General features: G+C 34.2%; 3 protein-coding genes across 3 annotated transcripts; 2 read left to right on the top strand and 1 right to left on the bottom strand.

The window, feature by feature from the left end:
- Positions 1 to 4,358: 4,358 nt before the first annotated feature.
- Positions 4,359 to 31,771, bottom strand: LOC129224824 (WD repeat-containing protein 25-like). Its single transcript, XM_054859372.1, has 5 exons — positions 30,799 to 31,771; positions 26,511 to 26,677; positions 13,534 to 13,668; positions 7,478 to 7,615; positions 4,359 to 5,503 (listed from the first exon to the last, which is right to left on the bottom strand). The coding sequence occupies exons 1-5, from the start codon at positions 31,769 to 31,771 to the stop codon at positions 5,279 to 5,281; spliced, it is 1,638 nt and encodes a 545-aa protein (XP_054715347.1). The 3' UTR covers positions 4,359 to 5,278.
- Positions 31,772 to 32,097: 326 nt separating this feature from the next.
- LOC129224501 (M-phase phosphoprotein 6-like) lies at positions 32,098 to 69,441 on the top strand. Its single transcript, XM_054858964.1, has 5 exons — positions 32,098 to 32,352; positions 33,153 to 33,253; positions 51,603 to 51,693; positions 67,077 to 67,159; positions 69,206 to 69,441. The coding sequence occupies exons 1-5, from the start codon at positions 32,296 to 32,298 to the stop codon at positions 69,366 to 69,368; spliced, it is 495 nt and encodes a 164-aa protein (XP_054714939.1). The 5' UTR covers positions 32,098 to 32,295; the 3' UTR covers positions 69,369 to 69,441.
- A 45,631-nt stretch (positions 69,442 to 115,072) lies between these two features.
- LOC129223805 (PC-esterase domain-containing protein 1A-like) lies at positions 115,073 to 126,254 on the top strand. The gene is made up of 5 exons (XM_054858162.1): positions 115,073 to 115,148; positions 116,030 to 116,109; positions 117,896 to 118,125; positions 118,848 to 119,061; positions 126,081 to 126,254. Exons 1-5 carry the CDS (start codon positions 115,073 to 115,075, stop codon positions 126,252 to 126,254), a joined length of 774 nt encoding a protein of 257 aa, XP_054714137.1.
- The last annotated feature ends 17,925 nt before the right edge of the window (positions 126,255 to 144,179 follow it).

Here is a 144,179-nt window from a genome sequence, read left to right on the forward strand (position 1 = left end):
TGTGAGTGATTAAACTAGTTCAGCATTTTCAATATTGTAAAGCTCAAGTTTTGAATGAGTTTGGAAGTATAAAGGTGAAAAATCTATTTATACATAACTGAAAACATTACTTGTTGATTGGCCTTCAAGATAAAGGTATCTATTGAATATAAAACTGTATTTGAAATATTTAATAAAAACCAAATAAATTATTGCATGTTAAATTGCAGATATTCTTTTAGTTACTAATAAACATAAAATAATTTATCAAAGTATTACCATTTTAAAAACTATTTAATCTTGATTTAAATCTTAGGTATGGTGGCAATGTTAGCATTGTCTTAAAATAAATAGATAAAAGTAAATAAATATTATCGTACACAATGTACTTATTTTTAGAAAAATGGTGAAGGATGAATTCGGATGGAAAATATTATAATATTGGTCTGTTGTTGTGTTTTTATAAACTTTTTTTTTTGAATGAAAACCAATGTAAACTTTCCATTAATAGTAGGCATCGCTTAATATGATCATGGTTAATCTTACCATTGGCTTAATATTATCAGAATCAAAGTCCCGAAACACTTGTGTATGAACACGCATTAAAAAATACAGATATTGTAATCAGTGTCTTCGTTTATTGTTATCACTTTTTAACCTTTAATTTTTTTCCCCTTTTTTGTTCCTCAAACCAAAAGAAATACAACGACAAACACTGACAAGTAGGGTCTGTAAAAACAAGTTCCTTTCTTATCAGCAAAGCAGACAAATTTTTTTCTCTGCTCAGTTAGACTAAAAATTTCACTCTAAACGGCCATACATTTTAGCCATGGAGAAAAACGCAATGATTTAACTGTCAAGGAAAAAATTGACATTTTAAAACGCTTGACAATTTAACCATGATGAGTCAAAAAACAAAATGCTGCAGAATGACTAAGCATTTCTCAGCTACTACTTTGTGAGTTATTAAAAGATCACAACAAGATTGAAAACAAAGTGAATCCAAATGAAAATTTAAATAAGGGAAGCTGTGCTGGAAAAGATGGTGAAGTTGAATCTGCTTTGAAACTGTGGGTTACAAACAAATGTTAAGGAAATGAATGGGCGAGTAAACAGCCCATAAATGCTGCAAAAAGCAGATCTTGCTTTTAAAATGGGCAAAAAAAAAAAAAAAAAAAAACTGTGTAGCATCGGATGCAGTTTGATCAACGGAAAATAGAGCTATTCTATTCTGCTAATTTGTAATTTAGAACTATGTTTAGTAGAGTAATTGCAATTTTAATTTGCAGTTGGGTGTCCTGGATTCTTTTCGATTATTGTTATCAAACTATATTTGTCCCAAAGTGATCACATTAAGTGGCACCTACTTTATTACAAAACGAAGTAAACCAGGGATCAAACTTACAGCGGTTCTAAAGTTATGAAAAGTGTTGCACGCATATAGAATCAGGACAGAACAGATGCAAAGAGTTGGAAAATACTGTTGTTCCCCCTCCCTCTTTTAAAATTGTAATTTTTATAATAATTCATATTCTACAATTTTAAAAGAGTTGTTTTTTTAATCCCTTCTTCTAAAACTGAAACATTGTTAACAGCTACTGGAGTAGAATACTCATAAATAATACAACTATACTGCATTATCAACTCAATTTAATCTTTAAGAATAACCACTTTTGTTGTTAGTTAACAAATTATGATTAATAACACTTTAACAACTTTTCTAACCTTAATAATATTACATATATGGAATTACTAATTCAATTGTAACCAAAATTACCTAACAATATGGATTTTTAACATGTAACGCATATTAAATATTGAATCAATATCATTTTCATGCACCCTTGTTTATTAAACAGTTATAAGAAGCTCTAAAAATCAATTTTAGTATTTAGAAGTATTTAGTAGCATTCACATGATGCGTTTGCATTGTGTTACAACCATCAATGGTAAGAACTAATGTCATCATCCATGGCACGACAGCACTGGGTGGGCCAAGGCCTTCTGAACCAGCCATTTCCAGTCTCCTCGATATAAAGCTCAACTTTTCCAGTTCGCGGCTTTAGGGACAATACAATCTTCTTCCATAACATCCACTCAGCACAGCTTTGGCCTTCTACGTCTTCCAGTAAAAAATAGTTTGGTCATGAAAACTCTCTTTAGATTGCAGTATTGTTAAGGTGGATACTGTGGCCAAACCAATTTAGATGGCTTATCAAGGAGGTAAGGTAAAAATGGTAACAAAATTTTCTATTTGAAAAGTGTTTTTCTGAATTAAGTGATGTTAAGTTTAAAGAAGGCATTTTATTTATGACCATAAATGCGAAAACCCATGCAAAACAATGAGTTCAGTGGAAATCTTACAGAGAGACAACAAGCGGCTGTTTTCTCAATTCTAGAGGTTTTGAACTATTATAAAGCCGAGAATTCTAAAGTTAGAGCACGACTTGTCACAAAAACATGAAACAATAAGGTGCAACACGTATCAATTCACAAAAAATTATTTTTTCATCATTTTTTATCATAAAATGCAGTTTATTTTTCTGCTCGTACTTAAACCTGAACTATTTTTGTTCACAATATTCATTTTAAGCTTATGGTGTTAAATATATTTGTGGTATTAAGTATATTTGTATTAAAATTCAAAATACAGGTAAATGTGTTTAGATTTGATTTGAAATTTTTAGTCTTTAATGATTATTGGAAATTAAATTTACCAATAACTTTTAACTGGAAATTTAGTTCATATATTTGTGTTTAGTAGGCCCAATTTGGCATGAAACAGCTATTAAAGTATTATAAAATATGAAAAAAAAAGTCACACAGTGTAATTTGAAGTATTTCTCATGGTACTTCCAGGATGCATAAATTTAAAAATACTGGAATTCTGGGTTGTATCAATCAAAAATGAATTTGGTAGATGCATCAATCAAAAAGACCTTGGAATTCCAGGATGGATTCGTTAAAAGAAATTCTGCTACTCCTCAATTAAAGAACCTTCTCGGATGGTCTCGGAAAAAGTTACCTATTTTTCATAATGGACATTTTAAGTTAAGTTTTTGTAGCTTAGAAAAGGGGAGAAAATATATTTTAACATATTAATACTGAATCTACATATGTATCGTTTATACTTTTTTGATTCAAATACAAAACTTAATCCAAATACCTCAGTATAAAAAAATCTCCAGCATCCCCCACCCTTGTTTAATAGGTTTTTAAGTTATTTATTTTGTCAAGACATGCATCATTCCATTATCTAATGAAATATTATTTTTCTCATGAATTATTAATTAATTTAATATGATTAAGCATTGTTTTTATTTTCAATATGCAATGTTGAAAATACAACAACTACAAAACAAATAATGGAAAATTATGTTATATTACAGGGCTGTCCAACTGCAAAGAGCCCACGGAACCGAATTCCAGTCACTGATCACCTGGCAGGACGCAGTTTGAAAAAGTTGAACAATAACCTCTTGCCTCTTATACAATAGCAATTAATAGTGGAATTATTAATTATAAAAGTATCCAGCAGTCCTGGAACACTTGATTCTCACTATCTATCTTCCGTTTTTTACTCATCGTTGGAAGATGAAATGTATTCACAATCAACAATAAAATTAGTTTTCATATGTTTCTAAAAAAAATGTAGCTATGGAACAAGAGAGGTTTACATCATATGCAAAAGCTGCAAGCTTATCCGAGAAACTAACATTCGTCGCAACCAGTCAAGTCAATATCATCGACAGAAAAGAGCGGAGAGTTAACAAGAGCAAGCTCTCAATTTCTTTTTCGAAATCAACAAAGACTGTAGAGTCAGTGAGGGGGGTCTTAATTTTTAACCAATCGCAGGCAGGTTTTGCTTATCTGAAATGTTTATCTCCCCCCCCCCGCCAACACGAGGCAATGCTATTTCTAGGAATTTGTTTGAACACCAGCTTGCAGGGTAGGACTGCTTGACCTGTAGCTGTCCTTTACCTTTTTCTCCCAATACAATGAAAGGAGTAAAAGAGCGATCAAGCGGAAATTTTGGGGACCCCCCGCACATCAAGAATGGTAGTCGCAGATGCTCCTTAATATCATAAAATGTTGAAAAAAGAAATATGCTGAATAAGAAGTTGGCGGGCTGCACAGTATGTGTTGGCGGGTTGCATGCAATGTTGCCAGATGGTCAAATCCAGATTTCCCCAATTCCCTTCCAACTTTTCCCCAAAAAGCCATGTTTTCTATCAAAATTCCCCAAATTCAAAAATTATTTTTCCACTAATATTTTCATAAAATGAATCGACTTCCTCTAATATTTTTGTCTCTTGAAAATGAATTTTTTCCCCAAATAGCCAAATTTTCTTATAAAATTCCCCAATTTTTTTTTCTTCCCATTTTCGCTTTTTTTTTTGTTTTCTTTATCTTTACTAATAATAAAGCTGAAAGTCTCTCTCTCTGTCTGTCAGGATCTCTGTGACGCGCATAGCATCTAGACCGTTCGGCCGATTTTCATGAAATTTGGCAAAGGATTAGTTTGTAGCATGGGGGGTGCACCTTTAAGTGATTTTTCGAAAATTCAATTTTGTTCTTTTTCTACTCCATTTTCCCGAGCAAAATTATCATAAGATGGATGAATAAATTACCAAGTGGATTATACGAATAAATTACTTAACGTGGAACCGTAACGTGGGCAAGCCAATTAGCGAGAAATTCATCATGCATTATTTGTAAATATGCAGGGGAACCAAAAGACATTTTAATTTTCTACTACGGGCAAAGCCGTGCAGGTGCCACTAGTCATGAGTGCCTGACCGAAAGATAAGAAATAGCCAAAGGTTTTTTTTTCTACTTGCATTTACTACTCTGTTTCTATATTTACATTTAAACTATGATTTTTGTATATATTTATCCAAGAACATTCTCCATCACACTTATTTTTACCTATTTCACGTATCAACTAGGTACTCACGCAGAACATTAATGCGAATTCCGTAGCATGTTCCACATAATGCGAATTCCATAAAGTTGAGCAAAGCTAAACCAACGCTGTTTGATACAAACAATGTAACTACTACTTCTTGACGTGAATCTAAATACAAAAAAAGTTCCTTTTTCGCCCCGAGGTTTTTTCCCCAGGTTCTCCCCAAGAAAAAAAATTTTCCCCAAAAAATTCCCCTCAAAACCTATTTCCCCAAAATTTCCCCAGAGAGCACTAAATTTCCCCAAAATGGGGAAATTTCCCCCAATCTGGCAACACTGGTTTCATGCGGCCCGCCAGTTGGACAGCCCTGTTATATTACAAATGAAACAATTATCTCCATATTTGTAGATGTCCATCCCAAGTGGCTGTGGCTATGGTACTTGATAAAGCTGGATGCCATTTTAGTCTGTTTGTAGGAACATTAGCTTTCACAGACAGTTTATGAATCAAACTAGTATTCATGTAGTTATAGAAGTATAAGTCCCCATGAGCATCACCACTAGCCAAATATTTTCCATCAGGACTAATGTCACATTCTATGCCATAACCAGAAACCTAAATAAGACAGAATACAAAAATACACAATAAGGTCAACTAAAAACTTGAAGTTTTATCAGTAAAAAAAATGAAAATTTTCAACATTTGTTAGATTATTTGTTTATTTTTTGAAATATTCCATAATAGGAGATTGCTTGCTCAAAGTCTTTGGGAACGCATTTTCTGACTCCCAGTGTTTCCCCTCATCATCTACCGTATTTTACATTTAATATTCATTAATTTATCGTCTAAAGCATGTATATTTCTTTGTGTTACTTTAATTAATTGTCGACCGTGCTATCTATTGTTTCGTTTTTATTTTTTTTGGCAAAGTCAAAAGAAATTTGATAGAAAAGTGGAAATGTTTTGATGGAATAGGAATGTTGTTTTTCTTGCCCGTTCTCGGCGAAAATAATTGTTTTATATTTTTACGTCAATAAATGTTCTTACTTCATTTATTTTTAATGAATTCAAACTTTTTCTTAGCAAAAATAAATTGCGAATGCTGATCAATATTATTAGATAATCCAGGGAAAATATTGGATTAAAGGGGAATCTTTAACATTGGGTCTATGGGAAATATTCGGTTCTGGGCAGTTTTATTCGTATAAGCACGATATTCATTTATCCATTACCCGATTAAGTGGGGCCGACAGTATGAGTATTAAAGATAGGTAACTTACAACTTGTGACATTAAACCTTTGTTTTAGCACTCTTTTTCGGTGCATTATTTTTTGAATAAGTGCATAATAGTGGACGGCTTTCTCAAGATCTTTTAAGAACACTTTTCTAACTCCTTTTCTCTCTCCTCGCCCTGTTTTATATTGAATATTTATCAATTATTGTTGTCTGCAATGTTGATATTTTCTTGTAATATTTAATTACAAAAAACTGGGCTATCTTTTTTTGGTAATAGCAACTACAAAAGAAATTAGATAGCATAGTGGGAATACTTTGATGGAATGTGAAAGTTGTTTCTCTCGAACAATGTTGCCAAAGTCAATGATTGTTTACTTACTTAATTTGCTTTTAATTTTTTCTCAGCAAAAATATTTGCAAAAGCTGATCAATATTATTCAATTATCCAAGGAAATTATTAGATTAAGCGGAGACCTTTAACATTGCGCCAATGGGGAAACATTCGGTTCCAGGAGGTTTTATTCATATATAAGAGGGGTATTTGTTTATCTGTTACCTGATTAAGCGGGCCGACAGTACATATATTCTGTTTTTAATATTGATTTGTTTATTGTTATGAAGTTGATCTAACTGTTTATTTCCAAAAATGTGACAACGACCCAGAATCTTTTAAAGGACAACACTTTCTCTAGTTTTCTTCAGTTCAAACAGTTCTATTCCACTTGTGATTGAAGCATTTGAGCATTTTCATTACACTTTGAATTTGTAAATGACAAAATATGTAGCTGCTTGTGAATCTATAAGAAACATATTGTTTTTAGGACTTTTTAATTTATCAATTGCAAATGACATAACCATCTCTCCATCAAAGTTGTCACAATGCTTTCCAATGCTATAGCTAATGCTGAAAGTACTTGAACATGCTTAAGCACCAGCATTTTTATTGCATCCTTAGGCCAAACCATCTGTGTACATGTGAAACCAACTTTCACATGTACACCGACTATACCAAAAAAAAAACATGGACCCAGAAAATACTTTCATTTTCCCCAACAGTTATTTTTTAATTAATTTTTTAAAATGTCCGATTTTTCAAACAAGTCATGGTCTAGATGATGTCACAAGTGATGCTTTTTGGCGCATCTTTGTACCGCGTTTCCATGTTATGATAATCAATGTTCCGAATGTATAGTCGGAAAAGCTGCACTTTTAACTACAAGATGTACAAACAACGAATAGCAAACAACAGTAACAAATGTGAAAAATGAATTAGTACAAATGAATTAAGTAGCTATTTAAATCTTACAAAATGAAAGATTTTTCTTTTCTGCTTATAGAAAAATAAAACTCACCTTGTGACCCATATAACGTTTATTTCTAATCTGGTATGGCTTACAAGTAGAGAAAGAAGCAATGTAGTCCCCATTGCTTTGTGCCACAAAAGTAGAATCATTTGGATGAACTTTTATGGAAGGGCAAGTATAGCGTTCCTATAATACAAACAATTAAAATAATTAATTAATGTGGGAGCCGATCAGGGTTTGCTGATATATATTGGTCACTATATATCATGATATATATCCAATATTTATTTTGAAAATATCATGATATTTTGATATTTTCGATATTTATTTTTCAACTATGGTATTTTCAAAAAAAAAAAAAAAAAAAAAATAGTATGTTAATCATAGTAATATTGTTCATTTATTATTAAAAATAACCAAAAACTTATTTACTATATTTTTATAATGTATAATACTAAATGTATGCATCACTAATATAACAAAGTAATATAATATTACTTGTTATATTAGTGATTGATTTTTTACTTGTGTTTTATATGGATAAAATTATTAGTAATTTAACAATTTTAATTCATATGAAAGTGCCTAATTCAATTTCAAACATTGCTCAGAAAAAAAGAAAATGTCTTGTAACTGTCACCAACTAATGCATATTATTTATTTCTGAATCATATAACTGTAAAAGTAGCTAACAGAAGAAAAATGAGTAAAACATCTAATGCTAAATTAATTCCATTAAAATTGATAGAAATGTAAACTGAAATACTAGGTATAAATAATTAAAGAAACATTAATTTTAAGTCTACATATTGTAATTATAATATAATAAAATAAAGAGTGATTTGAGGATGCATTTACTATTTTGAAGACTTTAGTTTGTGCTAATTGAAAATATCTGATATATATCAAAATATTGGATGTTTTCGAACCCTAGAGCAGATAGTGGCTAAAAATTTTTTTTTTTTTTTTTTGAAAACTACTTGGGGATAGGATAGTCATGGTTCAATCTAATGCCCCCCCCCTCCACCAAAAAATAAGTAGGCAAACATATTTTATCTTCTTGAATTAAAAAACGAAGGAATATACAATGAAACTAACGGTAGGTCCTTGTAGTTCTGGAGGGGGTCATTAACAAAGAGGACTTCAAAAATAAAGGTAACTTGTAGGTAAAAATAGTAGGTCTCGGAGAAATTTTTCCAAATATATCCTATTAGCTGGTTGCCCATGAGTCTGCCTTGGAAGTGAAACTCTGTTGTAACATCCTTCAAAGAGCCAGAATATTAATGCTGCAAAACAGCCAAGTAAGGTAAAAAGTAGGGCTCGACCGATGGCATTTTTTGGCCGATGGGCCAATTGTTCAAAGATGGCCGATGGCCGATTGTTTTCCTCCAAATGGCCGATTGCCGATGGCAAAAAAAAAAAAAAAAAATCTAATGGAAATAAATTGATAAGATTGTCAGGGATTTAAAGGATCATTTATTCATTTCACTTTACTTCCTTTCTGTGAATAAGGACTTGTAATCAAAAAAAAAAAAAATCAAAATTTAACCTAATTTCTATTTTACGATCACCCAATGTAAACTTCACAAGTTTTTTCGGCACATCTGTACACGCATATGTACCAAAAAACATATAGATGATCCAAATATCCATTTTGAACATCTCCTCAGTTAATTATCGCAAGTTCTCTTGTGATGTCTTCATACGCGTAAACTTGAGTCACTCAGAAACGCTGTGAAATAGTAAGTTGAAAACTCATACGTACGTAATATGATCTAAAAGTTCGTGGACAAGCAGTATAAAACATTACCCTAAATAGTTCATATTACCGAAGCACATCTATCTACAAAATAATCACCTTGAACGACTATGCACTTCTGCCAACGTTCGTATAGCTTTTAGATGCACTCCTGGCAGCCATTTTCCGCAACCTCCTGTAAGGTCTATTGCGCTGCTGCTTTAACTTCATCGAGGGGAAGAAGGCGACTTTCATGTTGAGGATGCACGGTTTGATTGATCAATGCTCTAATATGACAAATAAATAACAAAACGTTTCGTCGGACTTAGCTCCATGTGACTCTTACCTGACGCTTTCTTCCGTCAAGAGACGATAAAAGTGCATCATAGTAGGTTGCAAAAATGGCTTCCACTGGTGTTTCCCAAAGCTATATGAACACTGGCAGAAGTACATAGTCACTCAAGGTGACACTTTGAAGGTGGATGTGCTTCGGTAATGTGAACTATTCTGGGTAAAGTTTTATACAGCTTGTCCCCGAAATTTTGGATCGTACTACGTACAATCTATATAGGATGTAGTTATGCTTCTTTTGTTTGACTGTTGTAAGATGACAGAGAAATAACAACAACCAAAAAAAAAAAAAAAAAAGGAAGAAAAACAAAGACACTGTTTCATAACCAACTGATTTGTTTTTTTTAATTGAACATGTAACTAAGATTTCAGCAATATTGTAATAATGCATGGATTATGTGCATTATACATAGTTAAAAAACTTTTAATTATGTTGTTTAATCATTCAAAAAAAAAATTTAAGAATAAAAATATGAAACCGTCAACAAATTGCAATTAAAGTGGAAAGATTGCACATAGACATTTTTTAGTCATGAAATTAAACAAAAAAAAGTAACAGATAAATTACAATAATAAATCATAATAGGAATAATTTTATACTTATTTAAAATTTATGAATAGAAAAATTTGCATTTTTCATAAAAGCTATAACATGGACAAATTTTTCAGAAAAAAGAAATAGCCATGAAAAGAGTGAGGTTCTTAAAACGCAGCTACAATAAAAAAAACTCAATATTTACTCCAAGTTAATAATTGAATACATATACTACTTGATCTGATGTTTGCACACATAATATTGAACAATTTGATTGTTTAAAATCTTTTATGAAGCACTACAAACAAGTTCAAATTAAATTTTTCAATTTAACAATAATTTGCTGAAATTTAAAAAATTGCTTAATAGAAAATCCTTAACTTTTCTATAACGTATTAAAAATATGATGAAAACGAAAATAACTCGGTCATTGATTTTATAAAAATACATGAAAATAGTTACTTATAATAGAAAAAAATCGATCGCTATAAATGATGCAAAAAAGATGGCCCATTACGAAATAAAGATGAAACAAGAATGAGAGATACTCAAAATGACATTTCTTGAGCAAAATAAATAATCGCTAAATATTTAAAAAATTTCCATTCAAATACCATTCAAAACGTATTTAATCAATTTCTAATAATTAAGTTTCAATTAAGTTTGAAAAAAAAAAATCTCTATTTTTATGAATGGTGTTAGTTTTAAACAACTCGGATGTGCAACTAGAGTTTAATTTCAGAAATATAGGGAGGGGGAGGGGGGCACGCAAGAGTTCTAAAAATTACCGTCGGTTCAACGGGAATCTAACAAAATGACACAAAAACCGGTTTCGCCATCTCATATTTGTTTCCATGGTCTCCAATTCGGGTATATACACTCTATAACAAAAAAAAAAAAAAAAAACAATTCTCGCATCAAGAAGCAATCATCCGATTGCTTTGAAATTTTGTATGCAGGATTGTTTCGACCAGATGTGCAAATGAATAAAATTTGGTGTCCAATGAATGAATATCATCAGAATGATCTCCAACGCATCCAGCAGATATATATAAAGAGCAGTTCTTCAACAGTTTTTAAAACCTTCGGTTTGATTGCGATTCAGATTACCTTTCAACAACTTTAAAATGCCTCGCCGCATGGTCCGTGCTCATTACGAGCAACTGTCGGAGTTTTAAAGAGGTCATATCATTGGATTGAAAGAGGGCGGCTGGTCAAATCGGAGAATCGCTCGTCATTTGAGTCGAAGTGATGCGACGATTCGAAGATGCTGGCAAGGATGTGTAGAAAATGGCAGAGTTCAGCGTCAGGATCTTAGCGCTCGACCTAGGGTCACAACAGATCGTGATGACAGTGATTGTCCGATCAGCTGTCACAGAGCTTTCTTCATCTCTATGAACCATCAGACGTTAAACCTAAACACCAATGTCCATCATGACCATTTACAGACGACGGACAACGAAATTTACGCTCGCGCCGACCATTACACCACCTGCCACTGACGCCTACACACTGCCGAGCTAGATTACAGTGGTGCATGACTCGATCAGGTTGGAATGGTGCCGACTGGGGATGTATAGTTTTTAGCGACGAATCCTGCTTCTATCTGTGTCATGACGATCATCGAAGACGTGTTTGAAGACACCCAGGGCAGAGGAGGATCCTGGTTTCACTTTTGCACGTCGCACTGGCCCTCAACAAAGCATTATGGTCTGGGGTGCCATTTCCTTTGATAACTGAACCCCTTTGGTCGTAATTAGAGGTACACTTACTGCACAGTGGTGCGACGACGACATTCTAAGACCTGTTTTGTTGCCGTTCCTTTTGTAGTATCCTCGACTGGTTTTCAGCAGGAAAATGACAGATAACATACGGCATGTGTTGCTATGAACTGTCCGCAAGCTTGCCAAACTCTTCCGTGGCCTGCCAGATCGTCAGATCTCTCTCCCATCGAGCATGTCTGGGATATGATGGGATGACGATTGCATCTGGCAAAGAAATGTTGATAACCTCGTCCGACAATTGGAGCAAATATTTGGCCTGAAATACCACAGGACAACCTCCGGGAGCTTTCTCGGTGTTTACCACGCCCTGCTTCAGCTTGTATTTAGGCTAGAGGCGGGTCAATACCTTATTGAACTTGTTACTGTAACTCTGACATAAATTATTCAATTGTTCTAAGAATTTAATCATTTACTATTATGTGCATTATCTTCCTATCCACGAATTTTCATCTCAATCGGATCACTCCTTCTTGGTGTGTCGATTTTTTTTGTCATAGAGTGTATCACCAAATGATTGTCAGGCTGAGATGCTATATAGTTTTGTATTGAAATAAGTAATTAATAGCCAAAAAAGAATGAATAAATAGGCTTTTTAGAATACCCGATCGAAAACAAAAATGGAAAGTGCAACACTGGAACGTACGCACATACTACATGCGAAATTTTAACCTTCTACACTCTACAGCTTACCATTTTTGAGTTATGACTTATGACAGATACATACGTACATCCAGCCGCAAGAAACAACGCAATTATTAACTTGTTTGGTAACTGAATGCAGTATTAAAAACTCTTTCAGGGGTGACTAAAATAGAAATTCATACTAAAGTTTAAACAATTTTGTATGAAAACTATAACTTCCTTTACTTTGCATTAAAAAGTAAAACAGCAAAGGTTTTTTTTTTCGAAAACATCGGCCACTTCCATCGGCTTTTCAATGTTTTTCAGGCCGATGGGCCGATGTTTCCTGCAAGTTAGCATCGGCCGCCGATGCCGATGGCTAAATTGTTGAACCATCGGCGCCGATGCATCGGCCAGGCCGATGCATCGGTCGAGTCCTAGTAAAAAGCAGTGTGCACTGTTCATGGGCGAATGAAGGGACTAAAATTTTTTGACGGAGTTGTCATTGAAAACGATGTTACTTTAACTAAGTTCAACTGTACTTTTTTCTTATTCAGAAAACCGAGATAAACTACAAGTAACAATCAAAAGAAAGAGCTTACTTTGTGACAAGAATTCAATTTCATGCTTCAATCTTGATGAAATCAGTTTAAATAAGAAATCAAGCTGCACACTTAAAAGTACCCAGCAATGCTGTAATTCAACAGCTGGATTAAAAATTATTCAGTACCACTGTAGGATATGATTTTAGGATTTAAAAAAAAAAAAAAACCTGTGGGACCAACTATTAAACATGAAATGAAATAAAAAATATAAATAATATAATTAAGACTGGTCTCATGTGACATTAGGTCCAACAAGCCCCTAATGTTTAACCAACATGAATTTTCTTTTTGTTTCATTGAAAGGAAAAACTAAAAATAGAATTTTAAAATAATGTACAGCAAAGTCAATGAATGGTTCACACTGTTAATTAATATAAATTACTTTTCTTGATTAAAATTTTATCTCATTTTTTATTTCAATTTTAATGATGAAGAAACATAATATTTCTGATGTAAATTCAAATTTTTACCAAATAAATTTGGTTTGACAGAATTGCTCCACTTCCAAAATGCCACACCATGATAGTACGATCAGCAGAATCTCGACTTACAAAATTTGTTGTACAAATAAATTCATTCTCGTCAATGAAAGCAATATCAAGAACCTGGAAAAAAAAAAGGTTATTATGCATTTTAATTTGACTAAAGCACCATGAAAACACTTCCGTTAAAACATAACATGCACACAACTTTATACTCTTGCATAATTGGGGGAATGGGACAAAGGGTGATATATTTTTAGGATCAATGAGTAAGTTTCTTTGCTTGATTTGCATTACTTTTTGCTTACCACTTCATTTTTACTTGTACAAAATGCAATAGTTTCTTCTCAACGAGTGCAAAACTTTAAATTTTCTGAAAAATTTAATACAAAGATTTGAAATTACATATTTTGGTCAATTCTGGTCATACAGTAAGGAAACTTTCTGCCCAATATTTGTAAAGATAAGAATGACTAGTCGACCCGTGCGGAACTCCGCACTGTGCTTCAAATTGTTTCATAAGGCATTTCGCTCCTTAAAAATTTCAAAGAAAGAACATTATGAAGAGGAATTGAAAAAAGTAAACAGAAAAAAGTAAGCGCACAAGAGAGGGCATGTAATTTGAAGAAATCAGTAACAAAACCTCGTTAAATACAATGTTGTGATAATTTGATGATCGCTAAACTTTTGGTGGCATGTATTTTCAATGCAAACATAAATATCATTAAAAGTGTGGCTGAGCGACTCGTTAAAAAGCAGTATTTGTGCATGTGAAAAAACAAGTTGTTTCAAATACAGTTCTGCCCATGTGAGCATCCGATGGAAAAGAGAGAAACATTAAAAAGATATTCATTGGCACGGATTCGAACTGGTGCCATTCTGATTAACAGCACGACACTCCAACAAACCTAGCTGTTGCGCCTTCCTTTTCGAATGCTATTCATTGAAGAAATGCGTAATAAAAAACAGCGAAAAAGCTTTTTGCCGGAAAAAAATAAGATCATGCGTCTATGTTTAGTCAGTAGCATGGGCGTCGTGGCCGGGGGGGTCCGAGGAGTCCGGACCCCCTCAATAATTGAGAGTTGGACCCCATCAAAAATTGGAATTTGTTAAAATCAAATCTGTTATTTTCGGGAACTTATTACTGTTTCAATTTCAAAAAAGGACGATAATGCACAGTCACATAAAACATAATTTTTCATGTGAAATGCAGTTGGAATTTTTAATTGTTATGTATTAAAATCAAAATGAACTTCGTGAGCACAAAAGTAAAGCAACTGTCTAGAATGAAAACTTAGAAGCAAAGAATTTGCTGAGAAGTCTAAACTACCTCGCAAGCAGGTCCGTCATTTCGAATTTTTACGGACTGGGGTGGGAGGCAAAGGGTAAAGGGCCAATGTAAATTACACACAAAAAAGTAAAAAAACCGCGCCCACTTACATGTGTCAAATACAGTATTTTCTCATATCTAGAGGGCCCTAAAGAGCGAGTCTGCTCGCAAGACAAGGAAGCCACAAAGACATGGCAATGGTGAAGGAAACCTTATGCAGCTACTGAAAGTTTGCAAGTTTGCAGTGAAGAAATGGACATTAGGTTTTTTTTTTTTTTTTTTTTAGTCAGAGGTTTTAAAGAGAGAGAAAGTGTACTCAACCAGATATTCAAAATGAGATAGTACAAATGATAACATTATATCTTATTAAGAAGTTCAATTGAAATCACTTTTTATTTTCTCAGTGATTTTCGATGGCAAGACAGAAATTTCAGGGTTATACATCATGTCAAGATTAGAAGACACTTTAAATCCCCAAGAAACTTTTCTGGGTTTCCACAAAACTCCTGCAACAGTAGAAGACCACCTCTTCTGATATGTCACCCCCTCCCCCTTTTTTTTAGAAGTTGACCTTCCAATTTCATTTTAATGATAAAAAAAAAAACGAAAAACCTTCACAGTCCTAAAAATGAATAATTAGATGTTAAACGAGTAAATACAGCGAAAGTGGAAAAAGATATATACGTATATATTTATTTTATTTTATTTTTTCTAAATGCAATCTTAAAATATTAGGAACATCGAGATTCTGTATTATTAAATTACCTTACCTGGGCGAGCGAAATACGTTTTAAGTATAAAAAAAGCTGAAATACAGATAGAAAGATTCAAAAAAATTGTAATGAATTATCACACCAGAAGTTCTAAGTACTTGAATGCAAGAAAAAGAAAAGTAAAACACAAAACTTAATTAATAGATTCAGGAGGCATAATACTTAAAATAAAGGGGGAAAAAATAGACTTAAAGTATCAGCGTAAAATATTACACTAGTCTAAAATATTAAAAGTATTTTTACTGAAGCCGCAGATGTATTTCATACAAATAAATTATCTATCTGGAAATTGAAAATTTCTCTATAGAAAACCAAAGCAGTCAAATAGTTTTGAAAAAGAAAAAAAACTCTCTTCAAGCCTTATCCGTTCAGTTTACTTCATCAGAGGTAGCAAAAAATTGTGTTTCTGAAACTTTGATTTTGACATCAAGGGAGAGTATCCATATCCCATTCCTTCCCCCAACGTCAGCAACGATAACCTACATTCCGTGTTTAGAGTTTCAGTGTCGAAAAACTTCCAGGAGAGCGCTCTCACCGTATTCCCATAGAAACACACCCACTCCCTACTATCAAAGATAGTCTTAACTTTCGTTTTCAGTGCTTCAACTATAAAAATATGCAAGAGATCCCCTGAAACTTAACTCCCTCTAATAGTATAAAGAGCGTCTAAAACTTCGTGTTAAGACGCTCGAAATTCCACTTACGAAAAAATTCTGGGGTAGAAGGCAAAAAACTTCTTTTCCCAACACCATCGAAAGTCATCTAAAGTCAACTTTTTCGAAGCTTCAATTTCCAAAAATTGTTTGTTCCCGAACATGGCTTACAATCGTGATTTTAAAACTTCGGTTTCGAGAAAATTCCGAAGAAGTCCCCAAATCTCTCTTCTCCAAAACATCAGCCAAATCATCTAAAACTGCGTTTATGGAACAATAATTTCAGAAAATTTCCGGGGGAAAACCCGCCGGATCCCCGTTTCTAAGTAAATATTCTGCTTCAGTTGATTGACTAAGCTTGAAATACACAAAAAAAGATTAAATCATGTTGTCTTGTGTTAACGCTTCATTAAAATGTCTCCGAAAAAAAATTTGCCGCAGGAAAAAAAAGTTATTTTAATCACACGTGCTGATTAGAAAAAGTTTCTTTGGTGGAATTAATTTTATTTTATTTATTATTATTGTTTTTGTGTGTGAATATGCTAACCAAGATGTTTGAGTTTTTAAGATTATATACTATATGGTAATGTTAATCCATTTTTACCATATATATACGTATATACAAAGAAACATTAACATAAACTGTATTTTAAACATGGACAATTCAAACAATTTAAATTACATTGAATCGAGCTTCACAACTCAGTTCAATAGACGCCATAGGCAGCACTTATATATATATATATCAATGTATTTGACTATGTTAAAAGTTGGTCCCCCCAATAAATTTGATCTGACGACGCCAATGGTCAGTAGCACGCATGATATGATTTAAAATTATTCGTAAAACAGGGAATGTGATTAAAGAATAAGGAAGCTCTCACGTAGTGATTGAAACAAACATTATAGAGTAGTAATAAATTAGATTGAAACTAAGTGTTTTTATTTTTGAATATTGAACAATTTCCCATAGCAGACTGCTTTAACCGTTACGGTTTAAATGCCCACACGTTTTTCTTTTTATCGAATTCTTAAAATTCAAAACCAAAATCAGTTTAACTGAGTCCGTTTTTTAAGTGTAATTTTTAGAACATAATACACATATATAGACAAAAATTTTTTTTTTTTTTGGTTTTTCCAGCTGAAAGCAGTAAGATAGAAAATGATTGCTTTCTAATGAAGTTAATAATAATTTAAATGTTTCATATCGTATTCGAATAAATAATTAAAGGTTTACTAGGTGAATCTCGTAATTTCAATTCGGCGTAGTATTTTTTCATTTGTACAAAAGATCGAACACTGCTATTAGAAAAATCTACACTTCAGCATACAATGAAAATGTTTTTCTGCACAAAAAAATTCCCTTGAGGTAAATCTAATACTTTTTTATGCTTATGCTTAGTGGTCTGGATGGAGTCAAAGCTTAAAAAAAAGGAAGAACACTCTTCGATTAACAGTCAACTTATCTGAATGATAACTGTAGCCTGCATAAAGGAGTCGAAACACCAAGAAGCATTCCACTTGTTCCAAGTGTTTTGTTGAGCAGGTTTCGCCTGACCATATACTGTCGTGCCTGGGGCTCTCCAGGAGGGATTTGACTGAAGACCCAGTGACGGTGCTGGATTTCTTGAGGGTAAACAAACTCATGGACCTGGTCTAGCACTGCTGAGCATAGGGGCATGCAACAATACCATTCCCATTGTATTTATTTTATTACGTGTGTTATCTGTTGTATGTTATGAGTACATATAATGCGTAATATTAATCTAAATTTGCTATTATATCGGACAGTCCGGGCTTGCCCGAAGTTCAGATAGGTTATAGCCGAACGCTCTACCGAAAAATCTTATCAATTTAACAGAACAACTAAGTTTTCTGCTTCTAAGCTTTATTAAAAAAAATAATAATAATTTTTAAAAAAAATGGATTTTTTTTTTGCCGAAAGCGACGCAAAAAACTGGAAAATTGTATTAGAATTTTGCTTTAAAAAAATCTGCATATGAGCTACAGGCTGCATTAAGTTTTTGCAACAGCAAGGGACGTTTCCGAAAACTTGACTTTTAGACTGTAAGTCTATTTTTCGAAAGCGGGAATTTCTTCAAAAGATAAGAAAGATCTCGTATACTGACAGAAAAATAATCCGCAGAAATAATATATAAGATAAGATATTGAAGAGAAGTGTTTTTATTTTTGAAAATTTGTACAATGTGCTATTGCAAGCTGCTTGAGCCGTTATGGTTTAGATGGCAGCACGTGTTCATCATTTAACAGCACAGTTCAGGGTTCGCGTTTACGTGCTATAGCGGGTTTTTTACGCAAATTCGTGGAAAGGGGACACAACTTCCGCGAAAATTCGGGTCCTGGGGACCCAGAAAACCCAAAAGATAAGAAACAAAAAAAAAAAAAAAAATTGTGGAAAATGCTGAAGATCTATTTAGTAATTGCTTTTAAGCTTCAATAACCAGGAGAATCAGCAGAAAGGAATTAAAATGACCCTATCTCTGTATCAGCTATTCAAACACACCCCTATTGTTGACCACACCAGTCAATGGAGTTTTATTAGTGATAAGACTGGAACTTACAGTGACCTCCTGGGCTGAGCTCAGGGAGCAAAATATTCCAGGTTCATAAATAGTCCATTGTACTGTAAACCGTATTCTAAGAACAAGCTCTCCCTCAACTTTTATCTTTCTTGAAAACAGCAATCAAGACTAAAAGTAAGAGTGTGGTTTCAATGTAATCTTCAGGATTAATACAAGACAGCTGTACAGTAAAAGCATATCTATTTTGCACTCATGTAACCAGAATTATTTTTGAAAATCATGCATCCCCAATAACAGGATAGGAGAAAAAAAATGGCGAACATTTTCAAGATCGCGCTGAACACAAAGTTCTGAACTTCACACATTTTTCTTTTTAAATTGCTTATGAATACTTGAACTTTATACAAAAGCACTTCAAGCTTGTTCTCTTTCTAGTAAATTCATCTCTTTCTAATGGGTTTTTTTTTATTTGGATTTGCAAAAGTCAGGTATTAATCGACCGCGCCATTTTGAAAATGGCGCGATTTTAAAAATAGCACGAAAGCCAAAACAGATATTTTAAAAGAGTCAAAATTAAGTCAAATGTACTGATTTAAGATTGCAAATGAGCAGTTTTCACACTCATGTGAGAGAATGGTTCGGTTTTTGCGATCGCGATTTTTGCGTTGGGTTCATGTTCATTCGCTTGCGATTTTTTCCTTCTATTTCTGTGTAATTCCCAAAGATAATTGATGATAGTTCATGCTGGATAGGGGGGAGGGGGCTTTTTGGTATTTTCATCAAGAAAAAAATCCAGGAAAATAAAGGTAAAGGGAGTGCTTTCTGCTTGATCAATCAGAGGCACTTGTTTAGTATTTTACGGTAAAATCCAACTTTTTTTTTTAAAGTAAATTTTGAGTGTGATTATCTCATTGTAACTGACCAAATAGTTTCTCACATAACTAAGTCTTGCAAGTGTATTATTTGAAAATAATTTTACAATGATAATCAGAGAAAATAAAGCCAATTTAGTTTATTTCATAACTTTTTTAAATCACTCTGTGGATAGTTTTTTTCCCCAAGTATTAACCTTTTTATATTATTCATTTATATGGTAAGATTTTCTGTTTAAAATTTAAGGGACTCATTTTTTCCACTAAAGGACCCAAATCTGTTTCATTAATGGGTCCCTGGGACTCAGGTTACGGATAGTTGAGCGTGAACACTGACAGTTAAAATACAAAATTATTTGAACTAAGTTCTTTTTTATGCGTAGCTTTTCGAATGTAGTAAAAATGTAATAGGCTATTTGTTTTTTTGCAAAAAGAAGAAAAAATATATACTTTATCCTTCAAATTGAGGTAGTCATTTTTTTATTTGTAAAAAAGAATCAAAAACTCATTAGAAGTATCTATATTTCAATATACGATTCATTTTTTTTTCCGAACAAAAAACAATTCCATTGTAGTCTGAAATCTTAAACCTGATACTTATATTTTCGCTTGAATTATGCTTTAATTTTCTTACCGGAGTCAAGACTTTAAAAACAAAAAAACAAAACAAACAAAAAAAAAAGTTTTACAATTAAGACTCAATTTAGCTTCATGTTGCATCAAGTTTTCATAACAGCAAGTAGCGTTTCAATCTCATCTATTCTATACACTTTTATTTGTTATTCATTGTTATTAAATGTTCATGTCATGCTTGATACTTCTCTAATTTTTTGATGCAGATTGTCTGGACATGGGTCCAAACACACATTCTCCTGGTTACCAGGCGAACGCTCTGCTGATCGAGCTATTCAGCTCTGTCGGGCACAGTGCAAGTTAAAGTTATAAATTTAACCGAAAACCACATTCTGGTTCTTTAAAACAGGTTTTTTTTGACAGAAAAAACAATTTTTCGACCATGGGTCTATTTTTCGTCAGTAGTCTGCACGATAAGCTTTAAAATAAGGTGTAAATCAAAGAAATCGATCAAGAATTGAGGAAGATCTCGCATAGAAACTAAAAACAGGCTACAGAAATAATATATAAGGAAGTTTTTAGCAAAATTTAATTAACTTGCAATTGACTGGCATTAAAATTACATTAAAATTTGGTTTGTAACGAACATTTGTTTAATAGTGTTTGTAGTTATCACGAATGCGAAAAATTTAAACTTAATTGGAAAATATACAAAAATATTTATGCAAAAAAAAAAAAAAAAGATTACGCATGAGAACACATAGAAACTCTTTAAATGAAATGGAAGAAAGAAAATCTAAAAAATCGAAAACTGATAGTTGAAAACAGCAGGAAAAGGTAAGATCAAAAATCAAGGTTGAAAAGAGAAAGAGAGAGAAACAGGGACACCCTGAACTAAAACTTTTAGGAGCAGGGAGATTCTCAATTTACAGAATCAAATTAAAATTTTACCAAGTGATAAAATAAGAACATGCACCAGGGCTAGAAAAATCTTTAAAATTTTACATGCCCTACCTGGCATGTTTGTCTAAAAGATACATGCCCAGTTTTCCTTATTGTGTATCAATAAAAGCGTTTGAATTGTCGTACAGCACTAATCAAACAAATTATTTTTATATACAGAATAACCTGTCTACAACCATACTGTTGGGACCTAAAAAAATATTGTTATAGACAGTTTATCGTTATAGATAGTTGAATTATTTACTATGCAGAGATTTTGCTGGGACCAAGGAAAATATCGTTATAGACAGGTTTATTGTTATAGACAGTACTGTTATACACAGGTATCACTGTAAATCATTAAAAAAATAGTTTGAATAAATAGTACATAATATGCTGTCGTTAAATGTAACAAAATTTAAATTATATAACGGGAAGGATCGCTTCTACGCAAACCGGAAACAGCAAACCATCTTAACAGTTAGGGCTGGAAATAAATTTTGAGCTCCAAGTAAGGAAACATAATTTTTCAATAAAATCCGAAATAATCAAGTTTTAGGAAAACATATTTGATCAAAAAATTACATGCCCGGCCGGGCATGTAAGGGTAAAAGATTCATGCCCGATCGGAATTTTTACATGCCCTGGGCATGTCGGGCAGTATAATTCTCGAGCCCTGACATGCACATTGCAATCACGGCATCTAATGAGAAAGATTATTAGGCACCATTAAAAAACAATTAAGAAAAGACTCAATGTTGCAATATTGTCTCCCAATTTGCTGAATCTTCAGTGAAGTTTTGGTAGGTCCTATTCAGGGTTGGCAAGTTTCTGACGAGGTGATTAAAACCACTGGTAGAAACCAGTTAAAACTGGCATGGCAAAAACCACTTTCTGCCACATTTGCAGCAGAAACTGGCAAAAACTCAAAATGACAAAAAAATTAATTATTGACATACAGAGCAATTCCATGATAAGGTCAACTAGATGATCAAATTTTCAAAATTTAAATTTTTAAACAAATGAAGTGTCATTTTAAAGGTAAAGAGTTGTATATTTTGAAATGCCTGTTTAAAATTTGATCACTTCAGTTATAAATAAGTTACAGGAGGTTGAACTAAGGTCAACATCTTGAGTATTTTCAAACCATATTTGGTGACTCTCGAAGAAATTCTGTTTTTTCCAAAAAATACATACTAATATTATGAATTGAGATGAATAACCATTTAAAGATACAATGTGTTGCTGGTGATGTTGCAAAAATGTGTCAAAATATAATTCATTTTGATTTGTAAAAGAATTCCTCCTGAGTACATTAAGTGTTTTACGTCCGACACAAAATGCGCAGTTAATTATGCTGAGCCAATAATTTTAAAGCTACATACATGTATTTTTGGGTACAAAGTAAAAATTTCAATCTCTTTGATGCAACCTATTTTCATTTTGTAATAAGTGAATATTTTTTACTAAAATCTAGGTGTCGAATGTAAAATTTTTTTACGTCCGACACCATTTACGTCCGACACTTACATTCCTTAAAACAACACATGTCTTCAATTTCAAAGTTAAAGTTAAACATGGATAAAAAACAACTTAGTGAATTTATTGTATATACATTTAGGGTTGATAAGGGTAAATAGGACCCCTTTTGAGAAAAGGTGTGTTTAATGTACCTAACCAGTTGATTAAAATCAATTTTGGCAAATTTGCCAAAACTATAAGTGGAAAAAGAAATTGGAAACACTAAATGACTGCGTCTATGTAAAGTTGGCTAAGGAAGAACCATTACCAACATTCAACTCATATAAATCTTGATGGTTTTCTTTCAGATAAGTTTTTTAAATAACTAATCACCAGCTTTTGTAGCTGAACTATCAATTATTACTAAGTTATCATAGTTGTCCTGTATTTCACTAATACAAATATTTCATCAGAGTTGCTTTTGATTTTCAAATAATCACTGTTATGGTGGGGGGGTCACTTACCCCATAGTGTGGGGATCTCTTATAGCAAAATTTTACGGGGTACGTGGGGCCCCTACTCTAAAAGTTTGGAATAATATTTTACTCAAAAAATCTGATTGCAGTATGCACTTTAAGTTAAACTGTACATGAATGTTTAATGATCATAAAAAAAATAAATGCTAACCGGGAAACACTTCTTTGAAAAATGCTGCTTAAACTCGCCAAAAAATATTTTTCAGATTTTTTTTTTTGACTCAGTTTTCTGACCTAGAAAAAAATTCCACATAACCGAAATATATGCAAAACTAATCACTGTGATGAACTGTGACATGATCAATGTAAAATAGTATAAAAACTATATGGTTATTTCAGTTTTTGGGGGTGAGACCCACTTACCCCAGTGTCCCACTCCCCCCAATCAACCCTACTTTTGAATTTATGTGGTAAATGTTGTTTCAATATATGTAACCTATAATTTATATATTTATAACTGTAATCATTGTTATGCATTTACATTTAAGAGCAATAGTTTACGTCCAATGTGAACAATTTACGTCCGACACCAAAAATTTACGTCCGACACCAAGCTAAAAATATTTTTTAAATAATTTTATTCTTAATAATATCATTTGAAAACTGTGAAATATGCTTCAATCATAAGTACACTTCAGAATTATGCTGTTTTTAAAATTAAAATGTAAATCAATTCGCAAACTTTTAATAATTTTTAAGTGAACTATAAATTTTACTATTTGTGTGTTTACGTCTGACACCAACTCTTTAAATTTTTTTAATTTATACTTTAGGGATCTATTTTAAAAAACTAACATGATTTTTTATTCAGTGGGATGTAGTAAGTATCTTGTAAAAAAATTTGATCATTTTGGAACAGTTTATGTTTGGTAAATGGAAGTAAAACTGAGAAATTTTTCTTCATTTTTTACGTCCGACACCATGGAATTGCCCTACAATAGAAAAAGCATGGAAAAAATAATCAGCTGTTAACCAAAGCACAATTTAATTACAATATTATCACAACGGGATTTTCAATATTTTAAAAGTATTTTTTTTCTGAAAGAACATGCTTAAAAACATATGATCTAACCATTTTTTAAATAATTTATTTAAGTTTAATATTTAAAAAAAATTACTTAAATCGGTGATCTTTCATTGTTTACATTACTTGCCGATGACATCATATATGATGAAATGCCATTCTGTGTTGCCATTCACAGAACAAAATATTTAATTCGCATCCTTACTCGCGTGCATCGGCAGTGATATGGTTGATAAGCTTAGAGCACAATTTTAATTTTCACCTTTATTATCATAACGCGGAAACGTAGTACAAAGATGCGCCAAAAAGCATCACTTGTGACATCATCTAGACCACGTCTTGTTTGAAAAATCGGGCATTTTAAAAAATTAATTAAAAAATAACTGTTGGGGAAAATAAAAGTATTTTCTGGGTCCATGTTTTTTTTTTATTTTTTATTTTTTTTATGCTAATTCTATCCATTTTAATGACTAAAAGTAGTACTTTTGACTGAAGGAAACCACCCCATTCAAAATCAAATATTATTGTTTGGACCCCCCCCTTGGAAAAGGTGGTTTCTAAAATCTCAATAGTTTTTCAATTTAATATTTACAAATGAGAAATTTTAGAATATTCTTTTAATAGAAGAGATAGCAGGCATTGCATCAAGAAACAAGCAATGTTTGTGAAACTTTTCTCTATGGTATTTTTTTTTTTAAACTGGACCAACTGGGGTAATGGTAAAAATTTGAGGAGAAAAATAAGTTTTGAGAAATGTGGTCAATTTTTTTGCAAAGCTGTGACATTAGGAAGAAAATCTATGCTAATATTGGCAAGAAAAATTCTGGCACCTTCTTAGGGAAAGCCAACCCTGGTCCCATTGGGACACACGAAGAGATGATGAAGTCATTCCAAATTTGCCCCCAAAAAATATTTTGGTAAGTTTTCCCTCTTTTTCAAGGAATAAACTTTCGGAACAGGTAGTGAAATTTTTTCAGAATCACTGAAAAATTGACAAGCTTGAGCTACTGGTCATTTTTAGATTTTTGTTTGGAAATTAGTTCGAATGACTTTTGATGATTGGGATGCTAGGTTCTGTTGAGTCCCTGCTTTCTCCCATTTCATTTCTTTTCAAATGTCAATTTTTCCTCCTTTGTTTTGAATAAATATTTGATAACTGAATGCTTTACTGTCCAACAGCAATTAATTTAATTTTCCCACATTCATTACATACATATGCTGAATGAATTTAAAAAAATGACTTTTTTTTTAAATTAAAAGTGGATTAAAAAAAACATCCAGAACCTTTGTCATTTATTTGAATTTTTAAAGATTGAATTCAAGTTATGTTTTTTGCAATCACCAATTGCGATGGGACCCTACTCGTTGGGTTTCTTGTTTCTCTACAAATGGAATGGAAATGGAGAACAAATTTGACTCATCATATTATGACTGGTGATTTTCTTGATTAGGTAACACAAGGCACATACATCAAAAAATAAATAAATAAAATAATAATAATAAATAAATAGTAATTAGGATGTGGGGATAAAGATATAGATATTATTGTCAATTTGCACTCATAGACTTATCATAAAGATTATATTCATGGGCTCCCATATATGCAAAATTTTAAGAGGGGAGGGTGTTGCTCAACTTTTTTCTCCATTATTTAGCAGGATATTTTCCCAGTGGAAACTGATTTCAGTACAGATTAGATTTGTTAAAATTTGACATTTTTAATAACTTGTCCATTAATGGATGGAGAAGAAATGTTTTTACATTTTTGCAAAGAAAAGAGTATTAAAAGCAAGAAAGTTCTCATTTCTAGAATGGGGGGCTTGAGCCCCCACTTGCCCCGCTGTATGGGCGCCCATGATTAGGTATATTCATCATTTTGGTATTTTGATTTCTTATTAATCTTAAACGATGGGAATCTGTAAATTTTGCGTTTAGGAGAAGTTTTGCTTTTGAGTTAATTTATATAGGTGTTTTTCCTGGAAAAACATGATTTTATATACACTCACACAAAAGTTAGTCTTCTTGAGTCAAGCCATTCATTCAAGAATGCAGACGATTTGTAACAGTGAAGACAAAAATTAGTCCCTCTAAATAAATATAAAAAAACACAAGCTCTATAGACTTATTCTCCTTGTCATAACAACCTGAAAAATCATAGGAACATCAAAAATGGTCATATGAAGTAAATAAGCAATTCATCATAGCCTAATAAGAAAACATGAATTGTTTACAACACATATTGTGAATCAACTTCTTACCTCTTCACATTTTGAAAAAAAGGTGCGGATAGGCAACTTTGAATTTACTCTTAAGTCAAAACCTAATATTGCATTACGAGTTCCACACAGAAGTACATCAGTCATATATGGATGAATTTCAATACTTGTCACATAGTTGAAAATATCATAAGAAGCAGCTTCCTTACCTAAAATACAAACTAACTTTTAGAATATGATTCATTAGAATTTATCAACTAATAATTTTTATAATTGAAACAAATTACACATAAGCACAACTTAATGACTGACATTTAAACAAGCCAAGTTAACAGAATGTATTAAACGGAAAGTATGACGGCTAAAAACGCAAGAAGTAAGAAAAATACCATTGTAACTTAAATTGAGGCTTTGTATTGCATTCAGTTCAGAAAATTATCAGAAAAATGACAGATCAAACATAGATTCTAAAAGATTGCACAGTCATGTGCTACAATTTTGTAAGCGCATTCAGTAAGCAAAATTCAGTTCAAAATGAAGCATGATGCAAAAAAGAAAAAAAAATGGAGGCAAGTTGCTAAGTTTGCAGTTATCTGGTATTTGCAAAGCTAGATAACTTTTTGTAAAATATAAAAATATATACAGTATAAATTTTAAATTAAGGATGTTTTTCTGACATTTCTCAATATGATTTATAATGGATATAATATGACAAATCTAATCCTAGTTTATACTTCAAAATTCCACCTATTTGCTGAAAATATTCTGCTATTGGGCGATCCTACATATATATGTACATACATGTAATACAAGAACAAAAAAAAAAGCTAAAATGTATAAGTTTTTTGAATCAACTAAAACAGAAATAGAAAGTATGCATGAACACAGTATGCAAAGATGCTTTTTTTAAAAAAAAATAAAACTAGGAGGTGATGAGTTCCAAGCAGGGTTGGCAAAAACCCGGGTTTTTTAAAAAAAGCCCATGGACCCAGGGTTTTTTTAAATAAAACCCAAAAAACCCAACTAAAGCTGGGTTTTTAAAAAGAAATGTGGTTTTTTTCGTCTTTTTTTAGGGAAAATGTAGGGTACTTGTAGCATATTGTAGCGTAAGTATATGAACAAAGCACAAGAATTGTCTTGGGGTAAAAAGAGCTGGAAAACTAGTTAAAATTCAGCATTTTCTGAAGAAGAGTCAGGGGTCTGGCCAGAGGATATTTGGGTCCGTTAACGGACCCTTCACAAAAATCCGATCAACCAAAACGGACCTTTCACAAAATCTCGATCAAACAAAACGGACCTTTCACAAAATCCCGATCAAACAAAACGGACCCATCACAAAATTCTGATAAACAAGATCGGATCTTTCACAAATTGTTTATTGAAAGAACAAATCTGAAAGCAAAATAACGCATATTTCTGTGTATAAACCGATAATTTTTGGAGCCTTTTTTGAAGTCAAATTAGAGGGATCAGCTTATACAAAATCGGCTTATTTTGAAAAAAAATAAAAAAGAAATCGGCACTCTTGCGATGCTCCTGCAAGGGATAAATAATTGCTACTGCCAAATAAATATAATGGTTGTTTGTTTTATCACACATAATTAGCAGCGGTGTTGCTGTAAACTTTTCTGAAAAGGCATTGGTAAGTACTTTTCTCCGCTCATGATTTAATAAACAATAATAATATATATCTGCGAAATGAACTTAGAACTGCAAAGTGATAGTAAGGGTGGGGAAAAAATATGATCTCTTCAGATAGAGTTACCAACTTTAAAATTGTCACTACTTAGCGTCTGGCGTTGAACCTTTATAATGACTTGATTAGAAAATATTCTCATCATTTTACCAGCTTCTCAATATTTGCGTTTTTACGGTGCGGTGTGGTGCGATGTTTAATTGTTATTTTGGCAGAAAATTGTATGGGTTTTGATTTTTCGATACTAACAAGGATGATTAACTTTAAATAAACTCTTTTAATTACCGTTTTTTTTTCTTTAGATGTCTACATTTTGAAAAATGCAATCTTTTAACATCCGATATGAGAATCATATTTTGTCCTTTTTTCAAGCTAATTTCGCTATATTAGGATGCAAATAAATGGAAAGTCTCTTTATTTCTGTTAGAACTCTCATTTCAAGTTTTTAAAGCAAAAATCCATTTTCTGTTATGAGTCAAAAATTAAAATGCTGAATAGATGGTTTATTTTATTTATTTTTTTTTGCGTCAACTGTGTCCACAGATATTAATGAAATGTTTATCATAGGACTCTAAAATGCAATTTTAAAATAATTTTATCAAAAATATTTCTTTTTCAAGCCGTTTTTATACTTTTGATGCCTTCACTTTTGAGAATTGCGATCTCTTTGCATCCACTATGGGAATCCGATTTTTCGAATTTTTGATGATATTTACGCTTTGTTAAGAGGTAAACAATTAAAACATCTTTTTATTTTTGTTAAAATCACGGAATTTATAAGTTTTAAACGAAATTCTGTGCTTTTTAAGAGTGTCTTGGGGCAAAAAGTTAAATGCTGAACCCCCTACTCTGAATTTTATTTTATTTATTTATTTTTTTGTTACAATTATTTTAAATACTGTACAGAAATATTTCTAGCATAATATATTTCTGTACAGTATTTAAATTAATTGTAACAAAAAATGGTAGATAAATATTGATACTTGAGAGAGCGATGCCCCCCCCCCCCCCGCCAAATATCAGAAAAACACTACAGAATGATTTTCTCGACATAGAAGAGGAAAACACTCAAATTTAAGTTTAATTGATGCAGTTTGTGCCATCTCTAAATTAGAAAATTTCGTTTTAACAATTTTTTTTTTTGCGAAAATTTTTAATTTTTCACAAAAATAATTCATTTTTCACAAAATTATTTGATTTTTCACAAAAAACGGACCCTGTGAAAAATCCTGGACAGACCCCTGAGAGTATGAAAGACGACAAAACCCAAGAATGGTGAAGTTTCAGATTTTTTAGTTTCCATGATTACCAACAGTTAAGGTAAAATTACTTCTTGAGTGATAAAATCTATTGTTCGTTTTTAATTACTACTATTTTTTTTTTTTTTTTTTGCATTTTACTTTATTGTATTTCATTTTTTTATGCAAAACTACTGTAGAACCTCAAGTAGTTTAAATCCCTATTTACTGAATTCCAGCTTAATCAAGACATTTCTTTGAATTTTATGTTGCCTGTTTTTCTATTTCTGTGTACAGATTAAGAAATATTAAACTTTTTTGTAAGATAATGAAAATACTGTACATCCTATTCTGTTTTTTGTCCGACCACTTGTAAAACCTGTTAATTTCTAAAAAAAATATAACTTGTTAATTCAAAATTTGTGACGTGTCGGGTTGCAGAAAATAATTCACATGAAAGCCTTTTAGCTAGAGTAGTTTCTTCTGTACAATCTACAAATATTGAGAAAACCAGACGTGACAGGACTTAGTGAGATAATTTGAGTTATTTATTGACCAGTTAAAGATAAAAGTTAAATATATATTTTTTAAATCTTTGAAGTATTTTTAATGCCGTTAAGAGTTAAGAAATACTATTAAAGTTCAAAATTCATTTTTTATGTCCATTGTCTGTGGTGAAGAACAAATAAAATAGAAGTTTAAATTGTAAAAGTATTTAAATTAATTACTTTTTTAAAAAAATTCTCAAAAAATTTTTAAAAAACCCAAAAGTGGGCTAAATAATGGGTTTTTTTAAATGGGTTTTTTCAAAAAAACCCATTGGGTCCAATCCGGCCAACTCTGGTTCCAAGTGTAACAGAGCATGAATCAGAAAGATTTTGCTTGATTAAACGCATACAACTTTCTATCAAAAAATCAGTTTTAAATCTTTTATTTTAAGGAACAATGTTAGATAAATTGACCTAAAACTGATATTGATTCCTCATCTAACCTCCATAATTTAACTAAATATATGTAAAACAGCTGGGACAAAAAATGTCAATGCACATCTTTACATTTTACAGTAATTTTGGAGAAAGATATTTTCAGCTGAATTCAGTTCATTGATTTTTATTGGTTTTGTTTTCGAATCGATGCTGTATCTTATCAGATACCTGTCCAGTTTAGCTTTGATCCCCTTCTCCTTTATCCTGAAATCATTGTTATAGCATTGCACTTTAATCTCATTATTTTCGTCAACTCCAGATCAGTTTTTAAAATGCAAGAAGCCATGATAGCAAAATGAGGCAGATTGTTTTTGGTGAAAAGAAAAGACAAACTATTATTATTATAACATTGTTTTTGACGGTAGTTATACAAAAATTTCACTCTATGTATGATTTCAGGATATACTCACCACTTATGACATCATACACATGTGCTTTCTTTCCAAACCCTCCAGCAACAACTTGTTCACCATCTAACGACCATTTGGCTGCCTTCAACCCAGAGTTATTCTTAAAAAGCCTTACTGGTTTAGTACAAAACATATCCCAAATTTTGATAGTGCAGTCAGCGGAGGCAGAAAGTAACAAATGACTATATTGCGATACGCACCAGCTCAACGCCATCACAACAGAGGTATGTCCAACGTAAGTTCGCATTAATTGCCTCGGTATTCGACAAGCTAGGTTCTTTAGGTAACCTTCAGTGACTCTTGCATCTTTACGATATATGTCAGCATCTGATGGAACAGGTTCATCAGGAAAATCTAAGAATTCAGGGTTATCTGTTCTTAGCCGTTTTCTACTCTCATTATCAAAGTTTTCACTAACTCCTACATGTGGAGAATAGATTGAAGTGCGTACAGAATCAGGTGTACTAATAGTTCTATCAAAGTTGGCAGAACTAATTGAACTTCTCGAAACCGAAGAACGACTGATAGTCCTGTTCTCTGACAAAGTGTCACACGGTTGCTCACATTGTTGTATTGATTTAGAAGGTCCATATACACGGTCACTCAAAACGGCAGCTGAATTCCGTAAATCAACAACATCATTTTGAGGAATGATCGTCTCTTCAGGACTGTCATCATTTAAATTTAAATAGTCACGCGACTTAGCATCTGAAAGGAATTGCTTGTTTTCTTTACTAGTTGATTCATTTGCTTTTGCTTCAATATGTTTTTCAACCACTACTTCGCCTTCAGAATCACTTTCTTCGATCTCAATACAATCAATCTTTTTATTTAAGGTAATAATTTTTGGCTCATCATTATCACTATCGTCTAAATGTATAATGTCTATTCTTTTAGTAGATGGTTCCATATTCGATGATTTTACAATTTCATTTTCAGAATCTTCGGAGTCATATGAGGCAACCAAATCCATAATTTCATGTTTATACAATCAAATATAGTACCATGGAGATATAGATTCCATATACAGCACACAAAAACTTCAAACCAAACACTGAACACTGACATGAACAAGAATTCATGAAGAAGAAAACAAGCTGTTTAAAAGACAAAGTCGGCTTTACCTCTCACAATATTTAAAATAGTGAGAATTATTTCAAGAAATTTGAAAATAAAATTAAGGAACAGAAATTTTGTTTTCTAAAACTGATCTTTTGGTGTTTCATTACTAAATCTGATTTTTTGGAAAAAAAAGAACACGGGGAAAGTTATCTTCACTGCAACTGTTGAGATTTGTTTGGGTGCGTGAGAAACGTGAGCAAGATTTTTCCCCAGCTAGGCTGAAGATTTATATGATTCTGACAAGTCTTTTCAAGTACTTGTTTCTCCTACTACAACCTTTTAATTGTAGTCGCGATTTCCTGGGGAACGTTTAATTTTTTCTTGTTCTCCAGATACTTGATCATCTTTTCATCGTTCTTCTAAAAACTTACAGTCATGTCTCAAAGGGACTACAAAACGACAAATTTGTCCAGCACTCTTTTAAATTTGAAGGTTTGTTGTTACTTTATTTACTTTGCTTTGAATTTCCGAAAAGAAAACCTAATTTTGGAAAAAGGTATATGTCCGAAAACTAGGACCAGCCTTAACAATACAGGACAGCTGGTAACGGAGTTAAACAAATCACAATGCCACTTAACAGTATCGTTGCGAGTGATTGCCCAAATGACGTCCTGTATATACACAAACTACTGTAAACTGTTGCAATTGTATTTTAAATTCAAGAGAATGAAATCTATAACTGCGTAAGTTGGGGTCGATTCAGGCACAAATTGGGTCCACTTTGCCCCTTCCCAAAATTCTACAACTAAGCTCGATAAATTCGTCTGAAATCAAAATATTGGTAAGAAGAAGAAAACCTCCAGCTTCCAAACCTTTACCAGTGGAATCCAAAGGGATTTCAGACTAGATTTGTGATAGCTAAACATGCTCTGATACAGTAGGATAAGATTTTTTGGCGTAAAAGAAAAATGGTCAAAAAATAGTTCTTTTTATCAGCAAAATGAAAAAGTTCACAAAAAATTCTTTTTTTTTCACAAAATGCAGACCTAAATGTAAAATCCTGGATTGACCCTTGGTAAGAGAAAATTGCATAAATACCTTACAAAATACTCTATAAAAATACATTGTTGTATTAATTCACCTTATTTGTATAATGTACATCTAAATGGCTGTCTGGTTTAATTGGGTTCGGATTAAGGGAGTTTTACTGTATTAAGAAATAACTTCTAGGATATCTTTATTCTTTTCATCTTCTTAGGTTAGTGAATTATATGAGTCATTTTGTTTTCCAGTTCATGAAAAAAAGCAAAGAAAAATGTGAAAACGATGCTGAAGAAGAAAAACGGAAAATTCTTTTCGACAGTGAAATTCCGGATGATCTCATTAGAGGAGGGTAAGTATCATTTCTTCTGTTGTGTTGCCTAGATGTTTTCTTTTCTGAATTATTCTTTTAAAAACATGGATTCTGTTGCATATTGGATGTTTACATATTTATATTAATATTTTTCAAAATAAATGGAACATTGTAACAGATTCAAACAGTTTGGCATTCACATTTAGTTGAGTCTTCATTTTCACCTGAGAAGTTTCCTGATACAACCTAGTAGTGATGGGCATAATCGAGTACTCATAATCAAATCACTCGATTATTCAAGATCATTCGAGAACTCGATTATCATGAGTTCTCGATTATCACTTTTTGAGTTCTCGAGCGATGAACTTCTCGAGTTCTCGATTATCACTTTCCGAGTTCTCGAGCGATGGACTGCTCGAGTTCTCGATTATCACTTTCCGAGTACTCGAGCGATCAACTGCTCGAGTTCTCGCTTTGAACTTCTCGAGATGTTGAGCTCTCGAGATATTGAGTTCTCGAGATGTCAATCACTCGAGCAGTGTAATTTTCGGTCGATTTGAGAATCGAATGAACCACTCAATATAAGTGACTTCTGACAAGGGTGCCCACCTAGAAAGAGGAAAGGGGTCATGGCGCAGACTGCGCCATTAAAATTTTTAGGGGGGTGTTTTAAGGGGTATTTTTCTTATTTTTGGGGGGCTCTGCGATATTGAGGGGGTGCGCCCTTGACCTCAGGGGGGCACCCCTGCTTCTGAAGTGATTCAGTTACAGGGACGGATTTGTCATTTTGGGGGTCAGAGGGCGGGCTTCGAAAAGTTAATGATTTTACTTATGAATGGGCATGGTTTTTGTTGCCTTCCGAAAAGATCCTTTAACCCTTCCCCCAGAAAAATTGCAGTGACGGGCTGCCCTGAGGTGCCCACAGGGGAGGTGGGTCATAGCGTAGACTGCGCCATTAAAATTCTCAATGGACGTTAATCTTTTTTAGGGAATATCCTTCTTGAGGGAGGGGGGGGTTGAGGGATATTTTTCGCCTTTTTTTGGGTGGGGAGGTCTCTGCTATATTGAGGGTGGGTGTCCTTTTCCTCAGGGCGGGTGGGCACCCCTGCTTCTGAAGTGTTTTTATTTGCAGGGGCGGATCCATCATTTAGGGCGGTCAGAGGGCTAGCTTTGAAAAGTTAATGATGTTTCATTCGAATAGTGTTATAATTGAATGTATTCTGTTGAATGCTTGATTATCAAATGATTATTTGGGATGCTTTGGTAGTCTAATGACATGTTTGGTGGAAGTGGGGGCGCTAATAAGGTTCTAACTTGAGAGGCATTAAATTTAAAATTATATTTCAGGTAAAAAGGGGGAATACTTAAGTTGAAAACCTGAGGGGAAGTCTTCCCCCTTACGTCCACCTTCGACTATACCATTGGGTAATGATACAGGTCTAACAGGTAATAGCAAACTTTTTACAGCCTAACTATACAGATTACTGCAGACACGTGTTTCGGGGTTTCAAGGAACCCTTTTTTCAACGCAAAATAGTGAGATTGTGGATGTGAGGACATTACAGAATGTCTTTAGGGATCATTCATTAATTATGTAAGGGTTCCGAGAGGGAGGGGGGTTGGAAAAATGTCTACATACTTGGGGGAGGGGGCTTCAAACCCATTCTCACGCAATATTTTCCAAGTTGATGTTTTACATTTGAAATTGGTTTGACGGGGATTATATATTTTATTTGCGTCTGGAAAATAAAAAACCTATTAGGATAAGCTGTTTTTTATTTATTTTACGAAGAATGAATAGTGTAAAACATAATAAAAGATTCGTACTACGCATAGCATATTTTATTTTTAATAAGTATCGCATCATATACCAAAAAAAAAAAAAAATGTCGAAAAAACATTATGTCTAGATTCCAATTTTTTAGTAAATATTTCATTACACAAAAAGGATTAATTTAATAATAGTGAATTTAATTTCGATTCCAGTGATGTTAAATTCGTTATTTCATTATTTTGAAAAACGAAATGGAATCTTACGTAAGAATAGAGGGAGGGGTTTGAAAAATCTTACGTACCCTTACATAGGGGGAGGGGGGGGCAAAAAATTGCCAAATTCATCCTTACGTAACTAATGAATGGCCCCTTACATGCAAAAGCTTACCATTTTGTTCAAAAAAGGGTACCTTAAAACTCCAAAACACGTTTCAGCAGTACTCTGTATTAGAGACGTACCGAGTAGCATTTTGGCTGAGTAGCCGAGTACCGAGTACTCGGCCTTTCACTACTCGGCCGAGTACCGAGTTACCGAGTACTCGGCCTTTCACGACTCGGCCGAGTTACCAAGTACCAATTATGCTTTAACAAGAACCACCGACACACATGTGATGAATTTTGAACTTATTGGAATAGTAGTATAGACCTCCTTGTCCATATAATAGTTTTTAAAACTAAATTCCTGCTGAAATTTAATTACGTATTATATAAACAATTTTGTTTGTCAAAAATTTTACCAAAAAATGATTTTTAAAATTAAAAATAAATAAATAAAAGGTATGATTAATCAAGTTGAAATTAAAACAAATTACAGTAAAATCCCTCTAATGCGGACACTAACAGGACAATTTTTTTTGTCCGCAATAGAGAGGTGTCTGCAGGACAGGGGTTTAATAATGTTATTTGCATTGAAACTGGGGAATTAAAAATTGTCCGCATAAGAGGGGTGTCCGTTAGGAGGGGTTTCACTGTATACCAATTAATTATAGTTCTAGTCCGCCAAACATAAATATTTTTTTAAAGCAGATAAAACAAATGTGCAAGAACACTGCAGACACATGTTTCCGCCCCCACCCCTTACAAAGAATGTCTTTTTCAATGCATAACATGTGAGCTAGAGAAGGTAAAGACATTCAACAAAAAAATCCAACTTTTGTCGGATGCCTTTAAATCCACGAGCTCCCATTTTGTGCATAGAAAAAGGAATTCCTTGTAACTTCCAAAACATGTATCTGCAGTGTTCCTACACTGTGCTTTTAACATTGTTTTATTTCCTTTAATTTTTTAAGCAAAGGTATTTTTATATTTTTTACAACTAATTTTTGTTTGTAGCAAATATCCATTTTTAATATAAAAATTCCATATTTTCTATACTTGCCTTTTTTTGCATAATTTTTAATAAACAAGTTTAATAAACTTTGGGGACATTAATATAAAGATTTATACCATTGAAGCATTACAAACTTCATTATTCTCAAAATTTAACTTATAAATTTTAATTGTAAATTATTGCAGAATATAATGCTTGCTCTTTTTTTTAATATAAATTTTGGTACCTGTCTTGGACAATATTCAATTTTTTGCAACTACTCGGTATTGGCCGAGTATCTGATCAGAATTTGGCCGAGTACCGAGTACTCGGCAAATTGGCCGAGTATGCCGAGTACCGAGTAATTACCGAGTACTCGGTACATGTCTACTCTGTATATTTGGGATACAAAAGGTTTGTTATTTCATGTTACTTCTCGGCACTAAGGTATTTACTTATTCCTTAATAAAACAAGTTGTTTACTTCTCGTGTAATTCCTTCCTATGTGTGCAAATAAAAGGGGAGGGGGGGGGGAGTTTTGACACAAACTGCGGGATTGTAATTTTTAGGGGATTTTGTCTTTTTTGGGGGTATTGCTCTTGGGGAAGAGCTTCATAAGTGGTGCCCCTTCGCTCTTGGGATGGATAGATTTGGAATGATTTTAAAATAGAATGAATGCTTTTCGCTTGCTTTATTCGAATAGGGTTATAGTTGAATGTTTGGCGTCAAAATTTCGATAATTGAGAGATTCCTTAATAATCGAACGATATTTTTCGATCAAAAATTGTTAATTATCATATGAGTTGATTTATGGGGGGGCATGTGTTACGTGAGTGGCGGCTACAACGGGAAAATCATGGGGATCATGCCCCCTTCCCCCCCCCCACCCTAAACCGTCAACAACAGTATCCGTACACATTATGTTCAAACACTTCATGCATAAAATGTCAACGATGACAGTATCTTTTCATTTCATTAATTATTTTTGAAAGTAAACATTTGAACTACTACTTCGTTTCATTGCTTATGAAATTAATTTGCAACGTTTATCTCCAATCAGTTGCCTTATTCCTGACCGATTTGGTGCTTTTTATTGACTCCCAAACAGGTTCAGACATTTTTCGTACCAAAAACGGGAATTTCATTCATGGGGGGGGGCCTTTCTTAAACATGAGCCCCCCCCCCCATCCCCCCCCAAAAAATGGTTTTCTGTATCCGGCCCTGGTGTGATTCGGTGGCGAAATCTTGAAACAAAGGGTAGAGAAACGCTTTCCATACTGTTTTGAACTTGACAATTATTAAAATCAAATATGTATAATTTTTATTAAAAAGTGGGGGATAACGATAATATGGGCGGGTCTTAGGGCGACACTAGCAGGTTTAAACTTGAGAGTTGTTAAACTTAAAAATATATTGAACCAGTATGGTACAAACCGTGTAATTTAAAATTTAAGGTGGTCTTAGCTCTTTTTCGGATTATTGTTTCTTAGGGGGAGGGGCAAGGGAAATTGTCATAAGAGGCGCGCCATTGCTCACAGGGACGGACGGAAACCCCTGTCATTCTAAAGTTTCAGAATCAAATGATAGCTTCTCAAGTACTTTTTTTCGAATGGGGTTACTCAGAGAGCACACTTCGTTGAGATAAGGATTTTAAAACGATTGTTAACACTGTGACAATTTGTTGAAACGTTTGTGAAACGTTTAAACGCAATGTGTTTATAATGCAGTGGTGCCCATTCCCCCCCCCCTCCCCCCCCCCTGGCGATGACACTCATCCCTCAAATGCGACGGAGAACCCCCAGAACGAGAGCCCCTTAAGTAAGACTAAAAGACCTCTTACCCTCCCCTCTTCAAAACTTCAATGGCGTGGTCTGCGCCATGAACCCCCCCCCCCCGCCCTCTCTCTCGTGGGGACCCTTGTTTAATATATTGCTTATTGTCGAATGTTCGGTTATCGAGCGTCTCGGATGATTTGAAAACCGGATACGTAATCTGCTTTTCAGAGAAACTTGGTAATCAATTTAAACCTTTTTGAGAACCAACGCACGGAAAATGAAGCGCAGCTACGGAACCTTAAGTTCCGAAATGGACCGTCGCGAGCCAAAGCATTTTCAGCAGTTTTGCCTCAACTTTACAAAAAATAAATAAATAAATAATCTCATAAAATCAGCACATCAATTGACTCTAAATTTTTAAGTTGAGTGAATAATATACTAATCAACATTTATGAAAATATAAGGAATATGACATAACCAGAAGCGAGTAAAACAAGAAAAACATTTAAATTCAACTACGCACGTGAAAATAAATGCTACGTACAAAAGTTATAAATACCTTAAGTAGGGAATTTGAAAAAAAAAGAACATCTGAAAAGAATGTTATTTTTATTTAAAATAATGGGCCAAAGAGTGGAAGCTAATATTAATCCCATACGACAATCGTCCACATTTCTTTTTAATGCACTCAGAAACATTTCAACTTCACTCCCTACACTTTTACTGTTATTACATATTTCTCAAGTCAGCGAATGAAAAAGAAAAAAAAAAAGAGCGAATCAAAAAAGAAAAAAAAAAAAATAATAAACTTCAATGCAATTCAAGTCACACTAAACTTTCAATGAGCCGGGAATCCCAATCTTCTGGAAAACGCAGCCAGAAATATTTTAACCTCCCTCCTTATGTATCAGTCAGATAAATATAATTCCACTAACAAGAACATCAAAAAAAAAAAAAAAAGCAATAAACTAGAATAAATGAGTCCTTTTGCGCAGAGAGAGCAACGATTCCCCTTCTTGTTTACATTATTAACTTTGTGTTTGAGTGCCCGAAACCATTCGAAATAACCACGTGATATCTGAGAATCATTAGTTTCAATACATAACCGTTCGCATAAATCACTCAAAATGAATGTAAAAAAAGTAAAAATCGAGAAATCAATCTGTTACAGAAATTGAAATGAAGGGGGAGGGGGGTGATAGCGCACCATTTCAATCGCTTGGCATCTCCCGAGGGCCACCAAGAGTCAAGGGCCCATTGCCAGTTTTCTAGCCGCTACCAATAAACCTATAAAAGTTTAGACTACTCCGAGCCGAATCGCCCAAATGCCGAGCTCCTAGTTTCTGACAAGCTAACAGGGAATCTTGTCGAAACAGCATCCCCAAGGATTGGGACCCCTAAATGAAGACTAAAATCTATCAAATTGACCCCCTAAAACAGGCTTGCGTTCCGAACTTTTCCGGAGGGTAGGGGGGCAAAGGGTGTATCTGCTCATTTTATCGGAAAACAAGAAAAAACTAGACCCACTTAAACGTAAAAACTAAATTTTTTCAAGGAATTGGGGGGCGGGGGGGGGGGGCAGTCCCGTTATTTCGAACTTTACAAGAGAGGACGAGGGATTAATGAGTATCCTACGAGTTGCATATTATGCCAAATAACAGCAAGAATTTCATTTATATGAGTACAATAACTTCTAAAAGCCAGGAGGGTTCGCCTCTTATTATACCCTTAAATGATAGGCTTGATGGCACATTCCTATTTCGAGCGCCTTCCTGCCAAAACAACTAGGGAATTCAACTGTTCCAAAAGTCAAGGGTATCCACCCCCCCCCCCTTTCACAGGGCAATGGTGCACCCTCTCAAATGTTACGGAGCATCCGTCTAGAAAGAACTCCCCCCTCCCGAAATGAGATTTAAAAAACCCTCTCAAAAAACCACTTTTATAGAAATTTCGGTTTCGCAAACTGCGCCATGGACTCCCTGCCCCCTCCCGAAATTGAGATTTAAAAAACTAGCACTAAAAATTTTAATGGCACAGGCTGCGCCATGCCCCCACCCCACCCGAAAATGAGATAAAAACACTCTGAACTGGCTATTGGCGCAGGCTGCACTATGCCCCCTCCCCCATTATAGTGGGTGCCCCTGTAGCAGTCTACTCAATTCTGGAAAAGCTCAGAAAATGAACTACTTGAGTACTCGATTCAAACGTCTCGAGATCTCGATTTGAAACATCTCGAGATCTCGATTTGAAACATCTCAAGATCTCGATTTAAAACATCTCGAGATCTCGATTCAAAAGATCTCGAGAAGTCAATCACTCGATTCCAAAGATCTCGAGAAGTCAATCACTCGATTCCAAAGATCTCGAGAAGTCAATCACTCGAGTACTCGATTCCAAAGATCTCGAGAAGTCAATCGCTCGAGTACTCGATTCGGAACATCTCGATTATCAATCGCTCGAGTTCTCGAATTCAAAAGATCTCGATTACCAATCACTCGAGTGATCGACTTGAAAAGATCTCGATTATCAATCACTCGATTATCAAAAGTACTCGATTCCCGAGATCTCGATTATCAAAAGATCTCGATTATGCCCATCACTACAACCTAGGACTCGACCGATGCATTGGCCTGGCCGATCCATCGGCGCCGATGGTTCAACAGTTTAGCCTTCGCCATCGGCGGCCGATGCTAACTTGCGGGAAACATCGGCCCATCGACCTTAAAAAACATCGAAAAGCGGATGGAATTGGCCGATGTTTTTGAAAAAAGAAGGACCTTTGCTGTTTTACTTTTTAATACAAAGTAAATAGAGTTGTTGTTTTCATATAAAATTATTTACTTAAATTGCAGTATGAATTTCTATTTTTAGTCATCCCTAGAAGAGTTTTTAATACTACATTCAGGTACCAAACAAGTTAATTATTGCGTTGTTTCTTGCAGCAGGATGTACGTATGTATCTGTCATAAGTCATAACTCAAAAATGATAATCTGTTGAAGGTTTAAGTTTCGCATGTGGGGTCTGCGGACGTTACAGTTGTGCACTTCCCTTTTTGTTTTCGATCGGGTGTTCTGAAAAGCCTGTTTACTCATTTTTTGTGGCTATTAATTACTTATTTCAATGCAAAACTAATACGGTGTCTCAGACTGACGATCATTTGGTGATATGTTGCCGAATTGGAGACCATAGAAACAAATATGAGATGGCGAAACCAATTTTTGTGTCATTTTATTAGATTCCCGTTGAACCGACGGTAATTTTTAATTTTTCGATATTTGTAATATGAATCACAGTAATGCAGTCTTTTCTGCATCACTTCAGCGCGATTACAAGTTTGGTAAACATTTATCATTCGCATTTTTGTAACTCCTTCGGTGGCCCTATGGTTATGGGGCCTCTCGCGCAATTGCACCATTTGCTATATTTTAAATCCGCCATTGCACGTCAAAACAAACTCGGGTGCAAGTTTTGAAAGGGTTTTCTGCTCAATGTTCGTGATTATTTTAAACTCTATTTTTACGACTTTTTTTTGAATTTCCGAGAACACTTGCATGTTTCTCCTCCCACTCCCTCAATTTCTGAAATTAAACTCTAGTTGTACTTCTGAGTTCTTTAAAACTAACACCATTCTTAAAATTGGAGATTTTTATTTCAAACTTTATCTATTGTTTAGAAAGAATTTAGGGCATTAATGTAAGAAATTGATCAAAGACGTTTTGAATGGTGACATAATTCGGAAATCAAAGTTACTTTTGAATTTTTTTTTCTGGAAGTGCTGAAGTAGAATCAGAAACTCTTCCGAGGCGTTGGTGGTAGCTGTTCTGTACTAAAAAAATCAGGCAGAGGTTGGGGCCAAAGTGTGATTTACTCCAAAATCAGAGGGTGACCCCCCTTACCCTACCTCGTCGTTTCAAGCATTTCTTAAATATTTACCGATTATTTATTTTGGTCAAAAAATGTCATTTTGCGTATTTCTCATACTTGTTTCACCTATATTTCGTAAACTGCCATCTTTTTTGCATCATTAATAGCGATTGATTTTTTTTTCTGTTGTAAGTAACTATTTTTATGTATTTATATAAAATCAATGTATAAGGTATTTTCGTTTTTTTATAGAAAAGTTTCACGGATTTTCTATTATGCAATTTTTCAAATTTCAGAAAATTATTGTTAAATTGAAAAATTTAATTTGAACTTGTTTGTAAAGCTTCATAAAAGATTAAACAATCAAATTGTTCAATACTATGTGTGCAAACATCAGATCAAGTAGTATATGTATTCAGTTATTAACTTGGTGTAAATATTGAGTTTGTTTATTGTACCTGCGTTTTAAGAACCTTGCTCGTTTCATGGCTATTTTTTTTCAACAAAATGTATGTCACTGTTATAGCTTTTATGAAAAATACAAACTTTTCTAATTCATAAATTTTAAATAAGTATAAAAATAATACTATTTTGATTTAATATTGTAATTAATCTGTTATCTTTATTGTTTAATTTGATGACTAAAAAATGTCTATGTGCAATCTTTCCTCTTTAATTGCGTAATTTGTTGACGGTTTCATAGTTCTATTTTTTTTTTTGAATGATTAAACAACGTAATTTAATTTTTTAAACTATGTTTAGTGTACCTAAATCCATACATTATTACAACATTACTGAAATCTTAGTTGTATGCTCAATTTAAAAAAAAAAATCAATTGGTTATTAAACAGTCTTTTTGTTTTTCTTCCTTCTTTTTTTGGCTATTGTTCTTTCTCTTTCATCATACAGCAGTCAAAAAAGGAGAAGCATAACTACACCCTATACAGATTGTACGTAGTACGATGCAAAAGTTCGGGGACAAGCTGTATAAAATCTTACCCAGAATAGTTCACATTACTGAAGCACATCCACCTTCAAAAGGTCGCCTTAAGGGACTATGTACTTCTGCCAGTGTTCATATAACTTTTGGAAACACTCCTGGAAGCCATTTTTCGCTAACTTCTATGATGCAGCTTCATCTTCTAGTGACGGAAAAAAGCGGCGTCTATGCAAGTATTTTTTGCTGGGAACAGGTAAAAGTCACACGGAGCTAAGTCCGACGAAACATTATGTTATTTGTTTGTCATATGACCAATATGACAGTACTGACCAATCGAACCGTGCATCCTCAACATGAAAGTCGCCTTCTTCCCCACGATAAAGTTACAGCAGCAGCGCAAGAGGCCTTACAGGAATTTGCGAAAAATGTCTTCCAGGAGTGCTTCTAAAAGCTATATGAACGTTGGCAGAAGTGCATAATCGTTCAAGTTGACTATTTTGTAGATAGATATATGCTTCGGTAATGTGAACTATTCAGGGTAAGGTTTTATACAACTTGACCTCGAACTTTTAGATCATACTACGTACTTATGAGTTTTCAATTTACTATTTCATAACGTTTTTCAGTTACGCAAGTTTACGCGCATGAAGACATCACAAGAGAATTTGCGATAATTAACTGAGGAGGCGTTCAAAATGGATATTTGGTTATCTCTATGTTCTTAGGTACATATGTATGTACAGATGTGTCGAAAAAACTTGTGAAGTATAAATTTGGTGATAGTAAAATAGAAATTTAGGTCGAAATCTGATTTTTTTTTTTTTTGTGATTACAATTCTTTATTCGTAAAAAGGAAGTAAAGTGAAATGAATCAATGATCCTTTAAATTCCTAACAATCTTATCAATTTATTTCTGTTTGATTTTTTTTTTTTGCCATCGGCCATTTGGAGGAAAACAATTGGCCATCGGCCATTTTTGAACAATCGGCATCGACCCATCGGCCAAAAAATGCCATCGGTCGAGCCCTAATACAACCATGGTCATGCTGTTAACATTCTTCTTTAATAGACTTCACATAGTTATCAGATGTCTGCTAAACTCGTAGTGTTTTTTTTTTTTTCCCCCCAGAGAAGAAAAAAATCTATCAATATTTCTTCATCTTATTTCGTATTCTGTTGAATTTTTAAGGCATTGGTAAATAATTGAACTGTAAAAAATGTTTGTTTTCAAATTGTTATGAATTGCATTACTTAATTTTTGGGAGGAATGCAATAAAGTGGCAAAAACAATACATTATAATGGTGTAGATATTTCTTAATAAAGCTTTTCTTGCAAAGAAAACCTAAAAATTGTAAATAAAGGTACAAACTTTCTCCAATGAATAATGCTTAAAATTTTTGAAGCTTTGAATTTTTTTCACTGGCTCCATGGACCACCAGAGTTTATATTCTGCAGGTCCAATAGATGTCTTTGTGGTCCAGGACCAGCGGACCACTGTTTATTTTTAGCCTTGCCTTGTGGAAGTCTGACCATTAATTAAAAGCTTGAACTGCAGTTCAGGCTCAACTGTAAGAGTAGTGCAGTAAGTATCTAGTTCATGGTTTAAATGGTGATTAAAATCCTTCAAGAGTCTTTATTTTTGTTCATCACTTTTAAGACCATTTTATAGCTTTAGGGGAGGACAGGCAGGGCTACTGCCCCAGGGCTTCCACAACAAAGGGACCCCCACAGTAAAATTTTTACAAAATATACTAACTACCACGGGTCGAAAATATCGGATATATACATATATACACGAAATACACCGCCAGCTCAGTCATTTCCAGCCGAGGACTGCAGTTTCGTGCTTATTAGCACTCATCAGCCCGGCATAGGAAAGTGACTGAGCTGGAGATGGAAAACCTCTTAAGGAAGCCAAGAGGGCGAAACAAACTGGTAGCTAATATAGAATTAGCAGACCAGACGAGTGACCGAAGTAATGGTTCGGTTCAACTCGAAGATTGAACGCGAGGCAAGGTATATTCAGTAAATTACCGCCCATTAGCCAGGGCTAAAGCAGAAATACATGAAATACACCGCCCTGGCTAATGGGCGGTAATTTACTGAATATATATACTAGTGATGGGCATAATCGAGATCTTTTGATAATCGAGATCTCGGGAATCGAGTACTTCTGATAATCGAGTGATTGATAATCGAGATCTTTTCAAGTCGATCACTCGAGTGATTGATAATCGAGATCTTTTGAATTCGAGAACTCGAGCGATTGATAATCGAGATCTTCCGAATCGAGTACTCGAGCGATTGACTTCTCGAGATCTTTGGAATCGAGTACTCGAGCGATTGACTTCTCGAGATCTTTGGAATCGAGTACTCGAGCGATTGACTTCTCGAGATCTTTGGAATCGAGTACTCGAGCGATTGACTTCTCGAGATCTTTTGAATCGAGTACTCGAGCAGTTGACTTCTCGAGATCTTTTGAATCGAGATCTCGAGATGTTTGAATCGAGTGCTCAAGTAGTTCATTTTCTGAGCCTTTCCAGAATTGAGTAGACTGCTACAGGGGCGCCCCACTATAAGGGGGAGGGGGCATGATGCGACCTGCGCCATTGGCCGGTTTTTTCAGAGTGTTTTTTATCTAATTTTCGGGTGGGATGGGGGCATGGCGCAGCCTTTGCCATTAAAACTTTTAGGGCTGGGTTTTTGAGAGGGTTCTTTAAATCTCATTTTCGAGAGGGGCGGGGGGGTCCATGGCGCTGCCTGCGAAACCGAAATTTCTATAAAAGCGGTTTTTTGAGAGGGTTTTTTTAATCGCATTTTGGGAGGGGGGGAACTCTTTCTAGACGGATGCTCCGTAACATTTGAGAGGGTGCACCATCGCCCTGCAAAAGGGGGGGGGGATACCTTTGACTTTTGGAACAGTTGAATTCCCGAGTTGTATTGGCAGGGGTGCGCTCGAAATAGGAATGTGCCATCAAACCTATCATTTAGGGGTATAATAAGGGGCGAACCCTCCTGGCTTTTAGAAGTTATTATTGTACTCATATAAATGAAATTCTTACTGTTATTCGGCATAATATGCAACTCGTAGGATACTCTTTAATCCCTCCTCCTCTCTTGTAAAGTTCGAAATAACCGGCCTGCCCCCCCCCCCCCCATTCCTTGAAATAATCTAGTTTTTACGTTTCAGTGGGTCTAGTTTGTTGTTTTCCGATAAAATGAGCAGATACACCCTTGCCCCCCTACCCTCCGGAAAAGTTCGAAACGCGAGCCTGTTTTAGGGGGTCAATTTGATAGATCTTAGTCTTCATTTAGGGGTCGCAATCCTTGGGGGATGCTGGTTCGAAGAGATTCCCTGTTAACTTGTCAGAAACTAGGAGTTCGGCATTTGGGCGACCCGGCTCAAACTAGTATAAACTTTTATAGGTTGTTGCTAGCGGCTAGAAAACTGGCTACGGGCCCTTGACTGTTGGTAGCGCTCAGGGGACGCCCCGTAGCGATTGAAATGGTATCACCCCCCTCCCCCTTTCATTTCAATTTGTGTAACCGATTGATTTCTCGATTTTTTTTTACATTCATTTTGAGTGATTTATTCGAACGGTTATGTATTTAAACTAATGATTCTCAGATATCACATGGTTATTTCAAATGGTTTCGCGCACTCAAACACGAAGTTAATAATGTAAACAAGTAGGGGAATCGTTGCTCTCTCTGCGCAAAAGGACTCATTTATTATTCTTGCTTATTGCTTTGCTTCTTTTTTATGTTCTTGTTATTAGTGGAATTATATTTATCTGACTGATACATGAGGAGGGCGGGTAAAATATTTCTGACTGCGTTTTCCAGCAGATTGGGATTCCCGGCGCATTGAAAGTTATAAGTGTGGCTTGAATTGCCATTGAAGTTCATGATTATTTTTTTTCTTTCTTGATTCGCTCTGTTTTATTTTTCTTTTTCATTCGCTGACTTGGGAAATATGTAATAACAGTAGAAAAGTGTAGGGAGTGAAGTTGAAATATTTCTGAGTGCATTAAAAAGAAGTATGGAAGTTTGTCGTGTGGGATTAGCTTCTACTCTTTGGCCCATTTTTTTAAAAATAAAAATAACATTTTATACAGATTTTTTTTTTTTTTTTTTCAAATTCCATACGTAAGATATTTATGACTTTTGTGCGTAGAATTTATTTTCGCGTGCGTAGTTGAATTTAAATGTTTTTTCTTGTTTTACTCGCTTCTGTTTATGTCGTATTCCTTATATTTTCAATGTGATATTCCTTATATTTTCATAAATGTTGATTAGTATATTATTCACTCAACTTAAAAATTTGGAGTCAATTGATGTGCTGATTTTATGAGATTTATTTATTTATTTATTTATTGTAAAGTTGAGGCAAAACTGCTGAAAATGCTTTGGCTCGCGACGGTTCATTTCGGAACTTAAAGTTTCATAGCTGCGCTTGATTTTCCGTACGTTGGTCCTCAAAAAGGTTTAAATTAATTACCAACTTTCTCTAAAAAGTAGATTACGTATCCGGTTTTCAAATCATCCGAGACGCTCGATAACCGAACATTCGACAACAAGCAATATATTAAACAAGGATCCCCACGATTGAGAGGGCAGAGGGGGGGGGGGGTTTCATGGCGCAGACCACGTCATTGAAGTTTTGAAGAGGAGAGGGTAACTTATAAGAGGGCATTTAGTCTCATTTTAATGGGCTCTCGTTCTGGGGGTTCTCTGTCGCATTTGAGAGATGAATGTCATCGCCGGGTGGGGGGAGGGGGGATGAGCCCCATTGCATTTTAAACACATTGCGTTTAAACGTTTCACAAACGTTTTAACATGACTGTCACAGCGTTAACAATCGTTTTAAAACCTTTATCTCAACAAAGTGTGCTCTCTGAGTAACCCCATTCAAAAAAAAGCACTTGAGAAGCTATTATTTGATTCTGAAACTTTAGAGAATGAGAGGGGTGTCCGTCCGTCCCTGTGAGCAATGGCACGCCTCTTATAACAATTTCTCCCCCCCCCCTCCCTCTAAGAAACAATAATCCGAAAAAACCTAAGACCACCTTAAATTTTCAATTACACGTTTTATACCATAGTGGTTCAATATATTTTTAAGTTTAACAATTCTCAAGTTTAAACCTGCTAGTGTCGCCCAAAGACCCGCTCATATTATCATTATCCCTCACTTTGTAATAAAAATTGCACATATTTGATCTTAATGATTGTCAAGTTCAAAACAGTATGGAAATCGTTTCTCTACCCTTTGTTTCAAGATTTCACTACCGGATCACTAAAGGGCCAGATACAGAAAACCATTTTTTGGGGGGAGAGGGGGCTCATGTTGAAGAAAGCCCCCAACCCCATGAACGAAATTCCCGATTTTGGTACGAAAAATGTCTGAATCTGTTTGAGAGTCAATAAAAAGCACCAAATCGGTCAGGAATAAGGCACCTGATTGGGAATAAACGTTGCAAATTAATTTCATTAGCAATGAAACGAAGTAGTAGTTCAAATATTTACTTTTAAAAATAATTAATGAGATGAAAAGATACTGTCATCGTTGACATTTTATACATGAAGTGTTTGAACACAATGTGTACGGATACTGTTGTCGAAGGTTTAGGGTGGGGGGACATGACCCCCATGATTTTCCCGTTGTATCCGCCACTCACACAACACATACTCCTCCATAAATCCGCTCATATGATAATTAACAATTTTCGTTCGAAAAATATCGTTCGATTATTAAGGAATCTCTCAATTATCGAAAATTTGACGCCAAACATTTAACTATAACCCCATTCGAATAAAGTAAGCAAAAAGCATTCATTCTATTTTAAAATCATTCCAAATCTATCCATCCCAAGAGCGAAGGCGCACCACCTATGAAGCTCTTCCCCAAGAGTAATACCCCCAAAAGAGACACAATCCCCTAAAAATTACAATCCCGCAGTTTGTGTCAAAACTCTCTCCCCCCCCCCCTTATTTGCACCCATAGGAAGGAATTACACGAGAAGTAAACCACTTGTTTTATTAAGGAATAAGTAAATACCTGAGTGCCGAGAAGTAACATGAAATAACAAACGTTTTGTATCCCAAATATACAGAGTACTGCTGAAACGTGTTTTGGAGTTTTTAAGGTACCCTTTTTTGAACAAAATAGTAAGCTTTTGCATGTAAGGGGCCATTCATTAGATACGTAAGGATGATTCTTATGTAAGATTGATTCCATTCCGTTTTTCAAAATAATAAAATAACGAATTCAACATCACTGGAATCGAAATTTAATTCACCATTATTAAATTAATCCTTTTTGTGTAATGAAACATTTACTAAAAAGTTGGAATCTAGACTGAATGTTTTTGACATTTTTTTTTTTGTGTGTATGATGCGATACTTATTAAAAATAAAACATGCTATGCATAGTGCGATTCTTTTATCACGTTTTACACGATTCATTCTTCGTAAAACAAATAAAAAACAGCTGATGCTAATAAGTTTTTTATTTTCCAAACGCAAATAAAATATATAATTCCCGTCAAACCACTTGACCGCACAATTTCAAATGTAAAACATCAATTTGGAAAATATTGCGTGAGAATGGGTTTGAAGCCCCCTCCCCAAGTATGTAGACATTTTTCCAACCCCCTCCCTCCCGGGACCCTTACGTAATTAATGTATGGTCCCTAAAGACATCCAGTAATGTGCTTACATCAACAATCTCACAATTTTGCGTTGAAAAAAGGGTTCCTTGAAACCCCGAAACACGTGTCTGCAGTAATCTGTATAGTTGGGCTCTAAAACGTTTGTTGTTGCCTGTTACACCTGTATCATTACCTAATGGTATAGTCGAAGGTGATGGTAAGGGGAAAGACTTCCCTCAGGTTTTCAACTTAAGTATTCCACCTTTTTACCTGAAAGATAATTTTAATTTTAATGCCTCTCAAGTTGGAACCTTATTAGCGCACCCACTTCCACCAAACATATCATCATACTACCAAAGCATCCCAAATAATCATTTGATAATCAAGCATTCGACAGCATACATTCAATTATAACACTATTCGAATGAAACATCATTAACTTTTCAAAGCTAGACTTCTGACCCCCCTAAATGACGGATCCGCCCCTGCAACTGAAACTCTTCAGAAGCAGGGGTGCCCAACCGCCCGTAGGACAAGGGCACCCCCTCAACATCGCATAGACCACCCCACCGCCAAAAAAAAGCGAAAACTATCCCTCAAAACACCCCCCCCCCTCAAGAAGGACATTCCCTAAAAAAGATTAACGTCCATTGAGAATTTCAATGGCGCAGTCTGCGCTATGACCCACCTCCCCTGTGGGCACCTCAGCTCAACCCGTCACTCCAAATTTTCCTGGGGGAAGGGTTAAAGGGTCTCAATGCATATATTTTCGGAAGGCAACAAAAACCATGACCATTCATAAGTAAAGTCATTAACTTTTCAAAGCCAGCCCTCTGACCCCCTAAATGACGGATCCACCCCTGCAACTAATCACTTCAGAAGCAGGAGTGCCCCCTGAGGTCAAGGGCGCACCCCTTCAATATCACAGAGCCCCCCCAAAAATAAGAAAAATATCCCTTAAAACACCCCTTCTCCCTAAAAGTGTCAATGGCGCAGTCTGCGCCACGATCCCCACCTTCCTAGGTGGGCACCCCTGTCAGAAGTCAACTATATTGAGAGGTTCATTCGATTCTTAAATCGATCAAAAATTACACTGCTCGAGTGATTGACATCTCGAGAACTCAATATCTCGGGAGCTTAACATCTCGAGAACTCAACATCTCGAGAAGTTCAAAGCGAGAACTCGAGCAGTTGATCGCTCGAGTACTCAGAAAAGACAAACGAGAACTCGAGCAGTTGATCGCTCGAGAACTCGGAAAGTGATAATCGAGAACTCGAGCAGTCCATCGCTCGAGAACTCGGAAAGTGATAATCGAGAACTCGAGAAGTTCATCGCTCGAGAACTCGAAAAGTGATAATCGAGAACTCGAGATACGATAATCGAGAACTCATGATAATCGAGTTCTCGAATGATTTTGAATAATCGAGTGATTCGATTATGAGTACTCGATTATGCCCATCACTAATATATACATATATATCAAAATATAGGATATTTTCGAAAATATGATGATCTTTTCGAACCCTGATTAGGGGCCTCCACTCTTTCGTTGCCCCGGGTCCTCCACACTTCAAAATCTGGCCCTGTATAGCTCACTGCCTTAAAAAATGTTTGGATGTCATAATTTTACTTTCACAGTACAGTGAAACCTGTGTAAGTTGATCACTTGCGGTGCACTTCTTTAGTGGTCAACTTATAGAGGTTGAAATATATGATGTAGACCTAATTCTGTGCCTGAAAATAGCGTTCAACTTAGACAGGTGGTCAACTTTACAGGTTTTACTGTATTTGGGAAGTTTTGACCTTTTAAATATTTCATGTTTTGAATCCTAGATATTTTTGAGTCCCTTATATATATATATTTTTTTTTATTAATGAAAGAAGTTTATTTATTTATTTATTTATTTGTTTTGTTATTTTGGCTAAAACTTAATATTCTTTGTCTTTAAATTTGGATGCCTTCATGTTTGAATAACTAATTTTGTTATTGAATAAATTGAAATAAAAATTTTCAATTTATATTTATATACAACTCTATTCATATTAAGTGTTTATTGAAAAATTCTTTCAATAGGGATTTGTGCATAATGGAACCCAGTTTTGTTCCCTGCTTGCAATTATGGAATGGAAGACTTTCTTTCAAAGGAATGAATCCTGAAATTGAGGTAATGTCTTCCATTAAATATTTCCACCAAATACTTTATTTAATTCGTAAAATATTAGAAAGCACTTTAATTTCTAATTTTTAGTACTACATTCAGCCCTTGATTTAAGGTCACTCTTTGAGACTTCACTAAACTGACTTTATAACCAGGCTAACCAAATATCTAATGCATAAAAATATCCTTTCATGGTGTTAGTGTTTGAAATCCTCCGAAACGACTTGACTGATTTTTATGAAATTTCTTATGTGTATTTGGTTGTTATGCGAATAGGTTGTGAAGTATATTTAATACCGCCAGGTAATCAGGATCTTCCTATCCAGAAATTTTTTTTTGAAAATCATTGTTTAGACCATTGTAAATATCATTGTTGAAATTCATTGTAAAAACTAGTCTAAAACCATATTGAAAACCATTGTTGGAAGTCATTGTAAAAACTGTTGTAGAAAATCACTGTAAAAGCCTTGCTTAAATTAATTGCAAACATTTTATTTGTAGACAAATAGAAGATGGCAACAATTTTTTTTTTTGTTTAAAAAACTCATTCAGAGTTTTTTGACAGTTGGCCCGAGCATTGCTCTATTTTGGCATTTTATTCTGCATTAGTTTTGAATCACAAAGCAGTGTGTGCCAAATTTTGAACGATACAAAAATTTTGTCTATTTGTGTGTGTGTGTATTACTGTATTGAGAAAATGAATGGCTGGTGGTTTTTTTTTTTTTTTTTTGCTTTTACCGGTGATCACGAAAACATTCACTAGAAAATATTTATATAGCAGAACTACGTTTATTTGGTCAGCTCGTATGTGTGTGTATATATATGTATAATAATTATAATAAAAGTGAAAAATATTGAAAATACCACACCAAAAGCACATAGATGCCAACACACCAAAACTAAAAATCCAAATAAATATAAAAAGTATACAAGCCAAAAAACAAATTTTAAACATTTTATATGAAAAATAATGATGAGAAAAAGGAAAATACAAGCAGCAATTTAATGGAAAAAGACAAAAGGTTGAATCCAAAGCTCATCAGCCATTCAATAAATATAGTCAAAAGAAAAAAAAATTTAACAAATTTAACTACATACTAAAAAGAGAGTTTCTTTTTGAGCAAATGTTTCCTCAGAAATTTAAATTTATTATTATAACTAGATATTCGCCCGTCAGGTTATGACGGGGGAAAATTGCTTATACTCTTCTATACTTGAATGAAGCAATTGCCTGTTTGGTGATATTTTAATAGTTGAAATTTTAACCATAACACCAGTGGATTAACCCTAAACTCCAGTAGATAGCATTAATTAATTTTGGTTTCTTCATTACCTTGAAATGACACAGTCTTACCAGTAAAACTATTAAGTTACAGGATCGAGTTCAGCCTTGTCACAATAAAGCCTTTCCCTGCATATTAAACATTACTAAAACAGATTATCATGCCGTGGCGCAAGTTTCATTGTTGAAACACGCAGTTACTTGATCATCAGCTAATATTTATATGAGGATATAATTTAATCAAAATTCAATAATGTACAAGTTTTTGCTGGTACAGTAAATGATGTTTAGTGTCGTAAATGTTGCAGTTGAGAAAAATACCAATGACATGAGGACCTTTAATTGGCCCTCAAGTTTGAACATGAAATAGCTATATGTACCACCAATCACTTTTCATGAGCTTTAAAGGTCGGGAGTGCCCGAATTATTGTTTGTATGAGAGGAGCAAACCTAGGAGTATTTTTAATATTTTGAAATTCATGCTAAACTGACACTGGGTTAGATTAGACACTATTTCAAAAGATAACTTTTTAAAAACACAATTTCAGGCCATATTTGGAAGAAATACAAGGAAAAGGGTTTGGTTTGTGGATGCTGCGATGAAAATTTTTGAAGACTAGAAAGCGCATTTGGGACTGACCCCAAAAAATTTTGCTATTAAAGTTTCAAAAACGCAATTTTGGGATGCATATTGACATGTTAGGCGAGAAGGTGGTTGCTCTTTCTTGGAAATTTTGGAAGTTATTAGGTTTACAATTGATGACACTGGAAAGGAATGAAGAGGTTCAGGGGGCTCTCAAATTTTTGACAATAAGACTTTAAAAATGCCATTACAAATTTTCTATGAGTGAGTTTACGGGAAGGAAATGCAAATTTAGGAGCTGTCCCCTCCTAAAACACATTCTAAAGTTCTCTTTGGTAATGTTAGACAAGGAAAAGAAGTTCCTCAGGGAAAATTGTTTGCAATCAAAGTCCAAGAAATATGATTTTCGATTATGCTTGGTACAACTGCATAAGGGGTGGGTATGCAGCTGCTGTCCTCCCATAAATTTTCAAAATCACAATTCTGAAAATGCAACTTTTAGTTACATTTAGTGATATTATTGAGGATAGCAAAGATTGGGGACTCGGATCTGAAAAATTTTCCAAAATTAAGAGCCCAAAATCCGAATTTTGGACTGTCTTTGGGCTTGTCAAAAAGGTTTAAACCCTCTTTTGGATCTGTGGTAAGTGTCAGAAGTTGCTGCCGCAACATGATCCGACTCTCAAGGACATTCCAAAGTCAAAAAATAAATAGGAGGTGTATTAAATTGAAGACCTGTTTTATGTCAAATGTGTCTTAAATACAGGGGCTTCCGCCCCAGAAAGTTTAACCACTTAACTGTTTCACTTTTTTGCCATATTGGGTCCAAAAATAAGCATGTATTTAATCTGCATATTTGTACTTAAATGGATTATATAAAATGAAATCTGCATTAAAAACTATCATATGCATTGATTTTATTGATTTATGATAATTTTTAATTTCAGCAAAAAAAATTTAAATTTTACTTAAAGTTGCCTCTTTTCCAAACACGCTAACTCAACTGAAAAGCCAAATTTACAGAGAAGTTAGACATTTAAAAAAAAAAACATGCATTTTTTAATACTTACATTCAATTTCAAAACTCGGCTTTTGTATGATAAATTTTAAAACATGGCGATAAGCAGAGTCCTGTATCACAGTCAGGTCACTTGAGAAGTCCAATAATGAACTTTCACAACTGCCAGAATTATTTATAGATAATTCGGATTCACTTTCTGAACCATTATCAGAATTATAATCACATATTAGCCACTCACTGTCACTCATTTTTTTAATTTAGCAAAAAAAAAAAAAAAAACCGAGAAGAAATAGAATCCACAGCATTCATACTGAAGACATGTGCAAAGAAAAGCAGCTCTTTTCCCGCGTAAAGAAAAAACAAAATTAAACCAGTTAGGAAAATAGTTTGTAATCCACTCTTTGCTGGACAGCTAGCGACATCTATTCGAAATACTGGAAACTAATAAATATAAAAAGATCGGGCAAAACAGTGCAATAGTGGAAAAAAATGAACTGCCCTAGCGGTGCTCGGGAATGTCAGTACAGGCACTTACTCTATGCCTGAACGATGTTCGGGCAAAACAGTTAAGTGGTTAAGGATTTGTAGTCTTGAAAATGTGTTTTCTATGATCTTTGATAATGTTAGAGGGAGAAGAGGTATGAGGGTAATTGTAAAGCCGCAATGTTGTTATATCACTAATTATATTGATAAAAGGGAGTTCCGAAGCTTGCCAACGAAATTTTTTTAAATTGTAGCTTTAAAAATGCAGTTTTAGAATATTTTTGGTGGTGATAAGAGGAGGAGAGATTCCAGGCCAATTTTCTTAATTTGTAGTTTTTAGACAACTTTTAGTTATGTACAGAGGTTTAGGGGTACTCCCCCGGTCCTTTTTTGAAATTGTATCTTTTAAAATGGAATTTTTGATTATCATGTATTATGGTACGGGAAGGGGGGGGGGCTTTGGGGGCCCTTCCCCAAAATATTTCAAAATTATAGTAGCAGAAACGCTGTTTTAAATTATCTTTGGTAATGTTAGTGAGTAAAGAGATTCAGTGTCAATCCATGGAAATTTTTTTGAAACTGAAATCTTCAAAATACAATTGTAAGACTATCTTTGGTAACGTTAGGGGGACTGGAAAATTTTCAAAATTTAAGCCGTGAAAGCTAAATTAAAGACAATCTTTAATGATTCTGGTGAGACAAGGGAATGGGGTTGGCAGAGAGACATTCCTCCAAAAAAATTTGAAGTTAGCTTTAAAACGCAGGTTTTAGAACATCTTCTTTAATGTTACTCGGAGGAGAGGTTTAGGGGCTCTTCTTTGGTAATTTTCAGGGGCGCTCCAATGGAAATTGTTTTGAAAATGAAACTCTAAAAACAGTACTTTAGATTATCTTTAGTGATATTGGGGGGGGGGGCATCTGGTATTTTTCCAACTGGAAGTGCAAAAAAGAAATTTTTGACAGCTTTTTTATAGCATGCAAGACTTTGAAAATTGGGGGGGGGGGTCTGACCCCTTAACGCCCTCCTCTTGCTATGGCCTTGACCTAGTAGGGATTGATAGTACAGCTACACAAACTGCTAATTCTGGTGATCATGTATTTGTTAAACTTACATCAAAGTAAACCTTTAAAGTAGGCCTAATGTTGAAAGTTGATGATACAAATTAAAAAATACTGTTGAATTTTCTAAAACAAATAGAAACAGTGACACTTTTTATTGGCATAGTGCAGATGATGTTGGAATAATTACTGAGGATGAAGTAATTATGGTTCTTTCATAGCCAACTTTACATAGACGCAGTAATTTAGTATTTCCAATTTATTTTCCAACTTATAGTTTTGGCTAGTTTACCAAAATTGATCTTAATCAACTGTATTATGTTCATTAAACATACCTTTATATGTAAAAGCAAAATATATAGCTATAGGCTTTCAATAAATTTTACAAATGAAAATGTTTTGTTTTTTCTTTTAAAATTTTCCATGATACAGATTTAAAAGACAGTAACAATCTCATAACTAGGTGCATTTACAAAAAAATAATTTACACTACAAACTTACATACTTTATCATTTAAGACCCCCCTAACCCCTTTTTTTAGATATGCTTCATTTACAGTTAAATAAAAGGAGGGTGACCCAACTACCCCTTACTGTGGGGAAAGTGGGACACCAATCCAATTTTTTAAAGAATGTGATTGTTTATAAAAGTTAAAGCATTATTTTATAAAATAATGGTGAACTTTTGTTTATTGATGATGTCCAGGTTAAAATAAGACAATTGGTTTAACTTTATTGTTTCAAAACTTTTCTATAAGGTTTCAAAAACAAACTAATCTCAAAAGCGTACCCCAACCAACCCTATATCGAATTTTTTCTCCTCTAGTTTCTACTTCGATGTATGGAGGTCCGACAGTAGTTGATGAACTGTGACAGTGGCGTATATATGTTTTTATTTTGGAGGGGGCCCATATAACCAATATTAGCTCTCCTCACCCTCACATTTTTTTTTGGTTTTGTAATTTTAATTTTTTGATTGGGGGGGGGGGGATCAACAGTGCTCTGTTCTGTTCAAAAAAAATTTTCGAGGTGGAACAAGGATTTCATGCTGTCTGCCACAACCAAAACAATAGATTTAGTATGGCACTCTTAAAATATTCTCATTTCTGGTATGTGGGGGAATCCGGGGGTTTCCTCTGGAAATCTTTTGTAATTGTGGTGCTATGAACACAGTTTTAGACACTCTCTGGTGATGCTACAAAAAGAAAAATTTGGAAGGCCTTCTGCGGAAATTTTTAGAAATGGAAATCTTAAAAGCGTCATTATAGGATATATTTGTCGATGTTAGTGTAATCAAAGGAATGATATTTTAAGTTCTTTTCAAACTGACTTTTTCTTAAATAACTTCGCTTCCCCAAGACATGTTCTTTTCTTGAGTAAGGGGTACAGATCCCCTGACCCCTTCTGAATACCACTGCCAATTGCCTAGTGCCATCTAACACAGGGTTCCCAAACTTTAATGATTCGCAGCACTTTTTGAAGAATTAGAATTTTCTCACGGCATCCTAATCTAGTTTTATATACATATTATTGTTACCATAGGCACTTTGCGGCACCCCTCACCTCTTCCTGTGGCACCTAGTTCGGAAATCTCGGATCTAACGTATTGTAATTATTATTATCACTATATATTTATTTATTCATTATTATTATTATTTTTTTAGCTAAAAGTGTGGACATTATTTGTGAACAACTAAAACCAAAGATAGCTACCTTCATTTTTGGATTTTTTCCACAGATTTTGGAGGGGGCCCGGACCCCCTCAGCCCCTCCCTTATATATGCCCTTGAATTGTGATATTTAATGAAATTGATGCGATAATTCAATTAAGTTTCAAATTCATTTTATTTGAATTTAAAGAATGCTACATTTCAGTCAAGTTTATGTGTTTTCAATTTTCATTTCTTTTATATGGTACTGAGAGACATCAAAATCTATTGTAATACATTGCGACAGATACATATTACTGCTTGTAAAAATACACATTTTTATTTTTGGAGGCATTTCTTATAGCTTGCTTCAATTGTTTTTTTTTTTTTTTTTTTGACCCAACTGCACCTGGGCAACACAAAGGAGGGTAAAGTGTGTTAATGAGTCTGTTTGTTCATATGTGGCATTTTGAAGGCTAAACTCCTTAACCAATTTTGATGATTCTTATGTCAATCAATTTGTCTTAACCTTACAAGTGTCACTAAATACATGCCAGTAATCAAAATTCACAATAGCAACAACCAGTCGCCATATCATCAATTCAGGACCGTGTTGTGGGAGATTTGTCGTCTTGAATAGTGTTCCCGCTAGGCTGTTTTTGCAGGGCGCAGCGCCCTGCCCTTTTCCATATCAGCGGAATGCGCCCTGCCCTTCCTTTATATCGCAAAATGCACCCCGCCCTTTTCAGAAATAAGAAATGGGACCCTGTGTTTTTAAAAAGATGCCTCAATCATCGTTTCGATCTGCCGCGATATCGGGCAATTTTATTTGTCCAACAATAGTCTACAAAAACGCCCATGTCTTATCCTTGTTCCCGGAATTTCACCCTGAAAACGGCCCCATAAACAAAAGGGGTAGCAAATACCTAGGCAAAGTGGGGATGAGATTCTCAGAATTCAAACAAGCTTTTCAGTAGGAAACAAAGGCATGTTCTTCCTTCTACTGAGGGTGGGTTTTTGAAAGGTTGTGGGAAGGAGTAGGGTCCTCTGGGAAGGGAGAGATCTTTGTTTCATTCCTTCCCATCCTTCTGAGAATCAATAATGAGAGAGGGAATAGGACATTTTCTTAACATTTCAGCCCTTTGTGTCCGTTTTTCGTTTGCACATAGAAATTAGGCTCAGCCAATTTAAGCGCATTGCTAGTAATTGTGTAGCAATCTTTTCACATCTGTTTCTAGAAAGTTAACTTTCTGATTGTTTCCTAAGAAGAACATAGTACAAAGCTTACTGGGGTAAAATGCAAAGGGTATTTTTTTAACATCTTTGATTTTTAACCCCCCATAAAAAAACTGTTTGAAATGGAAAGATATCGCATTGACAGGGAGTTCATTCAATTCTTTCCTTTTTGCTAAGTATTTTTATTACAGGTTGACAACAGAAACTGTAAAAAAAAAAGTTCCCTGACATTTCCCTGATTAAGTTCTCCTAACTTCCCTGATTTACGTTATCCACAATAATGGTTTCCTTTCTTTGCCCTACCTGAAAACCATTGTATATGGAATAAAATGCAACGTTTAAAAAGTTTTAAGCTGTTAACTAAAAATATATTTTGAAAAGAGGTTTTTTTTTAAAATAAAAATAGCATCTTAAATTATCTACAGAGAATCTAAATAAATACCTTACTTCCAGTAACCAGTTAACATAAGAATTCTAAGAAATTTTTAAAACCACTCTTAAAGACATAATCTAATTATGATATAAAACTAAAATGTTTATATGGAAATAATTTTGAACTGAATTTTCAAGTAATATAATGGTTGCTGCAAGAATAACAAGTAATCTATACATATAATAAAATAAGATGTTTGTGTGTGTGTGTGTGGTGCGCATCCCGGGAAAACGGTAAGGCCTAGAAAGATGAAATTTGGTATACAGGTGTAGTTTTTGCTGAAGTTGTGCACCTCGGGCTTCGATTTTTGATATTTTAATTAGAAAAAAAGTTATTTAATGTTTTATGTGATTTTTAGCACTTTTTAGTACTTTTAACTTCACAGACTCCGAACCAATCGCGCCAGACAAATATTTTTGGTACTATAGTGTCGGAAATTTAATTTTAAATATGATGAACAAAAAAATTTTGAAGATAGAGCAATTTTTGTATTTTTTATGAATTTTTGAAAAAACCTTTAATTTGCATGTTTTTCTGGGTTTTATTTTTTTCTAATATCATCCTGCGAGAAGTATCAAAGCCTCATTTCTGAAATTTAAGTTGGTAATAGTAAAAACATTTCGCCCTCTTCAAAAGAAAAAAGTTCTTAAAAATACGCAATAGTTTTTTTTTTTTGCAATTTTTTTAATGCTGAATACATCATGTCCTTTCACGCATCAATCGAAAAAAGTGTTCTTCAATCTTTTATGCCTGTGACGTCACTACTTGGGTTTCGATTCGATATTTACGATGGAATCTTAATCGCAAGCAATGTTAATCTTTTTTTTTTACTATATAGCTTACTTCTACATTTTCTGACGTGATGACCACGTGTTTTTTCGGCAGCGCTTGCTTTTTTTTCTTTCCTTTTTTTTTTGTTTTATTTAGGGATTGCATTTATTTCTTTTTCCATCCCCCCCCCCAAGCTGGACCTTTCGCTGTATCTATATTACGTTACATTTCATAGTTGTGCGCATTAATTCAATAAAAACAGCGAGATTTTTTTTATCTTTGTCAAACGCTACTTTTTGCACACTACGGGGAATTTGAGCTTTTTTTTTTTTTTTTTGCTCTACTTAAATAAAAAAAAGCGGTTTTTTGAGTGTTCTTTGTTTTTATTAGGAAATGGGTGAGGAGGTCAAAATAAATAGAGATGGATAAGAAAATGTAGAGATAGATTGTAAAGGTAGATAGCCGCCGAAGGCGGCAATCTTGGCGTAAAAATGTGAATGGCACAAAAAAAAAAAGATAGAGATGGATTGATTAATACTGCTGCCAAATTTATTTAAACAACCGCCGAAGGCGGCAAACTTGAAGTAAAAAGGTAAATGACAAGTTAGCCAAACAGCCGCCGTAGGTGGCTGCTTGCACATTGGATGTCAATGCCCCCCTCCCTCCCCCACATACACCATGACTTTGAAAAAACAATGCTTTCACATAAAAGTGGAAATGCATTTTGTTATTTTTCGACCAAATTTGCATGAAGAGTACGTCGTTTGTGTCTCCCCTCCCCCTCCTTTAAAAATATTCCAAACGACGAAACTGGAGACAGAACTAGAAAATATTTTATTCAAATTATTAATGATATAGATAGATATAGATTGATTGACACCGCCACGAAATTTATTTAAGCAGCCGCCGAAGGCGGCACCCCTGGCGTAAAAAGGCGGACCAGCTGGTCGCCGCAGGCGGCTAGTAGTAGTAATAATAAAGTATAGATGTAATGTAGTTTTACTAAAGTAAATAACAGACATATTTATGTAAAACAAATTGAAACCTTTTAACAATCAGTTATATTGAGCTGTTCTCTAACCAAGAACGTAGGTTTTAATGAATGAATAAAGCATTTTAACTATTAAAAAATTATAAAAATATTTATGTACACAACTCAATTTCAAATGATTTCATTATTTGTTGAAAAAAAATCTTAAATTACTTTAGTAACAAACAACATTGAAATGTAGAAAACAATTATTAATTTCAAAAATGGTTTTAAACTTAAAAAAAAAAAAAAATCCTTTGTGTAATCTGAAACGAAAGCAAATAATACAATGGCAAAAAACAAAGTTGATTATCATTTAACATTCAGTTTTAGCAATTAAATTAAACACTCCTAGAAATAGCTTTTAAAATTTTATTAGTATTAATTTAAAAACAAAAGATTTTTTCTTGAAATTGTGATAACAGTATGCTAATTCTTTAAGACAATGAATGAGTTAATGCAAGGGAGCCAAGTCATTAATGACGGCTTCCTCTTTGCCTGTATGGTTGTTTATTTTACGTAGCATGGAATGCGTGGAAGGAAAATTCAATCTATGTAAGAAAAACAACTTTACAGACACAGAAGCAACCTTAGGATCTTTAGGATCATCGCAAGACTCTGCTTTGACCTTGAGGAAAAAGATGCACAAACATGCAGCTAATTAATTTAACTTTTTTAAAACAAATAATTGGCGGAAAATGTGTTGGGATTTAAGGTAATTTATTTTGCAAAGAAAAAAAAATTCTTCATTCAATTTTCCCTGAATTTTTGTAATTTCTTCAAATTTCCCTGATATTTCCCTGATTAATAAAGTTCCCTGACTTTTCTCTGATTAATAAAGTTCTCTGACTTTTCCCTGATATCACTGATTTCCCTGATCTGTCGCCACCCTGTATTATCTTAATATATAAAAATCTTCTGTGCGGACGTTTGTCACCATAAGACATTTAAACGGCTGGACCGATTTTGATCAAGTTTTTTGTGTGTAATTAAGTTGTGGCAAGCATGGTTTCGAAGCGCGATGGATCGAATCGGAAACGTTTTTGCTAATGTATTAATTAATTTAAACATTGAATGGTAAAATCTCCCAAATTATTAATATTTATTTTAACCTATTGTTGAGCGAGAACTGAAATAAATATTTAACCCGTTGCCAAAGGACAATAAGAAAGTCTGTTCTGCTTTCTGTAATAAAATTTCCTACTGTGATATGTCAATTCAGAATTCGCAACTCCAACGAACTATAGGGGGCACTGCAGTCACTGTTTAATGGCGGAATTGAAAACTAAAACAAACGCATGTGGTAGCGAAGAAAATGCTAAAAGTGTTGTGATTTTTGTTCGTATGTATGATTTTTTCGCTTTATTCGTTTGAAAAGATTTTTCAAAGTCTTGTGGATATTCTGACCCATATAGAAAGAGATTAGAAACCAAAAAGTATTACGAAAGTAAACAATTAATGTAGAACACACAGTAAGTTGTTCTGAAGCAGCCATTTTCACGATGTTGAATTCGGAATTCATAAATTTTTGGTTCGCTTCGAACGGCATTTTCATTTTGTACCGTTTTTTCTATACATTAGTACATATTAAGTTCAGTTTCGTGACATTTCCAGCATTTGTTGACATTTTTGTCGCATAGTGCACATACGTGGCAGACTGTCAAGAGTAACGTTTAACACTAGATAATTTATTTCTATGACTATATGATTGGATATCCAAAGAAATCATGCATTTAATTCATTCGTCATGGAAATAATTTACCTGATATGCGAAATCTTGTCAAGATACATTATTCTTTCACATAATTTTAAAACCGTAACACTATAAACAGATTTTTGGCGAACTTTTATTTTTTATTGTTCAAATTCTTAACGTTCTTTCTGGATTTTCCAATCTGTTCTGCGATAAATATTTTCAATAAAATTTATTTGCATACTGTCTATTTCAGTAGGATACTGTAGTAACAAATTTTATTTAAATCATTTATGTGGAATTAGGTTAAAGAAAAGTGTCCAGTCAATGTTGTTAAGTTCGTTTTTTTTTCATCGAATTGAAAAACTGATATTTATTCAAATTCACTCAGAACAAAATAAATAAAATGTGTACTCACAGTTTATATATGGTGGTAGTTTTCTTTTCAGTTGATTGACCATTATTTCTTTTTACTTATCGAATTCTGTAATCTTACTATCATTTTATTCCACTCATGATAAAAATTAAAAATGGTTTAACTAAAAACGCGAAAACTCGCCAAGGCTACTTTGCTTGCACAATACTAAAACTACTATAACCCTAAACAAATTTGGCGAAACCTTTCAGCTGAGAATAAAAGGAATAAAGTAAATTCTTTCTCGGTTATTCATTTTGTTCTACGATAATATATTCAAGAAAATATTTTGCATACTGTCCATTCCAACTAAATGCTGCTGTAAAATATGATTAGTTAAATTAATTTAAGATTAAAAAAAACTCATATTCTTACAAATTCATACAAAACAATAAAAAATTTTACCTGGTATAACGTTATCCAATTTTGTTAATCCAGAGTTTTCTTGTTTACGCTTCCACCATTTAATACTTTTTTGAAAGAAATAAGAAAAACTAACATTATTTTGAGAAGCTCGAGAATACTACTAAGGGACGAATTAATTTCTGTAGCTGAAAGCAAACTAAGACACATCGATTGCGTTAATAAATACTCAGAACAAACTGCCTGTGTTTACGTCAACAGACACACGTGATGCGCAACGTGGCAATGTTTTAGGTGCAGCGCAGTTTTATAAATCACCGCAAGGTAGCGTATTCGAGCGCTGGAGTTCCGAATAGATAAAACGTAGAGAGAGAGAGAGAGTGAAACCTTCATTTCTTGAAAACAACGATTTTAGGTCCCGACATATATTTTAAAGTAAAGTACTGGTAAAGTAAATTCACGCAAAACGCGTGTTCTGTCGTCGTAGTTGAACCATGTGACCGGATCGGTGCTTTAGGTTATCCTAACTAAATGATGAGAAAGTACCGTCCCCCAGCAACATTTCTTTCTCGGCTCAAATCCATTTGAGTTTTGGCACCAATGTTAAGAATACTTTAATAATAAACTGATTAGTTTGATAATCCTTAAAGGAAAAGATGATGGAATTTAAAGACGAAACAAATTTTATTTTCGTTCAGATCAATTACAACAGGGTAGTTCTATACACAAAAGATCAGTGCAGTGGAAGATCTTTATCTTTGGTGGAAAGAACAAATTAGACAATATTTGAAGTTTTAAAACTTTTCGTTCAAAAAATCGGACTGCTAATCGATAGGAGTTGGCTTCGCTCACTGATCGGCTGGATTACAGTAACGTGGTGGCTTGGCGACTTCGGCTATAAACAATAGAGTTGCGTGATCATTTGTTTGCATTTTAAAGCTACTGTTAATGTAATTGTTTTTAGTCATTTTAGTTGAAGAATGTGTTTATTTTGCATCGGGAGAGAAGGGGGGGGAGGAGTGATTTTTGCTTATTCAGAGAACTGTTTTCACCTTTATCATTTTTTTAAACGATTTCCTTTCGATTGTTTTATTCTTTTTTTTATATGGGGGATGTTGCAGCGGGATGTCCCGTTTGTTTTAGATGTGTAGTTAGTTTTTTACACTTAATATCTGAGGACGCTTTTTATCCTTTGAGTATAGGGTAGTTCTCAAAAGTGGGAGCAAACACAAACTTCAACTTTGAAGCTTCAACACCAAATAACTTTCATTTTAATTAACTCTAAAATTTTTGTGGTAAATTATAATGCTGTATAGAGACAAGAATTGACATAAATTATGGAAAAAAAGCTCTTTAAATGCCCTTAAAAAATATTTTCTTTGCTAAATGGCACAATTTTGGACATACCAAAACGTTAACTGAGCAAATGTACCATTAAAAATTTTTTTTTTAAAACTATTTCCATACGTTTCAAAAAAAAATTAAAGGCATGAATCTTACACTGAATAATTTTTTGTTAATATTTTACACAAATAACAAAAGTAAAGACAGATTATTTACTTTGTAAACGATTTTAGAAAAAAGTAAGTTTGAAATTTGATGCATGTCCAAAAGTTACGATCTTTACAATGCTATTATTTGAGAACTAAGTATATGATGTTTTCGTTTTAAAGGTATTTATCGATCCTCAGAATCAGTTTTTAATTGTTTAAAAGTGTTTTCATAAGCTTTTATGCAGTATCGTAGAAGAAAAATAATTTTTCTTAAACATACATGTGAGATGTCCAAATGGCGTTACGATCTTGACGCCGATAATTCTGTCCGTTTATTTATAATTTTTTTATAATCCACTGTCTTCTAACATCAATAAAAAAGATTATTATGATGTTATCTTCTTTAATCCATAGGTATTTTGCATAATTAATACGTTACACATTGAACAATACATAAATTACAGTAGAAACATGGCTGTTTATGATCGAACGAAAGCCATTTTGCGCGAAAATCGCCAAGCAAACCTCCGTTGGCGACAACACAGTATACGATAAGCTAAGGGGGGGGGGATTGTGCAGACAAAACTGTTTGAATTTTTGCAAGGTGTTTTAAATATTATTTCTCCTCTTAGTTTTTTTTTTGGGAGGGGGGGGGGACGCTCAGTACTTTTTCTTTTTGAGTGGTGCATCATTGTTCTTGGGCTGGGGGACACCAAGTTGAAATAGTGCCCTTTTTTTAAAAAAAAAAGCCCCTTCCAAAGACCAGCACCCTGCCCTTTTTTTTCTAGAGTGAACACTAGTCTTGAATCTGAGACGTACTGTGCTGTTCAACACTTTTTTCTTTGTTGTGCGTGAAAGACTGTAATAATTAAGTCGATTTTGATATCTAACATGTTCCATTTGCTTTTGTCGTGATTCAGGGGAGCTAACCTTGTGATGTGTTTTTTCTTGACAGGTTTTTTTTAATTTTGGGAGAAAAATTTGACTGACCTCGTTTTTGAGCTCGCGTCATCATGAGTTATACAGGCTGTTTATATAGCTGTGGTTGACTTAAGTTAGGGGATTTTTGCTAAAGGTCAAGTATATGTCGCTTTGAGCCGAGTTAGGTCCCTAGAGGGGCTAATAAGTCAGTAGTTTAGACCACCGCTAGTTACTTAATAATCCTCACGATATAAACTCTTCTCAATGAAATGACAAGATTGCAAAATTTACCGTCTTAAAATCATAACAACTAAATCAATGAATATTAACTAAAAAGTGTAAAATGAAAAATAATAATGAAAAAACAAAAAACCTGACTGCGTAAAAACCAAAAAAACTGAATCGAAAAAAATAAGCCCAATAGTGTAGAATGTTATTAAGTACTTCTGAATAACAACACCACTGAAATAGTTTTATACACAATACACACATAAGACAAATCATAAATTCAAAAGCAGAATAGAAGGATCAACAGTCGGGGCCCAATCCTTTTTGACCAGTCAAAGAACCCCGTAAAATTTGAATGGCCCCTACTGTTGAGCCTTCTATTCTGCTTTTGAATTTATGATTTTCCTTATGTTTGTATTGATTACAAAACTATTTCAATGGTGTAGTTATTTAGTAGTACTTAACAACATTCCAAAATATTGGGCTTATTTTTTTTTCTTTTCAGTTTTTTTGGTTTTTAATCAGCCAGGTTTTTTGCTTTTTCTTTCTTTAAATTATTTTTTATTTTATTTATTTATTTATTCCTTTTTTTTTTTTTTGCAATTGAGCATGACTAAATATTTTCATGTATGAAATGTGTATTTACTCTCCATTTACATAACTAAAGACATATGATACTTCTTAAATAATTCAAAAGTATTTTTGTACTATTCAATCCATCCTTAAACAGAAATTAATGGTTGAGGATGAAATGAAAGACATGGACAAATTCAAGAAAATGGATGGAGTTTCAGACAGTGAGATGGTACAAAGGTAATTTTTTTTCGTACTCATTTCCCATTTTATGGTTTGTATCATTGTTTCTTTCTTCTAATTTTTTTTTTTTTTTTGCTTTAAGGATTCAATAACTATTGCTTAAATCTTGATTTATCTTGTGAGAATTTTATTTTTATCAAGCATTGATTGCATTTTTTACTATTTAGTACAATGTAGGGATGATATACAGTAGAGTCTCGAAAATCCGAGTCTCAAAAGTTCGAGGTTCCGCTCTTTTCAAAGTGCTTTGTTGATATTTTAAAGATGGATTTTTTTACAGACAAAAAATGCTTTAATCTGAAAATCAAAATATTTTGCTATGCTTAGAACTTTCCTGACAACATACAATAAGGTAATAAAAAGATATTGAAATGTTTATGTCAATAACATATGAAAAATGCATTGACTGTCAGAGATGGATTAAGTGATGCCTTGGAGAAAGTAAAAAGTAGTTTGATACAAAAAAATAACTTGAAATTAAAATATTGTTTTGCCTCAAAATACAAACTACCAGCTCTTTTGGAACACCAGATTGCACTTAAAAAGAGGAGTGCTAAGCATGACGTTGTACGAATTGTATAATATACAAAGTTTTATTCTTCTATGAATAACAATTTTGTATTATGTGAGGTACATGTCTAAGCTCACACAAAAACATAAATGTCATGACAAAACTCATTAAAATTTATTTGAGGACTATCAAATGGCTTTTTTTGGTTGCCTGCAAATCTACACACAAGTACATGTAGATATCAAGAAAAAAACTAATCAAGACTCATTTAAGATTAACTAAAACATATAATGTTGAAAGTTGAATGATAAATTTTTCGAGGAGACGATATTTTCTTTTCGTAGCATAAGGAAGTAAACAGTGCATGTCCTTATGTAGTCCAAAAATTTTTTCAGATAATCCAAGTTTTCAGTAATCCGAGGTGGCGCAAGCCCCAATTACCTCAGATTTTCTAGACTGTAAAACCATTTGTTAAATTTAATGGTAAGGCGCTATAATGTCATAGACTTCATTACGAAGACATTTTAAGGGAACATCTGAAATGAACCTTAAAGTTTCAATTGAGGCAGGAAGAAGCAAAGGGATGTAAGTGGCCAATTTAAAAATTTGGAGATAACCAGTACAAATAGTAGGTGAACCTCTCCCCTGTCTCGAGGTTAGAGATACTACTAGTAACCCTGGTAGTTGCTGTTATACAGCATGATTTAGAAAAGCTTTTTAATGAAAGCCTACTTAGGACCTAATCTTTAAGCATGTATTCCTCAAAACTTGAAAATGTCCACTTACATCCCTTTGCTTCTTACTGCCTCAAATCATGTTCAGAATTTAAATATTTAAAAGCATTTGCCTTTAACTAAAAATTAAGAAAACTGTTTTATTTTTCTCTTCAAAAGATTGTTCAACGGCACCTTTTCTTATTTTAAAAAGCAACTGCTTTTTTTTTTTTTTTTTTTTTTTTTTTTTTTTTGACTCTTAAAACTCAATTATTTAACACCAAAATGCATATAATTTAAAATATATTTGGGAACATTTTCAGAATTGAAGTATTTGTTTTTTCCAAAGCTGTTGAATCTGTTTTTGGGTGGTAGACCACCTTCTTTCCTGTTCCCTATGCTAAAAATACTGTTTATAGCTATATATAAATGTGTGTGTGAAATGAAAGTCATTAAAAATATTCTGCATTAAGAAGTGTGATGAATTTCAAATTCAAAGCATTTAAATTTCTTGTTGCTCACTAATCATTTCTATATTCGACTCAAATGCTTTTATTATTTTCACTCATATTATATTTCAGTGTGCAGTATTAACTTCTACAAGACCAAAAAATAGGGGGGGGGGGGTCTCGTTTTTTGAACTCTCATATTTATATTCATAACAGCTTCATTCCATTATCAAACTTTGTCTAGTGTTGATTTCCTTATCATACATCATATCATCTTATATATTCATCAATTTGTTGCACAATACTTTGTCTTAATCGTGAAGCACCTTCTTTATTCTTTGAAGACTGATTGCTTTTTTCTTTTATCTAGATATACTTCACTAATTGGCACTGTGCAAAAAAAATTCACACCAAAACGCAAAAGAAATGTTGAGCCTGAAGATGATGTCATCTGTTGTTCAACCCCTGAAGCAGCGTCTTTCAAAAATAAAGACAAGCGCCCAAAATTTAGGAAGCCTCAAGAAAATTTTTAGCAATGTTTCGTAAGACTAATATGTAGTTACATTTTGTACATATTATTGGTTGATTTTTTATTTATAAAAATAAAATTTCATAAATACTAGAACTGGTGCTGCATTTTTTTCCTTAAAGTAGGAGACAGTTATCCAGTTCAAGTATGTATATGTTACCGCTAAAGTATGTAATGAAGTTATTTTATAGAATACCTAGTTATTCCATAAAATAACTGATCGTGTCTGTTAAAGTGTGTAATATGTTATTAATTTGACACTTTAAGTAGTTATTCTATGAAATAACTAGGTATTCTATAAATTAACTAATGACAGACAGTTAAAGTGTAAAATAAACAAATTATCTAAAATGAAATAACTTGGTATTCTATAAATAAACTAATGATAGACAATTAAAATGAAAAAGAAGCAATTTATCTAATTTATGCCGCTTATAAATGGTATTTATGGAAATGTACCATAAAATCATTTGTTACAACAAGGATTACTAAAATGGCACTTGGAATTACAAAGAACATTATTTCTAAAACAAAAACATTTTTTGTTGACACACTGGGTTTTACACGAACATTTTGGGGGTAACACAGGAGTGGAAGGTAAATGTATTTGTTGTGCAAGATATATGATATAGATTATTTTACACTGTAACAGGCTACAGATCGTTATTCGATGAAATAACTAGTTAAACTATGAAATACAAGAGTTTTACACTTTAATGGACACGATCAGTTATTGCATGAAATAACTAGGTATTCTATAAAATAACGGATTTCATACTTTAACGCAGTGGCGTAGCTAGACCCGACTTTCGGGGGGGGGGGGGTTACTTCTTTTATATATATATATATATATATATATATATGTGTATGTATAATCGCTTGGAATTTTTTCCTTTTCTTCTTTTTTTTTTCTTTCTCTTCTCTCTTCTTTTTCTCTTTTTTTTGAGACTAACTTTTCGGGGGGGGGGGGGGGTTTGTCCCCAAACCCCCCCCCCTTAGCTACGCCCCTGCTTTAACGGTAACATATATGCAAAATTATAAGGAGGTGCCGGAACACTCTTCTGGTATTGCTTTTCTAAAAAAAACACACCCTAATAGATTTACATAATCATAAAAAAAGTCAATACTTTGAGTCTTAAATTTTACCCCCACTATTTAAAAATATATTTGATCAATTAAATCTTAGATATTTGATTTCAAACTAGTAGTACCCGCACAGCTTTGCCCGTAATAGAAAGCTAAAAGGTAATTTGGTTCGCCTGTATATTTGTTATTGCATTTACTATGCATTAGATGCTTTTTTTTTTAATTTTGTTTTTCATGATCTCTTTATATTTTTGACATATTTAAAAACTTAGCAATACAGCTACGAGTTGATTAATCGCTAATACGACAACAACTGTAATTTTTTAGTAAAAAAATGTCAAAGAAATAGAAAACATGTTCTGATGTATGTTGTACGCTAGTTACTGAATTTGGCTCATCATTTTCGACTTCAAATTTCTCAACATATCTCTAAGTTCTCGTCAAATGCTCTCCCATCTATCCCATTCCTTCTGTGATTTAGCTACCTATATAAGTTGAACTTTTATCCCATCGGCCCAAAAGTATAAAACTTAAACAGAGAAATGGATATGAAACCAAAAGAAGTTATCTTATAAGTAAGTAAACATTTCCCGCAACACGAGTAAACAAATCAGAGACTGAAAAATGGAAAAAACACTTGCTGATACAAATTAAATCTTTAGATTTACTAAAAAGGAATGAATTAAAAGATAATGGCAAAATTCTTTTCAGCAAAAATAGAGCAGATATGTGTCTCAGGCAAATTTTACATAGAAGGCTTACATAAGTTAAATTTGTCATCAATGGGGCGATTTGCCATCAATTAAAATAGCGATAGTTTAAATTCGCTAATTCAAACTATCGCTATACCACATAAGTTCAAGAAGAAAGTACACTCTATTACAAAAAAATCGACGCACCAAGAAGGAAAGATCCGATTGAGAGGAAAATTGGTGGATAGAAGAACAATGCATAGAATAGTAAATGATTTAATTCTCAGAATAATTTATGTCAGAGTTACAGTAACAAGTTCAATAAGGTATTGAACCGCCTCTAGCCTAGATACAAGCTGAAGCACGGCGTGGCAATCACCAAAAAAGGTCCCGGAGGGTGTCCTGTGGTATTTCAGGCCAAATTCGCTCCAATTGTCGGACGAGGTTTTCAACATTCCTTGCCAGATGCAATCGCCATCCCATCATATCCCAGACATACTCCATGGGAGAAAGATATGGCGATCTGGCAGATCACGGAAGAGTTTGACAAGCTTGCAGACAGTTCATAGCAACACGTGTCGTATGTTATCTGGCATTGTCCTGCTGAAAACCAACCGAGGGTACTGCAAAAGGAACGGCAGCAAAATAAGTCTTAGGATGTCGTCGACGTACCACTGTGCAGTAAGTGTACCTCTAATTATGACCAAAGGGGTCTAGTTATCAAAGGAAATGGCACCCCAGACCATAATGCCTTGTTGAGGGCCAATATGGCGTGCAAAAGTGAAACTAGGACCCCCCCCCCCCCCCTCTGCCCTGGGTGTCTCCAAACACGTCTTCGATGATCGTCATGACATAATTGGAAGCGGGATTTGTCGCTAAAGACTATACGTTCCCTGTCGGCACCATTCCAACTTGATCGAGCACACTGTAATCACCACTGTAATCTGACTCGGCAATGTGTAGCCGTCAGTGGCAGGTGGCGTAACGGTCTGCGTGAGCATTGATTTTGTTGTCCCAACCTTCTGTAAACAGTCGTGATGGACACTGGTGTTTGGGTTGAACGTATGATGGTTCATAGAGATGAAGAAAGCGCTGTGACAGCTGATCGGATAATCACTCTGTCCTCACGATGTGTTGTGACCCTGGGTCGAACGCTACCATCCTGAAGCTGAACTCCTTGCCAGCTTCTTTGAATCGCCACATCGCTTCGACTTGATTGACGAGCGATTCTAAGATTTCACCAACCGGCCTCTTTCAATCCAATGATACGACCTCTTTTAAACTCTGACAGTTGCTCGTAATGAGCACGAAACATGCGATGAGGCATTTTTAAGTTGTTGAAAGGTAATCTGAATCGCAATCAAACCGACTTATTTAACAACTGTTGAAGAACTGCTCTTTAAATGCATCTGCTGGATGCGCAGTTTCGATGTGCTGGAGATCAAACTATTCATTCATTGGACACCAAATTTTAATCATATGTATATCTGGTCAAAACACTCATGCATACAAATTTTCAAAGCAATCGGATGATTGCTTCTTGGTACGTCGATTTTTTTTGTTATGGAGTGTATTTTCTTAATATTGTATAAACGCTGTGCGTATAACGTATGTTTGGGGGGGGATGACACTTGTCCTAGGTACACCTAAGTGCTGTAGTTGGATGGGGGAGCCCGTTCCCTGAAATGTTTGGTTTGCATCGTAAAAGTTATGCAAATTTAAAATAATTTGTTTCCATACCACTTTTTTCAATAAAATTATTGTCTGCTTTTGAATTGCAGCAGCAATCTAAACTTACGCTTTTTGGCCTGACAAACGCTCGTCAAGCATGACATCTACCCTATAAAAAGGTTTGTCCCCAGAGGTGGACTTGCTCGGGCACCTGGTCAGCTATCCCCGATGAAGTCGACCTCCTAGTGGGTTCACTTAAATAATTGTCCCTTTTATTCCCGATCTTTTCTAAAATATATTAGATTCTTGCCTTTCAAATTGAAGTTGGCACTGTAGATGACGTTAAAAGGACAAAATTCTTCAGTATATTAAGGTTGATTTTGCACAAGATGTTTCAGTCGTACATCAGCAATAGAGTAACGGCACCAGTGACAGACAAGGGTCCAGTAACACAGGGCTTCACAACCGGTGAGCCGCGACACACTGGTGAGCCGCGACAAGGAACACGGTGTGCCGCAATATTTTCGTAGTTATATGAAAGGAATGAGCCTTGAAGTATTTTATTTTAAAGTTACGACTGAATAGCGTTTGCATCGTTCTGCAATTTCGCAACTCACCCTGTTGATCATGTGCAATAAGACATACCCAACAAGAGGAGAGGCGGAATTTGCTGCTGCACCTCTTTTAAACTTCTTGTGATCCTTTTGCTTTTAGTTTTTGAAAACAGATTCTAATTTCCACGAAACAAACTTATTGTGTAGAATTTTTTCTAAATCTTTCGCAAACGGGAGTATCGCCCCCTCCCCCAGGCAGGGATCGTACCCTCCCGCCCAGAATTTTGGCCCCAGCTTTCTTTAACTTCTGTTTTCCTCTTTTCCAGTTCCGATACTAATTTCATAAGCTCGCTTCTGAGGCTTAGCAAACTAGAAATTAAAACCATACACTGTTTCCTCCACCATGAAGTTCTCATGCCATAGAACTTACCAGATGAGCTGAAGTCGTGAATTCCATTAAATTCTCGCCTTTTCTCCGTATACTTTGAAAAACTGCGGGCAGATCACCACTCCCTACTTCTTCATAAAGAGATTTGCTGGCTTTCATGTGGTAAGGTACTATCAAGAATTTTCGAATTGAAGGACGAGATACGACAGTTTTTTATTTAAAAAAACGAAATGCAGTACGCTAGTTTGTTGCAAGACAAATATTGTCTGGCAGAACTAGCTTACATGGCTTACATTTTTGAACACTTAACGAATTGAATCAGAAAATGCAAGGACAAGAAGAGAATTTGGATTACATGTATGGACAAGCTAAAGTTGGTTCAAATCAAAAATTGAGCTGTTGAGAGAAGAAGTAAATCGTGACTCATTGGACATGTTCAAACGGACCGTCAACATGGTATGTAAAGGAAATGGCATGGGAGAAAAGCTGCTGAATGTGGTGGCAGAACATTAAGTTATACTTCAGGACAAGTTTAAGCACTTTTTAAGAATGTTAATATGGAACAGTATGACTGGATTCGCGTTCCATTCTCTTCATCTGCGGATGCATCAGTTCAAGACCTTTCTTTGAAGCGATGAGAAGAATTTATAGACCTCAAGAGCGACCGTACTCTTAAACTTAAGTTGAGCGAGGTGCTTCTGGGCGAATTAGGGTTGCTGGTTAAAAATGAGTATCCCACCATCTCTTGTCTTGCTATTGATGTGCTGCTACCATTTTCAACTACATATCTTTGCGGACTCAGCTTCTGAATCCTCACACTTACAAAAAACAGCAAGAGATCATCTCTAAAGAGCCTGATCAAAAACTTCCGTGTCCAGCATAGAGCCGAACATCAAACGGCTTTGTTCCTCAAGGCAGGCTCAAGTGTCTCATTAGTGTCAAACGGAAGTTAGGTGCTTGGTTTTAATTTCTTACTTCTTTCTTGAAACATTTTTTGATAAATCGTTTAACTGCAGTGTGAACTTTAATGACATGTTTGACAGAAATGCTTTGAAACATTAAAGTATAATTTTCTGTAAAGTCTGATATAAGTAGTTTTGTTATCAACTTCAATACATTCCAAATATTTCTACTTTCTAAATAAATTTAAATACACTATGTTAGTTACAATTGTTATGAAAAAAGCCCCCACCCTCCCGTCTTTTTACCAGTGAATGATAAAAACATTTCTATATTAACATTGCGAAATTAAGTTTAGTGTGCCGCGTTGATCTAGAAATTTTTTAAGTGTGCCGCAAAGTAAAAAATGTTGAGAAGTACTGCAGTAACAGACAGTCGTAAGTTTGGATTTAAATAATAAGAATTTTAGGCGGATGAAACTGATGTTGCTGGGACCCATGAATACGTTGAAACCATTTAGTGATATCAGAGTGAATTTTATGAATCGGTATTTACAAGGCAGTGGTGGAAGGTTTTGAACAGCCACCACGACGTCTGTCTGTGTTTCATGTTCATTTGAATTTAATAATGTTTTAGATCTGAAAATAAAGAATTTTTGCACATTTTGAAGGAAAAAGGGGAATTCTGTCCATTACTCATCCTTTCCTCATCCTATCTGTTACTGAGTGTCATCAGAATTGTCGTTGTATGTTACTGGGGATCAGGCCTTTTTTTGAAATTGATCAAGTAAAAATAAAATTAAGTAATTCAGAGGATTCAGAAGCAGCCAAACGTTGAATTTGATGTAGTTACATGAGAGAAAAATAGTTTAAAAAATATAAATACATTAAAATGTTCGAAAAATTGAGTTAACCTGAGAGCAATGTCTTAAGCATGTCTTTTACTGGTGCCATTACCCTATATTCCAGAATTTCCCAAACTTAAGACATCCGCGGACCCGCTCCAGAAAAAATACGAATTTTGCACCCCCCCCCCCCTCCGTCAATCACTCGAGCGATTGATAATCGAGATTTTTTTAAATCGAGCACTCGAGCGATTGATAATCGAGATCTTTTGAAATCGAGAACTTGAGCAATTGACAATCAAGATCTTTCGAAATCGAGCGATTGACTTCTCGATCACTTTGAATCGAGTTCTCGAGATGTTTGAATCAAGTTCTCGAGAAGTTTGAATTGAGTTCTCGACTAGTTCATTCATTTTCTGAGTTCTTTCAGAATTGAGATGATTTCTAAAGGGGTTTCGACAAAAAAAGGGGGGAGGGGGATCCATTACACAGCCTACACCATTGAATTTTTTAGGGGTGGTTTTTCATTAAGGTTTTTTTTGTTTCATTTTCGGGGGGGGGGGGGGGAGTCCTAGACGGATGCTCTACGAGGAGTGGGAAGACGCACTAGACTTTTATAACCATTGAGTTCTCGAGTTGTTTTCGCAGGGGTGAGCACGGGGGGGGGGGATGGCCATCAAGCCTGTCGTTTGAGGGCAGGGTTCGTACGGGTCATGGAAATCCTGGAAAGTCACGGAAAAAAAATAAACAAATTTTTCAGACCTGGAAAAGTCATGGAAAATTGAAATTTTTATTCAAAATCATGGAATTTTTTTTTCAAGTCATGAAAAACTCCTAGGAACCATTACCATTATTTTCAACACTTCTTATATTTTCTGTAGTAGCGAACTTGCACATTCTTGTTTTTGCCACGCCCACTTAAAAACGCAATTCGATTGCATCCGAGTTCGTTTCCATCACTTGTAAAAACTTTTTTATTAAATTTATCAGAGTTTGCCTTAATTTGCTGAAGTTTTAGAAAATAAAGATCTTTAGTCAGGAGACAGCATACAGAAATAAGGGAATTCTAATACTCTGAAACAGTAGTGGCCAACATACGGCCCGCAAGAATCAAACGCTATGTTTTGGAAATTCTGAACCTATTAATTTGTATGCAGGGCCGACTCTAGTAGTTCTGCCGCCCTAGGCGATATTGACAAGTGTCCCCCCCCCCCCCATTGAATAATAATAACATAAAATAACAATTTATTAATGAAATAGAAAAAAATTAAAGTGAGTTTTTAGTTAAATTCCAAACTGGGATTTGTATATCCAAGCACTGGTACACACTTTAAGTTATCTTTTTTAACATTAAAGTTGAATTAATTTATGTCATTATAACAAAAGACCTTTAAATCACGCAATTTGTCGCCTCTAAAATTAAATTGAATTTCTAGTTAAATTCCGAACTATTTCTTCGCATGTCCAAGCACTGGTACACACTCTAAATTAATATTATTATTTTTTTTAGCGTTAAAGTAGGGAATCTTATGGCGCTGAAACAGATATTCATGCTTAAAAAAAAAAAAAAAAAAAAAAAATAGTAAATCAACTTCGAAATTTGCCGCCCTAGGTGACCGCCTAGGTCGCCTACCCCAGGAGCCGAGCCTGTTTGTATGCATTCGAAAATGTACAAAGAAGTAAACAAGTACAGTTAAATCAGTAGATTTATTCACTATTGATTTTTTTTAAAAATAAATATGTGGTTTAGAAACATTAATTTACTACAGAATATGGCTTTACTTTAAAGAACCAAAATACTCTAAAGTCAAGCCATAAAGTAAAGCTCGGCCCGTGCCTGGGACAACATATTCAACTTTGGTATTCAAGCGCGGATCCAAAAGGGGGTCTTGACTCCTCTTGACAAGATCAAAAGTCAAATTGTCTGATGGAGGACCAGCACCCTCTTCCCGAGCTTGGCCATATATAGTAAAAAAATTTAGGGAACTTCAATTTCAAGCCTTTTTCGGCAGAAGGCTCCCTTTCACCTTCATCCAAACGTCCTCAAAAATGGCTTTGATAGAGTGCTTTTAGGTGGGATAGAACTCCCGAATCTCTCTCTCTTTTTTTTTTTTTTTGGCCCATCGCGTTTTGTGAACCTCAATGTCGAAACGTTTCTCGGCTGAGCCCTAGGACCCTGTCACTTTCCCTAACAGAGCCTAAAGATAGGCCTGAAATTTCTAAGAAATTCCAAGGGAGAGCACGCATACTTATGGTGGTTCAAAAAAAAAAAAAACTTTTCTTCAGCTAGAGTCCAGGACACCCACTATTTTTTTTAGACTTACTTATAGTATTATTCTGCAAAATTTTTAGCTTCTTACTCAAATGTTAAGAGGGTGCTCAATGACCCCTCAATTTAACATATGCCGTAGCACAAAAAATCAAAAAATGTTACAAATTTAGAGACATTTAATTTCCCCAGCTGTTTTTTTTTTTTTTTTTTTGGTAAATAATTATTTTATTGCAGTGTATATGCATATTACTAGTATATATCATAACGTAGCATTGTTTTTTCAGTTCAATCTATTTTCTTAACCCCCCTCCCCATACATATGAAGCTTGGGGGGGGGGAGGGGGTTGAGCACTCTCTTTCAGTTGAAATAGGAAGCTAAAATTCTTCCAGTGTACTACTATCCACAAGTCTAAAAATATTGAGGGGTGTCCTGCTATCTAGGAGATCATTTTTTGTTTGCATGTGTTTTTGAATCACCCTAGTGTACACACACATGGGTGTATCGGGAAGGGAAACTTTTTTTTGGAAATTAAAGCTGTCAAGTCTATAAAAAGTTGCTCTTACAGACACACACATGCCACACAAAAATTTATTAAAAAAAAAAAAAAAGAAAAAAAAAGGATTTAGGTACAAAAAAAAGAATCGAGTTGACTGATATAAACAATAAAGTTGAGTAATAATATTCAAAACAAATAGTTTTTAACTATTCTAATCAATTCTTTTAAAAGTTAACAGAACTTTTGATTCTTATATATATAATATTTAGATCTCCCTCATAGTATTCAAAAATAAGGATTTGTTCAAGTTCAAGTTTTCATTAAAAGCAAATTAGTTATTTTGAGAGGAATAAATGATTCTAACACTATTTCTTCTGATTCTTATGTAAAAAGACCTCCTGAATCCAAACATGACCTCCGTTTTCACCCACCACCCACCACTTTTTGGAAATGACGCCCTTCTATAATTTTCAGTTTTTGATAATTTCATTGCCATTATTTGTTTCGGAGGGGAACAGTGCATTAAATTAACCGTTAACATTCCTCTGAAGGGCTGGAGGGATGAAAATTTAAAGACATGACTATTTATAGCAATTAGAGAGACTTAGGGGAGCAGGACACCCCTAAAATATTTAAATACAGTCGAATCCCGACTTACGGTAGGGATGCGTTCCAAGACCCCTCGCGTAAGTCGAAATTTCGTGTTGTGGGACAACGTGTGTTTAGAAATTTTTTATAAGAATACCCAATTATTTCAGACACGTATTAGCACGCCTTAAATTGTTTAAAACCATTTCTTAACTATATCCTTATATATTATTTCTGTAGCCTGTTTTTGGTTTCTACGCCAGATTTTCCTCAATTCTTGATCGATTTCTTTGATTTACACCTTATTTTAAAGCTTATGGTGCTGGCTACTGACGAAAAATAGACCCACGGTCTAAAAATTGTTTTTTTTTCAGCCGAAAAACCTGTTTTAAAGAACCAGAATGAGGTTTTCGGTTAAACTTATAACTTTAACTTGCACTGTGATCGACAGAGCTGAATAGCTTGATCGGCAGAGCGTTCTCCTCGTAACATGGAGAATGAGTGTTCGGGCCCACCTCCGGACAATCTGCATCAAAAAATTAGAGAAATATCGCGCATTGCATGAACACTTAATTAAGTGAATAGCAAATATGAGGGAATAGAACAAATGAGAAGGAAACGCTCTTTGCTGTTATGAAAACTTGATGTGTGCTAAATTACTTCGAAATTGTACGTTTTTTTTTTTTCTTTTTTAAAGCTTTGGCTCTGGTAAGAAAATTAAAGCATAATGTAAGCGAAAATATAAGTAACAGGTTTAAGATTTCAGACTACAATATAGAATTATTTTTTGTTCAGAAAAAAATAATAAATCGTATATTGAAATATATATTCTTCTAATGAGTTTTTGACTCTTTGTGCAAATAAAAAAATTACTACCTCAATTTGAAGGGTAAAATATATATTTTTTCTTCTTTTTTCAAAAAAAAAAAAAAAAAAAATAGCTTATCACATTTTTACTACATTCGAAAAGCTACGCTTAAAATAGAGCATAGTTCAATTTATTTTGTATTTTAACCGTGCTGTTAAATGATGAACACGTGCTGCCATCTAAGTTATAACGGTTTATGCAGCCTGCGGTAACGAATTGTAAAAATTTTCAAAAATAAAAACGTTTCTCTTCAATATCTTAATTATTCCCTTCTCATTTTAAAACTTATCAGGCTGGCTAATGACGAAAAATAGACTTACCGTCGAAAAATCAAGTTTTCGAAAACGCACCTTGCTGTTTGAAAACCTTGATGCAGCCTGTAGTTCTTAAGCATTTTTTTTTTTTTTGCAAAGTTCTAATGCAGTTTTCCAATTTTTTACGTCGCTTTCGGCAAAAAAAAAAAAAAAAAAAAAAAAAAAAAAAAGCCTGTGTGTATGTTCATATTTTAATAAAGCTTAAAAGCACTGGAATTAGTTGTTTGGTTAATTTGATAAGTTGTTTTCGGTAGAGCGTTCGACTATAAACTATATGAACTTCGGGCAAGCTTGGGCTGTCCGACATAATATCAAATGTATATTAGTATTACGCATTACATGTACTCATAACATACACACGTAATAAAATAAATGCAGTGGGAATGCTACTTGGTGTTTCTACTCCTTTATGCAAGCTACAGTTATCATTCAGATAAGTTGACTGTTAATCGAATGGTGTTCTTCCTTTTTTTTTAAACTCTGACTACATCCAGATCATAATATAATCATAAGCATAATATAATCATAAAAAAGTATTAGATTTACCTATAGGAAATCCTTTTTGTGCAGAAAAACATTTTCATTGTATGCTGAAATGTAGATGTTTCTAATAGCAGTGTTCAACCTTTTGTACAAATGAAAAAATACTACGCCAAATTAAAACTACGAGTTTCACCCAGTAAACCTTTAATTTTTTATTCGCGCAAATACGATATAAAGCATTATTATCAACTTCATTAGCAAGAAATCATTTTCTACTCCTCTGCTTTCTGCTGAAAAAAAAAAAATACATTTTGTCTTCATTCGAAAAATTTGACTTAAAAAACGTACTCAGTTCAACTGGTTTTGGTTTTGAATTTTAAGTGTTCGATTAAAAGAGAAACATGAGCGGGCATTTAAGCCGTAACGGTTAAAGCAATCTTCTATGTGAAATAGTTCAATATTCAAAGATAAAAACACTTATTTTCAATCTAAATTATTACTTCTCTAGAATGCTTATTTCAATCGCTACGTGAGATCTTCGTCATTCTTTAATCAAATTCCATACTTTACGAATAATTTTAAATCGTATCATGCTGGTTAAGGACGAAATATAGAAGCATGATCTTATTATTATCATTATTTTTTTTTTGACAAAAATCTTTTTTGCTGTTTTTTACCACGCATTTCTTCAATGAATAGTTTTCGAAAAGGAAGGCGCAATTGCTAGGTTTGTTGGGGTGTCGGGCTGTTAATCAGAATGGCGCCAATTCGAATCCGTGCCAATAAATATCTCTTTAATGTTTCTTTTTTTTCCTGTCAGATGCTCACATGGGCAGGACTGTATTTGCCACAACCTGTTTTTTTCACATGCACAAATATTGCTTTTTCACGAGTCACTACTCAGCCACTTTTAATGATATTTATGTTTGCATTGAAAATATGTACGGCCAAAAGGTGAGCGATGATCAAATTATCACAGCGTTGTATTTAACGAGGTTTTGTTACTGATGTCTTTAAATTACATGCTTTCTCTTCTGCGCTTACTTTTTTTTCGGTTCTTCTTCATAATGTTCTTCCTTTGAAATTTTTAAAAAGCGAAATGCCTTATGAAACGATTCGAAGCATAGTGCGGAGTTCCGCACGGGTCGACTAGTACATATATATTACCGTATCTTTTATAAAGAAATGATTTTTTACTGCATTTTGGAAAAAGCGTAACAATTTAACATAAATTACTGCTATGAAGCACAAAAAGCAATGATCAATGAGAGACATTAATTAACACAGTACGGTACTTACATTAAGTACATTACTGCATTATAATAACACTGAACAGTAGATATCGTAAGCTTAATTAAAATTTTTAAAATGATGAAGATGATGGCTTATTACAGAGTGGGAACCACCCCTCTTTCTGGTCTCTTTAAGCCACAATGAAAGAGCAGCTTCTATTTTCATGATGTTTGTATTTTGCTGAGACACTACTCTGCTAGCTTCTGTATTAAAGCTAAGTTCTGAACATTTACGGATCTCTTTTTCTTGAATTTTAATTGCACGTATCGAAGATTCACTTATACGTAATTGCCGTGCTACCTTCGATCCACTTTTTAATTGTACAAGCATATCGAGAATCTTGACCTTTGCTTAAATGGTGAAAAACTTTCTCATTTACTTTCCAATTTCGTCAACTTTAGACGAAAAAGCGCGTTTGGGAGCCATTCTATTTTATTAACATTCATTTGTAGAATGAGAAAAAAAAAAAAAAAAGAATGAGAAAGAGGGGGAAAAAACATTAAGAATTGGAGCGGTTATTTGTACAAACTAAAGCAAAGCGTTGCTTAGGTTTAGACTAATAATAGTGTGTGAACTTCCGCTTTCAGTAATGCTAAAGGGATGAAAGTCCATTCACAAAACCAATATTTAGTGTCAACGAAGCCCATTCTAACGCTCCGCCGCTCCTTTCTAAAAAATTTCATGCGTCATTCATGCAATTTGCGTCAGCAATAAAAAAAATCATTACTTAGGAAAAACTCTCGTTATAGCCATTTCGCGTAAGTCGGATCGCGTTGTAGCGGGATCCGACTGTAATCATTGAAAATGATTGTTTTCTGTTTTTTTCCCCTATTTATTTTTATGGTTTGAACATCAAATTCAGAGTTCATACGAGTTGACCGTTGCCCAGATTTTACACGAAAAAATACATGTGAAAAGAAACCTAACAAATTTCTGAAATTTACAACATATGCCCAGCTATTTACGATGGGGGATGACCGAAAAACGTTTTTATTTTTCTCAATTTGTTGCTGATCTCCTTAATTTATGGGAGATTCAATTTTTGTTGGAAAATGACAGATGGAACATACTTTTTATTTGAAAAAAAGTTTAAAAAAAAAAAAAAAAAAAACAGTATTGGTTTTTTATTTATCGAGAAATTCTTTAAAAAGTGAATTTTTGTAAGTGTCCCAATACTTTTGGTGATATAGTGTAGCTTGCGGCCCTTTTTTAATTTTTTTTTAAATATCGTTTTTAAATTTGTTTATTCGTCATATAAACTTTTTATCGGTGATACGTTCACAATTTAAATTTCAATGAATGCTTGCCTATGAAAAAAGAACAACAATTACCTCAAATTTTTTTGAAGTGAAACTTTTAGTGAAAGGGCTTTGAAATTCTGATCGGCAAACTTTTGTGTGGCGAAAGTGTCGTAGTTGTTTTTTGTGTGAAAAAAAGTCGCACATGCGCTCTTCTCGCTTTCTTTCTTTCTCATTGTCCGTGGTTGCATGAACAAAGTTAAGTTTAGAACATATAAGTTAACAGAACATCCGTTGAAACGCGTACCGTATAACCAACCTCATTTAGAGTATTGTTTTGCGTTCTCATTGTTTATAATCTATTATTTTCAATAAGATATCCAATTTTGTTGTGAATATGCGTGAATCGGGACTCGATCCGGGGTCCGATGGGTTCGAAGCTTAGTGCTCTGTCGATTGTGCAACTGTGATTGTCAGTCAATCTGCGCTGTGTGGCAATATTAGTAAGTGCCTGAAAACGATAATTTCTCTGCTAAAGAACGAAGAAGATGATGAACAGTGTCACATATGTGCAGGCCCTCAAAAAAGTAACAATATGACAAATTAAAAATGCACATTTTGTAGCCGAAATAAATTTACCCCTCCCCCCCCCCCCACATTTAAAAAGTAAAACCTATTCAAGTTAGGCCTTGAATGAATGCAAAAAATCTGTAACTGAGGCGACAAAAATCTGCCCTCTTCATAAATATTAAAACAACAATCTGAACTTATTTTCGTCGTTATGGTAATCTGAAAAATTCGGGCAACATCGATCTCGGTCCTCAAAAAAATTCGTAAAAGAATGAAACAAAAGCAGAAAAATCATCAAAACGTAACTATAGCTCACCTACCTTTTGCGATAAGCGTCGTTTTCTCTGTATGATTTCCTTTAGAGATAACCTAAGACGCGATTTTCCTTGTGCTGACACTGCAATTTTAAGTGAGCAACATATACAAATTATTATTGTGGCGAGAATAAGTTTCCTTTTTTTGCTTCTGCTGGTAAGGAAAACACTTTAATATCAGTGTAGAGTCACGTAGTGACAAGATGCTTTGCATTTAAACTCTGTAGATAAACACATTTATATCATTCATTTAGACTTTAGTAATAATAATAGTAATAAAAACACCGCGCGGCCAAAAAAAAAAAAAAAAAAAAACGCTACTGCTTGTCAATTCTCATGTAAAAAAAACCCTCTGAAACCCAATATGACCACTTCCATCACGTTCAATTTTACTATTTTTTAGTGTTCTAGGCGGGACGCCTTCTAAATTCTGTAAATGTGTTTTCTTTACTAATAGAGTTTCAATGCAGAGAAAGCAACCTTCCTGCGTACTTCCAACTTGCATTAACAGACACAATTTAGATTACAAATGAACATAGGTTAATATGTATCATTATGTTTTTTTCTAATATTTCCTGGAATTCTGCTCCCTTCTCCACTCCCCTTCCTCCCCCCACTGTTTTTCCCTACCAGATGTAGTTGAAACGAATAAAATTTTGAACAAGTAGCAAACTTTTGTACCAAAAACAATTTATCGCCATGATAACGAACGTCCCAAATACTGGAATCTTTCCGGTTTTGCAAATGTCAGATTTTTGAAATAGCGATTAAATGACCTGTTATACGATTGATCCAAGAATTCATAATACACGAAACGATGTAGAAGGGAGTTACATGATGGCCACACCGTAACTACAAGAGCGTAGCAAAGATTTCATTCCGGATTGGGTCCAATGAAATTTACATGTACTGAAATTCGAGTTTTCTTATGTATTCGAAGAGAAAAATCATGTGTGAGAAACAAAACATACTTCAGAATTTTCTCTTTGATTTCGGGGAGGGTCCAAACCCTCCTATGCCACTGCATAACTAGTTTTGCTTGTTATTTCAATTAAATAGTTAGGGGAAGCTGCTGTACCCAAGGACGGTTGTACCTACGGATGTTGATCGGGAAATTCCGGGTAGAGAGATCCTAATTTGGGTTCAACGTGTGTGTCACAGCCCTCTCCAGTACCCGAGGAAGTTTCAACGCCATCAAACGGACATTTAAAGATTCTATCACATTTTTTTCGGTTTTAGTAGGATCTAAGTTAAAAATAAACGTGAGCGATTTCTTATTTTTCGTCCGTCGTGGATTGTGTTATTCATTTTTGTTGTAGGTATAATGATTCTCTATATTTTGAACGTTTTGTTTCTGATTTTTAATGTTGTAAAACAGTGGTCATGTCGATGTGACTGGCTTGCAAAACCAAAATGGCGTACCTTTGTACCCAATGACACATAACCATGCGTACCAACGGACAGCAATTTTTAATCTCCTTGGGTCACACTCGAGTCTCCTTACAATGTGAAGTACCTCAAAATGGTGCCTTGTCATCAACGTCCGAAATTTGCTTTCAACAATGATGATGAATTTGAAGTAGGGCTTGAAGATAGAGTGTTGAAGTAACCCCCACCTGTTGTAGGATCTACAGACCGTCAATCCCACCTGTTTTCATTTTAAGTCGACTTTTCTAGATTTTTGTTGGTTTAATCTAAATTGAGTTTTTCTAAATTGAGTAATGGGTTAGTTTTGGTTAAGGGTTTCAATTTGCATATAAATTGAAGTTATTATGTTGGTACATATGGAGAGCCATACTATCATGAATCTAGTTATTTTTTTGTTTAAAAACATATAATTATTCATAGCATCATTAACTCTCTTAAGAGTAATAACTTTTTTAAAGAGTTCACTGATGTTAAAAATTAGGGAAAATTAAAAAAAAAAGGAAAATAACCTTCGATCAATTTTTAAAGTTTAATTTCTGTTGGATATTTTATTTAATGTTATTTTCGATGGATGTTTGAAGTATTTCAATATAAAATGGTTTATGAAAATGTATTGGGTATAATTGAGTTCCTCAGACCTATTTATGTATTTTTTTTTTGTATGTCCATGGGTACAAAGGCACCTGTCCGCGGGGTGAACGGGATATTGTACCAACGGACAAAAAATATGGTTTTTAAGAAAAAAATTTTGAAGTTGATAACTTTGAGATTTTCACCCGACAAAAATTGCCAATTAGATGATAAGTTGTAGATTCTTCAAGAAAATTTCCGATCGATTATCCATACCCAGAGACCAGCAAAAATTGAAAAGTAAATTTTGTCCGTGGGTACAGCAGCTTCCCCTACCTTTTTTTGAATTGAGTTTTTTTTTACTTATCTAAAAGTTAAAAAAAAAAAAAAAAGAAAAGAAAAGAAAAGAAACTTACCAATGTTTCTTTCTTTTACACTTTAAAATGAATTTCAATACCGAGGTCACCTTTGGGATGATGCCGTATGCTTCAAAGGTGGCCCAAAAGCTAGTTTTTAAATTTTCTCATAAAAAATAAATAAATGAATAAGATCACAAAAATTATTAAACTTGGCATGTACTACTAAATGTTTTTTAAAAAAATGCGTACAAGAATTTAGCTAAACAAAAAATCATAAAAATTTAACCATGACTCACCTACCTTTTAAAATAGGTGCCATTTACTCAGTGCATTATTTCCTTCATACATAACCTTCACCTAGGAAGAGTTTCTCCATGTACTGACGCTGCGAAACACACGACGGCAAAAAAAAAAAAAAAAAAAAAGCCTATTCGCGAAATGCCCCCCTAAAACCCAATATGACCCCTCACCCACGTCTAATTTTGCGATTTTTTAGTGTTCTAGGCAGAACACCAAATGAATTCTGTAAATGTGTTTTCTTTACTAATAAAGTTTTAATGCAAAGAAAGCAGCCTTCCAGTATACTTCCAACTTGCATTTACAGAGAAAATTTAGATTTTATATGAACATAGGTTTGTTTAAAATGTAGCAATGTATATGTTACCAATGAAGTATGAAATCCGTTATTTTATAGAATACTTAGTTATTTCGTTATTTCATGGAATAACTGATCGTGTCCGTTAAAGTGTAAATCTCTCTTGTACTTCATGGTTTAACTAGTTATTTCATAGAATAACAATCTGCAGCCCGTTAAAGTGTAAAAACATCTATATCATATATCTTGCAAGACAAATGCATTTACCTTCCACCCCTATGTTACCCCCAAAATGTTCGTGTAAAACCTAGTGTGTCAACAAAAAATGCTTTTGTTTTAGAAATAATGTTCTTTGTAATTCCAAGTGTCATTTTAGTAGTCCTTGTTGTAACAAATGATTTTGTGGTACGTTTCCGCATAATAATAACAGCATAGAAATAGCATTTATACGCTGCATAAATTAGATAAATTGCTTCTTTTACATTTTAATTGTCTATCATTAGTTTATTTATAGAATACGTATATAGTAATTTCATTTTAGATAAATTGTTTATTTTACACTTTAACTGTCTCTCTTTAGTTAATTTATAGAATACCTAGTCATTGTATAGAATAACTAGTTGAAGTGTCAAATTAATAACATATTACACACTTTAACGGACACAATCAGTTACTTCATGGAACAACTAGATATTCTATAAAATAACTGCATTATATTTTTTAACGGTAATATATGTATTTATATTACCAGGAATGCTATTCCCTTCTCCTCCACTCCCCCTCTCCCCTCCATTGTTTTCCCAAATAAGATGTAGTTGAAACGAATGAAATTTTGAATAAGTATCAAACTTTTAAACCAAAACAATTGATCGCCTAGATCACGAATATCCCAATTACCGGAATCTTGTCGGTTTTACAAGTAGCAATGAACTGTCATACGTCAGATTCAAGAATTCAAAATACACGAGGAGATGTAGAAGAAAGTTTCCTAATGGCCACACCATAACTAGTTTTGTTTGTTATTGCACTTAAATACTTTCCTTTTTCTTAAATTAAGTTTTCTGTAACTCCTCTAGAAGTAAAAAAAAAAGTTTACCAAGGTTTCTCTTTTCCTTATTTTAAAATAAATTTCAATACCAAGGTCGCCTTTGGGACGACGCTTTGGGCTTTAAAGGTGGCCCACAACCTAGTTTTGAAATTTTCTGAAAAAACAAATAAATAAATTACAAAAATTATTAAACCTGGCATGTACTACTAAATGTTAAAGGGGGGAAAATACGTTAAAAATTCAGCTAGACTAAAAATCATCAAAGTTTAACTACTACTCACCTACCTTTTTACCGGCTTCAAAAAGGAGGCGATTATCAGTTCATACCGTATGAATGTTTTTTTTTTTTTTTGTCCACTTACAGTGTCTCACCTAGTGAACCAATTTTGATGATTCTTTTTTTTAAATGAATAGGGGATGGTTTAACTTAGGTCACATTACTTTGTTTTACCATATTTGTTCTTTAGAAAAAAGGTACGGTCAAAAAACAGTAAATTTCTTGCAATTACCCTATTAAATGATTAAATATAAAACTCATTGTTACAAAAGTTTGGTGCCATACAACAGTAATATTAATAATAATTGCAGTGATAATTTTGAATGAAGGCTTCTCTGAAGCAAGCATCAAGTTTTTTCAGTGTCATTGCTTTATAGTGGGGGTGGAAGCGAGATAATGCCGTGACTAAGATCTGCTTAGCCTCCACAATGCTACCAGGTTAGCTTTGCCTCAACTATAGTAGGATTTTTTTATCGTTATCAGCTATGCCAATAACAGAGAATCTGGACTAAGTAAGGAGATACAAGATTGCATCACAAGCTACTTGTACTGTGTGAAATGAGAATTTGTTAGGGAAAACGTAATATTTAAGTGGTTATAATTAAATTAACACACAAATGAATTCCAGAGATGACCAAAAATTAATTTTTGATCCCAATCGCTTAAAGTTTAAGGCGTGCTTATAGTTTTTTTTTTTTTTTTTTTTGGTATGGAGTATTTTTAATCCGCGACACACAATGGAAAGGTGTTATAAGTTTGACGTGTCTGGGTATCCGTGTATCTGTGTGTCTGTCTGTGGCACTCTAGCGCCTAAACGGATGGACCGATTAAAAAAAAAAATGTTCGAAAGGAGAAATGATCGAGAGTGTTCTTAGCCAGGTTGCATCTTTGGATGACATTAATTAACGAAAATATTAATTAAAAAACTCTAAAAGGTTTTTCGCGGTTTTTGCAGTGAAAACATAGTTAAAAATTTTAAAATTTAATGCCAAAATAAAGATAATTTTTTTCCGCGTCTGATAGAATGTGTTTGGAACTTCCATGTTTCAAAGAATTCGAATTATAATGTTTTTTTAAAGCAGATTTTAGTAACGGCTAAGCTTTTATTCACGCGATTGATAACCGAATTCATTGTTAGCCGACAAGGAAATAAAATGCAATAAAATTTGTATCTGTTGCCAGTTTCTATTTGATAGCGAATAAAATACTTGACACTGATTTTTAATAATCCTAATATAAGGCTTTTAAAAAGATTTTAAATTTTCCCTCTTGATTCCGCAGTTGCGACACAGTCGGGGGTTTTTAAAATTTTTAATTTTACCGTTGCTTGTTAGGAAAAAAAATAAGGTGAAGTTTCGTAATGGTAACTTCTTACTATTTCTGAAATACATTTACACTAAAAAGAATAACAGAAAAAAAAATTGGGGGAAAAAAAAAGAACCGACTTCAAAATTGCTCTAAAAAGTGAAAAATAATTTTATCCTTTAAACGCCTTCGATAATACTTTTAAACATAATTTTTAAAGTCGGCGCAGAAACGATAGATAAATCATTCACAGCCTTAACGCAACTACCTCTATAAATTTAACCAGGACTAGTTTTTTTAAAACCACATACATTATGCATTGACTAGCAAAAATACCCGGCGTTGCCTGGATCAGTAATAATGGGGTCGTTTCGAAAATTTTGAAAGTATTTTTTTCTGCATGCTTAAAAACATAAGATCTGACCATTTTATAAATAATTTGTTTAAGTTTAATGTTTTAAAAAATTACTTAAATCGGTGCGCTTTCATTGTTTATACTTCTGCCGGATGACATCAAAAATGATGAATTATCATTTAGTGTTGCCCCTCACTGAGCTAAATATTTAATTCGCATCTTTACTCACGTGTATTGGCAACAATATGGTTGATCGCAAGTATAGAGCGCAATTTTAATTCGCTTCTTGATTATCATAACGTGGAAACGTGGTGAAAGATGCGGCAAAGTGCATCATTTGTGACGTCATTAAAACCACGCCCTGTTTGAAAAATCTGACATTTTGAAAAATTAATGAAAAAATAACAGTTGGGAAAATGAAATTATTTCTGGGTCCAAGTTATTATTATTATTATTATTATTTTGCTTATTCTATCAATTTCAGTGACTAAAAGTACTACTTTTGACTGAAGGAAACCACCCCATTGTAAGAAACAATCGCAACTTACTTCCGTTTTCTGTTTTAACTGAAAGAACTCAAAACACACCACTTTGACATGATTAAAAATCGAGCTTCTTCCTTACCCATAAAAGTGAAATAGCAATAAGTACAAAGAACGAACGAATATTCATTTAGAATCGAAAGCACGAATTTAAGCACATAAAAATTTGAAGAATTTTCAATATATGAACTAACAAAAACAAAGATCACTAAAAAAAACCGTGCGCTTTATTATTTAAATATATAGTACACACACGCAAAAGAAAAAAAAGCTCTCTGCTATGTTTCTTTAAGGGTGCAAAAGGAAGTGTTTCCAAATGTTTATGTGACTTTAAACTCATGTTTGCTCCGCAGAAGCCTTGATTCAAAATTTTCATTATGATTACTTTTAATATTGCTGTTGTTAGGCAACGAATTTTTGTAACAATGGGTTTTATATTCGCAACTCCAGAGCTCGAATACGCTACCTTGCGGTGGTTACCAATACCAAAAAAAAAGGTAAAACATTCCATTCCACGTGTTTTCTTTGGGATAAATTACAGGCTTCAAGCAGTTTACAATGTTGTAATGTAATTTCAGAAAAAAAGAAAAGAAAGCTCTTCACAAATACGATCAAAAATTACTGTTGTTAGTGCGTAAAAATATGTTTTACCTTTTTCATCCGCCATTTGACAATGGCTGCTGCGCCCCCAATAGTTTATTAAAGTTGCGAATTTACTCATTTGATGGGGAAATTACATGAAATTTACTGTTTTCCACCATAACTTTTGAAAATTAAGTTTTTAAGGAATAAATCAAAATTTGAATTGTCATTACTTATAATATTGCTGTTGTTAGACAACGAATTTTTGTAACAATGGGTTTTATATTTAATCATAACATGGGGAAATTACATGAAATTTACTGTTTTCCACCATAACTTTTTAAAACTAAGTTTTTTAGCAATAAATTATAGCCTAAGTTGTTCCCTGATTTTGCCGGGTGGGTTGGGACACAGGGCTATATTACTGTCTGGCAAAATACTGTTTATGGTTTTGGATGGTTAATGACCTCCTGTTTTCGTCCCGGGCTTGATAACATTTGCCTATTTTTCGGGTATTAGGGAAGGGCAATTAATTGGCGCAGGGCACCCGAGCATTTTTTAAGGAAATTTCACTGGGCAACACAAGTTAAACATCCTTCCTAATAATTCCCCCCCCCCTTTTTGCTTCAAACTTTCAATATCTTAACTCTGCATCTGATTTTGAACATTTTTGCAATTGAAAGTACGCATCTAGGACTAACGGTTGCGGAAATAGAGGTCTTGCAGGTTAAAACGGTATACCCTGTATACCGTTTTGGGGTTGCCCTGTATACACCGGTGTGCGAAAATTAAGGACGAAATCGAACAATTAGCATATCAGCTGAACGAAGAGGCAGAGCGGACAGAAAGACCAATCAGGAGATTAAGTAAGGTGGTGTACGGTAGCACATGCGCAGATATACAGGCAGACGTAATGGGGGAGTGTCTGAGTAGTATAAAGCATGTTGTCGGTGTAAGATCAGTATTTCTGGCAAAGAGATTGCACGCCGTATAGCAGTTAAAATCACACCGAGTTGCTGCCTCAGCGAGAAATGGCAAATAATCAATCTGTTAGACGACATCTGGATGCTTTTACCCGAGGTCGAATCATTGGGAAGTTGGAGGAAGGCCGCAATGTGACAAGTGTGGCTGCAGAGTTCGGAATTGCTCACAGCATCGTTTCACGACTTTGGAGACAATTTCAAACTACAGGAACAGCTATCCGGGGGTTCAGTAGTGGTCGTCCACGAGGAACCACACCCGCAGATGACCGGTATATTGTCTTACAGGCCAGAAGAAACAGGCGGGAGAAATCGCTAGACACACGACACAGGCGACTGGACGACCGATATCGCGTTTTACCGTGGCCAGAAGACTGCACGGTGGTGGTGGTCTGTTTGCATGACGCCCTATACGGTGTGTACCTCTAACGTCTGCCCATCGGAGAAGGCGTTCTCTGTGGTGCTGGGAACACCGGAATTGGAGAGACAATGAATGGGGACGAGTACTCTTTACAAATGAGAGCAGATTCAGTCTGAGTAGCGATTCTCATCGCATACTCATCTGGAGAGAGCGGGGAAGCCGCAATCATCCCTCGAACATCATTGAAAGGGACAGGTATGGAGGTCGCGATGTTCTCGTTTGGGGAGGCATCATGCTTGGTAATCGTACAGACCTTCACAGCTTCGACGCAGGTTCAGTCAACGGGACCCGTTATTGTAACGAGATTCTTCTTCCATATGTGCGTCTTTTTAGAGGCGCTATGGGTCCGCAGTTCCTTTTCATGGACGACAATGCACCATGTCATCGCACAGTAGCTGCCGAACAGCTCTTAGAGAGTGAGGATATTGAACGTATGGATTGGTCGGCACGATCTCCGGATCTCAATCCCATCGAGCATGTATGGGATTTTCTAGGCAGACGCTTGGCAGCTCTTACCTCACTACCAGTAACGGTTCGGGAGCTTCGATTGGCGCTGCAAGACGAATGGGCAGCAATGCCTCAACAACTCATTGACACCCTTATTCTCAGCATGGACAGACGCTGTGAAACCTGTCTAGCAGTAGGGGGAGATCATATCCCCTACTAAAGACCGGATGTTTCTTGCTGGACACCCATCACAGGGATGTTTCGACCCTTAGTCGCATTGCGCTCCATGCTACTTTTTCAATTAAGCTTCCTTTTATCCCTCTGATTTCTCTTTTAGTAAGTGTTGCTTACATTACACATGTCCTTACGTATTGGGGATCTTACGGTACTAAATTTGTTGATTTGGAAAGCTTTTGTACAAAGTTATGTACAAAGAAAAAACCGTCTCGTCCTTAATTTTTGCACACCAGTGTAGTTTATATATGTATATTAGTACAATAAAAATAGGGGTCGGACCCAAAAATCCAAAAAAAAAAAGCTAAACCTGGTGCAAATTGTTTATTACCCTCCCAATAAGAACAGGTAAAAAGTCCCACCCCATTATGCATCGGGTTTTGGAATGGGGGGCATCACAAAATTACTGTTTTGGGTATTTTCCAGAAGTTTTAGAGTAAAATTAAAGTGAGAATTTTATGTTATACTAAATTTAAAAGCTTGAAATTAAAGGTTTTTAACCCCCAAGAAGGATGAGTTAACCTACCAATGCTACAGAGCCCCCCTAGAACGAAGCAGTGCCCCCGAACCACCCCTCCATACATTTCATATGGAAACATTATTTTATGCTAAGAAAATTGTTAGAAATCAAATGTGTCCATCCTCCAAGAGCGATGGTGCACCTCATCTCAAAACTACAGTACCCCCCCCCCCCCCTCTGCCAAATAAAATAAATCCTCAACCCTCCCCCCACGTTTTATTTCAAGTAAAAGTATTATTTCATGCAAATCTAAAATGCATTAAATCAGGACTGTCCCCCCCCCCATAAAAATAGTAACTCACGTGTCCCAAAACGAAATTATATACTATAACATTATCCTCCCCCCCCCCCCACCCATCTGATGGTGCACATTTGATTAAATGGCCAGAAAAATAACGCTGAACTGTTTTTTGCTTTCAAATGATTTCTCCTAAGCTTGTAACAAAAAGGCTTCGTTATCAAGATGTTTTTTGGAATCTAGATCCTCAGCAAAATCGTTATTGTTGCAGCTATGTCTAACACAGTTTGTGCATATAATTGAGCACTTCAGTCCACTTTCAGACTTTTCAAACATTCACTATATCCAATGAACTCATCAGAGCAAGCACAAGATTTGAGACGCAGAAAGTCACCTAGAGCAGAAGGCTTGGCTGTTGTAATAGGACGCAGATTATGTTTCTGTGGTGCTTTCTTTGCACCCATCAAAAATGACACTAGCTTTCCCATACTTACAAGTGATCTATACACTGCATTGCTGGCATATTTCCTTGAAGCTTACATATCATTACCAAAAATATGACCAAGCAGGTATCTTCCATCTATTACATGTCAGTGAGAAGCAAAGTGGCAAAATTAAAAATTTGGAGATAACCAGTACAAATGGTTGGTGAACCTCTCCTCTATCTTGGGGCAAGAAATGGTACTAGTAGACCTGGTAGTTGCTTCTATACAGCATGATTTAGAAAAGAAAATCAATGAAAGCCTTCCTAGGATCTTATTTTTAAACGCGTTTTATTCAACACTTGAAAATGTCCACTTACAACCCTTTGCTTCTCACTGCCTCATATATGACACCAGCTGTTCGTTCTGTGATGTTGGATGATCCTTTTGCTTCAGATAATAGTACTTTAACGACAGTACAGGATTTCTTTCCTTAGAAACCAGATTCATCGAATACTGATGGAGGATCAGCGCATAACTCGTACCAGAAGTTTTTAGCAATTTGTTATTCCATCTTTACTGTTCATACCATTCGGTGTAAAATATGGTTTGGGCTTACACATCTTTACAGATAGTAACTACTCTCGTAACAGAAGCTAAAAACATAACTGCTTACAACCTTTACAAAGAAATGCCACAAAATTTTTAGCCTTCAATATCCTTTGATGTTACTACCCAAACGTTAAAGGTCTCATCGCAACTCACCTTATCGTCAGCAAGCAATACCACTACCAACTTGAGGGGGAAGAAACTTCTGGGGGCTTTAGAAACGGATTGGGATTTCCAAACTGGGAGACAAAAAGGTGTAAATATTTAGCATTCTATTGTTGTATTGCTCAGTGCTCTCATCAAGACTTGTTCGATCGTTGAATCACTACAGGTTCTAGACCACCTGAATTTGTCACTGCGTTAAATCGTTGGATAGCTGATGTTCTAGCTGATGTTTGATGTGATCAAATTTTTTTTATCCCATTATGTACTCAAAAGTTTCAGATAGTGTTGCAAGTATATGTCCGCTTTTTTAGCATAATTCACATAACCAGCTGCGTAAAAGAGAGGTAGCTTGGTGTTTGCAAATGAGAACCCTCACCGACTTAGAGGGTGCAGAATTGCAGCATTGCCCGTCTCACTATTGGCAATTCCGGTTTGTCCCACCCTTACGGTGATGGCAAAAGATTGTAAAAAAGTTGAAGTAAGTTAATCAAGAAGAAGTAGGGAAACTTTGGTCAATTTGGACTTTTTTATGCTGCACAGGAATTTTGTTTTCCAGCTCTCTAAACAGTTTAATAACTCCAGTCACAAATAATTTGGTTACTGAGCTTGCTTAGATCTTTTAGAATTATCATTCTGACATTACCATATCATTGTGAGGCATTTTGTGTTTCGGAAAAGTTTAAGTCAGGGAAATTTTTTCGTGAACTTCACTGCAATAGTTGATTTTAGAATGTAAATTCAGTGTCCCCCCCCCCTCAAAGCGATGGAGCACCCCTTAAGTGTGATGGAGTACCCATCCAGAATAAAAGTCCTCAAAAAAGAAAGAAATACCTCTTGAAAAAACTGCCTTAAAAATTCCAATGACGCAAAGCTGCTCCATGGACCCCCTATTCCCCCCCCCCCCGCCTGTGCACCCCTGTTAATTAGAATTGTTTTCTGTGAGAGTTTATTGTTTTACTATTATAGAGTGGTTTCTGCAAGGTTTGAGATTTTTTTTAAGTAATCGAAATTATTTTTATTTAAATAGAGGATTATTTCGTCCTCTCCTCCCCCCCCCCCAAACCCGACGCACAAAGTGCTGGGACTTTTTACCCCTTCTTGCTCGAAGGGTAAGAAGTAATTTGCAACAGGTTTCACCTTTTTTTTGGATGTTTGGGTTTGGCCATTTTTTGGCCTAACTTTACTGTACTATATACAGTGTATGTATATAGAGAGAAAGAGAGAGATCCGTCGTGTCGTCCCGATCCGTCACAAAATCCAAAAAGTAAGGAACTGGCGGCCCCTTAATTATTTCAAGCGAGTGTATCCTAAATACAGAGAAAGGTAATAGTTTCAGCTTTGGTTTAAGATGAAGCCGTTAATAGATCTAAATATTGGCTATATGAAACTCATTGAAAGTGCAATATTAACTCCGAAAGAAGGGGGGTCCGGAGGCTTCTTCCCCGGAAAATTTTCGAATTTGTAGTCTTAAAAAGGCATTTTAGAGGATCTTTAGTAATGCTAGGGAAGGAGAGCTTCAGTGGCATTCCCCTGTCTATTTTTCGAAATTGTAGCTCTAAGAATGCAGTTGTAGACGATCTCTGATGATGTAAGAGGGAATAGACATCTGAGGGCGCTTCCCAGAAAGTTTTCCTAACCTGTAATCTTAGAAATGCATTCTAACTGTCTTTCGTAATATTAATGGTCGGAGGGCGTCCGGGCGTGCCCCTCCCGCCTGTTTCTCAAAATTGAAACCTTAAATACACAGATATTATCCCCAATTATGTTAAGAAGAGGGAGGTTCGGGGGATCTCCGTCAAATTTTTCTGCAATTTAAGAGCTAAAAACGCAGTTTTTAATACGATATTTTCGTAATGTTACGCGAAGAGATTCGAAAGTATAAACCAGGAAACTTTTCAAACTTGCAGTCTTAAAAATGTATTCTAATTATCCTTAACAGTGGTAGCGGAGAAGAGGTTTGAGCATTCTCCTGGAAATTGTTTGAAAATGTAGTTTTAAAAATGCTGGTTTAGTTGATTTTTGATAATCTTTAGGGAAAGAGAGAATTATAGGCCTATCCCAGGAAATTTTTCGAATTTGTAGACTTAAAACCGCATTCTAGACTATTTTTTGTAAGGTTAGGGGCTAAAGAGATTCTGGTGTCTGATCCCAAATTTTTTTTCAAAATTGAACTCTTGAAATTGCGAATGTAGGCAATCCATGATTCATAGGTAACTAGAAGAGGACCGGCAATTTTTCGAAATAGATTCTCCAAAAGCGTAGTTCTTGAAGACTTTCAACGATATAAGCCCCCCCCCCCAAATGCTATATAGTTAAGTAATAACACATTTTGATATTTACATATTGTTGCAACCAGATCTAATTAGGCAATGTTTTGTAAATCTGCTATATGGATTATTATATGTATCAATATCAATATCATAAAAAAAAGTGACATACGTAATAAAAACACGGAAAGATTTCATCAAATTTTGCCTGGCAGTATAAAAATACGCTCCTGTTTGTGAAAATTGCAACACCACGAAGGACTTACGCGAGTGAGCTGAAAATTGCAGAAAATGTAAAGTAGGACATTATCGTGTTTAGCAATAACTATAAGGATACGATTCACACACGACAAACATTTATTCTACAACTCTACAACTTTTACACTACAGATACATAATCTAATAATTTTGCGAATAAGAATGGAACTCAAACGGAAACCATGGCAACCGCAACTTAACACAGCTTGGTAAAATAATAATAAATACTTGTTGCCAGGTTCAAGACACAACAGTCCCTCTGCGACTAAATATAACGTTACAAACCAAGTCTCTTAGGTGCTTTCCTAATTCTGGTCGAGCGTCGCAAAGGCACAGTAGTCGGGGAAGGAACTTGTAGGCTCGGCTCAGGTGTAGGCACAGGTAACGGTGTTGATGAGGATTCTGATGCAGGAATGGAACTATCTGGCTTTTCTACCTCACTTGAATCAGATATTGCCTCTGGTTCCTCAGTACGTTCTGAAATTTTAGGAACACAATTTTCAAGAGTTGATTCAGTTGTCTCCAAGGATTGTCCACACTTCCTTAGCTGGTCAACATGTCGTTTCCATACTTCATTTCCGACTTGTACGCTATAACTCAAAGATCCATCACGGTTGATCACAGTACCTATCTTCCATTTAGGCGGTCCTGCATAATTCCTCACGGCTACTTTTTCCCCTTCGAGAAACTCACGTGTAATTTCTTCAGTCAAGCTGTGAGAGCTTTGCTTTTGCATCACATGTTCTCTTACATTCGGTTTCAAAATATCGAGCCTGGTACGAATACATCGTTTCAAAAACAGAAAACTTGGAGTTTCACCTGTTAATGAGTGTGGGGTTATTCGATACTGCATCAAATATCTTTGGAGTTTCACATTAATATCTCCAGGTTCACTTTGACTAGATTTCAATGATGCTTTAAAACCTTGAACCAATTTTTCTGCTTGCCCATTCGTAGCAGGATGATAAGGAGCAGAAGGACTATGCTTAATGCCATTCATTTTCAGGAATTGACGAAATTCGTAACTTGTGAAACTTCGACCATTATCGCTCACAACCGTCAATGGAAGTCCATAATGGGCAAATAGAACTCTTAAGTATTCAATTGTTAAATTCGATGTAATATTCTTCATTGGCATTACCTCCACCCATTTAGAAAATGCATCTACAACCACTAGAAACATTTTCCCCATAAATGGACTAGAAAAGTCGACATGAATCCTTTGCCATGGACCATTCGGCCATTCCCACGGATGTCGCTTAATTCTTGATGGGTCATTTCTAGTAGACACGCAAGCAGCACAATTTTGGACGAAACTAGTTATGCTCGAATCTATACCCTGCCAATAGCAGTAACTTCTTGCGAGGGCTTTCATTTTAACAATTCCTGGGTTTCCTACATGGAGCTCTTCCAAGATAGCTTTATGGTATTTCTGGGGAATGCAAACTCGATGACCATACATAATGCATCCTTGTTGCAAAGAAAATTCGGATTCTTTACCTTTCCAGGGTAAAGGCAGCTCAGTTCCAGTTCGTAAACTTTCATAAAGTTCAAACAGTTTGCTGTCAACTTTGGTCGCTTTAGCAATTTCACTTGCCGTAATTGGAAGCACTTCAACTTGTAAAATGTTAGCTGCATCTGCATCTGTAATATGCTCTACCTTCCCGGTTGACAATGGCAATCTTGACAGAGCATCTGCGTTTCCGTGATCCTTAGTGTTTCGGTACCTAATATTATAACTGAAAGCTTGTAAAAACAGTGCATAGTGGACCATTCTTGTAGCAGAAAGACATGGTAAACTTTTATTTGGAGCAAAAATTGATACTAGGGGCTTGTGATCAGTGACTAGGTGAAAATGGCGTCCAAACAGGTACTGATAATATTTCTTTACTGCCCAAACAATACTTAGAGCCGCCTTGTCAATTTGAGAATAATTGCGTTCTGTTGCTGTCAGGGATCTTGAAGCAAACATTATCGGCTTCTCCGAACCGTCTTCAGTAATATGGCTCAACACAGCTCCAATTCCCACTGGTGATGCGTCTGTTTGCAGTACAATGGGTAGCTTCGGATCGTAATGGCATAACACTCTTTCTGATGATATTTCTTGTTTTAGCTTCAGAAAAGTATTCTGACATTCTGTGGTCCAGCAAAATTTCGTTCCTTTCTTAAGTAGCTTATTTAGTGGCGCTACACAAGTGGATAAATTTGGTATGAATTTTCCATAATAATTCACTAACCCTAGAAAACTCTTCAACTCGGAAACGTTCTCCGGAACAGGCGCTTTCAAAACTGCTTCAATTTTTTCTTGAGTTTTGTGCAGTCCATATTTGTCGATTTTGTGACCACAAAAGTTTACGGAATCTTTGAAAAATTCACTTTTACTCTTGTTAACTTTAAGTCCATGTTCAGAAAGTCTTTCTAATACTTGTTCTAATCTGCTTAGATGTTCTTGATCGTTACAGCCCGTTACGGTGATATCATCCAGAAATACATGTACTCCTGGGATTCCGGATAACACTTGTTCAATACTACGTTGCCAAACAGCAGGGGCTAAGGCGATTCCATAGTTCATTCGTTTGTATCTGAATAAACCTTTATGTGTATTTATAGTAAGTAAATGACGATCCTTTTCATCAACCATCATTTGTAAATATGCCTCGGTTAAATCTATTTTAGTAAAAGTCTTTCCGCCAGCCAAATTCGCAAAAATGTCCTCGATTCTAGGTAAAGGATATTGCTCAATATTAAGTCCAGGATTTATTGTCACTTTATAGTCTCCACAAATTCTCAATTTACCGTTTTGCTTTACAACAGGTACTATTGCTGTTGCCCAATCACTATATTTAACTGGTTCAATGATATCTTCTGATACTAATCTAACGAGTTCTGCTTCGATTCGTTCCTTTAAAGCAAATGGTACTGGTCGAGGCTTGAAAAATACTGGCTTGACATCAGGTTTCATTTGTAGACGACAGTTAAAGTTTTCCAATTTTCCTATCCCTGGAGTAAATATTTTCTCATGTTTTTGTAACAATTCTACTAGTTTATTGCTACGGGAGTCGGATTTGTAAGCACCAACAGTCTTAATTTCTTTCCAGTCAAGAGAGAAACTTCTTAACCATTCTCTTCCAAATACTGCACTCACTTTTTCATTCACTAAATAAATCTTCTTGTTGCTACTTTGATTCTTATACCGAACTTTGACATGTGCTTCTCCAGCGGGTATGATCACAGAGTTGTCAAAATTACGGAGTATCATATTCGTCGGTTTAATCACTACCAATGGACACAGTTTCTTAAAATCAGTTACATTCATGCATGTGACTGCGGCTCCAGTATCTAATTCAATGTCACACTTTTGGTCTTCAATAAAAACTTCCAAATATATTTTATCTCTTGCTTGCGTAGCAGATTTTACATTAAGAACAGGGGCACTGTCAGAACACGATTCAATTTGTTTCACAGTTTCAGTTTTATTTCTTTTTGAACGACAGACCTTCGCCAAATGTCCTTTCTTTTGGCAATTTCTGCATTCCGTGTCTTTGTGTTTACATCCATGGGCTAAATGAAGCGTACTGTCACACCTATAACATTTGCGAGATGTTTTTGCTGCTTTCTTTTGAAATTCTGGCTTTTTAAATTTATTCGAAACAGTTTTAGCAACTTTATCTTCCGAACTATACAGTTTATTAATAGATACCATTTTATTTTGAATTTTATGCACATCACGTTGTGCCGATTCCATAGCGAAAGCAATTTCTTTCGCCTTGGCGTAAGTCAAATTATCTTGCGCCAACAACTTCTTCTGGATGTTTTCATTTCTTAAACCCATGACTAATTTATCTCTTAGCATTGTACTTAAATTGTCGCCAAAATTACAGTTCATCGACAATTTTTGCAATTCAGCGCAATATGTAGTAATATTCTCACCTTCTAATTGATTACGCTTGTAAAATCTGAAGCGTTCCGTCATCTCCAACGGTTTTGGATTCAAATGTTCAGTTAATAATGTTACAATGTCATCATACTCCAGATCAGAAGGAATTTTTGGCGTAGCCAAATTCTTCAATAATTTGTAAGTAGTAGCTCCCATTAAACTCAAAATGGCTGGTACCTTCTTAGTCTCTTCAATCGCATTCACTAAGAAGTAAGACTCAAGTCGTTCTACGTAACTTGGCCAATCTTCCACTGCAACATCAAATGACTCAAAATTAATGCTGGAAGATCCCATCATCCTCGTCGCCAACTTATTATCGTGTTTAGCAATAACTATAAGGATACGATTCACACACGACAAACATTTATTCTACAACTCTACAACTTTTACACTACAGATACATAATCTAATAATTTTGCGAATAAGAATGGAACTCAAACGGAAACCATGGCAACCGCAACTTAACACAGCTTGGTAAAATAATAATAAATACTTGTTGCCAGGTTCAAGACACAACAGACATGATATGCAAACGATTAGAATTGCAGACAGATAGCGCATGCCTATGCTGAGCAGCGCCATCTGAACGGCGGATTGAACCGAATATAAATAGACGGCTGTAGCGAGGCGTGTATGATTATCGGTGGTTATATGCTAGAGTAAACGTTAACTGAATCTTTACTATGCCTCTTCGACGAAAGAAAGCGAAATTTGAACCAATTTCGGAGTTTGAAAGGGGCAGAACCGTCGGCCTTCGTGAAGCTGGATTGTCTTATCGTGCAGTAGCCGCTCGTGTGCAGCGTAACAGCAGCACAATCATGCGTGTTTGGAAACAGTGGACGCACGAGGGTCGGACAGCTCGGAAATCCGGGAGTGGACCCCGAAATGTGACGTCAGCTCGCAATGACAGACACCTGGTGTGTATGGCGCTGACGGACCGCACAGCTACTTCTAGACAATTGGCAGCTCAGTGGTCAACAGCTACAGGTGTTTCGTTGTGTGCTTCATCAATTCGGAGACGTCTGCTGCAGCGTGGGCTGCGCGCAAGGATTCCTTTATACAGGATTCCTCACGCAACACCATCGCCGCCTGCAGCTACAATGGGCCAATGTGCATAGGAGCTGGTGTGCTGATTGGAAGCAGATCGTCTTTTCTTACGAACCCCGCTTCAATTTGAGCCACCATGATGGCCGAATTCGGTTCAGGCGCTATGCCGGTGAACGGCACATTCCGGAGTGCATTATCGACCGCCACAGTGGACGAACACCCGGAGTTATGCTATGGTCTGAAGTGCCATAGCATATCATGGACGATCACAATTGCTACGCATTCTGGGCAATTTGAACAGTACCCGATACATAAACGAAGTTTTACAGCCCCAAGCTATTCCTTTCCTGCAAGGATTCCCAGGGGCTGTATTCCAGCAGGACAATGCCCGTCCACGTGTCGCCAGGATCGTCAAATCCTACCTTGATTTGCAGCAGGTACAGCTTCTTCCTTGGCCTGCCTATTCCCCGGATATGTCACTGATTGGGATTTCGTCATGTATGGGATTTCGTTGGGTGGCGTTTCGCTCGTTATCCTCGACCTGTTGCTTCGACAGACGAACTTTGTTTGCGCATACAAACAATATGGAATACTCTTCCGCAGGCAGATATTCAAACTTTGTTTCACTCCATGCCGAGTCGTGTAGCAGCTCTGATTGCGGCGCGTGGTGGCCACACAAAATACTAATTTCTATCTCTTTTTATTGTTTGTTTGGTTTGAAAATGTAATCATTTACTTGTTTTATTACCACTCAACTGTGTATTAAAATTCATTCACCTATAATGCTTCCTTCATGGTGTTGCAATTTTCACAAACAGGAGTGTGTTTCAAGCAACTATTAAATAGCTTTAGGATATAATAATAGTGCCATTTGAGTAAAGCTTGGAATGGTTTTGGACTTTGTGAAAGAGATTCAAATTATGAGATTCAAAAAAAAAGAAAAAAAATTACATCTAACTACAGTGCGATATGAAATTACTTGAACTTATGAAAGACTCTGATTTCTCTTATTACAGTCTCTCACAAAGAGACGACGGCGCCTAGGGCAAATACTTTCGCCCCCGACACCCCCATACACTTATACAAAAATGAAGCTAATTATTATCAACAATTAAAATAATTTCGTATTTTAATTGTTGATAATAACCAATTTTAATCATTACATTTTGTGTATCATAAAAGACAGGATTTAAATCTAATGTCACATTAGCTTTCATTCCTGTCTTTATGTGTCGACATTTTAAAAAATTATTTAAGAAAAATACTTAATGAAAATGAAAAAACTGAATTGAAGCTCAGTTTACGGCACCCCCTCTCATATCTTCGCGTCCCACTCGCCCCCCTCTTTGGAATGCCCTCTGTTCCAGGCCCGGACTGGACCGCCGGGCAACCGGCCACATGGCCGATGCGCCCCTACGCCAGATTTTTTTTTTTTTTTTTGTTCAAAAAAGTCCTTCTCAAAAAAAAAAAAAAATCCTTTTTTTTTCTTCTTTTTAAAATATTTTTCCCCCTTTAACTGTCTAAATTCTTCAGGCAAAATTTTTACGACAATAAAAGCCTTTTAGCTAATCACTGAGGAACCTCGAATAATTTTGCCTTCCTTTTCAAAACTTGTTTCTTTCTTTTCAATCATTGTCACTGGGCTTTAAAGGTTATTTGACGGTCAAAATCCCTGGTCCCCCACTGCCTTGGACAGGTATCGTGACGAGTAACATAAATTCCCCGGAACCAGGAACCGCTGACTCAATACCCAGAATCACCTGCAAAATTCTGGCGGGGAAATTTCTCATTGGTGATTTGGATGGAGGGAGGAGAGCGGGTAGACGTGCATGAAAGAAAGTTCAGTTTTTATCTTGGATGATTCCTTAAAAGTAATTATCAGTTGTGTATATTACATTATCATTTTTAATAGTAATTAAAATTTCCTCCTTTTTTTTCCTAAATAAAAATTGCATAGCTGTTTTGTTTCTGTAACAGTGTATTAGGACCGCAATATTTTGCATTGCAATTTTAATCATCAGTTTTTATGCTATCGCACCTCCGATTGCATTCACACAGTTAACGAGCATCTAGAGGTGGCTCATCTTTATTTGGAAGAAAGCAACATCCTGTTGCGCCCTTTTGCCTTCTAAAAAACCCTGTAGATTTTTTTCCCTTATGCAGACAAACACCTCGTACCTGTAATCGTTAATCTTTTAACGCCTAATTGCGCCCTTCCGTCATTTTAAAGCGCCCTGCAGCCATATTGTGACTCCCCCCCCCCGCTCATTCCTTATTTTTTTCAGGTCTTTAAAACAAGTTTTTGAAGGACCCGTTTTAAAATTGCTTAAACTTATTTTAAATTACTTAAATTAATTTAATTTTAAACTACTTAAACTTAAACAGATATTTTGAGACATTAAAAAACATTTTCAGATAAGAGAGCTCTTTCAATTTAGAATCAAGACAGACGTCCCGTACTGGTAACTGTTAGCCAGTGCCTGCCTCTTGCCCCATTTTTCAGGTATTCAAGGATATTTTTTTATACACTGTTGTAGGCGAATAGTTTCTTGAAGGGTCCGTTTTTGTCATCCTGAATTTTGAAAAGACTTATTAAAAAGACTTTTGAGACAACAGAAACTTCTTGCGATTTCAAAGGCGTGAATCATCAATTCTTCAATACAATGAAAAAGTTACTGACGAACTGTGTTAAGGTAGTCAAGAAATGAGACTACTTTTATCATTGTGAAAATATTTATTAAATTAATCCTTTAAACTTTATATTTATAACCTTTTACGTTTTTTAAGGGAAATGTTTCCTTTTTTAAGAAGCATCATTATATGCATATATTATTAATTCATATCTTCCCTTATCTGATTTCACAATCGCTATTATTGACTTCAGTTCATTTTCGTATTTCGTAAAATTTATTCACAATTATTTATAGATTTTTCGTTATTTTCAGATAACATCACATAACGTTTTTATGTTTATGTTTACACATGTTACTTTAGCTTGGGATGTGGTAATAATGTTCACCAAAAGAGCAATTTCTTGTACATTATGATTCGGTAATCACAATTTTTACATATAATTTTAAATCCAAAAGAATCCTATTTTCCTTTTATTATAATGAAATATTTAATATTACCAAACATCGGTAATCAATAATATTTTAATTCATTCAAAAGGAGCAAGAAAGTCAATGAAATGTAATCAGTTAAAGTAGAAACGTTATAAAAGCTTTAGAGGTTCTTTTTGCAAAATTTCTGTGCAATTATTAAAGAATTTTTGGTTGGAGGTCAGTGGCGCAACCTGAAGGGTACCTCCCCTCTCCCCCCCCCCAGAATGCTGCGTGGAATCAGTTGAATGTTTTTCAAAACTATTCTTTATTATTGAAGAGAAGAAAAGAACACGTATTGGGAAAACAAAGTGATTTTAATTTAAAAAAAATAATAATAAATAATACGGTTGGGGAAAATCTTAATTTCTTTTAAAGAAATCTTTTGAATGAAAAATATTCAATAGTTACAGCTTATCCAGTTAATCCCCCCCCCCAAAAAAAAAATTCCTTTCCTTTTTTCTTGTCTGAAAATAAGTAAGTCTTCAAAATGCTATTCTTCCGGACACTGTAAAAAAATTCAGAAACGTTGCTGGTTATTTCCGTGGAACGTCTCTCGATTTCACACGTTTTCACCTATTTCCCCGTAAAAACAAGTATATTCACAAAAAAAGTTTCCTGAATCGTTACAAGTTGCACGCGTGCAGACTTTTCACTGTTGTGGAAAAGATTTTTAGCAACCAGTTTAAAGATTGAATGAGCGTGTTTATTAAGTGTATCGGCCTAAGGTTGCTTAAGGCTTGTCCAGACTGGCTAAGCTCTCAATGAGAGCGGAAAAGTCAATGGATAGCTGCAGCTTTGTAAGGCAGGAATTGCCGGCAAGAAATATGCTTGGTTCCTTCTTGCATAGTCGTTCTGATTTTTATGGAGCCTTCTTGGTAAAGCAAGAAGGTTCTAATCAGGTACACTAAACCTGTTTAATTTTGCTAGAAGGTTCTAGAGACATGACTGGCATTCAACAGGGGAGATTTCGCACTTCTTCAGAAAGTTTCAAGGTTAATTTCAGAAAGGTTACCTACTTTTAGCAGAAAACATTCCTGATTTTTCCAAGATATGTTACTGGAAGAAATTGGGCACATCAGCTGCCTATTTTATTCCAGGAACGTTTCTGAATCGTTTTTACAGTGGACCCCCCTTCCACACCGAAAGCATCAAGTAGCATCTGAAATTTCATGTCCAAATCTTCAATTTCCCAAAATTTCCAGGGGAGGATCCAAATTCCCAGCGAGAGCGAAAATGTTTTCGGAGCTTTAATTTCGAAAAGTTCATTCAATCTCATAAAAACTTTTCCTGCGGAAGGCAAGCATATTTCTATCTGGGAAAGTAGTTATTTGTGTTAACTGCTCAGGTCTCTAATATGAATAAAATAAATATAGCTGAATAGTCTTAACTGGAGGGCATGAAACTTGTTAAAACTACTGCTAAAACTAAGGCCCCTATATATACGAGCCGACGCATCAGCTTAAGATAAGCCTTTTTGGATCGGAGCGCGTGTTTGAGTGGTTGTCTTTTCTGGCGAGTTATCGCGTTGGTGATTGTTCACTGTAAGCAATTATTAGCGGCACGTGAATTGTTTATAAAATAAAATAGAATTTTCTGCAAATTTGGCGAAATCCGAAATTTTCCTGTGGTAACCCAAGCCGTGCAACAATGAAAAATCCGATCCAAAAAGGCTAAACTTAACCTGATGCGTCGGCCTGTCTATATAGCGGCTCTAGCTAAAGCTAAAGGAAGAATTTGCTTCAAATCAGATGGAATTTTCTTTGTCATGATGGCATGGCGATGCAAAACACGATGACGACTACAACTACAATCTGTCGTGGCATTTTAAATCCTTGATGTTTATTTTTTTTTTTAAATTTTTATTAATTTACTGCGGAAAATAAGTTTCGCAATAATTAATTCGTGGCGGAAACCTATGGTTCCACGGAACACACTTTGGGAATCGATGCATAAAAAAATAGGCTCTTTAAGCTAAACTTACCTCTTTACCTTTTCCAGGGAAAAGCTCCAGAACCTCCTTTCCATAAAATCTTCAAAGTTTGTCGACAAATGAGTTTTCTAAACTTTAATTACAAAAATTTGAAGGGGGAGGAATAATTGATTTCGATCTATTTGAAAAAAAAAATAAATAAAAAATCGTGGGCAGTCCCTTAAACTCCACTCTTTATCCAAAATTCCGTAAATCTGGCCTATAATCGCGCTTTTAAAATTTCCATTTCTAGAATTTCCGCTGAGACCAATGGACTTTTTCCCCCCTAACATCAGCAGAGAAAGTCTAAAATTGTGCTTTTAAAACTACAAGTGTCAAATTTTTTCCGGGGGAGAACCCCTGGACCCCACCCTTTCCTTCCGTTCCCTTCCTAGTAGATCGGATCTTTTTTTTTTTTCATGTGCTTCCTCTAAAGAAAATTCTTGTTGCACCCTTGTTACGAGAAACCCCTGGACACCCTAAATTTTAAAGCATTACATATCTCACTTAAAGAAAAACCCTGCACTACTCTCCTAATACCATTCCCTCTCGTCAGGTCAATAAAAAAAAAAAAAGATATCAGGCAAAATATTATAATCCCACACACACAAGGACGACGACTCCCCTTCCCCCGAAAATACCCCACAAAACGCCCAAATAAAAGTTTTAATGCCCTACGTATATGCGCCCCTTTGAAGTTCTAAGGTTTGCGCCCCTTTGAGGGGTCCAGTCCGGCCCTGCTCTGTTCCCTTATGTTAAACATGACCTTGCCTTGACAGATGACAGAAAGAAGATATCGCGACGAGCCGTCAAACTTCACACCCCAGTCCCGCACATTTTACTATGATTTTTACTGCTGATGATTTTGGATCGGCGCCGTGTTTGAGTGGTTGTCTTTTCTGGCAAGGTATCGCGTTTGGTGATTGTTCACTGCGAGCAATTATTGACGGCACGTGAATTGTTGATTAAATAAAGTAGTTTTTTGGCTAATTTGGCAAAACTTGGAACTTTGCTCTGGTAACCCTAGCTCCGCAACAGTGAAAAATCCGATCCAAAATCGGCATCGGAAACATTGGGCGCCGGGAACTTTGAGCGCCGGGAACATTGGGTGCCCAGAACAATAGGCATAATGTGCTCGGCGCCCAATGTTCCCGACACCCAATGTTCTCGGTGCCCAAAGTTCCCGGCGCCCAATCTTCCTAGACCGGAAAAAGGCATCATAAGAAAACTTGTCTTGTCACTCATTAGTTACAATCATGCTAGTCATCCAAGTGTGACAATGTGAGATACGAAAATATTTCCAACGTAAACCATTTGGAAACTGACCCAGAGTAGTATATATTGCTAAATTACTATTCTCTGCTATGATACAAGTACTTTCTAGCAACATTTTTAAAGGTAACTTGGTATTTATCGGCTCGAAAACAATTAAATCAATCTGTGCAAATAATAATATGCAATCTTCCTGTGTAGAAATATACACCAACAGTGACAAAGGGATAGTAGACAATAGATTAAAGTTGAAATTAGAAACAGAAAAAGATATGAAATGATTGTAGACAGTAAAGAGTCAAAGAATGGATGGGATGTGCAACAGTACCAATACTACAAATCAAAATAGGAAAAGAAAACAAATAAACCTACATGAAATACACCGCCATATCTTCACAAACCAAGCACAAAATATGAATACAAGGCAAGAATATCACTAAAAACAAGTAAAAATGTAATGATAGGGACTCTAATGCTACCTGGCTCTCTAGGCACAACCGGTTGTTGGACTCGAATACGAACATACCTTACCCCTCCGAAAATTAAAGGTCCATAGGAAAGGCAGTTGTTACCTAACTGTAACTGAAATTTTAACTCTCGCGCACCGCGCACCTGATTTGAACGCAAGTTTTGAAATGCGTGAAAATTTCAATGAAATTAAAATTTGAACTGCAAAGGTAAATTTATCTTTTTGTAAATAAACTAAAATTACCATTTTTTCAATCAAAAAAAGTAAAAGAGATGCCTCAGAATATGTATCTTTCACTTATTAATTTTATTTTGCTCTTTTTCTAGTTTGTCATTAAAATTTCTTTGTTCTGTGTTCGGCATGGAAATGGTTTTTCAAGTTATTCTGCGTTAAAAAAAATATGTATATGTTTTTTTTTTGCTAAAATAAATGTATGTCGGGTAGTTGGGAGAAATGGTCGATGTTAGAGTTTTGTTCGTGTGAAATAAATTAGTTTCATACATCTATAAAAAACTAATATTTATTACATAATAAAATTAGGATTTTCTAACCGTTTTTGATGTTTTGTTTAAAAAAAAGAAATATTTTTTCTATCGTTTTTATTCGTAGCAGGATGGGTTTTATTGACATTTTGAATACCAAATAGTAAATTTCTGCCAAGGTTTGAGTTTGACTAGAGCTTTATTTTCAGGAAAAGAAACTGACACTTTGCTATTTATTTACTATCTTCAAAAATTGGCATAGGAAGAAATTTTCTAGAATTTTTTCATACATTTTTTTTTGCTTTCTTTTTTATTATTAGCGTTTTAAAATTAAAATAAAATTTATAAAGCAAAATAGTTCCTGATACCTGATTTTTAAAATCAATACTGCAGATCTAGTTATGTGTCTACCTTTAAATAATCTGCATTTACGAACAGCACACTTGTGGACTGCAATTAAATATTACTTAAATATTACTATGAGATAAATATTAATTCATTGGATACCTTTCTTTAGGAATAGCTTGATTTTAATGTGTCAAAGTTATCACGAACTGGGGCTGCAGGTGAGTGAAGCATATGTTGTGTTGTTGATTGCATGTGTGATGGAACAGAACAAGAATATGAACGGTGCAATAAGTGTGCCACTGTAGTTTGATCCATCATGCTGTTTTTAAACTGGTGCTTGAACCACCATGGCATACAATTCAATGCATATAAAATCCGTCTCTGACACCTAGCCTTGAAATTCCCTTTGGCATAGTGTTATTAAATCACCAGATTTTATACAAATTGAATCATACCCAACATGTAAAAATCAAGAATTGGAGGAAGAGAAAAAAAAAAAAAAAACCTGGTCTCCAGATAGTCGATGTTGAGTAGAAGTAAATTAATAAGTTTTCTTTTCTTTTCCATTGCTAAGGAACTTTGGAAACAAGTTTTTTTTATAAATATATAAATAAATAAATCAAAAGAAAAAAAAAGATGTAGGAAAAAAATGTTGCCGTTCCTCAAATTGTTTTCAAAAGCTTTAGCTGGTCCGCAAGACAAAAAGGGTTGAGAAATACTTCTAGAGTGTTCACCAACAAAACTCCCTTGTTGCACTGTTTGTGTCAACAGTTGTTTTGTCTGGAGCAGAACAAGCTCTTTTTGTCATCAACTGTCACTTGATTGGATCCTCTCATGGACACCCATATGGGGGGGGGGGGGGGGGGGGGTAAGTGGAGGCTCAAGGCCCCTTTTAGAAATTAGGACTTTCTTGCTTTTAGTACTTTTTTCTTTGCAAAAATGTAAAAAAATGTCTTCTCCAGCCATTAATGAATAAGTTATTAAAAATGTTAGCTTTTAATAACTCTAATCTGTAGGGTCAGGTGGGGTAAAATGGGTATAAAATAGCCTACTTTTGGATTTTGACTCAAATATTTTTGCCAAAATATTTTTTTCTAATTTTTTTTTTTGTTTTATGTATACATTACATATGATGTGAGTAGAATTAAATGATTTTCATACATAATTTGATACAAATTTATTTTTGAGAGGAGTGTTTGACTATATGTTTTCTATACCCATTTTATCCCACACAGGTGGAAATGGGTAGCCTGTGGGGTAAAATGGGTATTGAAGTCTAAGAAGTGATAAAAAAGCATACTATTTGTTCATTGCAGCGTGATAATATAGACTTAAGAGTCAGTTAACAAAATTTAACTATTTAATTTTAAAAAAATAGTGCAAACAGTAAATTTGACAAAATATCAATAAGGTTTCTTTCAATGCATCCCTATACAATGATATCCATACTTGTCATTCTTTAAAAAAGTAATGGCCTCTATTGTTAAATTCTGGCTCATTAAATTTTTTTTTATTTGATGTTTTTCAATGAAATCCATGTTGCGTCTACATCAGGAAAAATAAAAAAAATCCCCCATCTGGGATTTTTTAAAAATATTTCATCTCATAAAAATTTTATTCTTTCCCTCAACAGCCATATATTTGCCAATAAATTCTTTCTTGCTTGTTTGCTCTAAAGTATAATATTTATACCCAGGCACCTGTGGTTAAACTTTGTTTCATAAGCATATTTTTATCAGTTTCAATTCCAGATACTTCTTCTGAATGGAAACTTTCTTTTCCCACTATTTTTTATTTTCTTGTTTTTTAATTCATTATTTTTTTCTCTTTCAACTCTTAGTCTTTCTAAAATATCTTTGTCAATACTTCCTGTATTTGCCAGCATACATTTAAGTTGTTTTAAATAACTCATGCAGGTAGTTGTCAAATCTGAAGCTCTTGTTGAAATTGCAGACAATATTGCACTTTTCAAATCTTTATAAGGTGACGAAATCGTGCTTTGTGACGTATATTTTTCGGATTGAAACGAGGATGTGTTCTAAGAATTCAAAGGAACATTAGAAAAATTGGTAGCATCTGATTGCAATCAAATACAAATGTGACGACCAGCAACAGGCTGGGCCCAGCATATTCTGAGGAAATTGTTATTTTGTGTGCAAGTGCACACAAACTCTAGAATAAGTATGCCGTTGGATTCTTATTATTTATTATGATAGAGCGAAGTTTATTTTATAAAGTCATGACATTGCATACTTTTATGTTTCAATCATTTTAAATTAACCATAAATGAATTAATATTTATTTAAAGGAAAATATGCTGTATCTTTTAAAACAACTTGTTGGAATGATAAGCCTAACCATATACCCATTTTACCCCATTTTCAAAATATGAGATTAAAAATAGAAAATATTTTTTTTTTCTTCCCTGTAAATTGAAGCAGCAACAAAAATGTCCAACTAAAGATATTATGACACAGCAATAAAAATTTCTCAAAAATCAAAAGCTGGAGATAGAAGTTTAAGTAGTCAGGTGGGGTGAAATGGGTCATGCTGTGCATTTTTATTAATAAAAATTTTTGGTCTGGCTGAATTTTTCTCAAACTTTACACAAGTTATGAGGGGCTTTTTGGCTACAATTCTGATTTTTAAAAAGTTTCTGTGCTGGGAGCGCTACACTGAAATTTTTTTTCTCAAGTCACATGCGAATTTTTAGGAAGCCTGACAAACTTCTTAAAATCTTCCTATACATTTTTTTCTCTTGAAATCCTCATGTGTTATCAGTTAGAACAGACTTTCATCTACACTTTGCAAAAAACAGGTAGGAAAAGTATCAATTCTTTCTTCTTTTGTTGCCATTTTCATGTGGTGGGGTGAAATAGGGCATAGTTAGGCTTAGAGAATTTTAATTCATAATGAGAGTAAATTGACTTTTAAAATCCATAAATAGGTCTTAAACAGAAATTTAGAAGATTTTTAAATGTAACAAAAATAAAGTATGTATTATTAATGTGTAGAATTCAAAAGCTAAACTTGCCATCCATATTTACAACCTCTTACCTACTTACTCTTTACTAATACAAATTTTTTATTTATTCAATGAAAATGCCTGGGGTATATGTAAGAAAAAGGGAAAAGAAATATTCAGACTCTGATTTAGAGGCTGCACTAATTGAAGGTGGTTTAGCAATTCCTGCAGCTGCAAGGAAATATAATATGCCAAGAGAAACACCAAGGAGATGGGTCTCCGACACACAAAGTCAAAAAGGTTCGGATGGACGTACCATGCTAAGTGAAGAAGAAGAAAGATGTATTGCTTCAGCTCTACAAAGTGTGGTTTCCCATTTGATAGAAAGATACAATTACTATTGCTAAGGTTTTCATCAAGACCAATTCTGGAAAATGCAATTGTGGCACTATTGGCATAGAGTGGGCGAGGAATTTTGAAAAAAGGTCGGCATGTCATTTATGTAAGAGGAAGCCAGAACTGCTCACGAAAGCAAGTGCCAGGACATCTTCTAAGAAGCAGCAACTGAATGAAACCCAACTCTTGGATGAAGAAATGTCTGAGTAACTCATGCAAGAACCAACACCTGGGAAGTGGGCTCTTGTCTAATACAAGGGCAAGAAATCATCAAAAGAATTTGTTGATCACTTGACAGAAGTCAATGACCAGGATTACAACAGCGTAAATTTTCTATAAAAAGCCAACTCAGGCAAATACTACATCTTTTCTGAGTAGGAAGATACAGACATTGTTTCTAGATGTCAAATTCTGAAAACATTGAACGAGCAGAATTCGATTGTTGTGGACATTATACTTTTGAGTTTTAGTTCAAAATATTTTGGTGTTGAATAAGTTAAAATAAATAAATGGTTCATTGGAAACAATTTCTTTCAGCTATTGTACGTGTTTTGGTAATAATTTCTTAGTTATTGTATGTTTCTATTGCTATGACCCATTTCACCCCATTAAAACCCATTTCACCCCACGGTGGGGTGGAATGGGTCAGATACTTTAATTGCAGTTTTCAGATTATCAATGACAACAAATTTCAATGAGAAGCAGCTTAAATTAAAGGGGAAGAATCAAATGTAAAGAAGAAATTTTTAAAAAAGTACAAAAAAAAGTTTATGGGTTTGCAAATGGCATCTTTTAAAAAATAGACAAAATCCGCCCCGTTTCATCCCACCTGACCCTAGACAACAGGCAGCTTGAATTTATCTACTTCAATTTAAAGTGTTACCTCTCACTAAAAAGTAATCTATTGATAAAATATATTTTGTGAAATAGAATTCAGAACAGCAAAGTATAATGTCCCACTCAAAAAAAGGCATTTTTAATTTAAAATAATTTGTTTTTAAAACCAAATATTTGACTACCCATTTTATCCCACTACCCATTTTACCTCACCTGACCCTACTGAAATCATTTTTCACGAGAAAAATATCCTGCTAAACCATGAGGAAACTATCTGAGCTCCCCCTTAAAATTTTTCATATGAGCACCCATGGATCCTCTCAATTGCTGAACTTGCATTTTACCATCTTGATAACTTTTCAAGGGCCCATCACGCTATACTGCTCATAGTGAAGATTTACAGTTGAAATTTCTGGAGATAAGAGACTAACTAAAAGACAGGTGAGTTTTAAGAAGTGTGGCAAATAGAATCAATAATTTCAGTAACCATTTTTTTATTTAGTCTTTCCATAGCAATTGGGGACCACTAATCTTGATCTTTTGTCTTAATGAGTAGAAATTATCAGTCGATTTTTATTTTAAAATGTAAAACAAATGTTTTCTTACCTTACATACATTTTGACATCACTTACAGGTGTTTTTGTTGAACTTGCTTATGAAACTTTGAAAAAGCATTGACAACAGAAAAATGTGTGACATTTTTTTGAAAGAAGATGTTAGACAACTGTTCAGAGGAAAGCATGTTGTGTTCATGGGAGACTCAAGTAATTATGCTTATTCAATTATTTAGTTTGATTTTTAAATGCAATGTGGCGACAATCGTAAAAATCAGGGAATTGTATCAATCAAAGAATTAGAAGAAAAAAAAGAAAAAAAAAAGAAAAGAGAAATCGATTAAAGGGAAAAAAAAATGCATTGCAAAATTAAGTACCCTGCACATTTTCTCCCAATTATCTGTTAAGAAAAGTAAAATTAATGAGGTTATGCCCAGCGCCACATATTTGTGCATCTTTTTTCATCAATGACAAAGTGTTGAACCTTAGCTCATCAACTAGAATTCACTTTCAAAAACTGCTACTGCTCCTGAGGGTTGTTTATTTTATGCTGTTTGTATTTGCCTTTGACACGTTTTTTGGCTTCGCAAAAGAAACAACCCTACATGCGAAAAAGAAACCATTAGTACTGCCTTATTGCCCTTGCTTTTATTCACTGTCTTGAAGTAAATAGTGTATAATAAACATGATTTATTTTTTTTTAAAAATTCCTTTTAATAAAGCTTAAAGTTATTATTTCATATTTTTAATTTAATTGCTAAAATCAAATGTTAAATCAAAATCAACTTTTGCCATTGTATTATTTGCTGCCGCCACAGATTATATGAATGTTTTTCTCCCCCCCCCTTCAATTCTGCATTTTATATAAATGCTCAATGGTTTTCAAGTAGGATAATGAAAGGAAACCATTATCATTGGTAATGTAAATGATAAAAACTCTGTGAACTTAACCAGAGAAGTCTGAGACTTTTTTTTCACAATTCCTCTTTCCACCTTGAAATGCCAAGTTGGTTGGCTACTTTAAATAATTTTCCATATGTAGTCTTTAAAAAGGGTTGTAAATTAATTTAATATTTTAAATCATGTTTTAGATATTAGAGCTTTATACAAGGACATGGTTTGTTTATCTGAAAATTCAAAATTCATCACTCTCACTAATTTGAAATCAAAGGTAAGTTATCTAATGATTTTATTCATTTCCAAAATGCTGTTATATTATAAAATTTACTTAAACCAGAGTTTGGTTTCACGTAATTTTTTACAACACTTGCTTAGCCAGATAAGAACTTCAATTTATTTTTTGTTTGTGGGACATTGTATCCTAAATTATATTCCACCTGTAACACACTTGGCTCGAAAGCAATAGGTCCAAGATTCTAATGACCATCTTTTTTGCTACCATTGGCTTTGAAGGTCTGTAGCGACCTGATCAGTAACGAACTGTTCACATATTGTCTGTCTGTCACTGATCCCCCCCCCCACCCCGAAACAGATTTGCTTTGCTGGTTGCCACAACAGTAAGCCATTTTGGACAGGACCCGTTTCAATCAGAAGAACCTTGATACCTTACGGCCGTCAAAGGTAGGACAGCCAATAAGCTTCAAGGAGCAGTGCAATGCACCATATTTTTCTCGTGCTTTGTGATTTCTGTAGCTAGTTCTTGTTGTTTTATCATTGATTTTTTTATTAAGATGACTGAAACTAACATCCGTTTTACAGTCGAATGAGATTTTCCAACTTTCTCTGTTGTCTTAAAAGCCTTACCTTGTCTTTTTGCCTTTTTTCTGGCCTCATGATGCTCTTATTTTTCTTAAGAATCTGAAAATATTCCAATTTTTCTTAATTTTTGGTCCATGTTTTCTTATTCTTTCTGTCACCTCCCCCCGTAATCTTCATCCTCCACAATAAATGCAAAAAATCAATCAAAATTTTACTCTTTTTGCATCCAAATATTTAAATCATTTTTATTGTTGGAAGGTTTTTTACCATATGCTACCTTTTATCTGCTTATTTTATTCATTATTTCAATAATATTTTTATTTCTCAAATTTATTTTGGAAAACGTGCAAAAGGGTGGTTCTCAAAAAAATGTCCCGTGCGTAACGCTGAGTTTTTTATTTTTTCCAGCTAACCAAAGCCTTTTTGAAAAACAATTGTTGAGGAATAATACATGCTTTAATATACTATCAAAGCATAACAGTTAATCCCATATTTGATTAATAATTACTGAAATAAAATAAAAAACTTATCGTTACGCACGGGACATTTTTTCGAGAATTGCCCAGAAGTCTATCAAAAAAATGTGATCAGACTCCTACCAATTGCGTCTTTTGCACCCAAACGAAAATACTCCACAATGTACATAAATAATATTTGGCAAATAAAACTCTGATTTTACTTTTCATATTGCATGTAAATTAATCGGTGAAGCAGTTATTCTATTTTAATTGTAATATAAACTGAATTCAAACAATGATGCTTTGTACTGAGTCATAAGACAACACTGTAAATTTAATTAAATAGATATTTCTGCATTAAGTGTTTTTGGTTGACTTGTAAATCTTTTCATTCATCATTGTATTTTGTAGTTTCTTACAATTTTTTCCAGGTTCTATCTAATTAAGATATTGTAAAAATAGTAATTTCGTTTTTATAAAGAGTAGGTCAAGCAAAATTTCAAAACATGTTAAATGTAGCCTAAGTGAAACTACTTTTCAAGTCTCAAAATGAAGCCAAATCAGTTTCTGAGCATCCTCAGTTGTCCCTGAGTCGCCTGGACTCTCCACGGGGGGGGGGGGGGGGGGGGGGCTTTTCCAGTACCTGACCGACAACCCCAGAAGGAGCCTGGGTCTAGGCTGTGTGCAGCTTGATAATTCAATTTACTGAATGAAGGTTTTTTTATTCTTTGTGTTTTATGTTTCCTGCATTTTTTTAAATGCATTTTTTTCCCTTGTCAGCTGCCAAGCTCTGTTTACGGTGACAAGTTGGTTTTTAGTGGGCCACTTTGCAATGGGCGTAATTATCGAGAAGAACGAGACAAACGTTTGAGTGGAAACACTAATTTTTCATACTTCTTCCTCACAAGAGTTTTTGATGACTATGTTGAAACAGTATTGAAGCACATCACTTCATCACAAGATAAGCCAGATGTTGTTGTTCTCAACTCTTGTGTCTGGGATATAAGCAGGTAGGAGTTTCATCAGTGCATTTGTTTTATGAACTTATTTATCAGTAATTAATCAAGACAAGTATTTGGATACTAGTAAAATGCATACATGTGATTATTTCTCTAATTGCTAGAATTCCATGAATTTATTCAGATTCAAGGAATTCTGCATTTATAGTTATAGTAGACCCTCATTTTTCGTCGGTTTATTTTATGCGGCTTATTTTATTAAAATTTTAAAACAAGTTGTTTTTCCCAAGAGTTGAAGAAAAAATAATAAAATAAAAGCTATGAAAAAAAAATGTTCTCCGGTTTGAGAACTTGGAATCGTTGTCCCATAATTAAGTGTTAATGGAATGTATTTGCCCCCCCCCCCCCCATGTGTAGTCAAGATCTATACTGGTGCAAAGTTCTTCACAGAGAGCATGATTATTACTTGCAGTCATTATTTGGCAGAGTTATGAGTGGTTGGATCTCGACCAAACCCTTTTTCGTTACAGCATTAATTATTATTAATACATTTCCTAATTCTAACATACACATTTTTACTTTTGGTAGCTTGACGTCTTTTCAATGTTCATATAGAATACACATTTCAATATGTTTGTATGAGCAGATTAAATACTTGAACTTCAGTGTTTAGTTACCTGTATCTGTAATTATCATTTTAATAATTGTATCTCAAGTTGATGAATTGCTTTTTAAGTTGGTGCTTGTATTTTCTTGTTATTTTTTTGTTTTAGATGGGGTCCTAATGGCATAAAAATGTATAAAGAAAATTTAGTTAAACTAATGAAGCAATTTCAGAAGCTGTTACCAAAGAATTGCCTTGTCATATGGGTAACTACACCTCCAATTGCATCTGAAATGAAAGGAGGTTTTTTGGTTAAAGAATTGCAGTTCTTGAAGTACTCATTGCGTTTTCACGTAGTCGAGTCTAACTACTATGCCCGCAAGGTAATTTTCTTCACAGTTTTATTTATTTTGCTACTTATTCTCTATAGAAATAAAAAATATAAATCTTGAAAAAAAAAAGTCGTAAAATATAGGAATTTTCTTTTCTTTGAAAAATACTAATATAATAAAGCAAATTTTATTGAGTTTTGCATCAGCATGGATATGCAATCTGATGTCCTGTCTGGAAAAATAATAAGTGAGAAACATTTTTTGAGCAATCATGATTGCTTATTGCTTTTACTTGACTGTTTTTGGCATCCTATCATTTTATTTTCCCACTGCCACCCTCCCCACCATCATGGTCGACCGGCTCCTCACGATGCTGCTCCTATAGTGAAAAGCCGTCTCCAGGTTGCATCCATGTCCTACACACACGCGCATACATACACAACTACACACACAAACACATACACACACATACATATAGACACCTACACATACACACACAAAAACATACACACACATATACATAGCTACCCACACATTCATGCCTGCACACAGACACAAACACATGCCTACACACACAAACACCTCCCCCCACACACATTCATACACAAAACTACCCACACACTTATGCCAGTGCACAGACACAAACACACATGCCTACACAAACATACACAGACTTGCCAACTTTCCCGATTTAGCCCGGTAATGCCGGATTTTTGCAACGTCTTCCGGGTTACCGGATTTTTGTGATTTTTTCCCCGGAATTCCTCTAATTTTTCTGTCGGTAATCAAAAGAACGTGTACCGTACGGATTCGAATTTTCTTCCAATGTGGGCGGCGACTTTCCTTTACCTATCGCTAGTCTGCAATCCAGCCAAGCCATGTAATAGTTCAGGCCCCTATATATACAAGCCGACGCATCAGCTTAAGATTAGCCATTTTGGATCCGAGCGCGTGTTTGAGTGGTTGTCTTTTCTGGCGAGTTATCGCTTTTGGTGATTTTTCACTGAGCAATTATTAGCGACACGTGAATTTTCGGCAAATTTGGTGAAATCAAAAATTTTACTGTGGTAACCCTAGCAGTGCAACAATGAAAAATCCGATCCAAAATGGCTAAACTTAGCTGATGCGTCGGCCTATCTATATAGCGGCTCAAGGTTCACCCTTTTAACGATCACTATTCAACATGACGTCATAGATCGCTTTGTGGCAGCGCCAAATTCAACGCCGTTCCCCGTTGTTGGCGACCCCAAATCTTTCCACTCAGCAGGATGGTTTGAGATGTTTGGCATCGTGCCAAATAACGTGTTCGCGCGTGCTTGCTACTTTGCTTTGTTTACATTAGCTATTGCGGAGTGCGTAGGCAATGAATGTTAAGAAAGCTTCGGAAAAGTTTTGAATTTTGGTGGAACTTGATGATGTCTAGAAGAAAAAATAATTCTATCTTTAACAAGTCTTACAGTGTTGATCATCTGTTCATTATAGAATCAAGAAAAGGTCAACAATTTGCGTTTTGCTCTTTGTGCTGTTGCGATTTGTCCATAGCCTATAAAGGAAAAGGAGATGTTATTTCTCATATCCGCATGAAAAAACACCTGGACAGTAAACAAAGTGTTGAAAATAATCAAACTTTGAGTTTTTCCCGACCTAGTAGCTCTTCCATTGCTGGTATCCAAGCTGAGTGTTTCTTCACATTGTTCTTAATTCAGTGTTCGTGCTCAACTATCCGTAACCTGGGTCCCAGGGACCCATTAATGAAATAAATTTGGGTCCTTAGGTGGAAAAAATGAGTCCTTTAAATTTTAAACAGAAAATCTTAGCGTATAAATTAATAATGTAAAAATATTTATACTTGGGGGGAAAAAAAGGCATGAAATAAAATAAATTGGTTAATTTTGCTCTAATTTTATGTAATTATCATTGTAAAATTATTTTCAAATAATACACTTGCAAGATTTAGTTACGTGAGAAACTATTTGGCCAGTTACACAATGAGATTAACTCAAAATTTACCTTTTGTAAAATAAAGAAAGAGTGCCTCTGATTGATCAAGCAAAAAGCACTCCCTTAATCTTTGTTTTCCCCGAAATGTTTTCTTAGTGAAAAAAACGAACAGCTCGACAATTATCATTGGCAATTACATAATAATAAAAAAATAATTAAAAAATAAATCGCAAGCGAATGAACCCAACGCAAAAATCGCGATCGCAAAAACGAAACATTTTCTCCTATGAGTGTGAAAATTGCTCATTTGCAATCTTAAATCAATATATTTGACTTTATTTTGACTCGTTCAAAATACCTCTTTTGTCTTTTGTGCTACTTTTAAAATCGCGCCAGTTTCAAAATGGCGCCAGGGTTCGTACGCTCCGGGAATTCCGGGAAAACCGGGAATTGTCAGGGAAAATGACACTGTCAAAAATGTCAGGGAAAAGTCAGGGAGTTTTCAAATTTTGTCCTCCAAAAATTTTTTTTTTCCATTTTTTTCCCAAGGAATTAAGTACCATGAGATCTAATCTTCGTTTTTATTGTGATTTCACGAAAAAAATTGTAAATTTTTATCTAAACCGACGCTGACACTTAAAAACTGCGATCGAAAAATGAACGTTTTTTTTTTACAACGAAAAATGCGCCAAAAGAGCGAAGATTTCTTGCATGGAGTCAGTGAAGGGAACGCATTTCTTTCTACTGCCTAAAGTTTTAGATGGGTTGCCACAACATTCTGTTCGGTTCAGGGTTCGTACGCTCCGGGAAAACCTGGAATTATCAGGGAAAATGACATAGTCAAAAATGTCAGGGAATTTTCCAAATGTGTCCCCAAAATTTTTCGTTTCCAATTTTTCCCCAGGGAATTTTTTTTATGAGATCTAATCTTCATTTTTATCGATGTATTTAAAAAAACATTGTAACAATTTTAAAGCAATGAAAAGACCCAAAAAATCTTCAGCAGCAGCCATTTTTGGCTCTCAGTAGTTCCCAAGGAAAAAAAAATCAGGTGAACAGGAATTATGCACAAACTCAACAGGAAAGAAGACAATTTACTGCTTCGGAAGCACAACCTGTAGATGGGAGGGTCGATCGGGGAAAATCGTTTTTTTTTTTGATCGGAAAATCATTTCAGCTACGTGTGAAACGAGTCGTCATCTTTGGTCATTGACAACATAGAAGTAGATACGATCCTAAAATGCTTAAGTTTCTAAAAACAAAGCAGAATTGGATGTTTTCTTTAATTGAAAACGGATTAAAATAACAAAAAATGGTCTGCAAATTGTTTTTCTATCATTATTGAAAATAATTTTCTTGAGAAATGAAAAATTTTGTTCTTAAAACTTAATCTTATCCTCACTGCTTCGGGCGCAAATGTGATAAAAACTATTCAATGAATTGTACTTTCATGAAGATTTATTATTTTTTAATTGTCTTCATGCGACAAATTAAAAAAGTTATTTCTTATTTTTGGGCATAGCCGCCATATTTGGTCATTCCCAAGATGGAAGTACACAAGACTTTTTAAGTGCCTAAGTTCCCGAAAACGGCATTGGATGTTAATTGCAATGCAAACTATTGAAAACTACACAAATTGTGCCTTTTTTTCCGGATAATTTGTAATTATTTTCTGGAAAAATGCAAAATTTAATCTTCGTAACATTTTTTTGTTTTAATTGATTTAGACTCTTTATGTGCTAAATACTGACTATTTTGCTTTTATTGTAGTTTTTTAAGGATTATTAATTATTTATTACTACTTTTATACCACAAATCCAAAAATCTACTTATTATTTTAAATTTTTCACTTTGTCGCCATATTTGATCGTTTGCACAATGGAAGTAGACTTAAACTTCCAGAAACAGAATAAGATGTTTATATCAATGTGTAATATTGAAAATAACATTAAATGTGCGAAAAAGTTATGACTTTTTGAAAATTAACTATTATTTTCTGGAAAAGAAAATTTAAAATTTTAATGTAAGCGTCCTTTAATGTGTGGAAAAAAAAAAGAGATTATTGGCATTGGCAGATATTGATTTTTGTTACTATGCATTACATGGTATGCCGATTGATGCAACAAGTTAATCATATTTATACTGAAATTTAGCTTTGCATTTTGCTCAATATGTTTTGTGTAACCTACTAATAAGAAAATAAAAAGAAGTATTGTAAACCAAAAGCGGATGCTAAAAGGTTGCTGCAGGACTACAGCAAAACGCTATAATATTACGCGTGACATCAAAGAAACACTGAAATAAGTTGAAAGTACTCTGTTTTCAACAAATAGTAAACAAATTAAAACAATTTTGAACAAAATGATTAAAAAAAACTTAAAATTTTGACAGAAAACAAAGGGGAAAAAAAATCCAAGTTTTTTTTTTTTTTAAATCTAAGGGAGAAGTTTCAATCTTCTGCATTGCTACTTGAAACAATTTTAATTATTTTGAAAATATTACTATTTAAACTTAAATTTTGAATGAAGCGAGTAACCTGGAATTTTTTAAAAGACAACCTGGAAAACCTGGAAAAGTCAGGGAACTTTTTTTAACCAAAAGTGTATGAACCCTGGGCGCGATCGATTAATACCAGACTTTTGCAAGTCCAAATAAAAATAGCGCATCAGAAAAAGATGAATTACAGGAAAAAGAACAAAGTTAAAATGCTTTTGTATATAATTCAAGTATTCATAAGCAATTTAACAAGAAAAATTTGAAGTTCAGAACTTTTTGTGTTTAGCGTGATCGGGAAAATGTTTGCTATTTTTTTTCTTCCCTCCTTTTGTTGGGGATGTAAAATAATGATTTTCAAAAGTAATTCTGGTTATATGAATGCAAAATAGCTATATTTTTACTGTACAGTTGTCTTATTTTAATCCTGAAGATTGCATTGAAACCACTCTTACTTTTAATCTTTATTGCTGTTTTTAGGAATTTTCCAAGATAAAAGTTGAGGGAGAGCTTATTCTTAGAATACAGTACAACGGGCTATTTATGAACTTGCAATATTTTGCTCCCTGAGCTATGCCCAGGAGGTCACTGTAGGCTCCAGTCTTATCACTAAAATTCCATTGACTGGTCAACAATAGGGGAGTGTTTGAATAGCTGATAAAGAGATAGGGTCATTTAGATCCCTCTCTGTTGATTCTCCTGGTCACTGATTTTTAAAAGCATTTACTAAATAGATCTTTAACATTTTCTCCAATTTTTTTTCTGGTTCTTATCTTTTGGGTTTTCTGGGTCCCTGGGACCCGATTTTTCGCGGAAGTTGGGTCCCTTTCCCGCAAATTTGCGTAATTAACTCCGGTAAATATTATAAAATTTGCTTCCTTAGTATTCATTTTTTAGTACTCGTTGGAATAGTTGCAGGATTTTCTCGTGCAAATTGCAGGATTTTTCATTTTTCAAAGTTGGCAGGTCTGCATACACATACCCCTACACACAAACACACATACCCACCACACACAAACACACACGCCTACATACACACACTCGTGATTGCGAAAAACATAATTTGAATTCAAGATGTCAAAATTCAAATTGATTTTTCTTTTCTTTCTTTCTTTTTGTATTCTGAATTGTATATACACATGCAATTACTCCACTTTACATTCTTTTAGCAAGTAGCTTTTACAAAGGCTAGTAATTGTATCCAAAATAGCCAAGGTCTGACAAGGGCAAATGCCCAGGACTCCTTTCCAGAAGGGGTCCCCTGTAACAATTCTCTAACCAAGATGCATGTGGGACAACCAACTCCTCCAGAAAAAACAGATCATGAAAAAGCCTTTATAATTATCTGTTTTTTGAGAAAAGTTTTTGAAAAATGCATGCAGAGGATAGATATAGAGTAAATTTATGTAATTTTTTTAAAAATGGGTTAGAAATTTTTTTTGTAAAATAAAAATGTTAATTTAATCCAGTGTTTGATAATTTAATCCAGTGTTTGTTTTTAAAGGATTTCATAGAACTTCCTGTGCTTTATCCTTTGTTATGCTCAGTATGTATTTTAATGGTCATTATTATGTTTCAATGGTCCTTTAAAAAAGGCTTTCAAGCTTGCTATGTTTTCTTTGTTTTTTTCACAATATTACTCTTTGCCCTGACCCTCAAAAGTGCATTTATATCAAGACCAATTTATTGTTAAAAATAGAAAAAACTTCTGCTATAACAGTGATTGAAAGTTGATATTTTCTTCTGCATGCGAGATGCGGACATCACATGTCTTCTACTCTTAAAGCCTCATACAAAAATTTAATTTTCCTTCTTTAAAATTGGATACAAACTGAATGAATGCGGAGGAAGCATAGATAAATTGGAAAATAAAACATTGCCTGTTGTTTGAAAATTATCAGGTTCAGCCATTGAATTGCAAGCATTCCTGTCAGTAAACTAATGCTTTGGGTATAACTTTAGTATTTTTTAGATGAATTTCATTTCTCATGGCTGCATTGAGGTCCATTAGAATTTTTGGTTTATTATTATGAACTTTAGATATCAAATTATATATAGTTAGTAAAAGAATTCAGAGTAAAGTGTGGTAAGCTGGTAGGTTATTCAATGTTACCAGTTTTCAAAATCATGTGATTGAGACGTATCTGTTACAATCGTCTAGTTTCAAATAAAACTTGTGTGTGACTTGTTGCACTGTCTTGTTTAAAGAATTCCCTGAAATTTGGGTTCTAACGCTGACAACTTAATGTGGTAATTTATTAATTTTTACTCTATATAAGTCGGAATTTTTCTTTTCAATTCACTGACTTTTTTTTGTTTTTGAAGAAAATATGTCTTTAACAGTATAAAGTTAAGATAAATAAGTACCTTTGTGCTGAACAGTAAAGTAAGAAAAACAACGTTAAAAAAAGCACAAATTTGCCAATTACAGCAGACACGTGTTTCGTCGTTACAGGGAACGCCTTTTTCAATGCAAAAAGTAATGAGCTTATGGATGAAAAGACATCCGACAAAAGGTCTGCTGTAATTGGCAAATTTGTACTTTTTTAAACGTTGTTTTTCTCACTTTATACTAAAGTTACTTTTTATTAGATTTTAAATCCGTGTTTTGAATGTTCAATATCTTTACATTTTAGATTGTTGTTTCTCACGGCTATGATGTGCTGGATTTTCATTATCATTTAAGGATGCAGTTGCATCGAAGAGATACGGATGGTGTACATTGGTTTCCGGAAGCCGTGCGTTACCTTCTGAATTTACTTCTGACCCACATCAGTTTAGCTTGGGGAAAACCACTTCCTCATCGGTAAGATAAAATTTAAGCATTTGAATGGCATGGGTAAGATAAAATATCAGGGGAGATTGCATTCCAGTTTATTACCGGTTTTCATTTTTATTTTCGAAAATGCTGGAAATTCGTTTTTTTGTCATGTTTTTGTCTCTCCACCTCCCATTTTTCTTTCCTTACTCCATATTTCTCACAATTGTGTTGATAAATACAGTCAACGCTCTTTAAAACGACCACCTATTACTGCGACCCTTCCATTATAGCGACTGTTGCAGGAAGTCCCGTTCCCTATTCCATAGATGCAATGTTATTTTATCGTCCATTACAGCGTCCAAACTGAACCGTTCATTCCAATATAATGTCCAAAATTTAATTTCTTTTCTTTTTTGTTATCTTGAGGACTAACTATTCAAGAACTAATATTTAGACATTTTATGTTTTTAAATTTAAAACATTTCAATTGAAATCAATTAAAGGTTGGTATAGGATGAAAGAAAAATAAATGATGAAAACCGCACACAAAGAGTAGACATTACGAATTATATTTTTTGGAAAAAAAATCAAGAAAGTGGAAAGCTTCTATAATATCTATGTAATAGGAAAAGATTTGCTTTGGAAAATATCTTGAAAAAATAATCTAATTTTTAAAATAACTGATTTTCAATGTATTTTGTCATTAAACGTAATATTTTTAAGTAATATGTGTAATTTATGGATAGTATTTCAGCATAAAATTTAAAACGAGAAAGAAACTAGGAAAAAATATGTTTTTTAATGTTACTATTTTGTTATCTTGTAAGTTTCTTGATTATCCTTTAAGACAAAACATATATTTGAAAAACTATTCCTACATTTAAAAAAAAAAGATTAAGTAACATGCAATACGTTATAACCTCTCGTTATAGCTACTGATTTCATTTGGTTTTGTCGATTTTGTTAATAATATTCATCGTCTGCACCTGTTAAAATGCCATTCTAAAATTATTTTTCTTTGAACATTTATTTTACTTCTTATTTTTATAGTTTTGAGTCCTTCATTAAAAAAAAACTCTCTTTGCAACCAATATGATAATTGGAATTACCTCATTTTTGATGCTTACTACTCTTTGTTAAGAGGCAAATAAATAATATTTCTTTTTATTTTAATGAAGCTTATAAATGAAAAAAAATTTCAAGCGATATTCTGTGTTTTTTATGAGAATCAAAATAAAAATATGAATCATTGTTTTTTGTTTTGCTTAATTTTATTTAATTTTTGCTTCAATTTTGTGGGTAGTCATCGATAATATGTTAACATAGAGCTTTGAAATGCAATTCCAAAGTATTTTTTCTTTAGTTCTTTCATATGACATTTTTATATTTAATGCCTTCTCTTTGAAAATCACGATCGTTTTGCAATCACTTTGGGAGTTGGATTTTTCACATTTTTGGTGCTTACTTTTTATATTCTTCAAATCAGTTCAGATAAGGAGAATTTATGCATTAAATCCAGTTAAATTCTTTTCAATGTTTTCAACAACAAGTGAAACTTTCATTACTTTTAAAAGTATTGGCGAAGGACAAAAACTGTTCTGAAGCTTGCTTTCACCTTAATTTTTTTTTTGCAGATTTGTACAATAAAAATACTCAAAAGTAACTGTATACTCATTTACAATTTGTTAAGCATATAATAGGTTGTCTCTGTTATGAACACCCATAGGACCGAATAAAAGTGTTCATATTATGTATGCTTTAATTATGGAGAGAGAGAGACTGATAATGAAAATTGTGAAAAAAATTATGTAATTTTTAAAGGCATTAAGAAATTAAGACTCGTTAAGAATGTTATAACATATTTATAAATATTGTTTTTGACTGTAAATGTTAATATTTAATTTCAGGAACTTGCAAGTAGCTTTATTCGTTTTGAAGACACTCTTTACAAATAATTTACAGGGCTACAAAGTAATATTTCTGTAAACAGTCTATGTGTAGGTACTCAGAAAAGGTTACTGAAATAAAAATCTTTCATCTGGAAATCTAAATATTGTTTTTACTAAAAATACATGATTAATTTTAAATAATTAGGTAAACAAAACATTGAATTTTCTTGGTTGAGCAAAGATATATTAGTGGTTATTAATTTAATGTACACAATAGATGAGGTTTTCAAAGCTGAATTGGAGCAAAGTGTAAAAATATATAAATACTAAACAAATATCTAAATCGCTTGCTTATTCAACTGGTGTTGGTTAACTTTAATCTTGTTTAGAACTATAATTTACGGACTTAATCTAATTTAGCCCTTAATAATGCCTCAATTTTGTGTGTTTGGTGTTTATTATTGTGTACTAGGTGCAGTAGTCATAGTTTTTGTGACAGTTAGTTTTGTTTTCTAGATATGACTCTGTTGTTGTTGATAAAACTTTGAGTTTGGAAGACAAAAGCAATTTCGAAGATGTTAAAATAGAGATGACTAGTCATAGTACTGATGATGTTGCCATAATAGGGGAGTACTCAAGTAGTGATAGAAGTAAAAGAGTAATGGCTGATGAAGAGAAAGAAAAGCCTGCTGAATTGGTAACTTGTATTTCTCATTCATTAAAGTTATTCCAAGTGAACTACATGTGATTGGAAACAAATTTTTTTCTAAAAAGAGAAAATAGAAATGATGGGCAAAATAAAAGAGGCTTGTACGGCATTATTGGTCTGTTTTCTGTGCCACTTTTATTTTGACCGCCCTATTAGTAATATTTCCTACTTTTCAGTAGGAAATATTGGACAAAATAATGTATGAAAGGAAAAAAAAATCTTTAAAACATGAACAAGAAAAAACCTTGATTGTAAGTGGGCATTTTTTCTATTTTGCTTTTTTTCAGTCAGTTGTACTGAGACTTCAAAAACAAGCTTCTTATAATTATTTTGATTTGTTTTTGGTCCCCCCCTCGAAAATACCATTATTAAATACTTGCTAACTCTACTGCTTTTTCTGTTTGTTTCCTGAATTTTGAGCATTTCTCCCAGTCTCTGGATTTGTATTTCTACTAGATTTTGTAAATTTTTGGAAAAATCCCTTTATTTGAGGAATTTTGTGAAAAAAAAAAATCTAAAAAAGTGTTTTTGTAAGGATTTTCCAGTCGTATCTACTCTATGGTTTGAAAGCTTCATGCTAACTTTAGTACATTAAAATCTTTTTCAGTTTGATGAAAAATAAGTTTTGACCGTATATTTAGCATTATTTTCACTTCTATTCTTCTGTTTCATCTTTCAATTAATTATTTTATGCCTATATAAGATAAAGAAATTTCAGATGATTGTACTTGGAGGCATAGTAAAAAATCTTCTGCATTTTTTTTCCTTGAAAGGTTGTCAGGTATGTTTGTTTTTGTGGCTAAAGTTCCGTTTTTCGTAAACATTTGAGGCAGTGAGAAGCAAAGGAATCTAACTGGCAATCTTAAAGATTTTGAGATAACCAGTACACATGGTAGGTGAACCTCTCCTCTGTCTTGGGGCAATAGATGGTACTAATAACCCTGGTAGTTGCTTCTATGCAGCATGATTTTGAAAACATTTCAATGAAAACCTACCTAGGATTTTATTTTGAAACGCGTTTTACTAAAAACTTGAAAATGTCCACTTTCATTCCTTTGCTCCTCACTGCCTCATTTATTACTTAAAGTCCTGTGGCTGTGATTGAAAAATTTTGAAATTCCTACAATTTTGTTTTCCAACCCTCATAGTTAATATGAAAAAAATGAATGGCATAACTCTTTACCATTATGCCTGGCAAATATAACATTTTTATTGTTTTAGTAGCTTATTGTTTCACTTGTAACAGTAACGGCATGCTATTTTTGTTCAAACCAAATATGTAAGTTCACAAATATGTGTATATTTTATTATAAAAGTGTTTTGTTTTGCTTTTATTTCTCTTTAAGAAACGTGCCAAAGTAACAGCACCGTCTCCATCCACTCCTCGCAAGTTGCCCAAACAGAACACCGAAAAGGAAAATCCTTCCGCTTCGAAACGTGGCAAAAGAAAAAAGAATCGAATTCCAGGTTCTTGTGGAGCATTCATGAAGAAGTTACAACATGAAAGCAGACACAAGAAAAAAGGTTATCATCAGAGCGGATATGTGAACAACTTTGTTGCTGATATGAACCACGTGAGCACTCCTTTGTTGAACACTCCTCAAGTCTCAGTTATTCAAAATTCAAACTACTATTCCCCACATTCCTCTACATCTCCAAATTCAAACTTTCTTTCACCATATTCTCCCTATCGAACAATTTCACCGTACTCCTCTCCTGATTTTCATTCTCCATACTCACCCTCTCAACCTATTGTGCTGTACTCTCCTTCTCAACTCTTGCCATACTCTCCTTCCCAACCACTTAAGTCCTATGTTAATCATCAGTACGGCAATGCTCACCAGTCCCATAATCAGACTCAGAACAACTTTGTTCACCAAGGATATTTCAGGAATGATGTTGCTCGTTACGTACGTGGTTATTCTTCCTTTGAATAATAGATTTTGTCATTCACTTCAAAAGTTTATTTTGATTTGCCTTGTTTTTCTAATGAAACTAAGTACTTCTGCAAACATATCAATACTTTAAATTTACTTTAACTCAACCTGTGTTAGTTTGGTCAATAAGTTGATTGTGAATGCTTGTCCTTTTAGAAGTAACTAAATAATGTTTTCTTATTTGAATTTACTGACATTTTGTAACATCAACAGTAATCCTGATGACACTCCTGGAGTCCTCAGCTAAGAACTAAAGTTATTGTCCAAGTTTTTATTTATTTAAAAGTACACAAAAACTAAAATGTGTTGTTGAATTTGTGAAAACAATTGAAATTGCCGTTTTAGCAATTGAATTTTTTGTTCCTTTTTTTTTTTAAATATCTATTGCTACAAGCAATATTTTGTTGCTTTTTCAGAGCATGGTTTATATTTTGATGTTAATTTTTAAAAGGACATTCCTCTGAAATAATCTTTTTTGTACTAAAGCATCTTTTTTTTTCTCCACATTTTGGTTTTAAAATGTTTTGGAATAATATTTGTGAGGAGAGAAAGATCAAAGCTCCAAATCTTAAAAAAAAAATTTAATGTGTAAATAATTCAAACATAGTTTCTTGCATTTCACAATTCTGATCGTATTACAGTTGCTTGTTTCAGAGAGAGTAGAATTTAATACTCAAGTACATATCAAATTGTTCATCATAGGAAAAAATTTCTATTTAGTTATTTCATATATTATTATCAGTTTAGAGAATTATTTGGTACTGGTTCTCTAAGTTTCTTAAACAAAATACAAACATATTCAGACAAGTTTTTGTATGGTGTTTTTAAAACAAAGGGAAAACAAGAATCCTTGAACAACATAATGAATGTGATTAGAATAGCAATTGCTCTGAAGATATTATCTATATGTACTTTTAATTCCTAATGGTTAATTTTTAAAAACATTTTGACTCATCTCAAACATTTAAATTATTTTAAATGTAATAATGAAGCAAAAAAGCATTTTATCGCTTCATTAAATTGTTGTGTACCTTTATTACAGTAATTTCGGGTAGAAGCTCCATATCTGCATAATCAATGCACCCCGAAAGTGTGTCAAAAAAATTTAAAATACTCAGAAATGGTGCTTTGCCGTACACACTGCACTTAAAAAAGATGATTACTTCAACCAAGTGTATCATGGTAGCAAATAACCATCAAAAAGCATTTGAAAAAAAAAAAAAGAGTAGAAAGAATGTACTATCTATAATCGTGTATGGCTCTATCCTCCAAGTTTTAAAGAAAAATTTAAGAAATAAATTGAATACGGTGTTTAAATGGATCCTTGATTGCCACGTTTTTTTTTTCTTTTGCTAATGAACTCTTAACAAAGTAAGGAAGTGGAAATTTCAAAATCATATTTACGATACGGAATGAGCTATGACCATATTTCTGAAAGTTCATTGTTACGTTTTAAATGGTTTGTTTTTTGGTGCATACGATTTGTTATCTCTTTCTTTTATTCAGAACTAACACCTTTTTTTTTGCTTTATTGCATTCCTTTTACGGCTTTATGTTACATTTTAAAAAAACCAGCTCCAGTTTGCTTACAATTAACTATACAAGAAAAATTTGATTCTGAACAGGCATATTCTCAGAATTTGTATCTCTGTCTGCTTCAATGATAGGTACAAAGGAAACATCGTTAGGAAAGAGGAATATTTTCGTCCATGTGGGAAAAACAAAAGCATTGCAATACATTCTGCGAATAGGGAATATGGATTTTTGTGCACTTTTTGAGTTGTCAGTTATTCACTGCAATTAAAGCTTTGAGTTAATGGATGGATAATATGTAATTGTGTCAGAATGTATCGGTATCTATTTCTTTACTGTTCAGTTGAATGAGTTGGGCTAATAATAAAAAAAAGTCGATAGTAAAAAATAGTCAATCCAAACAGCCATGAGCCAACATGGTCAGAAAGGTTGCACTCCTGAAAATTTAACTTTTAAACTTGTAAATGCTGCAGAGCTTCTTCTGGAAATTACTGTAGTGAAGAACAACTCTAAATTTTTAACTAATATTGGAAAAATGCAAAATTACTCACTAAAAGTCTTATCATTAGTAAAATGATATAAAACTGATCATGTTTTTAATCATTCAGAAAAAAGCGTCTATTAATTGCTCTATATTTTCTTTGAATTTAAATTGTTTGTCATTTCAATAGCAATGTCTGTACCTTGAATTAAGGAACACTGTCACAGATACAGAAGTTTCCGAAAGGTGTGTTTTAAGTGCTTTTATCCCAAAATCAGAATATGAAACCTGCCAGCAATGTGCTGTTTTTCATTGTCTATCTTGTTTACTTTTAGACATACTGCCTAAAACCTCTGAATAGCATATGGAAAGATAAGTATTTAAGTGTTCAGATCCCAATTTTGAAAAAAAAAAAAAAAGGACATGGACATAATGCTTTTTATCTCCCAGGTGCAGACATTCATAACAGTTTCAATTATAAGATTTTGTTATTTCAATAGAATTACTGATTTCTTAATTTTGAACATTGTTTTGTTATTTAAAGTTTCAAGTTTCAAACTGATGTTTCTGTTATTATTTTTATTGTGTTGATTCAACACGACATGGAAGCATTTTTCTTCCGCATCCCCTTTGGAATATTTAAAACACATATATGTCAGATATTTTTGGAAGCTGATATTTCTGTAGTAAATGAAACAAATATTTTATATTGAAGAATTTTTTACTACATGTACATAGTTGAGAAAGTCAAAGTTATTTATTCATATTTTGATAGAAACTTGACATTCCAGAGTTAAATGCCAAAGCTTTTATTTTTGTGAACTTGAATTGTAAGTGAAATTGTGTTGTACCACTTTCATTGTAGTAGTTGAAGTTTCAACTGCAGTCTTTCTTGAATGTAAAAGTTTTAGGGTGTCCAGCTTTGTGTGACATATAGGGAAATTGAAATTTCTTTCATTTGCTGCGTAGAATGGACATGAGCAGAGGATCATGTAATTTGGTAATATTCTAAAATTTTTTACAACAAAATTTTTTGCATGAGAAGTGAACAAAAAAAGTATTGTTTATTTTGAATGAGTAACCATAATTGAATCTATTATTTCAGAAAGAGCCTAAGTTCAATGGATTTCTGTAGGACTAGGCTCTTCAAAATAATCGATTTGAGTGTTCCAAAATGTACTTTTAAACGTTGTAGTATTTTTAATACCAGCCATAATTGCTGCAATTAGAAAATTTGTGAAGAGATAAGAACTTTCAGCGTAAAACTGTTGTGTGAAAATACATAGCTATCCTTAACGTCTGATATTTAATAAATTTTATCCCCTATATTTTGTAATTGATGCATGAAAATAAAACAGTGATAGCTGTAGCTGTTGCTCAAGTCTTTTTGCGCTTGACCAGCAAAATTTCCTCTTCTAATTAATATGTATATATGTATTTGTTTTAAACACTTCCTCCTTCAAAAACTTAATTTTTTACATACTTTTTGATTATTAAAGGCAGATTTATGTAGTGATTCAATAGAAAAAAAGTCTGTATGTACTAGTTTTTTTGTTCATGATAACATGCTATTATTCATTTTCTAATTACTAAAACGTTTTATTTCTAATTATGTTTGTTTTCAAAATGCATATATTGTGCTTGTTAAATACTGCACTTGTATGGTTTGGAATCTTAACAATATTTTTTTACTTAAATGTTGCTTAGCAATTTTAAACTTAAAGTAATGTAAGAATTTTGAAGGATTGGAACTTTAGCAAAACAAAGATTATCAAGGAAATGTCCAAACTTCAAATGGTCTTTAGCTGGACACCTTGAAAACGTTTAACTGTGATCTATTCCTGTATATTCTGTGCATTGCATTGTGATATTTTATTACGGTAGTATTATTAGTGTTTGATTTACTTTTTGCCTTTTGTTGAAGGTTTTCGTCTGAACGGAAACATGCTTCTTGTAAATTGCAAAATCGGAAGATGTTTCTAATTTTAAGAAGTTGTGATGTAGAAAAATTTAGTAGACAAAGAAATAATCAAGTTCCTATTTTTCTACCGAACTGGATATTTAGATATTCTGTGTCCTAAGGTCTGCAATTTTTTGTGCAATTCTTTCATTATCAAAATTTAACTAAAATTATGTGCTTTCATTTTTGTGAACTTTTTGTTTAATCAAGAAAATATAATTTGTAGTATGTGATATCTGTTCAAAAATAACCTATGGTGTGAGTATTTGATTCAACTCTTAGCCTTTTGAAAAGATAGTCATGTAAAGAACAAAGCATTTTCATGCTCACCTAGTATGAAAATATTTGAGCTTAAATTTGTGTGTGTGTTAAATAAAAAAAGTTTTCTGTTATATTTAAGTAATTGAGATTTTTAATGAATGTTCCGTCCTAAAATACAGCTTTGCAGGGGGTGGGGGGTAAGGTTAACTGGAATTCAATTGCTTAATTTCACTGTTCCCACGGATCAAGGGATACCCAGAAAACGATGGTCAGGAAAGCATTCAAGTCAGGAAAATGTCAAGAAATATGTTTATTTTTGAAGAAAACCTGGAAAATTATAAAAAAAAGGCCTGGTAAAGCATCTTTTACATCATAAACCTTTGCAAAAAGTTAGTTGTTATACTCTTATAAGTTTTCTCCAGATGAGTTCTTAAGGGTCTTTATAATTGGGAATGAATCAAGGAAATTCCTCTTTATAAATATTTTAAACAGATTTAAAAAAAGTGATTATTGGTGGTCTCGTATTAAAATGCTTAATAGCATATTGGTACTGTAAAACAAAGAGAAAAAAATCACATAACCCAAACATAAAAAAAGTTAAATCCAGTCAATCTCTGCTCCTTATCCTACCAACAAACAGGAAATGGTAACCTTTTCTGCATTTTTACATTTTATCTAAAAAGATTTAAATGTATTTTAATTTTATTTGTGCCTAATCTATTATATTCATCTTAAAAGGAGGTGTAGCCCTCAAGGTAAAAAAAAATCATTTATGCTATAAAAAAATACTTTTAAATTAAAAAAAAAAACCCCTCAATACATTGACATACATAAAAATTTCATCAGTTACAAAAATTTGCATTTTGAAGCATTTCTCCAGAAATAAGAGAACAATTCTGTAACTTTTGTTACATAAAAGGTATGCATCAGCAGACATGTTTTTATAAAAGTTAAACTACCTATGCAATTAGGGGACCAGCAACGAATTGAAGAAACCAAAACGTTTTTAATCATCCTTCATAGTAAGTTACTCCTTCATGTGATAATTTGCTCAGAAAAAAGTTCTTAAAATTGGAATAGGAAAAGAATAAAATTGAATTTTTGAAAAATCGCTTCAATGTACACATCCCCATGCTACAAACTAATTTTGTGCCAAATTTCATGAAAATCAGCCGAACCGTCTAGGCGCTATGCGCGTCACAGAGATCCAGACAGAGAGACTCAGCTTTATTATTAGTAGAGATGAACAATGATTTTGGTTATCGTAAGAGTAGTATCACTTATATTCAAAGATCTAAGCATTTCTTTCGAACATATAAATTATACTCTTCACTTCTAAATTGTTTTAAACTGATATTATTTTACTGATTTTTAAAAATTATAAATAGATAATATTTGGTGCTGTGCGGATACATGCTTTGCGGACATGCGCATCTCGCCATAATCGCGGATAATGTTCTAGTTTTCCATCTATCCTTTTTTCCTTTTGAAAAATTATTAAAATATTAATCCTCCCTTCTTTTCTCCTATTCATCAAGTGGTGATAACTGAGCAATTCTTTTCATGTGACTTTGTATATTTTTTTTGCTCTCATAATCACCTGTGGCATTGAACCTTATCATATGGGATCAGCAAGTTCGCACTTGCCGTAATTTTGGAAGTTTGCACCGCACCCGGCGTAAGCGCAACAACAATGTGAAAGAAATGTTTGTTAGTTTTTTTTTGAAGATATCTAGAACGCAATTTAAATAGACTAAGTATTAAAAAAAATGAATTTCTTCACTAATTACTGATGGATAATTACACTAAATCTCCCCAACCACGGGCGTTGCCGAATTTCGGATCGCTTTTTCCGAATAATTTCTGTTTAATTGTGTGCTGTTAAACAACAAAGGCCCGGGCGGGCTCCAAAGCCCGACTAACTAAAAGCGAGGCCCAAGGCCCACAATAATCTTGAAACCCCCCGATTGCTATTATTTTTAAAATGTGTGTATTTTCTGTATAGTTGTAATGCTATGCATAATTCTTTAAGTAATTTGGGGCCCCTTAGGAAAAGGGGGTCCCAGACCCAGGCCTAGTAGGCCTGTGCGGTAATCAGGCCCTGGCGGGCACGGATTTTGGTCCGAGACAAGATCACCCGGGCTCTCAAAAATGAGCCCGAACTCATTTCTACTGTGCTTCTGTGTCTATAAATCTGGCGTTAAAAAACGTCTCACGAGATACTTTTTTTTTTGAAGAAAAAAATCCAGTCCAATGAAAATAAATTTGAAGTTAGGCATTTATTTTTCTTGGAATGAGAAAAACCATATGAATTTAGAAAGAAATCCAGAGAAGCATTTTGTGAGTATTTTCGGCTGGGCATCAATATAGGGAATAAGAAATGGAAAGTAAAATGCGATCCCTTTTAATTTTAAGCTCCCTACTTATGAAGGTCATTGGTAGGATATAGAATATTGATTTTGCAATTTGAATTTTATTCTTCGCTTGAATGACCTACTTTGGAACTTCTCTTGTACTTTTGAGCAACGGGAAACTCTGGACTTCTGCCAAACTTTTTCCACATAGCTAGTGTCGCCATCTGTTGTACTTAACAGAAAGTACGAAGAGGGCTTGTACGTGTGAAACCAAAAGAAGCGGTAAAGCATCTGCGTTGTTCGTTGTTGAAAATTTAGAAGTTATGGTGAAATTTCAACTGTCTAATCTGAAAGTCAGGCCCGTCATGTGGGTAATGAGGGAGCGGGGGAAGAGACTCTGGAGTTAAGTAAAAGTGAAATTAGGCATTTTTTAAAGGTATTTTGTTTTTTTTCTTTCTACAAAATGTATTGAACACAAACCTTTTGCTCCCCCCCCCTGAAATCTTGCAATGAAGGGCATGCTGAAAATTGCTTAAAATAATAGTTTCAAAAACTTCCGCGTTGTTTGATATCGTCAGCACCAAGCTAAACTATCGAAATTGAAAATTGGCACTTTTCAGGAAAGCCAAAACATTAAATATATTTTTTTCCCACGTGACGCGTTTAGTTATTTTAAATGTTTTCATATTTATAGATAACTTGAAGAGTAAAAAACCGATTGTTTGAAGTAGTTACATCCAGTATAGTCCAGTCAATAAACACATTATAGCGTGCATGGAACTGGCGATAATTTTTGACTTTTAGAATATCGTAAGGGGTAGTTAGTAAGTAAACATACTAAAAGTCCCATCCCCTAGGGGGTGAGCTAAACGTGAGAGGGAGGAGGGAAAAAAATTCGGGTTTTTCGAGAAAATGCCGGAAACGGTGGAAAAAATGCGTTTGAAATAAATATTCAAGCGAAATAAACTTCCTATGAAACTGTTTCTACACATATTTGTCAAATTTACAATAATTTTCTGGGTATATATTATGAAAAATCGATTATTTTCGGAGAAATTCTCTCTTTCTGTCAAATATTTGCGTCCTGTGCCTTCCGGGATCGATATTCAAGAAAGTTGTCAATGACAAAGTTGTAGAGTTTTATTTCCTTCAATTTGATATGCTAATTTTTTATATTTTATTCAAACAATCAAAAGTTATAGAATTTAAAACAAGTACTTTCATGGCAAAACATGAAACACATGAGATTCACAAATTTCCAACTGACTCGAAAGGATCATGCACTTTCACTTTCCTCGATGAATTCGATAATCCTGATAGACAATAACAGGGTGGCGACAGATCAGGGAAATCAGGGAGATCAGGGAAAAGTCAGGGAACTTTATTGATCAGGGAAATATCAGGAAATTTCGAAAAACTAATAAAAATTCAGGGAAAATTGATCAAATGAAGAAAAAAATTTTTTTTTGCTTTGCAAAATTAAATATCCTTTTCTCCTATGCATTTATTCCGCCAATTATTTGTTTTAAAAAAGTTAAATTATTAAGGTGTGATTATACACTGACGCATATTTGTCCATCTTTTCTCCTCAAGGTCAAAGTATTGAGAATCTTAAGTTATTAACCACAGGATGAACTTCCTAAGCTTCTGTGTCTGTAAAGTTGTTTATTTTATATAGCTTGAATTTTTCTGCCACGCATTCTATGCTACATAAAATAAACAACCTACAGGCAAAGAGGAAGCGGTCATTGATGACTTGGCCCCCTTAGCCTTTACTCATTGTCTTGAAGTAATTAGCATACTGATACTGTAATCACAATTTCAAGAAAAAAATCTTTCTTTTTTAAAATTGATATTGCTAAAAGCTCAAAAGATATTACTTGGCGTGTTCGATTTAATTGCTAAAATTGAATGTTAAATGGAAATCAACTTTGTTTTTTGCCATCGTATTATTCGCTGTCGCCTCAGATTATACGAAGGTTTTTTTTTTTCAGACTTTAAAATTCTTTTATTTTAAAACCAAGTTATGTACTATCTATTTTGAAATTAATAATTGTTTTTTTTTTTTTTTTTTGGATTTCAAAGTTGTTTGTTACAAACGATTTTTTTTTCGACTAATAATGAAATAATTTAAAATTGAGTTGTGCACATAAGTTAATGTATTTTTACTATTTTTAATGTAGTTAAAATGCTGTATTCCTTCATTAAAATCCAAGTTCTTTATTAGAGAATAGCTCAGTATGACTGGTTGCTAAAAAGTTTCAATTTGTTTTATATAAATATGTCTGTTATTTACGTAAGTAAGACAGCATTACTTCTATACTTTAACTATTACTTGTTACTCTCACAGCAACAATTTTGCTGCTTGAAAATTCAGTTCAAAATTATTTCCAAATAAACTTTTTAGTTTTATCATGATTAGATATGAGGATAGATAATAAAGGAGCTTCTTTTCAAAAATATACTTTTAATTAACAGTTTAAAACGTTTTAAACACTGCATTTTATTTAATATGCAATGATTTTCAGATAGAGTAAAGGAAGGAAACCATTATCAATGGAAACGTAAATCCGGGAAATTCGGTGAACTTAATCAGGGAAATCAGGGAAAAGTCAGGGAACTTTTTTTCGCAGTTCCTGTCGCCACCCTGAATAAAGAAGTATTGTGAATTATACTACAACACAAATGATGTTTAGGGGGGGGGGTCATGAAATTGTGCCGAGGGGCGAAGGACAGAGTAAGAAGTATGACATCAAGCATTTTTGAATACGAATATGTTTATGAAAAACAGCTTGTAAAGAGCCATTCCATTTCAGATCAGGCAGGGTCTGTCACATGACCATCACCGATTTTTTTGAAAAAATTACAGTAGTTACAACTAAGGGACATATGAAATATCCCAAAAGGATTTTGCAAGAAAAATTTTTTTTCTTCAGTTATAGCCTATTAAAATTCTGAGCATATGCATACTAACTTTCATATGCAGCAACGAATCATATTTTTTCTCTTTCAATTCTCTTTCTCTTCAACTCAATTACGCGACAGGGGAAACCATCAAAGGGAAGAACAATACAATGCATTTAAAACGATTAATTTTAATTTCGTGCTTTGGTTTGACATTGGCGAATGTTGTCACATAATTTTTGGATCCTATCTGGTATGATTACTTTTATACGTAAGAATATGTATACTAAATTCATACCGCAAAACTCACTTGTAGTTTAAGAATTTAAAAAGCCCACTGTTTTATGAGAGAAATAATTAATTGAACATGGTTGTAAGTTGAGGTAACCAAACAGATCACCAAAGGTAGCTATTATAGCCAGGGATCCAATTTCTAACAAAAGAAGGTCAGGATCCCTCGAGTCTTCAGAACTTATTTTAATGCTTAAGTGGCCTGAATTCGGTTAAAAATAAAAAAATTTGAATGAAACAAATAAGGAAGTACTAGGGGGCTATCGCCCCCTGCTCGCTATCGCTCGCCAACCCCCGGAACTGCTTACGCAGTTCCCTGTGGATCGCTTCGCGATCCATGCTCGCTTCGCTCGCTCGCTGTATGCCAATACATTAGCCTAGCTAAAATTTTCCGTAAAAATTAAAGTTGGTAATTGCATTTAGGTCACCATCCATTTAACCAATATGAAAATTACGTTCATAATGTTAATTTGTCTGCTTTAGCCAGATTTTCGACAGTTTAACTTTGCTGTATGTAAGATGACTGCCTTGGCAATGTGCACAACTTTACCATTATAGATACAAAAGTGTCTGTCATTGCTTTGGAGAGATTGCACTTCTACCTGTTGGTCCGCGGAAGGTATTTTATTTCCCTTCTACCACCCATTGGAAAACCAATGAAGGCATTCCCCTATCCGCCACCTGGGGACGCGCCCTCTAGGGGTTACAGGCTCCCCCGAGGGATGTATTTACATTATTTACACTCTTATATATATTTACATATTTACACTCTTATATATTCTAATCTGAGAAAACTTCCTCATATACACAATTAAAAATGTCCCGTTTGGGAGCCACAACTGACACTGCTTCAAAAGATCTTGTTCTTGATAATGCCACATAGAGCTGGCCATGACTAAAAACAGGCTCAGAGAGCACCAAACATATTTTCTCAAACGTTTGTCCTTCTTGTTGTTATTCTGAATCCTTGCCACGTCACGAACAAAAAATGGTTTAACTAAAAACGCGAAAACTCGCCAAGGCTACTTTGCTTGCACAATACTAAAACTACTATAACCCTAAACAAATTTGGCGAAACCTTTCAGCTGAGAATAAAAGGAATAAAGTAAATTCTTTCTCGGTTATTCATTTTGAACTGAACTGTCGTACTGAAGCAGAGAATAGACGACGCTCAAAGCGCCTACGCGTTCAAAACAACATTGCCGATGAACATGATTGTGGAGCAATGTGTGAAGAATGCGAATTTTGTGGTGCTCTTTATTGGCAGAAAGAGCGTAATACTGCAAATAAATATACTAAATGTTGCCATGACGGAAAGGTGCGGTTACCGGCATTGTGTGACGCACCTGATCTGTTGAAGGAACTGCTGACTGAAAATTCCCCAGCCGCTAAAAATTATCGGCAGCGAATCAGAGAATACAACTCTGGAAATGGCTCGTCTTAAATTGGATTCAAGAACGGTTTCCTGCCTTCTTTGAGCTTTTCTTTGCTGATTAAGGTTGAAATGGGCCACAGCCCGACTCAAACTCATCTCAAAAAAAAAAAAAGTTCGTTGAGTATTCTGTGATTCAAGATTTCAAAACAACGTAGAAGTTTGTTTACATGATTTATCGGCGAAGTGTTGCCAACAGAGGTTTAGAAATTCACCCCTTCATTTGCCGGCACGTAAGAGAATTATATATATAGATGGGATCTCAGCTCCCATAACAATTAGGCGCTGATCAGCAGAAAAATATATTCATATAACGAAGTACAAAAAGACGAATTGACTGGATCATCAGAAGCGGTTTGATACTGCTACATTATTAAAAGTCAGTAAAATTTTATTTGTTGCTGATAAAGTGCACCATTATTGTAGCTATTAGGCATTAATTTCATCAGATTTTCAGTGACTGAAATTATTAGAAATTTTTATTTTACATGCATGCCATGGATGATAAGGTCACTTTCAAAAAATCATAAAACATTTTATGGGAAAAAATACGGGATGCGGTGTCTACCCACTTGTTAAACATTATATGGGGTTCAAATGAGCCAATTTTTAGATTTTTAAAAAATGGGTTTTTTGAGTAAAATCACTTCAAAAATCGCTTATTTTTGAAAATTTTTAAAATTTCAAATTTTATTTCCGAGGCTGTATGCATCTAAGGATTATAATAAAATATGTTATGAAACTATCATATAAGGGCTTTAGACTGCCATCTCCGCTTAGTAAAAAAACTTTTTTTTCATGGAGGAAAAAAATCATAAAATCGGTAAAAATGCAGTTTTTTCGCGACAAAAATGATTTTTTTTCTTTATCAAAAAACCTAACTAAACTTTTAAAAACGATGTCTATAGGATATATGGGTCCTTATTTATTTTTAGAAAAAAGAATTATTCAAATAGGTTAAATACTTTTGAAATAATGTCCATTTGAAATGGAGTGTTTTGCCGTTTTTTTCCAAAATGGCGGATTTTGTGCAGAATTTTAATAGGCTGTAACTGAAGAAAAAAATTTTTTCTTGCAAAATCCTTTTTGGATATTTCATATGTCCCTTAGTTGTAACTACTGTATTTTTTTCAAAAAAATCGGTGATGGTCATATGACACTTTTCATACCTGCCTGCCTGATTTGAAATGGAATGACTTAAAACAAACTTGTGACAAAGGGGAAGGGGGAGAGGGTTAAAAATTTTGAAAAAGAAAGTGACATTATTAATGGACAGCCCTTCACCAAGGATATCGGACGAAGATTTGCAAAATTACATAATATGCAGTACGAACCCTTCACCAAGGAATCGGACGAAGATTTGCAAAATTACATAATATGCAGTACGAATTGGTGGACTGAGAACGTGCAGAAAGTCAGCACTATACATACTGTTTAAGGAAATTGATAACAACATTGATTTAATTTAATTTGAATTTGTTGTTACTGAATTACCTAGTCTACAAAACTGTTAAGGCAAAAAGAGACCATTGTATGAACCATATGGACATCAATGTCAGTTAGAAAATTAAAACGATGGCCAAACAAGAAGGTTTCTGTCCAACTTTCGTAATAACAGTCAGAAGACAAATCTACTAATGATGAAGCTGTTGAAAATCGAGACAAATACTCTCCGAGCTTTAGGTGATGTTGACATTGATATCGCGAAGACGGCTATCATCAGATGGCAAAATTCTTCGGTAGCTATCATTTGAGAGGAAGTCCTCCTGGTTGTTCTCTTGATAGACAAATCCCTAACTGATCGCAACATTCTGCTGTTAAAATGTACCAGAAATCTAAAATCATGTGACATGTATCTAAGGTATACAGGGTGAGTTCGATCGAATCTGCCATACGAAAGGGGGTGATAGAAGAGCCCAAATGGAGTTTAGAACCACCCATTATCGTGTTCAATCCTTAACCGTAACCGAGTTATGGTGGATATAAGGAAAATGAGTAAAAAAACAAAATTCTGAGAAAACGGCCGATTTCTGAGATTCCTGTAAGACTTACAAGAAAAATAAGTACAGATTTCGAAAGAACAGGTTAAATCCTGCAAAATTACACCTTTCCCGTCAAGATAGTAGCATTTTACAGCGAACTACAAGCTTTGAAACGTTTGACACACTCAGAATTGAAATGGCGCCAAAGTTTTCAAGCGACATTTTCAAAAACGACCGTATG

The sequence above is a fragment of the Uloborus diversus genome, chromosome 6, assembly GCF_026930045.1.
Source record: "Uloborus diversus isolate 005 chromosome 6, Udiv.v.3.1, whole genome shotgun sequence".
NCBI lineage: Eukaryota > Metazoa > Arthropoda > Arachnida > Araneae > Uloboridae > Uloborus > Uloborus diversus.

Excerpts from the sequence above, each read along its gene's own strand:
- LOC129224824 (XM_054859372.1), bottom strand. The coding sequence starts at position 31,771 with ATGGATTTGGTTGCCTCATATGACTCCGAAGATTCTGAAAATGAAATT. Across the intron at positions 13,669-26,510 it reads TTTTTTCAAAATGTGAAGAG|GTTCTTGATATTGCTTTCAT; the intron begins GTAAGAAGTTGA and ends TTTTTTTTCCAG. Across the intron at positions 7,616-13,533 it reads TGTCAAACCAAATTTATTTG|GAACGCTATACTTGCCCTTC; the intron begins GTAAAAATTTGA and ends TTTGTATTATAG.
- LOC129223805 (XM_054858162.1), top strand. The coding sequence starts at position 115,073 with ATGTGTGACATTTTTTTGAAAGAAGATGTTAGACAACTGTTCAGAGGA. Across the intron at positions 116,110-117,895 it reads TCACTAATTTGAAATCAAAG|CTGCCAAGCTCTGTTTACGG; the intron begins GTAAGTTATCTA and ends TTCCCTTGTCAG. Across the intron at positions 118,126-118,847 it reads TGTGTCTGGGATATAAGCAG|ATGGGGTCCTAATGGCATAA; the intron begins GTAGGAGTTTCA and ends TTTTTGTTTTAG.
- LOC129224501 (XM_054858964.1), top strand. The coding sequence starts at position 32,296 with ATGTCTCAAAGGGACTACAAAACGACAAATTTGTCCAGCACTCTTTTA. Across the intron at positions 51,694-67,076 it reads GAATGAATCCTGAAATTGAG|AAATTAATGGTTGAGGATGA; the intron begins GTAATGTCTTCC and ends ATCCTTAAACAG. Across the intron at positions 67,160-69,205 it reads GACAGTGAGATGGTACAAAG|ATATACTTCACTAATTGGCA; the intron begins GTAATTTTTTTT and ends TCTTTTATCTAG.